At 48.9% G+C, this 144179-nt stretch overlaps 7 protein-coding genes and 1 long non-coding RNA gene across 14 annotated transcripts in view; 5 read left to right on the top strand and 3 right to left on the bottom strand.

Moving 5' to 3' along the window:
* Window positions 1-9110, top strand: part of LOC133358632 (Na(+)/H(+) exchange regulatory cofactor NHE-RF2-like) — a 24901-nt gene extending 15791 nt beyond the window's left edge. The window contains exons 4-6 of the mRNA XM_061577017.1: window positions 3632-3785; window positions 5621-5665; window positions 8976-9110. Coding sequence (XP_061433001.1) covers window positions 3632-3785; window positions 5621-5658 — 192 coding nt within the window. The 3' untranslated portion in view covers window positions 5659-5665; window positions 8976-9110. The remainder of the gene's footprint in view (window positions 1-3631; window positions 3786-5620; window positions 5666-8975) is intronic.
* Window positions 9111-9638: 528 nt separating this feature from the next.
* LOC133358633 (uncharacterized) lies at window positions 9639-13515 on the top strand. The gene is made up of 2 exons (XR_009757105.1): window positions 9639-11843; window positions 11964-13515. It is a non-coding gene; the product is annotated as an uncharacterized LOC133358633 (long non-coding RNA).
* A 32172-nt stretch (window positions 13516-45687) lies between these two features.
* On the top strand, window positions 45688-58191 carry LOC133358625 (WAP, Kazal, immunoglobulin, Kunitz and NTR domain-containing protein 1-like). The gene is made up of 5 exons (XM_061577008.1): window positions 45688-47392; window positions 49151-49383; window positions 52176-52304; window positions 54069-54279; window positions 54520-58191. The coding sequence occupies exons 1-5, from the start codon at window positions 47147-47149 to the stop codon at window positions 56416-56418; spliced, it is 2718 nt and encodes a 905-aa protein (XP_061432992.1). The 5' UTR covers window positions 45688-47146; the 3' UTR covers window positions 56419-58191.
* A 206-nt stretch (window positions 58192-58397) lies between these two features.
* Window positions 58398-66771, bottom strand: MPG (N-methylpurine DNA glycosylase). The gene is given in 5 exon segments (XM_061577013.1): window positions 58398-59387; window positions 59389-59483; window positions 61129-61336; window positions 64944-65160; window positions 66718-66771. Coding segments are annotated over 4 exon segments (840 nt in total). The 5' UTR covers window positions 65154-65160; window positions 66718-66771; the 3' UTR covers window positions 58398-59060.
* Window positions 66317-79095, top strand: DPH7 (diphthamide biosynthesis 7). 4 transcript variants are annotated; one of them, XM_061577010.1, is made up of 10 exons: window positions 66317-66376; window positions 68465-68668; window positions 70549-70670; window positions 70925-71012; window positions 71416-71510; window positions 72083-72231; window positions 72844-72913; window positions 73246-73311; window positions 75791-75966; window positions 76822-79095. In XM_061577010.1, the coding sequence occupies exons 2-10, from the start codon at window positions 68474-68476 to the stop codon at window positions 77274-77276; spliced, it is 1416 nt and encodes a 471-aa protein (XP_061432994.1). In that variant the 5' UTR covers window positions 66317-66376; window positions 68465-68473; the 3' UTR covers window positions 77277-79095. The 4 variants fall into 4 exon arrangements, with proteins under 4 accessions (XP_061432994.1, XP_061432995.1, XP_061432996.1 ...); XM_061577011.1 differs by lacking the exon at window positions 66317-66376 and adding an exon at window positions 66393-66611; XM_061577012.1 differs by lacking the exon at window positions 66317-66376 and adding an exon at window positions 67029-67214.
* A 4269-nt stretch (window positions 79096-83364) lies between these two features.
* LOC133358870 (cAMP-dependent protein kinase type I-alpha regulatory subunit-like) lies at window positions 83365-100378 on the top strand. Its single transcript, XM_061577327.1, has 10 exons — window positions 83365-83535; window positions 86099-86299; window positions 88215-88306; window positions 90364-90425; window positions 91493-91539; window positions 92610-92768; window positions 93631-93691; window positions 94516-94637; window positions 95057-95138; window positions 95632-100378. The coding sequence occupies exons 1-10, from the start codon at window positions 83377-83379 to the stop codon at window positions 95802-95804; spliced, it is 1158 nt and encodes a 385-aa protein (XP_061433311.1). The 5' UTR covers window positions 83365-83376; the 3' UTR covers window positions 95805-100378.
* An 11226-nt stretch (window positions 100379-111604) lies between these two features.
* LOC133358650 (uncharacterized) lies at window positions 111605-117891 on the bottom strand. 3 transcript variants are annotated; one of them, XM_061577048.1, is made up of 3 exons: window positions 117670-117891; window positions 115971-116106; window positions 111605-114073 (listed from the first exon to the last, which is right to left on the bottom strand). In XM_061577048.1, the coding sequence occupies exons 2-3, from the start codon at window positions 116072-116074 to the stop codon at window positions 113575-113577; spliced, it is 603 nt and encodes a 200-aa protein (XP_061433032.1). In that variant the 5' UTR covers window positions 116075-116106; window positions 117670-117891; the 3' UTR covers window positions 111605-113574. The 3 variants fall into 3 exon arrangements, with proteins under 3 accessions (XP_061433032.1, XP_061433031.1, XP_061433030.1); XM_061577047.1 differs by having other exon boundaries at window positions 115971-116127; window positions 116448-117891; XM_061577046.1 differs by having other exon boundaries at window positions 111606-114073; window positions 115971-116076; window positions 117670-117889.
* Window positions 117892-129011: 11120 nt separating this feature from the next.
* On the bottom strand, window positions 129012-133844 carry LOC133358765 (uncharacterized). Of its 2 annotated transcripts, none has more exons than XM_061577204.1 (3): window positions 133304-133844; window positions 132545-132689; window positions 129012-130548 (listed from the first exon to the last, which is right to left on the bottom strand). In XM_061577204.1, the coding sequence occupies exons 2-3, from the start codon at window positions 132679-132681 to the stop codon at window positions 130026-130028; spliced, it is 660 nt and encodes a 219-aa protein (XP_061433188.1). In that variant the 5' UTR covers window positions 132682-132689; window positions 133304-133844; the 3' UTR covers window positions 129012-130025. The 2 variants fall into 2 exon arrangements, with proteins under 2 accessions (XP_061433188.1, XP_061433187.1); XM_061577203.1 differs by having other exon boundaries at window positions 132545-132692; window positions 133304-133843.
* Window positions 133845-144179: the final 10335 nt, after the last annotated feature.

Raw genomic sequence — 144179 nt, forward strand, 5'->3', positions numbered from 1 at the left:
ACGGTGTTGTTTGCGAATGTGGATGGAAAAAAACGGAGGGCCCGGAGAAAAAATCCATGCGACTGCTGGGAGAGAGAGACACGCAAACTCCAAATATAAAGCAGGCGTCAGGGTCGGGATCGAACCGACGACCTCCTGTATACCAGGCGAGGTAGTTAACATCTCATAGCCACCATGATGATAATGAGAGAGAGACACGAATTCTCCAAATATACAGCAGGTGTCAGGGTCGGGATCGAACCCACGACCTCCTGTATACCAGGCGAGGCAGTTAACATCTCCTAGCCACTGTGGCGCCCCTGACACCTCCGCTGCCAAACCGCAAGCTGGTCCCCTGAGCACACTGCCCAGGTATAGGATCTCCACTCCACAACCACTCCACTCTCTCCACAAACCACTCCAATGCCCAGAGAGCTGAATGGGTGGAGCGCTTGATGCCACAACATACCCGGGCAGGTGCTTTGTGACTTCGAGGCCCAGTGGTGTCACGCGGTTGACTGACTGACATCACTGCCCGTTGCACCAGCTGTGCTCGCCATTGTGCCAACAAAGACAAATATCCCCCGTGTAGCCTTAACAGACTGTTGGGGCAAGTGCTGTTCGCGAGTAGCACCGATGAAGGCTGGCACGGCACACGAGGGGGTGGGTGGCCAGCACCACGCCCACACACACACAATAAAACTACCCACAGTTCTAGCTTTAACGAGCCGAGCGGCGGTTGCTGTTAGCGAGCTTCTATGAAGGGTGGCACGTGACGTGTGCACACACACATACAAAGACAAAGATCCCCCATATCGCCTGAACAGACTGTTGGGGCAAGTGCTGTTAGCGAGCACCTATGAAGGCCAGCATGGCACACGAGGGGGTGGGTGGCCAGCACCACGCCCGACCACCTTTGTCTCCCCAGTGGTGATGTTTACACACCGCACCAGGTACTCATTTTAGGCCGAGTCGACCTAAGGGAGGCCCAGAACCGGTTCGAATAATTGTCACTAGTATTAGCCATGAGCTAGAATCGAACCCGGGTCGCCTGATTCGTAGCGCAGCACGCTAACCACTACACTACACACGCACTCACACATACACACACACACGCACTCACACATACACACACGCGCACACGCACATACACACGCGTTAATATTTCAATGTAAATGTGAGGCAACGGGCAGGCCGATTCATTCAGCAGGGCTTACGGAATCTTCTGAGTACAAAGTCAACCTCCGTGCACTTGGATAAAACCAATGGTATATAAATCGCGCTTACATAACTTTAATTGCTGTCTCGCCCCTCACATTTCTGCACTAGCGACATTTCAGTGAGGTTAACAAAGGGTCAAAATACAATAACCCGGTCTCCTGGAGCCGAGTCTCAAGACGCTGAGACCCGGTCTCCTGGAGCTGAGTGTCAAGACACTGAGACCCGGTCTCCTGGAGCCGAGTCTCAAGACACTGAGACCCGGTCTCCTGGAGCCGAGTCTCAAGACCCTGAGACCCGGTCTCCTGGAGCCGAATCTCAAGACACTGAGACCCGGTCTCCTGGAGCCGAGTCTCAAGACCCTGAGACCCGGTCTCCTGGAGCCGAATCTCAAGACACTGAGACCCGGTCTCCTGGAGCCGAGTCTCAAGACCCTGAGACCCGGTCTCCTGGAGCCGAATCTCAAGACACTGAGACCCGGTCTCCTGGAGCCGAGTCTCAAGACCCTGAGACCCGGTCTCCTGGAGCCGAATCTCAAGACGCTGAGACCCGGTCTCCTGGAGCTGAGTGTCAAGACACTGAGACCCGGTCTCCTGGAGCCGAATCTCAAGACACTGAGACCCGGTCTCCTGGAACCGAGTCTCAAGACCCTGAGACCCGGTCTCCTGGAGCCGAGTCTCAAGACCCTGAGACCCGGTCTCCTGGAGCCGAGTCTCAAGACACTGAGACCCGGTCTCCTGGAGCCGAGTCTCAAGACACTGAGACCCGGTCTCCTGGAACCGAGTCTCAAGACCCTGAGACCCAGTCTCCTGGAGCCGAGTCTCAAGACACTGAGACCCGGTCTCCTGGAACCGAGTCTCAAGACACTGAGACCCAGTCTCTTGGAGCCGAGTCTCAAGACCCTGAGACCCGGTCTCCTGGAGCCGAGTCTCAAGACCCTGAGACCCGGTCTCTTGGAGCCGAGTCTCAAGACACTGAGACCCGGTCTCCTGGAGCCGAGTCTCAAGACACTGAGACTCGGTCTCCTGGAGCCGAGTCTCAAGACCCTGAGACCCGGTCTCCTGGAGCCGAATCTCAAGACACTGAGACTCGGTCTCCTGGAGCCGAATCTCAAGACACTGAGACTCGGTCTCCTGGAGCCGAGTCTCAAGACCCTGAGACCCGGTCTCTTGGAGCCGAGTCTCAAGACCCTGAGACCCGGTCTCCTGGAGCCGAGTCTCAAGACCCTGAGACCCGGTCTCCTGGAGCCGAGTCTCAAGACACTGAGACCCGGTCTCCTGGAGCCGAGTCTCAAGACACTGAGACCCGGTCTCCTGGAGCCGAGTCTCAAGACACTGAGACTCGGTCTCCTGGAGCCGAGTCTCAAGACACTGAGACTCGGTCTCCTGGAGCCGAGTCTCAAGACACTGAGACCCGGTCTCCTGGAGCCGAGTCTCAAGACACTGAGACTCGGTCTCCTGGAGCCGAGTCTCAAGACACTGAGACTCGGTCTCCTGGAGCCGAGTCTCAAGACACTGAGACCCGGTCTCCTGGAGCCGAGTCTCAAGACACTGAGACTCGGTCTCCTGGAGCCGAGTCTCAAGACACTGAGACTCGGTCTCCTGGAGCCGAGTCTCAAGACACTGAGACCCGGTCTCCTGGAGCCGAGATCCAGTCAAGTGATTTTTGATCCACAAGGTAGAGGGCAGAACTTGCCCGCCCACTTGGCAATACCGAGAGTAACCGACCGCTCATCGTGTGACAGTCGACCCAATATTTGTAATTCTCAGAGCTGGAATTTAGCCAAATAATTAAGCGCAGGGTCAAGGTTCAAGCCATCGTTTTTTTTTTTCACTGCGGTTTTCGGCTTGACGGAGCTGCTCCTCAGCTCCGTGGGGCCTTGCCCGCCGAAATGGCTGAGGCCTGAGTCTGGAGCCTGCGGTGGGACAATGGGTCGGTGGTGATGCGATGTTGGTGCCTGGCCGTGCCCCGAGGCCTTGAAGCCCCTTCGCTCTTTCTCTCGCGAGGCCTCATCCCTCTGTGTCGCCATCATCGTCGGTGTTATTGTTGTCGACATCATCGTCATCTTCTTCATCATCATCATCATCATTATCGTCGTCGTCGTCATCATCATCATCATTGATGCTATTCTTGTCAACATCATCGTCGTCTTCTTCGTCATCATCATTGTCATCATCGTCGTCATCATAATTTATGTTCTTGTTGTTGACGTCATAGTCATCATCATCATTGTCGTCGTCATCATCATCATCATTGATGCTATTCTTGTCAACATCATCGTCGTCTTCTTCGTCATCATCATTGTCATCATCGTCGTCATCGTCATCATAATTAATGTCGTTGTCTTCATCATCATCGTCATCGCCGCTGTTGTCGCGCCGTTAACCGGCGGAGTAAACGGGTGCCCCTGGCTAAGCGCGCGCCGCCCGTGCAGGTGAACGGGCAGAGCATCGCGGGCAAGAAGCACTCGCAGGTGGTGGCCCTGGTGAAGGCCAGGAAGGACGACGTCACGCTGCTGCTGGTCGACCGCGTTGCCGACGACTTCTTCGCCAAGTGCGGAGTCGAGCCGACGCCCAGCCACGTGAAAGGTCAGCGCGGTGTGGCGCATGGTGTGACGCACGGTGTGACTCGCCGTGTCACACGTGGTGGTTATGTGACGCGTGTTGTGACGTGCTGTGTCACACGCTGTGTGACGGCTTGGTGTGACGTGCTGTGTGACACGTGGTGGTGGTGGTGTGACACGTGGTGGTGGTGCGACGTGCTGTGTGACACGTGATGGTGTGACTCGTGGTGGTGGTGTGACGCTTGGTGTGACATGCTGTGTGATGCGCTGTATGACGCGTGGTGGTGGTGTCACACGTGGTGGTGGTGTGACGTGTTGTGTGACACGTGGTGGTGTGACGTGTGGTGGTGGTGTGATGCGCTGTGTGACTCGTGGTGGTGGTGTGACATGCTGTGTGACGCGCTGTGTGACACGTGGTGGTGGTGTGACACGTGGTGGTGTCACACGTGGTGGTGGTGTGACGCGTGGTGGTGGTGTTACTTGCATTGCAGTGCGATGTAATGCAATGCGATGTTGCAGTACACGGCAATGCAATGTCATACAAACATTGTGTCTACAATGTAACACATTGCAATGTAATAAAATTCACTGCAATACAATACAATGGACTACTGCGCATGTCAATGCAGTTCATTGTAGTGCGCGGTAGTTCATTGTAGTGCATTACGTCATGCTCTGCAATACAATTATCGCATTGCACTGCTATAAGCTGGGTTCAACAGCAAGCTTGCGTCCATGTGCTTAAACATGCCGAGCCACGTGCGTGTGTGCACGTGTGCATGTGGTGCGTGTGTGCGCGTGTGCATGTGATGCGTGTGTGCGCGTGTGCATGTGGTGCGTGCGTGTGTGTGTATGCGTGGGTGTGTGCATGCGAGTGCGCGCGTGCATGCATGCGCGTCCGTGCGCGTGTGTGCGTGCGTGCGTGTGTGGGTGCGTGTGTGCGTGCGTACGTGCGTGTGGTGTGGGTTGTGCGTGCCTATATGCATGTGTGTGCGCGTGCATGCGTGTGCGTGCGTGTGTGGGTGCGTGTGTGCATGCGTACGTGCGTGTGGTGTGGGTTGTGCATGCCTATATGCATGTGTGTGCGCGTGCATGCGTGTGCGCGCGTGTGTGCGCGTGCATGCGTGTGGTACGTGTGGTTGTGTGCGTTTGTGTGCATGCATGTGCATTTGTGCGCGTGTGTGTCCGTGCGTGTGCGCGCGTGTGTATGTGTGCGTGCGTGCCTCGATGCATGGGTTCGACCCCATAACTATGGGCGCTGTTGCCAAGGCTGCCCCCTGCTGCCCCCCCCCACCCCCTGCCACCCCCCGCTGTGCACGAGTGGCCATCGTGAGCCCTCGTGCGGGCGACCGCGTGAGACCGGAGGAGTTTGCTCGGTGGAGCCGACTCGGTGGAGCCGTGTTTGCCAGGCCGTTGGAGGGCTCCTCGCTGTTTGTAGCGAGCGGCGGCAGCGCCGGGCGACCGCAATGGCCGCCGCGGCAAACCGTAGCCAACCGGTCGGCGTAGGCACGCGAACGTGTCGTCGGCTTTGGCTACCAATATCATCCATAATAGAGGTTGTTTTGGGTTCGGTCGCGTAAATATATAATTGTGCCGCTAAACCCGCCACCGACTCCAACACAGCCAATTGGCGGGGGTTCGTAAAATGAACGAAACTCCACGCCGTTTCGCTCACGGCTTAGGCGCAGCGCGGTCGCGCGTCGGAGAGTTAAAATAACACGCGACACGTGCACTCCGGGCTTACTCCACCGTGTTAAACTCCGCGGGGATCTTCTGTGTTCGCTCTGCCGGTGTGCTCGCGGGCCTCCCACCCGCGCCGTTAAATTACCGCGCCTTTGGCGGTTTTTTTCCCATTTGCAGGTCGCCTGCCCAAACCTCTGTCCAAACGGAACATCTGACACCGAGGTAGGTCGTCTAACGTCCCCTTTCCTGCGCTGCGTCCGCGTATCTTGCGCATCGCTGTGAGCGGCGGTGCAGCGGTTAGCGTGCCTCGCTACGAACCCGGACACCCGAGTTAAATTCCCGTCCTGGGCCTCTCCTAGGTCGACTCAGCCTCAAATGAGTGCCTGGTGCGGCGGTCGGGCGTGGTCCTGGCGGTGTTGGTCGTGGTGGTCGTTGCGGTCGTCCGTCCAAGCGCTATCCAGGCTCAAACCCTGCTTGGCTCCCGACGATGTCATTCCGCCCGTTTCCCGCGATTTGCTCATCTGGCCGTGAAGTTTTCTCGCGATGAAAATGAAATCTCGTTGGGAATTCCTGAGAGCGTCGAGCCCAACTGCAGCCCACGGCTCCTTGAGGCCATCCCTGGCGGATGTGTCCAGGCTGACAACCAATCGACTCGCGACACTTCGAGAACCTCCTTTACTCATCATCGCCACAATCATCATCAATCTGGATTTGAAGTTCTCGTGACTGCAGGGATCCATACTCTTTGGTTCTTTCGGTAAAGTCACGTGGGTATAAAATAAAATAAATTAAATGACGACGTTTCGGGCGCAACACAATCGTCCGTCATCAGATGGGACAGCCACAGCAAGAAACAATTGCTAGAGTGCAGGGCCTTCCGTACTTGACATTACTGCTGGAGTGCAGGGCCTTCCGTACTTGACATTACTGCTGGAGTGCAGGGCCTTCCGTACTTGACAATTGTTTTTTGCTGCGGTTGTCCCACCTGATGACGGACGCTTGTGTTGCGCCCGGGAACGTCGTCATTTAATTTATTTTATTTTATACCCACGTGACTTTACCGAAAGAACCAAAGAGTACAATCATCATCGTCGTCGTTATATATTTTCTATGTCTTTGTCAACGGGGAAATCCGTTTGGGAATCTGGGAGGTTCCCCGCGACAGCTGACATTGCCAGATCCGGTCCACGCAGCTGCTGCAGCAGCAGCAGCAGGGGGCAGCACTTTCCCCAACTCGCTCCGCACGAGAAAAGCGGCGTGCGTCTCTGTGGCGTGACGACCGGATTCTCGTTTTTTTTATTCTCACAGATGGAATTTGGCCAAAAATAAAAGTGCAGACCCGCGCGCCTTCTTCTTGAGTTTTCGCACAGCTACTGGGGACGGAGCCGGAGATCCCGGAGGAAACCCGCCCAGCGCAATGAGAGCGAGCGAGAGAGAATGCGCAAACGCCACTCGTTGACACAGAGATCCCCTTCTGCGTAGACGTCGACAGGCTGCTGGGGCAAGTGCTGTTAGCAGCAGCAGCAGCGGCGCCTAATGAAGGCCGGGCACTGCAGCACACGAGGGGCGTTGGGTGGCCAACGCCACGCCCGGGCCGCCTTTGTCTCCCCATTACTGGTCCTTACACACTATGCCCGGGTACTCCCTTTAAGGCCGAGTCGGCCGACCTTGAGAAGGCTCCAGGCCGGATCGGACACCCGTCGTTTGATTCTAGATTTGAAGCTTTCGTGACTGCAAGGATTCATATTTTTAGGTTTTTTCGGTAAAGTCACGTAGGTATGTTTTGATAATTGGTTTTTTACCCTTCTATCTGGCAACAAAACTGACACCTTTTTTCAAGGAGTCATGTTTGCATAGACCGCAATACCTGCAGTCATAATACAAACAAAAGAACATAACTCTGATAATGTGCACTGTCCTTGAAGTTGATTGGTCCACACCCGAGACAGCTTTCCTTCGAGCCTAGTCTCATATGGGTTGGACCAGATGACGCCAAAAGGCGCACAACTCAAGGACAATGCACCATCAGAGTATGAGAGCTCGGGGCAAGCATCTACACTATGGGGACCTCATTTGCCAGTAAAAATATGATAATTGGTTTTTTACCCTTCTATCTGGCAACAAAACTGACACCTTTTTTTTCAAGGAGTCATGTTTGCATAGACCGCAATACCTGCAGTCATAATACAAACAAAAGAACATAACTCTGATAATGTGCACTGTCCTTGAAGTTGATTGGTCCACACCCGAGACAGCTTTCCTTCGAGCCTAGTCTCATATGGGTTGGACCAGATGACGCCAAAAGGCACACAACTCAAGGACAATGCACCATCAGAGTATGAGAGCTCGGGGCAAGCATCTACACTATGGGGACCTCATTTGCCAGTAAAAATATGATAATTGTTTTTTTACCCTTCTATCTGGCAACAAAACTGACACCTTTTTCCATATGAGACTAGGCTCGAAGGAAAGCTGTCTCGGGTGTGGACCAATCAACTTCAAGGACAGTGCACATTATCAGAGTTATGTTCTTTTGTTTGTATTATGACTGCAGGTATTGCGGTCTATGCAAACATGACTCCTTGAAAAAAGGTGTCAGTTTTGTTGCCAGATAGAAGGGTAAAAAACCAATTATCATATTTTTACTGGCAAATGAGGTCCCCATAGTGTAGATGCTTGCCCCGAGCTCTCATACTCTGATGGTGCATTGTCCTTGAGTTGTGCGCCTTTTGGCGTCATCTGGTCCAACCCATATGAGACTAGGCTCGAAGGAAAGCTGTCTCGGGTGTGGACCAATCAACTTCAAGGACAGTGCACATTATCAGAGTTATGTTCTTTTGTTTGTATTATGACTGCAGGTATTGCGGTCTATGCAAACATGACTCCTTGAAAAAAGGTGTCAGTTTTGTTGCCAGATAGAAGGGTAAAAAAACAATTATCATATTTTTTCTGGCAAATGAGGTCCCCATAGTGTATGTTTTGATGTTTTACCTACGTGACTTTACCGAAAAAACCTAAGAATACCCGTCATTTGCTCGCTCGCTCCCGGTCCGCGGAGGGAGAACGTACAAATTCCCGACAGAAAAGCAGCGCCCCGGTCGTGAGTATAACCCAGCCGCTTGTTGCTTTGAGGTTAAAGCTAAAAAATAATATATATTTTTATTTCACCAGGTAATGACCCCCACACTGAGCTACGCAGATCTTTGTTTCAGAAGCGACCTGGCTATCACAAGTAATAGCTCAACCGAAGTGGGCCGATCATCATTGTGTGGACATTTATAGCAGCCGAATACTCACATTGATTCTAAACGTGGAGGGAAATACCGGAGGACCCGGAGAAAAATCCACGCAACCGCGGGGAGAGATACAGACACACAAACTCCGAAAATACAGCAGGCGTCAGGGTCGGAATCGAACCCAGGACCCTCCTGCATGCCAGGCGAGATCGTTAACATCTCCTAGCCACTGTGCCGCGGCGCTGTCACCCTGGTGCTCGGTGATGGATGCCTCTGTTTGGTTTCTGTGCACGCAGGTGGACAGCAAGAGGGAGAGAGAGGAGCACGAGGAGAAGGAGAAGAGGGAGATAAAGGAGAGAGAGGAGAGGGAGGAGAGGGAGAGAGAGGAGAGAGAGAAGGAGGAGAGGGAGCAGAGGAAAAAAGAGGAGAGGGAGGAGAGGGAGAGGGAGGAGAGGGAGAGGGAGGAGAGGAAAAAAGAGGAGAGAGAGGAGAGGGAGAGGGAGGAGAGTAAGATGGTGAAGAGGGAGGAGAGCGGTGACGATGAAAGTGACCGTGAAGAGGAGCGGGAGGAGAGGGAGAGAAAGGAGAGGCAGGAGAGGGAGGAGAGGGAGGAGAGGCAGGAGAGGGAGGAGAGGCAGGAGAGGCAGGAGAGGGAGGAGAGAGAGGAGAGGCAGGAGAGGCAGGAGAGGGAGGCGCAGGAGAGGAGGGGGCGGCAGACCGAGCCCCCCACAGTGCAGAACTCTGAGCTCTGCCCCCCATTCCCGGGGCCGAGCGGCAGCCCGGGGGGATCCCCGGAGGGGTCCCTGGGGGGGTCCCTGGGGGGGTCCCCGGCGCTCGCTCTGACGCTGGAAGCTGCGCGGGAACGTGCCCAGGCCAAGAGGAGGAACAAGCGTGCTCCGCCCATGGACTGGAGCAAGAAGAAGGAGCTCTTCAGCAAGTTCTAGGTGGGGGTGGCGGGGGGTGGGGGGCATGGGGTGGGGGGGGCGCCGTGGGGAATTAGCCGACAGGAAGTCGTGGGTGAAGTACTTCCTGTGGCTAGGGGAAGGGTTGCCACCTGTCCTGGTTTTGCCAGGGATCGTTTTCTCAATGTTATTCTTTCCCCCTCTCCTCCCCCACTGGCACACGGCAAGCCGAGCCGGCATGGGGAGCTCCAGGGCTGTTTTTTTCCGTACCAAAGGGGGGGGGGGGGGGGATGGGGGTGGCGGCATAATCTGGCTCGGGGCCGAGCGGGGCCAGGGCGCCCTTCGGCTGACGGGCACGCATCTCCGGACGGGCGGAGAAGCGCGCCGGACTCGGCGACGCCACCAAGCCGGCGACGGCCCCCCACGGCCTCAACTTCTACAGCGGAAACGCAGAGCCAATAGCGGCGCTCGACTCGTGAGCCGCACCTCGGGGCCGGCGCTGGCCCATGGCACGGCCCCCGGTCACGGCCCTCGGTGTGTTTGAGGAGGCGGGCGGCCATGGCCAGGAAATCTTGTCACTCATCCCTTAACCGGAAAGATGAAGTCCCGGTATTTGTGAGTTGCGAAGTAAAATAACGGTGTTGTTGTTGTTGCTGTCGTTGTGTTTAGTTTGTTGTCCTTTCCACCACGCACCTCCGATTAGCACGGTTGGCTACGTACGGTGCGAAAAAAGTTCAACGTACTTTATTCAGGGCGATCTATTTAACGGTTGCAGTTGTCCGCTCTTCTGGTCTTGAGAGGTTGCCTTCTCCTGCCCGTGATGTCTCCCATAGGTAGCCCACACCCATCTACAACCGGACCCCGTTCATCCGCTCCGTTTAAAACACACGTGATAATTCACTGTCCCCACAGCATTGCCGCAGTAAAACTCACGGACAAATTGTTTCGCCCTCGGGGGTGGTTTGCGAATCGAGTGGAGTGAAGCTGTAGAAATCTTGGTGGTGGTAACAAGCACGACCTTTGATATATCATCCGCACACCCCAGGATTTCGCGCACGCCCAAGCGACCGTTGAGCATCGGCGTGACTCGGCTACGGCGACCCGTCCGACAACTTGGAGTTCGCGCCGAATATTAATGTTAACGATCAGTCGCGTGATTGAAAACAAAACGAATGTCGGGCCTCCGAACCTATCGCAACACCCCTGCCAATTCCTCGCAGCTCTTACCTTCTCCACGCTTCCGTGCAACGACCCCGGGAACACATTTGAACGCCGGCACGAAGGTCGCCCCGGTCCAATACTGCGGTCGCGCTGGATTACGCTTAAAGAGATAACACTGCTACTTGCCATCCTAAACTAAACTACTAAACTGTTTATTCTTTTTATTTGTACCAAGTGTAAGCCCCCCACTGAGCCGTGTAGCTCTTTTTCAAAAGCGACCATCTGGCTATCACAAGTGATATGATCATCGTAATCATCGCGTGAAAATTCATAGCAGTAGCCAAATAACTCTGAACGCCGGATGTTGATTCTAAATGTGAAGGGGAAACCCGGAGGACCCGGAGAAAAATCCATGCGGCTACTGGGAGAGAGAGACACGCAAACTCCAAATATACAGCAGCAGGCGTCGGTCAGGATCGAACCCACGACCTCCTGTAGACCAGGCGAGGTAGTTAACATCTCCTAGCCACCGTGATGATGATGAGAGAGAGACACGCAAACTACAAATATACAGCAGGCGTCGGGGTCAGGATCGAACCCACGACCCCCTGTATACCAGGCGAGGTAGTTAACATCTCCTAGCCACCGTGATGATGATGATGATGAGAGAGAGACACGTAAACTACAAATATAAAGCAGGCATCAGGGTCGGGATCCAACCCACAACTTCCTGTATACCAGGCGAGGTAGTTAACATCTCCTAGCCACCGTGATGATGATGAGAGAGAGAGACACGTAAACTCCAAATATAAAGCAGGCATCGGGGTCGGGATCGAACCCACAACTTCCTGTATACCAGGCGAGGTAGTTAACATCTCCTAGCCACCGTGATGATGAGCGAGAGAGAGACACGTAAACTACAAATATAAAGCAGGCATCAGGGTCGGGATCCAACCCACAACTTCCTGTATACCAGGCGAGGTAGTTAACATCTCCTAGCCACCGTGATGATGATGAGCGAGAGAGAGACACGTAAACTCCAAATATAAAGCAGGCATCAGGGTCGGGATCCAACCCACAACTTCCTGTATACCAGGCGAGGTAGTTAACATCTCCTAGCCACCGTGATGATGATGAGCGAGAGAGAGACACGTAAACTACAAATATAAAGCAGGCATCAGGGTCGGGATCCAACCCACAACTTCCTGCATACCAGGCGAGGTAGGTAATAGAGAAGTATTAAAGACAAGCCCACAGCAGTGCGATTGTGACCATGCAACCCAAACTATCGACCAACATCATAAACCCAACGTGGTCTGCGCTCTTTCAACAGCGGAACGGCACGGGACTCCTCTCTCTCTCTCTCTCTGAAGCTCTCTCCTTGTGGCTAGCAGCAGCAGCGGCGGCGGCAAACCTCCACAGTGGCATCTGTATCTCCTGAACAGCTGAGAATAGGATGTAGGGTGTAATAGGATTTCGAGTGTAATAGGGTGTAAGGATGTAATATGATGTAAGGGTGTAATAGGATGTAAGGATGGTAATGGAATGTAAGGATCTAATCGTATGTAGGATGTAATAGGTTGTAGGGTGTAATAGGGTGTAATGGTGTAATAGGATGTAGGGCTGTAATATGATGTAGGGATGTAATATGATGTAAGGGTGTAATATGATGTAAGGGTGTAATAGGATGTAGGTATGTAATATGATGTAAGGGTGTAATATGATGTAAGGGTGTAATAGGATAAGGGTGTAATAGGATGTAATGGTGTAATATGATGTAAGGATGTAATAGGATGTAGGTATGTAATATGATGTAAGGGTGTAATAGGATAAGGGTGTAATAGGATGTAATGGTGTAATATGATGTAAGGATGTAATATGATGTAAGGGTGTAAGTCCATGAGCAGTGTTCGCCGATGGGCCCAGCGGTCTCCGCGTTGGTCTCATCGAGGGCTCGGCAACCTGCAGCGCCGAGGCGGCGAGCGGACTCCCTCCAAAGCGCCGCTCCATGGCGACATTGCGCGTGGGAGAGATTTTTTGGGTATGTTACCGAATCTCGAAATAAAGAAAATGTCCATTCTGGTTATGCTCGTCGCCGACCTCCCCCCCCCCACCGCCTCTGGGTCGAATGAATGAAACCGAAGTGGTCTGAGCTGCTTCAACGGAGGAAGACCACGGGAAGACAAAGTCACTCTGCTGAAGCCATCTTGTCGTGGCGAGCAGCAGCAGAAGCAGCACCACCTCCACATTGCCATCATCGAGCGCCTGGTCACCGCTACCATCATACGCAATGATAGAGATGCATCGAGACACATAGAGACACATAGAGACACATAGAGATACATAGAATACATAGAAATACATAAAGACCCATAGTGACACGAGGGATAGAGACTCATCGATATGTATAGAGATCCATATAGACTCAGAGATGCCCATAGAGGTCTCCACATTGGCATTGAGTTCCTGGACACAGTGCTGCTGCTGCTGTCCCGGTATGCTAGGATATGATGTAAACGTTTAAACAAATATATTAAAAACTGTCGGAACATTTATCATGGCCGCCAATCTTGCTTTGGGAAGGGAATCTTTTTTTAATGTTCCACCAAATTCTAAATGTTATTCGAGAATGTTGTGAACGTGCTTGCTATTTTCGGAGCGTTTCGAATCAAAAATGTAAGTTGATTTGTGTTCGCAGATATTTATGGAGGAGAGAAACGATTGTGGAGTTTGATTTGGATTTTTAAATGATTAAATCGACGAATTAAATGAAGGGTCCAAATGGTATTTTGCATAATCCTGTGTGTCTGGCACTGTGTTACTGTATGTATGATCTGGGCAAAGTCCCATCGGTGAGCTCCTCCGGCAGGCAAGGCTGCGTTGGCTGGGTCATGTCGCCCATATGCCCAGCCACCGCATGCCTAAACAGCTTTTGTTCGGCCGGATCGAGGGGGCTAAACGAGCGCAGCACGGGCTAGAGAAGAGATGGAGTGATGTGGTACAGGAGGACGTGGAGCTGAGTGGACTTGCCGATGACTGGTACCAGTGGTGTCAAGATCGGCCTCTGTGGAGGAGGCTCGTGAAGGACGCTACTGGGCAGTTGGAGGCAGTCGCCCTCCAACAACAACGGAGGGCGGAGGAGCGTTGCTCACAACAACGAGCGGAGCGCCGGGTGGCTAAAGCACAGCAAGTTGGCACAGTAAGGGGCACAGGTGGTGCATCAGCCAGTCATCTCGGTCATCTCAGTCAGTCGACCCGTGGCACCTGCTGGGTCTGCCCCGTGACCTGCCAGCGGGCGTTCGACACTTCACGTGGCCTCAAGGTGCACATGGCCTGGCACAAGCGTCGTGGTGAGGTCACCGCCACTTAGTGGCGAATGGCGGTTGTTGTCACTGTGTTGGTGCCGGACGGTAACGCTGTGGTGAGTAGTACCATGAGGGGAGGGCTCATTTCAATTGGCCATTCCCCTCATGCGTAGGTAGCGCTTTTGTTTGAGGCGGTGTATCTTTTTTGGCCGTAGTCTGACCTTGCTGGATACCAGCGAGTGATCGATGCCTCACAGACTGCACTGTGGTAGCTGCGTGTGATGAGTACTGAGTTGAGGAGGGCTCGTTGGGTGATGACGAGCTCCAGTTGGTGCCAATGAAGAGACCTTGGATGTCTCCATGATACTTTATGGCATGGTTTAGTGAGAAAGAATGAGGTTGTGATACAGAGATTGTGGTATGAACAAAGCTCCGGTAGTCTTTGCCCACTGGCATTCATCTTTCCGATGCCGTGGCATGCGGGCTACACGTCATGATCAGCCCCAACCCTTGCATTGAAGTCTTCCAACAGAAACATGTGCTCAGAGCTGGGGATTTTGCGACTAATATTATGAAGCTCTTCATAGAACTGGTCTTGAATCTCCGGAGGTGAGTAGAGTGTTGGGGCGTAGACACTCAGGATGTTTACATGGTCAGAAGCAGTGAGAAGTCTCATGAACAGAATCCACTCGGAGCCTGAAGTCGGTGGCTCCATCACGCCAAGGAGTGTTTTTGATGACGAACCCAACGCCGTGTTGCCTTGGTTCGTTCTGCTGTTTTCCTTGCCAGTAGAAAGTGTAGTCACTCTCTCGTAGTGAGCCACTGCCAGCAAGCCGGGTCTCCTGCAGTGCTGCATTATCCACATAGAGTCTCGCCAGCTCCCTGTCGATAACTGCAGTCTTGCGGATGTCCTCAATCTGCAATAGATCTTCGGAGAGTCCAGAACACATTGCACGTACATTCCAGCTTGCAAAATGAAGGGCTGGAACCTTCTTTAGTTTTATTTTGCTTTTGTCTACTGCAGGTGTTGCAGCCCACTCGTCTGGTGATAAACCATACGCTCCAAGCACCCATTGGAGCAGGTGAGCCATGGCAGGAAAGCACCTTATTGGCCGGGGGGCTGCCCAGCTTGAGGCGGGCGGTAGCTATCCATTGGGGTGTAATGACCCCTCCCACCGACCATGGCAACCCGTGGCACCCATTTTTTACGCCAATCTAAAATGAGCTTATAACCCGTGACTGCTGCCATCCGTGTTTCTTGGCCACGATTAGGTGGCCGAGAAGTATCCTCTCCCCATATTTGCACCTCTTGTTGGCGCAAAGCCCGGGCAGGTTATTCTGGAAATCCTGAGTTGCCCATGTGTCAGGATCCCCCCCTCGGCCTTGCTGGTGATGTCCAAAGGAGTGCGTAGCACGACGTTTGGTACCAGTTTGGCTGCAGGGGCTGCCGGGAATGTGTCGCTGTGCGTCACAAAACCGCCTGAGGGGCCCCACTCCTGATTTTCTGTTGGGGTTTATACCTTAGCCATTGACTCTCCCGAGACACTCCCGAGACACTCACAAGGCAGTGAGAAAACCGCGTAACCCTGGGAGGGGCCCTTACCAGGTACTGACAGCCGGGCCAGCTGTGCCTGGGACTCGCGTAAGGCAGAGTCGTCACGCCCTGAGGTAGTTTATCACAAACTACCCGCTATGGCCTTGACTATGGTATCATAGTCAAGGCCGATGATACCATCAGTAGGCCTGGGCTCTGGGTTGTTCTTCATGCTTTCGGAGTCCCTAACTCTTAGCTCACGCTCATTAAGGACCTTCATGATGGTGAATAGGCCTGGTTTAAACTACGTGGCCGGGAGTCGGAGCCATTCCCTGTTCAACTTGGGGTGTGATAGGGATGCCCTTTGGCTCCCACGTTATTTAACATCTTTTTTGACCACGTAGTTTGTGAAGCCTTCAATGTCTATGTAATATTGTAAATTATGGCGGGAGACCACTTGACGGGTAGCACACTTTATTAACTCTTTCCTTGGGCACAATAACACGTGTGGACACTACAGCTCACGCTACACGTTCCACCCGGCTACACACACACGGGCTCTCCAGCCCCATAGCTTCCAGGGGAACCTACAGACCCACCCCAGCTTGGGTATGGGTCACGACCACTGGGTCGCGTGGCCCGGCCCTCACACGGACGTCCGGCCCCGGGTCCCAAGGTCCCGCCTCTGAGCCACACAGGGTCCCGGTCCTTACAAGGACAGCGGGACTCGGGGTCTCAGGGCCCTATCTCTTCTTCCTCCGTCTTCCGTCTTCACTGGTCACCAACTCCCCGAGCGCCCGCGCGCATCGCCTTATATAGCCCTCCGCTCCCGAGGAGACGGAGCCTATGCGGACTGCGATGTGAGCACCCACCCAAGTCGTCCAATCACGACGCGCTGCCACACGATCCGTTTTCCCCGCGCGTGTTACCACCACACAACCACTCGCCCCGCGCTGCCACACGATCACTCCCTGTCAGCGCGCGTCACCAACCCACAGCCAATCACCACCACATAACCCATGACCCCGCGCTGCCCTATGATCCCTCACTGTCAGCGCGCGTCACCGACACACAGCCAATCACCACGCGCTGCCACACGATCCCTACTGCCAACGCGTATCACCACTACATCTATACCGGAGTAAGTTTCATCTGGTACAGATACAATGGAAGGCTAATCGATGCCCGGGTGCGGTCAAGGCATGGCTCCCTATTGGTCAACCAAGTTATGTATGCTGATGATTGGTGATTGCTGCTCACTCAGAGGAGGAGTTGGAGGCGCTGCTGCTGAACCTGGAGCATGCCACTAAGAGGTGGGGCCTGACCATCAGCCCCACCAAAACTAAGCACCTTCCTGGGTATTTTGTACCATTAGACACTATACCCCCACAACTCCCAATTAGTGATGGGGCAGTTGTGGAGAGAGTGGAGAGTTTTTATACTTGGGCAGTGTGCTCATAACCGGCTCCAGTTTGACAGTAGAGTTTTCACTCTGAATCAGCCGAGCAGCATTCTCTTTTCATCGGCTGCGTAACGCTGTGTGGAAGCTACCTGGTCTGTCCCTCTACACGAAGCTTCGGGTGTTCTCGGCCACAGTCATGCCTTCCTTTCTCTATGCTTGCGAAACGTTGACACCCCTAATGGAACATCTTCGCCGGTTCGAAACATTTAGGCTGGCCTGCCTACGATCCATCCTGGGTTTAACCAGGCTGGATTGTGTGAGGAGCTCACAAATCCTTGATAGATCTGGACAGAGTCCAATTGGTGAGTTCCTCCAGTAGGCAAGGCTGCATTGGCTGGGTCATGTAGCTGTTTAGGCATGCGGTGGCATCTCCAGCCACCGCATGCCTAAACAGCTTTTGTTTGGCCGGATAGAGGGAGCTAAACGGGCACGGCACGGGCTTGAGAAGAGATGGAGTCACGTGGTACAGGAGGACGTGGAGCTAAGTGGACTTGCCGATGACTGGTATCAGCGGTGTCAAGATTGGCTTTTATGCAGGAGGCTCGTGAAGGACGCTACTGGCCAATTGGAGGCAGTCGCCCTCCAGCAACAATGGAGGGCAGAGGGATTCTCACAACAACTAGCGGAATGCCGGGTGGCTAACACAGCAAGTTGCCACAGTAGTGGGCACAGGTGGTGCATCGGCCAGTCATCTCAGTCAGTCGACCCATAGCACCTGGGTCTGCCCCATGACCTCCTGCCAGCGGGCGTTCGACACTTCACGTCGCCTTAACGTGCACATAACCTGGCACAAGCGCTATGGTGACATCGCCACCACTTAGTGGCGAATGGCGGTTGCTGTTGTTGTTCTTGTGTCACTTTGTGTGTGCCAGTGTGTGTGTGTCACTGTGTGTGTCACTGCGTGTGTCAGTGTATGTGTGTCACATTGTGTGTTTGTCACTGTGTGCATGTGTGAGGGGAGCGGTGGTGCAGCGGTTAGCGCGCTGCGCTGTGAACCCGCAAATACCCGAGTTCGATTCCTGCTCACGGCCAACACCGGTGACGATTATCTGAACGGGTCCTGGGCCTCCCCTAGACCGACTCAGCCCCAAATGAGTACCTGGTGTGGTGTGTAAACATCGCCACTGGGGAGACAAAGGCGGCCGGGCGTGGTGCTGGCCACCCACCCCTACGTGTACCGTGCCGGCCTGTGTAGGTGTAACAGACTATTGCCGCAACAGTCTGTTTCAGGCCTACACGGGGGGGGGGGGGGGGGGGCTCTGTCTTTGTGGTGTTTGTAGAGCAGTGGCGCAGTGGTTCGCTCACTGCGCTACGGATCCAGTGACCTCAATTATATCCAAACTACACACGTACAGACACACACAGACACACACACACGGAGCACAGACAAAGACCCCCCGTATAGGCAAGTGCACTTCTGCGGCGGTCTGGAACGCTCTTTCTTCCGATATTAGGAAGCCACTGGAGCGATGCACTTTTTAAATCATCATCTGGATTGACAAACTGATTTCTTTAGAACTTCTGTTCGTGTTAAGTGTGTTGTTCTTCCCGCGCAGACCTCCGATTGGCCACAAGTTGGCTACGTATGGTGCGAAAGAAGTCCAACGTACCTACACGTGCTGTTTAGCGAGTCGACCTCTGGATGTCCCAGAACCGGTTCAGACATTCGCCGTCACCCACCGATGGGGCCGTGAGCGGGAATCGAACTCGGGTAGCCAGGTTCGTAGCGCAGCGCGCAAACCGTTACACTCCCACTCCTTACACTACATAGCGCACACACACACGCACACATGTACACATAGGCACGCACATACATATGTACACGCATAGACACATGTACACATGTGCACGCACAATACATGTGCACATGGGCACGCACACATATGTACAAATAGGCACGCACATACATATGTACACGCACATACACATGTGCACGCACACATACATGTACACATGGGCACGCACACATATGTACAAATAGGCACGCACCTACATATGTACACGCACATACACATGTGCACGCACACATACATGTACACATGGGCACGCACACATATGTACAAATAGGCACGCACCTACATATGTACACGCACATACACATGTGCACGCACAATACATGTGCACATGGGCACGCACATACATATGTACACGCATAGACACATGTACACATGTGCACGCACAATACATGTGCACATGGGCACGCACACACATATGTACAAATAGGCACGCACATACACATGTGCACGCACACATACATGTACACATGGGCACACACACACATGTACAAACACACTGAGAGAGACGGGGGTGGAGAATGTGGGAAATGTCGGGGAGTGATTGATGGCGCAGGAGGCACATCGGGTCACGCGTGGAGCGAGAGGCGAGCCAGTAGGGCTGCTGCTGCTACTGCTGATGATGTTGCTGCTGCTGCTACTGATGCTGCTACTGATGCTGATGATGTTGCTGCTGCTGATGCTGATGATGTTGCTACTGCTGCTGCTACTGTTGCTGCTACTGATGCTGATGATGTTGCTGCTGCTGCTACTGATGCTGATGCTACTGCTGATGATGTTGCTACTGCTGCTGCTACTGTTGCTGCTACTGATGCTACTGATGATGATGTTGCTACTGATGCTACTGATGCTGATGCTACTGCTGATGATGTTGTTACTGATGCTACTGCTGATGCTACTGCTGATGATGTTGCTACTGCTGCTGCTACTGATGCTGCTGCTACTGCTGATGATGTTGCTGCTGCTGCTACTGATGCTGATGCTACTGATGATGATGTTGTTACTGATGCTACTGCTGATGCTACTGCTGATGATGTTGCTACTGCTGCTGCTACTGTTGCTGCTACTGATGCTGCTACTGATGCTGTTGCTGCCACTGATGCTGCTACTGATGATGTTGCTGCTGCTGCTACTGATGCTGATGCTACTGCTGATGATGCTGCTACTGATGCTGTTACTGTTGCGGCTACTGATGCTGCTACTGATGCTGTTGCTACTGATGCTGTTGCTGCTGATGCTGCTGTTGCTGATGCTGTTGCTGCTGCTACTACTGATGCTGTTGCTGCTGCTGTTGCTGCTGCTACTACTGATGCTGTTGCTGCTGATGCTGCTGCTACTGATGATGTTGCTGCTGCTACTGATGCTGTTGCTGCTGCTGCTGTTGCTGCTGCTTCTGCTGTTGCTGCTGCTACTGATGTTGCTGCTGCTACTACTGCTGCTGTTGCTGCTATTGCTGCTGTTCCTGTTGCTGGTGCTACTGATGTTGCTACTGATGCTTTTGCTGCTGCTACTGATGCTGTTGCTTCTGCTACTGATGCTGTTGCTGCTGCTGTTGCTGCTGCTTCTGCCGTTGCTGCTGCTACTGATGTTGCTGCTGCTACTACTGCTGCTGTTGCTGCTATTGCTGCTGCTCCTGTTGCTGCTGCTGCTACTGATGCTGCTACTGATGCTTTTGCTGCTGCTACTGATGCTGTTGCTGCTGCTACTGATGCTGTTGCTGCTGCTGCTACTACTGATGCTGCTGCTACTGATGCTGTTGATGCTGCTGCTACTGATGCTGTCGCTGCTGATTCTGCTATTTCTGCTGCTGCTGCTGCTGTTTTTACTGCTATTGATGCTGCTCCTATTGCAGCTGCTACTTCTGCTGTCGCTGCTATTGCTGCTGCTACTGTTGTCGCTGCTGATGTTGATGCTGCTGCTACTTCTGCTGTTTACTGCTGCTGCTGTTGCTGCTATTTCTGCTGCTCCTGTTTCTGTTGCTTCTGTTGTTGTTGCCGCTGTTGCTGCTGCTACTACTGCTGTTGCTGCTGTTGTTGTTGCTGCTGTTGTTGCTGCTACTACTACTGCTGTTTCTGTTGTTGCTGCTCGTGGCTTCCTGGCTCCTCGCACAAGACAAGACGGCAAAGCCACTGCTGGATGACGAGTGCCCGAGACACCCGCCGACTCGCGACCCTGCGGATCTGTCGCTCGCACCGAAACGCACGGCGTCCCATAGACTCACGCAGGGTCCCATAGACTCACGCAGGGTCCCATAGACGCACGCAAGGTCCCATAGACTCACGCAGGGTCCCATAGACTCACGCAGGGTCCCATAGACTCACGCAGGGTCCCATAGACTCACGCAGGGTCCCATAGACTCACGCAGGGTCCCATAGAATCACGCAGGGTCCCATAGACCCACGCAAGGTCCCATAGACTCACGCAGGGTCCCATAGACTCACGCAGGGTCCCATAGACTCACGCAGGGTCCCATAGAATCACGCAGGGTCCCATAGACTCACGCAGGGTCCCATAGAATCACGCAGGGTCCCATAGACTCACGCAGGGTTCCATAGACTCACGCAGGGTCACATAGACTCACGCAGGGTCCCATAGACTCATGCAAGGTCCCATAGACTCACGCAGGGTCCCATATACCCACGCAAGGTCCCATAGACTCACGCAGGGTCCCATAGACTCACGCAAGGTCCCATAGACTCACGCAGGGTCCCATAGACTCATGCAATGTCCCATAGACTCACGCAGGGTCCCATAGACTCACGCAGGGTCCCATAGACTCACGCAGGGTCCCATAGACTCACGCAAGGTCCCAAAGACTCACGCAGGCTCCCATAGACTCACGCAGGGTCCCATAGACTCACGCAGGGTCCCATAGACTCACGCAGGGTCCCATAGACTCACGCAAGGTCCCATAGACTCACGCAGGGTCCCATAGACTCACGCAGGGTCCCATAGACTCACGCAGGGTCCCATAGACTCACGCAAGGTCCCATAGACTCACGCAGGGTCCCATAGACTCATGCAAGGTCCCAAAGACTCACGCAGGCTCCCATAGACTCACCCAGGGTCCCATAGACTCACGAAGGGTCCCATAGACTCACGCAGGGTCCCATAGACTCACGCAGGGTCCCATAGACTCACGCAGGGTCCCATAGACTCACGCAAGGTCCCATAGACTCACGCAGGGTCCCATAGACTCATGCAAGGTCCCATAGACTCACGCAGGGTCCCATAGACTCACGCAGGGTCCCATAGACTCACGCAGGGTCCCATAGACTCACGCAAGGTCCCAAAGACTCACGCAGGCTCCCATAGACGCACGCAGGGTCCCATAGACTCACGCAGGGTCCCATAGACTCACGCAGGGTCCCATAGACTCACGCAAGGTCCCATAGACTCACGCAGGGTCCCATAGACTCACGCAGGGTCCCATAGACTCACGCAAGGTCCCATAGACTCACGCAGGGTCCCATAGACTCACGCAGGGTCCCATAGCCTCACGCAGGGTCCCATAGAGTCACGCAGGGTCCCATAGACTCACGCAAGGTCCCATAGACTCACCCAGGGTCCCATAGACTCACGCAGGGTCCCATAGACTCACGCAAGGTCCCATAGACTCACGCTGGGTCCCATAGACTCATGCAAGGTCCCATAGACTCACGCAGGGTCCCATAGACTCACGCAGGGTCCCATAGACTCACGCAGGGTCCCATAGACTCACGCAAGGTCCCAAAGACTCACGCAGGCTCCCATAGACTCACGCAGGGTCCCATAGATTCACGCAGGGTCCCATAGACTCACGCAGGGTCCCATAGACTCACGCAAGGTCCCATAGACTCACGCAGGGTCCCATAGACTCACGCAGGGTCCCATAGACTCACGCAAGGTCCCATAGACTCACGCAGGGTCCCATAGACTCACGCAGGGTCCCATAGACTCACGCAGGGTCCCATAGACTCACGCAGGGTCCCATAGACTCACGCAAGGTCCCAAAGACGCATGCAGGCTCCCATAGACTCACCCAGGGTCCCATAGACTCACGCAGGGTCCCATAGACTCACGCAGGGTCCCATAGACTCACGCAGGCTCCCACAGACTCACCCAGGGTCCCATAGACTCACGCAAGGTCCCATAGACTCACGCAGGGTCCCATAGACTCACGCAGGGTCCCATAGACTCACGCAAGGTCCCATAGACTCACGCAGGGTCCCATAGACTCATGCAAGGTCCCATAGACGCACGCAGGGTCCCATAGACTCACGCAAGGTCCCATAGACTCACGCAGGGTCCCATAGACTCACGCAGGGTCCCATAGACTCACGCAGGCTCCCATAGACTCACCCAGGGTCCCATAGACTCACGCAAGGTCCCATAGACTCACGCAGGGTCCCATAGACGTACGCAGGGTCTCATAGACTTACGCAGGCTCCCATAGACTCACCCAGGGTCCCATAGACTCACGCAAGGTCCCATAGACTCACGCAAGGTCCCATAGACTCACGCAGGGTCCCATAGACTCACGCAGGGTCCCATAGACTCACGCAAGGTCCCATAGACTTTCGCAGGGTCCCATAGACTCACGCAAGGTCCCATAGACTCACGCAGGGTCTCATAGACTCACGCAGGGTCCCATAGACTCACGCAGGGTCCCATAGACTCACTCAGGGTCCCAGAGACTCACGCAGGGTCCCATAGACTCACGCAGGGTCCCATAGACTCACGCAGGGTCCCATAGACTCACGCAGGGTCCCAGAGACTCACGCAGGGCCCCATAGACTCACGCAGGGTCCCATAGATTCACGCAGGGTCCCATAGACTCACGCAGGGTCCCATAGACTCACGCAAGGTCCCATAGACTCACGCAGGGTCCCATAGACTCACGCAAGGTCCCATAGACTCACGCAGGGTCCCATAGACGTACGCAGGGTCTCATAGACTTACGCAGGCTCCCATAGACTCACCCAGGGTCCCATAGACTCACGCAAGGTCCCATAGACTCACGCAAGGTCCCATAGACTCACGCAGGGTCCCATAGACTCACGCAGGGTCCCATAGACTCACGCAAGGTCCCATAGACTTTCGCAGGGTCCCATAGACTCACGCAAGGTCCCATAGACTCACGCAGGGTCTCATAGACTCACGCAGGGTCCCATAGACTCACGCAGGGTCCCATAGACTCACTCAAGGTCCCAGAGACTCACGCAGGGTCCCATAGACTCACGCAGGGTCCCATAGACTCACGCAGGGTCCCATAGACTCACGCAGGGTCCCAGAGACTCACGCAGGGCCCCATAGACTCACGCAGGGTCCCATAGATTCACGCAGGGTCCCATAGACTCACGCAGGGTCCCATAGACTCACGCAAGGTCCCATAGACTCACGCAGGGTCCCATAGACTCACGCAAGGTCCCATAGACTCACGCAGGGTCCCATAGACGTACGCAGGGTCTCATAGACTTACGCAGGCTCCCATAGACTCACCCAGGGTCCCATAGACTCACGCAAGGTCCCATAGACTCACGCAAGGTCCCATAGACTCACGCAGGGTCCCATAGACTCACGCAGGGTCCCATAGACTCACGCAAGGTCCCATAGACTTTCGCAGGGTCCCATAGACTCACGCAAGGTCCCATAGACTCACGCAGGGTCTCATAGACTCACGCAGGGTCCCATAGACTCACGCAGGGTCCCATAGACTCACTCAGGGTCCCAGAGACTCACGCAGGGTCCCATAGACTCACGCAGGGTCCCATAGACTCACGCAGGGTCCCATAGACTCACGCAGGGTCCCAGAGACTCACGCAGGGCCCCATAGACTCACGCAGGGTCCCATAGACTCACGCAGGGTCCCATAGACTCACGCAGGGTCCCATAGACTCACGCAGGGTCCCATAGACTCACGCAGGGTCCCATAGACTAACACAGGGCCCCATAGACTCACACAGGGTCCCATAGACTCACGCAGGGTCCCATAGTCTAATGGAATGTCCCATAGACTAACACAGGGTCCCATAGACTAACGCAGGGTCAAAGAGTTTAAAGCAGGTCTGGCCCTGCCAAGGCATCCGCAGGCGGGACTCGAAATTCAATAAATTTAGGAGCAAACGTGGAAACGCAGTTGCGAGTAGCAACATCATCAATACCGGCTAACATCACACGCCTCACCAAAGAGAAGCAGTTCCAGCCATCACATTAGGGGTGAGTTAATTAAATGTTTGACCAAATATAAGTTGATAATTTTGTATGGCCCGCGAATGATGATTCAATATCTAAATGGCCCTTGGCAGAAAAAAGATTCCCCACCCCTGGTTTAAAGGAAGGTCCCATAAACTAACGTAGAATCTAATAGACTAACGCAGGTTCCCATAAAATAACAGGTCCCATTAACGCAGTGTCCCACAAGCTGACACAGGGTCCTACAGACTGACACAGGATCCCATAGACTTACGAAGGGTCCCATAGACTAACGGGCGGTTCCACAGACTAATGCTGAGTCCCATAGACTAACTAAGCATCCAATAGATTAATGCTGCGTCCTATGGACTAATGCAACATCCCATAGATTAACGCAGAGTCCCATAAAATAACACAGCATCCAATAGACTAACACCGTGTCCCATAGAATAATGCAACATCAGATAGACTAACACAGCGTCCCAGCGAATAATGGAGGGTCCTAGAGATTATTGCAGCATCCAATAGACTAACACAGCGTTCTATAGACTAACGAAGAATCCAATAGATTAACGCAGTATCCCATAGACTTACGCAGCGTAAAATAGACTCATACAGGGTCCAATAGTCTAATAAAGGGACACATAGACTAAAGCAGTGTCCCATAAACTAATGTAGGGTCCCGTAGACTAACACAGGGTCCAATATATTAACGGAAAGTCCCATAGACTAATGTAGGGTCCCATAGACTAATGCATGGTCACATAGACTAACGCAGGGTCCAGTCGACTATCGCAGAGTCCCTTAGACTAATGCATTGTGCCATAGAATAACGGAGGAACACAGACTAACTGAGGGTCCCATAGACTAACGCAGGGTCCCGTAGACTAACGCATTGCCTGATAGAATAATGAAGGGTCTGGTAGACTAACACAGGGTCCCATAGACTAACGCAGCATCGAGTAGACTAAAACAGGGTCCCATAGACTAACGCAGAATCCAGTAGACTATTTCAGCATCCAATAGACGAACAGTGCGTTCTATAGACTAACACAGCATCCCATAGACTAATTCAGCATCCAATAGATTTACGCAAATTCCCATAGACTAACGCAGCATAACATAGACTAATTCAGCATCCAATAGAGTTACGCAATGTCCCATAGACTAACGCAGCAGAACATAGACTAATGCAGCACCCCATGGAATAACGGAGGGGCACAAACTAACTGCGGGTCACATAGAGTAAAGCGGCAGCCCATGGACTAACAGGGGGTCCTGTAGAATAATGCAGAGTCCCATGGACTAGCAAAGAGTCCCATAGACGAACGCAGCATCACATAGACTATCGCAGCATCCAATAGACCAACACGACGTTCCATCGACTAATGCAGCATCCAATAGATTAACGCAATGTCCAATAGACTAACGCAGAGTCTCATGGACTAATGGAGGGTTCCATAGATTTACGTAGTGTCACATAATCTAATGGAAGTTCCCGTAGACTAATGCAGTATCCCATTGACTAATGAAGGGTCCCATCGACTAACTGTGAATCCCATAGACTAACACAGCATCCGATAGAATAACGCAGCATCCACTACACTAACGCAGGGTTCCATAGACTAACGCAGGGTTCTGTAAACTAACAGAGGGGCCCATAGACTATTGCAGGGTTCCATAGACTTACGCAGAGTCCAAAAGGCTAACACAGAGTCCCATAGACTAACACAGCATTGAATAGATTAACGCAGCGTCCCATTAAATAATGCAGCATCCCGTAGACGAACGCAGGGTTTCATTAACCAACGCAGCATCCCGGGGACTAATACATAGAATAACACAGCATCCAATAGACAAAAGCAGTGTCACATAGACTAACGCAGCATCACATAGACTTATGCAGGGTCTGATAAATTAACGGAGGGTCCCATAGACTAACGCAAGGTCCCATAGACTAACAGAGGGTTCCATAAACTAACGCAGTGTCCCACAAACTCACACAGGGTCCCACAGACTAACACAGGATCCATTAGATTAACACAGTGTTCCATAGACTAACGCAGGATCACATATATAGTGGGTACAAATGGAGACGATACTTATCTGGAGGTAACACATTTATTTTAACAGCACTCGCTAACACAAAGGGGTAGCTGCCCCTTCCACCAGGTAACCTGGGGAGGTAGTCCCTCCGGGCTAACTAGCCCTAACACAATTGGGGGAGGTCGTCAAGCCTGGACCCCGACTCGTGTCCTAGTCTTGACTTCGGGGCTTCTTCTTCGGGAGGACGTTCAGGGGTCCGGCTTATATTCCCAGTCCCGGGGCTTCCTCCTCCCCGAGGCACACCTCCCTTCTCGGCCCTTCCAGAGGCCCCTGGAACCGGTCCCGGGGTCCCCCGTCCCCCCTCCTTGGGGGCCCCACCCCCAGTACCTCCGGCAACCAGTCCTCCGGGTTCATCCGGAGTGCAATGGTCCCCTGCGCCGCTCCAGGCGCTCTCACCCCTTAGCCTCCAGGGGCTGACACTGCACACAGAGTGCAATGTCGCACAACTGCCGTGCTGGAGGTGGTGTGAACAGCGTGTCTCCTGCTCCACACACAGGCCGGCCTTACGTGGCATGCAGTGGCATCCACTGATGCCACTACATCACCCCCCCCCCCCTCGTAGCACTCAGCTGTACCGGCGGAAACCCCCCCCCCCCCCTCTTTGAAAACATGCTGACTCATAACAGGTATAAGACTATATTCTTGGTTCTTCTTCTTGGTTCTTTCGGTAAAGTCACGTAGAAGGGAAGTAATAAAATAATAAAAATAAAACATAATAAAATAATTCTCACGACGTTTCGGCCACAACGCAAGCAGCCGTCCTCAGGTGAAGAACATGTCTGTCGATAAGACAGATAAGACAGAGTCATTCAGACAGATAAGACAGAGTCATTCAGAGTCATTCAGACTCTGTCTTATCGACAGACATGTTCTTCACCTGAGGACGGCTGCTTGCGTTGTGGCCGAAACGTCGTGAGAATTATTTTATTATGTTTTATTTTTATTATTTTATTACTTCCCTTCTACGTGACTTTACCGAAAGAACCAAGAAGATGAATCCCTGCAGTCACAAAAGCTTTAGATCAAAATATATTCTTGGTTCTTTCGGTAAAGTCACGTAGAAGGGAAATAAGAAAATAATATAAATGTAAAACAATAAAAAAAATTCTTTCCGTGGATTTCACACCTGATGATGATTGCTTGTGTTGCAGTCGAAACGTCGTGAGAATTTTTTATTGTTTTATATTTATACTAGCTGTACTACCCGGCTTCGCCCGGGACTTGTATCCACCACGGCCGGCCGCCTTTGTCTCCCCAGTGGCGATGTTAATACGCCACACCAGTTACTCGTTTTGCGGCTGAGTCCCTCCCTCACCACTCTCCCTCCCTCACCACTCTCCCTCCCTCACCACTCTCCCTCCCTCACCACTCTCCCTCCCTCACCACTGACGCACGGCCGCCTTTGTCTCCCCAGTGGCGATGTTAATACGCCACACCAGTTACTCGTTTGAGGCTGAGTCGACCTATGGGAGGTTCAAATAATCGCCACCGGTGGTGGCCGTGAGCGAGAATGGAACTCGGTTCGCCGGGTTGGTAGCGCAGCGTAGCGTTAACCACTACACCCACCGCTCCTCACACACCACACACGCACAGACACACACACAGACACACACACAGACACACGCAGACACACACAGACAGACACACACACACAGACACACAGAGAGCACGCTAACCACTACACTACCGCTCCCCACACACCACACACGCACACACACAGACACACACACAGACACACACACACATACACACACATACATACACACACATACACACAAACACATACACACACATACACACACATACATACACAGAGACATACACATACACACAAACACACACATACATACACACAAACACAATACACACACACATACATGCAGACACACAGACAGACACATAACACACATACATACACACATACATACACAGAAACACATACACACACATACATACAAACACACATACATACACACAAACACATACACACACGTACATACACACATACATACAGACACGCAGACATACACATAAATACATAAAAAAAACCGACATACATACACACACACATACAAACACACAAACACATACACACACATACATACACACATACATAGAGACACACAGACATACACATAAACACATACACACATACACATGACCCGGCTTCGCCCGGGACTTGGATCCACCACGCCCGGCCGCCTTTGTCTCCCCAGTGCCGATGTGAAAACGCCACACCAGTTACTCGTTTTGAGTCCCTCCCTCGCCACTCTCCCTCCCTCGCCACTCTCCCTCCCTCACGACTCTGTAGAGGACGTGAAACTTTTATGAATTTACCTTAGATTCGCGTGGTGGGTGTCGAGGCCTAGCACCGTGCAGAACCTCCCGCCTCGCCTGATTTTCCCACCCGGCTGACGCTGGGTACGGGTGCCGGTCCCCCCCCCCCCTCCCAGCGCTCGAACAATACTGAGTAATGGCTATTATTTAATTAATTACGGAGCCTATGAAAGTGGCGAAGGCGTGGCTAGCCATTGGCAGGGGCAACCGCCGTCCAATGAAACTGCAGCCCTTGGCGAAGGCGTCGCTAGCCGTTGCCAGGTCCAATGAAAGCGGCGAAGGCGTCGCTAGCCGTTGGCAGGGGCAACCGGCGTCCAATGAAAGTGCGTATGGTCCGGAGACACACAGACACACAGACAGACAGATAGACAGACAGATTCACGATTTTATATATATAGATTATTTTATTATTTCCCTTCTACGTGACTTTACCGAAATAACCAATAATTTGAATCCCTGCAGTTACGAAAGCTTTAAATCAGCTATAAGACTATAACGAGTGCCTCAACACGAACCACAACAAAACAAAACCCTACAATAAATACCCCAGCCTACCTGTACAAATGTGCACTAAATATAATATACACATCAATAATATGGGGTAGGGGAACAAAACGATCGCGCGAAGAACATGACCCCGCACCCCATCAACAAATGCCATCAACCTCATGTACGATCACTCAACAACAATAAAGGCAAGGACAAAAACGGCCCGATGAGTGAGGCAATTAATGAACGGTGTGGGGGGGGGAGGGTGTGACTGGGGGGGGGGGGGGGGTCATGAGAAGCGAAGAGTTTTGGACCAAGTCCTCGTGGCCGGGCCCCCAGTGGAGGCGGGCCCACTCGCCCCGGAGGAGCGGCGGGGGGACTGGCACATGCGGCAGATCAGCCGGTTCTGCGGAGGGAGCATCCGGCAGGGCAGAGGAGCTCCCGGCAGCTGGAGCTGGGGAAGCAGAAGACGGCGGCGTCTGGAGCGGTGTTAGTTGCATGGCATCTGAGGGTGGAGGCATAGACTGTTGCTGAGGGTCCACACCAGCAGGCGCACACCCCGGCTCGTTGGACACGTCACGTGGAGATGAGATGGGATTGCGCGGAGCAATGAGGGGTTTCAGAAGCGACGGGTGGATGAACCAGCAACGGCGGCACCAGCGAATTTGTACGCATTGCGGCCGAATGATGCGGACAATCACGACAGGCTCTCGCCAAGGCTTGAACAATTTCGGTGACGTTCCCACCAGAACCTGAGGGCAGTGGAGCCACGCCTCTTCACCCACACTCCACACATGGTGAGAAGTACGCAGACCCTGTAGACGTTTATTAGCCAATTGGCGCGAATTAGAATGTACCATTGAAGGTTCCCATGCTTCGGACAGCTTCTGGATGTTAAAGCGAACCGAATCAGAAATTTTGGATGCAGTTTTAGTCGGTGCTACGTGTAGCTGAACGTTGATTGGGGGGTCGTGATCCCTGCCGTACATTAGGAAGAATGGCGAATAAGCCGGTGGACGCATGAGGGACCATACGGTATGCTGCCAACATGCCAGGAATGCGCAAGTCCGAGCCGAGCTGAGATTCGCTGACCTGGTGGCTTAGCATTGCAGTGAGCGTTCTGCGCAGACGCTCAACCATACCATCCGTTTGGGGGTGGTACGGTGATGTCCGAATTTTTTGTGTGCCCAGCAGGTCGCACATCTCCCGCAGCAATTTGGAGGAAAAATGTTTCCCTTGGTCCGTCAGCAAACACTCGGGGGCCCCTTTGTCCATAACGTAGCCATTTAGGAAGACGTCCGTAATGGCAGCTGCAAACTGGTTGGGGAGAGGTCAGGCCATTGGCCATCGTGAAAAATATTCGACCCCTACCAGCAAAAATGTATTACTCCGTGGGGTGGCGGGAAAGGGACCCAGGATTTCCAGAGCGACGAGCTCATTGATGCGGGAGACCCAAATCGATTGTGAGGGCGGACAACAGGGCTTGGCCGGTCAAATACGCCATGCGTATTGCACACAACCCTTCAGTAGGTCTGCCACATCCTTGGCCATGCCCGGCCAGAAAAAGTCTTGCTGGATTGTGGAGAGGGTTTTCTGCACGCCCAATTGCATAAGCCGTTCGTGCACAGCCCACACAACCCTCCCTCGAAGGGCAGTGGGCACGGCAATGACGTAGCGGCGTGAACCTTCGTCCCGGCACATCAATAAGCCGTCCCACAAGACTACCAGAGCCAAGCCCCTACGGCCTTCCTCCCTGTCCGAATGCACAACGCGGCGGCGCATCCCGACAAAGGACACGTCCTCAATTTGGAGACGTCCCCATTCGGCCAGGGCTAGATTGAGGACGGCGTCACGAGGCACAAGATCGTCCAACAACTCCGGGGGGGCCACCTCAGCTGACGCTGCACGGGGCAAGGCCGAATTGGTTGGAGGCAGCTTGCAGCGCCCAGAGCCCGAAAGACAAGCGCACTCTGCGCGTGGCGGCAAGCGTGACAGGGCATCGGCATTTGAGTGCTGGGCGCCCTTCTTGTACGCTACGGTAAAGGAGAAGTCCTGAAGGACCTCAAGCCATCATGACAGCTGGCCGGATGGCTGTGCAGCGTGGTTGGAGCGCACCGTGAAGTGCCTGCCATACAAATACTGGCGGTACAGCCGCACAAAGAACACAATCGCCAGGAGTTCGTGGCGCGGAGGGTCCCATAGACTAAAGCAGTATCCCATAGCCGAATGGAGGGTCCCGGAGACTAGCACAGTGTCCTATAGACTAACGGAGGTTCCCATAGACTAACACGGGGTCCAAAAGACTAACTGAGCAGCCCATAAACTAACACAGGGTCCCATAGAGTAACCCAGTGGATTCATGGACTAACGTAGCGTCCTATAGACTAACGCAGGGTCGCATAGAATAAAACAGGGTCACATAGACACACGCAGCATCCCATAGACTAACGCAGTATCCAAAAAATTAACACAGAGTCCCATAGAATAATGCAGCATCCAAAACATTAACGCAGTGTTCCATCGACTAATGCAGCATCACGTAGATTAACACATAGTCCCACAGACTATAGGAGGGTCCCATAGACTAATTCAGCGTCCCATAGACTAATGAAAGATCCCATAGACTAACTCAGCATCCAATAGACTAACGCAGGATCCCAAAGACTAACACAGCATCCCATAGACGAACACAGCATCCAATAAAATAACGCAGTGTCCCACAAACTCACGCAGGGTCCCACAGATTAACACAGGATCCCATAGATTAACGGAGGGTCACATATTCTAACGCAGCATCCCACAGACAAACGCAGGGTCCCATAGACTAACGCAGCATCCCATAGAATAACAAATGGTCCCATAAACTAACGGAGGAATGCAATAGTCTAACGCATGGTCCCATAGAGTAATGCTGGGTGCAGTAGACTCACTGAGGGTCCCAAAGACTAACGCCACGTCCCATAGACTCATGCAGGGTCCAATAGATTAACGGAGGGTCCAATAGATTAATGGAAGAATCCAATAGTCTAATGTAGTGTCCCACAAACTCACACAGGGTCCCACAGACTATCACAATATCCTATAGTCTAACGCAGCTTCCAATAGACTAATAGAGGGTCCCATAGACTAACACAGGGTCTAAAAGATTAACTGAGGGGCCCATGTACTAACGTAGGGTCCCATCGACTAATGCACAGTCCCGTAGACTAACACAGGATCCCTTAGACTAGCGAGTGTCCCATTGCCTAACGCAGCTTCCAATAGACTAACACAGGGTCCAAAAGAATAATGCAGTGTCCCATAAACGAACACAGGGTCCCATAGACTAAAGGACGGTCCCATAGACTAATGTAGAGTCCCATAGAGTAACACAGGGTCACATAGCATAACGCAGTATCCCATAGACTAACACTGGGTCCCATAGACTAACACTGGGTTCAATAGACTAACACAGGGTCACATCGCATAACGCAGTATCCCATAGATAATGCAGGGTCCCATAGACTAACGCAGCATCCCATAGACTAACACAGGGTCCCATAGACTAACGAAAGGTCCCGTAAACCCACGCAGCGTCCAATAGATTAGTGGAGGGTTCCATAAACTGAGGGAGAATCCCATAGACTAACACAGGGTTCCATAGACTAATGGAGGGTCCTCTAGACTAACGCCGGACCCTATAGATTAACAGAGGGTCTCAAAACCTAATACAGTGTCCCACAAACTCACACAGGGTCCCACAGACTCACACAGAAACACATAGACTAACGGAGGATCCCATAGAAGAAGGTACGATCCCATAGAATGACGGAGGGTTCCATACACTAGCGCAGATACCCATAGACTAACACAGCATCCCATAGACTAACACAGTGTTCCATAGAAAAACGCAGAGTCCCATAAAATAACACAAAGTCCCATAGACTGACGAGTCATTCCACAAACTCACACAGGGCCCCACAGACTGACACATCATCACATAGACTAACAGAGGGTCCCACAGACTATAAAAGGGTCCCATAGACTAATTCAGCATCCCATAAACTAATGAAAGGTCACATAGACTAACGGAGGGTCCCACAGACTATAAAAGGGTCCCATAGACTAATTCAGCGTCCCATAAACGAATGAAAGGTCCCATAGACCAACGGAGGGTTCCAAAGACTAACACAGCATCCAATAGATTAACGCATCCGATAGACTAAAGCAGCATCACAGAGACGAACACAGAGTCCCATAGACTAATGCAGCATCCAATAGACTAATGCAGCATCCCATTGGCGAACACAGCATCCAATAAACTAACGCAGTGTCCCACAAACTCACGCAGGGCCCCGCAGACTAACACAAGATCCCATAAACTAATGCAGCATCCCATAGAATAAGACAGGGTCCCATAGACTAATGGAGGAATCCAATTGTCTAAGGCAGGGTCCCATAGAGTAATGCTGGGTGCAGTAGACTCACTGAGGGTCCCAAAGACTAACGCCACGTCCCATAGACTAATGCAGAGTCCAATAGATTAATGGATCGTCCCATAGATTAACGGAGGATTCCATAAACTAACGCTTGGTCTCATAGACTAACAGAGGGTCCCATAATCTAACGCAGTGTTCCACAAACTCACACAGGGTCCCACAGTCCATCACAGGATCCCATAGTCTAATGCAGCGTCCAATAGACTAATAGACGGTCCCATAGTCTAAAGCAGCATCCTATAGACTAGTGGAGGGTCCTGGAGACTAACACAGTATCCCATACACTAACGGAGGGACCAATAGACTAACACAGGGTCTAAAAGATTAACTGAGGGGCCCATATACTAACGCAGGGCCCCATAGACTAATGCACAGTCCCGTAGACTAACGCATTGTCTCATCGCCTAACGCAGCTTCCAATAGACCAACACAGGGTCCCATAGATTAAAGGAAGGTCCCATAGACTAACGGAGGGTCCCCTACACTAACGTAGGGTCCTATAGAGTAACCCAGTGGTTTCATGGACCAACGCAGCGTCCCATAGACTAATACAGAGACATAGCATAACGCAGTATCCCATAGATAACGCAGGGTCTCATAGACTAAAGCAGGGTCCCATAGACTAACGGAGGGTCCCATAGTCTAACACACGGTCCCATAGACTAACGCGGTTTCTCACAGGCTCACAAAGGGTCCCACAGACTAACGCAGTGTCCCATAGATAACGCAGGGTCCCATAGACTAACGCAGGGTCTCATAGTCTAACACACGGTCCCATAAACTAACACGGTTTCTCACAGGCTCACAAAGGGTCCCACAGACTAACGCAGTGTCCCATAGACTCACACTGGGTCCTATAGATTTGCATTTGTCTTTAAGCGTTTGACTCCATCCTCACACTGGCCCCATTGCTCAGGGAGGATTAAATTTCTCCCGTTCTCTGGCTTCCTCAACAATATTGATGCAAACCCAACGACACAGGGGAACGCGTGCACTCAGCCCCGAGCTTGTGATACAGAATCCATACAGAGACAAATACAAAGTTCCCCCGTGTAGCTTCCACGGAGGGTTTTTGGGGTGCGAGCCACCAACAGCCGGGAGTCTAACTGCGGTGGCCAGCTTTTGTTGTGCAGTGCGGCAACCACTACGCCCCCCGTACCACACAAATACACAAGGACAAAGGTCCCATCCCCCACTGTGTAGCCTGCTGGGGCAAGTGCTGTTAGCAAAAAGCACCGATTCGGGAGTGATCAGGCTAACACCACACCCGACCGCCTTTGTCTCCCCAGTGCTGATGTTTACACTCCGTGACAGGTACTCATTCTTAGACTAAGTAGACCTAGGGGAGGTGAAGGACCAGTTCAGATAATCGTCACCACCGGTGTCGACCCTGAGCCGAATACGGGGTTCGTGGCGCACTACGGCACTAACTACGCAGGACAATATGCAAAGCACCTCCGTGTAGTCTCATCAACATTGGGGGGCAAGAGCCGTTAGCGTGCGCCCGAGGAGGGCTTGTGGCCAGCACCACGCCCGACCGCCTTTGTCTCCCCCCAGCAGCAATGTTCACGCACTGCACTGGGTGCTCATTTGAGGCTGAGACGACCTAGAGGAGGCCCAAAACTGGTTCAGATAATTCAGGAACGAATCCTTATGATACCCGTTTACACACACACACACTCTATGTGGTCACCATACACACACACATAACAGCAACAATGTTCGGCCCTTTGCTAAGCCACTGCTCGATTGTTTTTGCCCCGTGCACTATTTATCTTGAGCCCAGCTTTTGCAGCCTCCTCCACGCTTTCCTTGTTTGTTTTCTTCTTTCTGGAGCACTCTGGGGTCGTCCCGTCTCGCTGGATGCTACAACAGTGACCGCGCGTGTCTTCGGCAAATCGGAGCCGGTTCATATTTTCCCCATTAACGGGTCGATGCCTTTTGTGACTCGAGCCCCCACCATCTCTCCCCCCTCCCATCTTCTGATGTCGTCTATGCCAACGAGCGTCGTCACCTCGTCTGACTCCGTGTGGAGTCAACGCAGACGACCCGGTTCTTCTACTGCTGCTGTGGTGGTGGTAGTGGCCAATAGTGCACGAAGCAGAGTCTAACAATAACAGGTCTGGTTCTCCTATAACGCGGTGATGGTTACGTTCCTGAAGGACACCGTGCTATGGAACTATTTGCGTTATAATAAATGATATATATGTAACATAGGGGCCGAGGCACACAGTCCGCGATAATACACATGAGATACGTAACGCAGGGCCTGAACAAAGACTGATGTTGCGCGCCGTGGGAAGAATCCAGAAGGACGCTGCTACTGGGCAGTTGGAGGCAGTCGCCCTCCAGCAATAACGGGGGGCAGTGGAGCTACGCTCACAACAACGAGCAGTGCGCCGGGCCGGATAAAGCACAGCAAGTTGGCACAGTAGGGGGCACAGGTGGTGCATCAGCCAGTCATCTCAGTCAGTCGACCCATGGCACCTGCTGGGTCTGCCCCGTGACCTCCTGACAGTGGGCGTTCGACACTTCACGTGGCCTCAAGGTGCACTTGGCCTGGCACAAGCGCCGTGGTGACGTCACAGCCACTTAGTGGCGAATGGCGGTTGTTGTTGAAGCATCCAGCAGCATCGCAACCCATCGTGCGATGTCGATACTGCGCCGAGGCAGCCGTTACGCTCCCCTTTAATCCCTACTCGTGCTGCGACGTAGTTGCGTTCACTCAATCGCGTTATATCCAATTGGCATCCGCGTTATAAAAAGAACGTGAGTGTGTGTGTGCTTTTATAATACAGTGAGGGAAAAAAGTATTTGATCCCCTGCTGATTGTGTACGTTTGCCCACTGACGAAGAAATGATCAGTCTATAAATTTAATGGTAGGTTTATTTGAACAGTGAAAGACAGAATAACAACAACAAAATCCAGAAAAACGCATGTCAAAAATGTTATAAATTGATTTGCATTTTAACGAGGGAAATAAGTATTTGACCCCCTCTCAATCATAAAGATTTCTGGCTCCCAGGTGTATTTTATACAGGTAACGACCTGAGATTAAGAGCACGCTCTTAAAGGGAGTGCTCCTAATCTCAGTTTGTTACCTGTATAAAAGACACCTGTTCACAGAAGCAATCAATCAATCAATCAGATTCCAAACTCTCCACCATGGCCAAGACCAAAGAGCTCTCCAAGGATGTCAAGGACAAGATTGTATACCTACACAAGGCTGGAATGGGCTACAAGACCATCGCCAAGCAGCTTGGTGAGAAGATGACAACAGTTGGTGCAATTATTCGCAAATGGAAGAAACACAAAAGAACTGTCAATCTCCGTCGGCCTGGGGCTCCATGCAAGATCTCACCTCGTGGAGTCGCAATGATCATGAGAACGGTGAGGAATCAGCCCAGAACTACACGGGAGGATCTTGTCAATGATCTCAAGGCAGCTGGGACCATAGTCACCAAGAAAACAGTTGGTAACACACTACGCCGTGAAGGACTGAAATCCTGCGGCGCCCGCAAGGTCCCCCTGCTCAAGCAAGCACATAGACATGCCCGTCTGAAGTTTGCCAATGAACATCTGAATGATTCAGAGGACAACTGGGTGAAAGTGTCGTGGTCAGATGAGACCAAAATGGAGCTCTTTGGCATCAACTCAACTCGCCGTGTTTGGAGGAGGAGGAATGCTGCCTATGACCCCAAGAACACCATCCTCACCGTCAAACATGGAGGTGGAAACATTATGCTTTGTGGGTGTTTTTCTGCTAAGGGGACAGGACAATTTCACCGCATCAAAGGGACGATGGACGGGGCCATGTACCGTCAAATCTTGGGTGAGAACCTCCTTCCCTCAGCCAGGGCATTGAAAATGGGTCGTGGATGGGTATTCCAGCATGACAATGACCCAAAACACACGGCCAAGACAACAAAGGAGTGGGCTCAAGAAGAAGCACATTAAGGTCCTGGAGTGGCCTAGCCAGTCTCCAGACCTTAATCCCATAGAAAATCTGTGGAGGGAGCTGAAGGTTCGAGTTGCCAAACGTCAGCCTCGAAACCTTAATGACTTGGAGAAGATCTGCAAAGAGGAGTGAGATGTGTGCAAACCTGGTGGCCAACTACAATAAACGTCTGACCTCTGTGATTGCCAACAAGGGTTTTGCCACCAAGTACTAAATCATGTTTTGCAGAGGGGTCAAATACTTATTTCCCTCATTAAAATGCAAATCAATTTATAACATTTTTGACATGCGTTTTTCTGAATTTTTTGTTGTTATTCTGTCTCTCACTGTTCAAATAAACCTACCATTAAAATTATAGACTGATCATTTCTTTGTCAGTGGGAAAACGTACAAAATCAGCAGGGGATCAAATACTTTTTTCCCTCACTGTACATTGCTAGCGGTATATCCAGTTCGGGTTGTGAAGACACGCGTCATAGGATAACAGCCTCTCTTAACAACTCAGCACGGCCCCTGTCAACAACATCAGCGTGTGCCCGTGTGTGGCCTGAAAAGAGAACATGCATAATTAGCCGACGTTTCGGGGCAATGGCCCTTCTTTACAGTGCAGATACAGATCCACAGACTCATACAGAAACTCATAGACTCACAAAGAGACCCACGGACTCACACACAGACCCATAGACTCACAAAGAAACCCACAAACTCACACAGAGACTCATAGACTCACACAGAGACCCACGTACTCACACAGGGATCAATAGACTCACAGAGAGACCCACGGACTCACACAGGGACCAATAGTCTCACACAGAGACCCACGGACTCACACAGAGATCCATATACGTATGCAGATACCCTGAAGTTCACACAGAGACCTACAGACTCGTGCAGAGACACGCAGACTCACGCTAGACCAGGGGTCGGGAACCTTTTTGACTGGGAGAGCCATAAAAGCCAAATATTTCTAAATATATTTCATTGAGAGCCATATAGTATTTTTAACGTATAATAAATTAAATGTCTTACTTTTAATGCGACTTCTGGTGCTGCATGGTTTTGCTGATGGCCTTGTTGTCTGGTTAATACGTGGTGAGGTTGAGCTTCGTGCAGGCGTGACCCGTGAAATTTATCTTCAAAACTAATTTCTGTTTACTTTAAAATTACACAGTATTATTAAGATCAGTTCCAAACTGATTTATTATTTTTTATTTTTTTAAATTATTTTTTCAACTCAAAATTGTCTGGGAGCCATATGCCGTCACTGGAAGAGCCATATATGGCTCGCGAGCCATAGGTTCCCGACCGCTGCGCTAGACCCATAGATTCACACAGAGCCCCATAGACTCACACAGAGACCCACGGACTCACACAGAGACCCACAGACTGACACAGAGGCAGAGCGGATAATAATAACAGTTGGATTCTAGATTTGAAGTTTTCGTGACTGCAAGGATTCATACTCTTTGTTTTTTTCGGTAAAGTCACGTAGGTACAAAATTAAAATAAAATAAATCACGACGTTTCGGGCGCAACCCAACACAATAACAGTTGGAGACAACAATTGTTTACACCGGGGGGGCCTAATAAGAATGACATTTTTAAATGTTGTATGATGGTCAGTTTTTTAAAAAATTGGCCCATGAATAGTTGTTACACGAGTTGCAGTAGCCATTGATGAACAGATAACTCCTTTTAACATGTTCGCGTGTGCTTTCTTCAAGTAACCCGTGCGTGGCTGTATGCAAGTACATTGATTGTGTCATTATTGACTCGAATTGTAAATGTCATAGTGGGTTTACTCTCCAACACACAGCCGATGTGCTGAACTAGTAACGAATTGGCCACGTTTAGTTTACGTGACAAAGCCTTACTATAATACTGGCAGAGGAGGTTCCAAAGCCTTACTAGTTGGCTATGTCGGGTGGTTGCGGGTTTAACGACACATTTATATTTACGCAATCTAACTAAGCCCCCTCCCCCACAAAAAAACCCTTTCATGAATACTGCTACTACGACTACGTTTCAAACCGAGTAAATTCTGGCACGAAATTTTGTTCATGCCATGATTGCAGGTGGCTCGTGGGTGCCCTTCAAACATTTCAAGCAACAACTAAAAACGGCACACACACACACACACTTTTCTCTCTAAGGCCACTTAGTTTCAAAGACAATGAATCATTGTGTTATCGGAGCATTGTTTGTATGTTCACCACAAGTGATGTGTGTGGTTAATGCAGTAACTTGATTCCTCGCAAAGGTTCTCTATGTGATGTTTGAACATCTTAACACAACTCCCGTTTTATTGCCAGAAACGGTAAAAAAATGTCCCATAGATACAAAGACAAAGAGCCCCCGTGTAGCCTTAACAGACTGTTGGTGTAAGTGCTGTTAGCGAGTAGCACCTATGAAGGCCGGCACGGCACACAAGGGAGTGGGTGGCCAGCACCACGCCCGACCGCCTTTGTCTCCCCAGTGGCGATGTTTACCGCACCAGGTACTCATTTGAGGCCGAGTCTACCTAGGTGAGGCCCAGAACAGGTTCAGATAACACTATGCAACACAATTTTTATTCCTGGATAGTAAGTGTTATTTCGTAATTGCTTATGCCTAAAAAGTGTAGTGTCTTAAAAAATTACTCACACGTTGTAACAAGTCACCTGCTTACACTTTATTCACCTATTCTTGCACCAGTTGTAGGCACTTCTATAACTATCTGTACAGTCACTTATGGTTAACTTCTCCCTACTCTTATCTACCTTTTGCCTCCCTTATCCTGGGCTCAGCAGCTCTGCTCTCAGCAACTTCGCACACAGCGTCTACACACACAGCGTCTCCGCACACAGCGTCTCCGCACACAGCGTCTCCGCACACAGCGTCTCCGCACACAGCGTCTCCGCACACAGCGTCTCCGCACACAGCGTCTCCGCACACAGCGTCTCCGCACACAGCGTCTCTACCTTCCCACCGCTGCCCTCAGCTACGCTCCCTCAGACCCACTCACCCGTCTGTCCCGGGCGGGGGGATCAGCCAACACCGGCCCGACGACGGCGTGAGGGTTGAGGTCCCGTTGACGGCTAGAGATGTCTTCACTTTGTCCCCGGCAACAACTATCCGCTCACGCACACGCCCTTATACCCCCCTGCCAATTATCCGAGACCACTCGTGCATCTTTTTAAGCTCTCGCCAGGCTGGTGCCTTTTGCCCATCAATCAACCCTCCTCTTCCTGGCAACACCTCCGGTCTCAACGTGCACAACCGGTTGACCCCGTTTGCACCTGCTTCGCCCCTTACAGCTGCCGGTTTGTCCATGCAAACCTCACGTGCACCTGTTTGCCCTCGCGTATTTTACCACTCTACAAAAGTATAGAAAATGGATATTATTCTCCACAAACTTTACTTTTGTGACCAGGACAGTGATATTGTGAAATTTACCTATTTTCAATGAGAAATTAGGAAATAGCACTTACTACCCAGGAACAAAAATAAAATAAAACAATTGATACACAGTGTTAATCGTCACCGGTGTTGGCCGTGAGCGGCAATCGAACTCGGGTCTCCGGGTTCATAACACAGCGCGCAGACCGCTACACCACCACTCCCCACATAGAGAGACAAAGATCCCCCATATAGCCTTAACAAACTGTTGGGGAAAGTGCTGTGAGCGAGCACCCACAAAAACATGCATACCCACACGTAAGGATAGAGACCTACAAACAAATATACACACGTACAGAGGTAAACAAATACGCACCGTACGTAGCCAACCGTGATTATCGGAGGTGTGCGGGGGAAGGACAACAAGCTAAACACACAAAAAGCAGTTCTAAAGAAATGAGATTGTGTCAATCCAGATGATGATGATTTAAAGTGCATCGCTCCCAGTAGCTTCCTAATATCGGAATGAAGAGCGTTCCAGACGGCCACAGAAGCGCGCATCTGAAGATGCCGCGCGTTGCGCTTGGTGCTGCTGTCGTTCGATGGCGAGCCGAGGACGACGAAAACACCACGCACTCCCAAAAAACACTTTTGTGTCATTTTTCCAAATCACTTGCGGACTCTCGCCCCACCAGCACCACCACCACCACCCCACAGCTACCCCCAACCCCTCTCCCCAGCATCCTCCCCCCGCTCCGCAGGCGTTTGAAGGAGGCTGATCGAGGTGATCGGTCCATGACGGACGCCCCCTTTGATTTCCGTGTAAACATTTGAGTGAAGGGTTCCATTTAGGGCTTCTTTTTTTTGTTCCAACAACGCAGTCCCCCCCCACCCCCCCCGCTTCTTTGATGGCGCCCGCAGACTTTTTTTGCCATCTGGCGGGGCAGGAAGAGCAGAAATGTATTTTTGCCCCTTTTGGTTCATGCTGCTCAAGGGGGAAGGAGGGGTGGGACAGAGTTGACCCCCAATCCCTCCAGTGAAAGTGTTGACGTTCGGAACTTCGCCCTCGTCCTCTGAGAGCCGCCCTCGTTCCCCGGGACCGCGTCTGCGCCGCTGCAGACACCTGCGGGAGTCCACACCTCAGAGGTGGGACAAAGTCATTGTTATGCAAGTCCAAGTCGAGTCTCAAGTCATCAAATTCATGACTCGAGTCTGACTCGAGTCCAAGTCACATGACTCGAGTCCACACCTCTGCCACACACACTCACTCACACGCTCACACACTCACACACACGCTCACACACTCACTCACTCACACGCTCACACACTCACACACACGCTCACACACTCACTCACACGCTCACTCACTCACTCACACGCTCACACACTCGCACGCTCACACACTCACACACACGCTCACACACTCACACACACGCTCACACACTCACTCACTCACACGCTCACACACTCACTCACTCACACGCTCACACACTCGCACGCTCACACACTCACACACACGCTCACACACTCACACACACGCTCACACACTCACTCACTCACACGCTCACACACTCGCACGCTCACACACTCACACACACGCTCACACACTCACACACACACTCACTCACACGCTCACACACGCTCACACACACACTCACTCACACGCTCACACACTCACTCACACGCTCACACACTCACACACACGCTCACACACTCACTCACACACACGCTCACACACTCACACACACGCTCACACACTCACACACTCACTCACACGCTCACACACTCACACGCGTCGTGCTGCTCCACTCTCAGTAACATCTCTGGAGCGTGCATCGTCCCTCTCCACATCTCGATAACGTTGCATTGGTTGGTTTTTACATTTGCAATGCCATTGTGTGCACAGGGCTATACCGAATAAATTAAACTTGAAACTTGTGTCCTTCCCCGGCACCTACGACTAGCACTATTGGCTAAACGTACGGTGTGAAAGAAGTTCAACATAAATACAAACTACTTCACAATACACACTACACTACTATACACTGCACTACTACAATATACACTAATACACAACTACATTACTTAACACTACACTACTATACACTGCACTACTACAATATACACTACTACACAACTACACTACTTAACACTTCACGACTATACACTCCAATGAGCACTGTCCAACATACATACTAACTTCTTGAACATCTTCTCTCCTTACGTGATCTGTGTAACATCTCCTTGAAAGATCTCTCTCTCTGTGACCTCTGTGTAACATTTATGTGTGTGGGTGTAATTTCCCTTTTTGCGTGATCTGTGTAATATTTCCGTTTGACATTTCCTTGCGAGATCTGTGTGTGATCTCTGTGTGTGTGATCTGTGTGTGTGTGTGTGATATGTGTGTCTGTGTGTGTGTGATGTGTGTGTGTGTCTGTGTGTGTGATCTCTGTGTGTGTGATCTCTGTGTGTGTGTGATGTGTGTGCGATCTGTGTGTGTGTGGGATCTTTGTGTGTCTGTGTGTGTGTGATTTCTGTGTGTGTGTGATGTGTATGCGATCTGTATGTGTGTGTGATCTTTGTGTGTATGTGTGTGTGATATCTGTGTGTGTGTGATCTGTGTGTGTGTGTGATCTGTGTGTCTGTGTGTGTGATGTGTGTGCGATCTGTGTGTGTGTGCGTAATGTGTGTGCGATTTGTGTCTGTGTGTGTGATCTGTGTGTGTGATGTGTGTGCGATCTTTGTGTGTCTGTGTGTGTGTCTGTGTGTGTGTGTGAGAGAGATCTGTGTGTGTGTGATCTGTGTGTGTGTGTGTGTGAGATCTGTGTGTGTGTGTGATGTGTGTGCGATCTGTGTCTGTGTGTGTGTCTGTGTGTGTGTGATGTGTGTGCGATCTGTGTGTCTGTGTGTGTGTGATCTGTGTGTGTGATGTGTGTGTGATCTGTGTGTGTGTGTCTGTGTGTGTGATCTGTGTGTGTGATGTGTGTGCGATCTGTGTGTCTGTGTGTGTGTGTGTGAGATCTGTGTGTGTGAGATCTGTGTGTGTGTGTGATCTGTGTGTGTGTGATCTGTGTGTCTATGTGTGTGTGTGTGAGATCTGTGTGTGTCTGTGTGTGTGTGTCTGTGTGTGTGATCTGTGTGTGTGTCTGTGTGTGTGATCTGTGTGTGTGATGTGTGTGCGATCTGTGTGTGTGTGTGATCTGGTGTGATCTGTGTGTGTCTGTGTGTGTGTGATGTGTGTACGATCTGTGTGTCTGTGTGTGTGAGATCTGTGTGTGTGTGATCTGTGTGTGTGTGATCTGTGTGTCTGTATGTGTGTGATGTGTGTGCGATAAGTGTGTCTGTGTGTGTGTGTCTGTGTGTGTGTGTCTGTGTGTGTGATCTGTGTGTGTGTCTGTGTGTGTGATCTGTGTGTGTGATGTGTGTGCGATCTGTGTGTGTGTGTGATCTGGTGTGATCTGTGTGTGTCTGTGTGTGTGTGATGTGTGTACGATCTGTGTGTCTGTGTGTGTGTGTGATCTGTGTGTGTGTCAGGCGGAGTGTTTTGGTTGTGGTTTTTCTATTAAGTCTCTCACACTGAGCAGGAATGAAAGGTCAGGCGCTAGGAACTCGAATAATATTTGTCCACATGACGGCATTAGAGACAAACGCAGCTCCTATTACAGAGCTACACACACTCACACATACACCAGCAATATACAGCACATTCACATGCATATACACTCACGTATACAAAGACAAAGGTCCACCTTATAGCCGCTAACAGACTGTTGGGGCAAGTTCTGTAACGAGTAGCAGCACCTATGAAGGCCGGCACGGCACACGAGGGGGTGGGTGGCCAGGACCACGTCCGGCCGACTTTGTCTCCCCAGCGGCGATGTATACACATCGCATCGGGTACTCATTTGAGGCTGAGTCGACCTAGGGGAGGCCCAGGACTGGTTCAGACAATCGACACCGGGTGTTGTGTGGCCGCGAGCGGGAATCGAACTCGGGTGGCCGGGTTCGAAGCGACAACGCAGCGCTAACCGCTGCGCCACCGCTCCCCCCACTCACCCACCTACAACACGGACACTCCCCAAAGCGCCCACCCTCTCACTCTCTCGCTATACGTCTGCTCCTTTAAAACCCACGTTCACTCTTGGCAAGAGTGAATATTCGTAACATCTCCTACCTGCTAACTCCTCCCGTCTTCCTCCGAGACGCCTCTATTGTGCCTGCGATTGTATCTCTGTGCAAGTCAGTCGCTAGCACTTTGTATGCGGAGTGTGTTGATATATTTGCATGTATAGCCGACGTATGTGAGTATCCAGGGTTACTCTTTCCTATGTGAGAACGCGTGCATGTGATTTTATTTTGCACGTGTACGAGTGTGTGTGTGAGTACATATATCACACATGTGAGTGCATGCATGTTGGTATATGTGCGTGTGTCTACTAGAATGTGTGTGTATATCGGTGCATGTGTCTGATTATGTGCTTTGCTAACAGCACTTGCCCCAACAGTCTGTTACAGGCTTTACGGGGAATATTTGTCTGTGTGTGAGTCTTTAGATTAGAACCAGGTACATCTTGAGAGTTGATTAACCTCTTGACACATTTTAATCTATAAGATGATAATTATACAATTAACACAGTCGCTGTTATTGTAAAATTAGCCTTCACCAAATGTACGCGTATATTCGGTATATATTATAATCTCTTTGCATCTTCATCACCAATTTGTATTAAGCACACGTAATATTTGTTTTATTCTTAATTAGTATCTACAACTGCAATCGCATTAAGCGGCAGAGTTAAATCAATGTAACAAAATGTGCGCACAAATGGTGAATCTGGCAAACGAGGCAGCGGTCTCAATGTGAGTATCATTTTGCTCAACAGACTTGAGACTTTCTTTGCTTAACTTCCAGAGCAAAGTTATTGATTATTGTAGCCGCTGCTGCTACTGCCAACTGCAGCTTATTACGACAAGAGTTTCCCATTCGTATCGAGATAGCCTGATGCGCAATTCGTATTTCGCTGAACTTTGATGACAAACACGGCCGATCGTCATGAAAACAACATTTGAACAAATTAAGAATCAACGCGATATTAACACCAATAACAAAAAGGTTGTAAACGTTATACATTAATTCTGCAATTTTTTTCAAACTCTCTAACTACAACAACGAAGCAAATCATTAGGCCAGGTCAATGTTGAATGGGCCATTGATTCACGACACGGGGAATAGGCTTTGTGCGCAACCCTGAAATTCCTTTGCTCAGCTCTCTGCTTGCGGAACAGGGTGGGGGCCTGCCACTAGAGGCAGCTATACAAGAGCCAGAAGGTTGAAAGCGGGAGGTGGATAAAACGAACATTCCTGTTTTAGAGCCGCAGAAATTCACAAATGTCTCCGCGCGACTGCCATCCGTCTCTCTCCCTCTTCCTGCTGCTGCCCCTCCTGCCGCCACCGCTGCCGTTGTTGATTGAGGGGAGCCCCATGGGGGTGGTTGGGGGGCCCATGTCTCTGGGGGGCTCCTCGACCCCACACCGAGTGCGCTATTCCCACGCTGGGCTGTGTCCGAACGAGGTGAACCCCAACCTCTGGGTCGACGCGCAGAGCACTTGCGAGAAGGAATGCACGGCCGACCACGTGGGTCTCTCACCACACTCACCACCATTACCACACTCACCACCATTGCCACACTCACGACCATTACCACACTCACCACCATTACCACACTCACCACCACCATCACCACCATACTCACCACCATTACCACACTCGCCACCATTGCCACACTCACCACCACCATCACCACCATACTCACCACCATTACCACACTCACCACCACCATCACCACCATACTCACCACCATTACCACACTCACCACTACCATCACCACCATTACCACACTCACCACCACCATCACCACCATACTCACCACCATTACCACACTCACCACTACCATCACCACCATACTCACCACCATTACCACACTCACCACCACCATCACCACCATACTCACCACCATTACCACACTCACCACTACCATCACCACCATACTCACCACCATTACCACACTCACCACCACCATCACCACCACACTCACCACCATACTCACCACCATTACCACACTGACCACCACACTCACCACCATACTCACCACCATTACCACACTCACCACCACCATCATTACCATACTCACCACCACCATCACCACCATACTCACCACCATTACCACACTCGCCATCACCATCACCACCATACTCACCACCATTAACACACTCACCACCACCATTACCACCATACTCACCACAATCACCACCCTCACCACCACCCTCACCAACGTCACCACACTCAACAATACCACCAACCTCACCACGATTACCACACTCACCACCATCACCATACAATACCATACTCACCACCAACACACTCACCACCATACTCACCAAAACACCACCATCACCACCCCCACCACCATCACCACCTTCACTACCACCACCACCATCACCAGCAGAACCATCACCACCATCACTACCACCACCACCCTCAACACCCTCACCACCCTCACCACCCTCAACACCCTCACCACCATCACCACCATCACCACCTTCACTACCACCACCACCATCACCAGCAGAACCATCACCACCATCACTACCACCACCACCACCCTCAACACCCTCACCACACTCACCACCATCACACCCTCACCACCATCACCACCTTCACTACCACCACCACCATCACCAGCAGAACCATCTCCACCCTCACCACCCTCAACACCCTCACCATCCTCACCACCCTCACCACACTCACCACCATCACCACCCTCACCACCCTCACCACCCTCACCACCTTCACCACCATCACCACCCTCACCACCATCACCACCTTCACTACCACCACCACCATCACCAGCAGAACCATCACCACCCTCACCACCCTCACCACCATCACCATCCTCACCACCCTCACCACCCTTACCACCATCACCATCTTCACTACCACCACCATCACCACCAGAACCATCACCACCATCACTACCACCACCACCCTCAACACCCTCACCACACTCACCACCCTCACCACCATCACCACCATCACCACCTTCACTACCACCATCACCAGCAGAACCATCATCACCCTCACCACCCTCAACACCCTCACCACCATCACCATCCTCACCACCCTCACCACCCTCACCACCACACTCACCACCACCACCCTCACCACCACCACCACCCTCACCACCACCACCACCCTCAACACCCTCACCACCCTCACCACCCTCACCACCACACTCACCACCATCACCACCACCACCATCACCCTCACCACCACCACCACCACCCTCACCACCACCACCACCACCCTCACCACCACCACCACTCTCACCACCAGGTGTGCGAAACCCATGAGAAATGCTGCCAGAACGTGTGCGGATCTCGGAGCTGCGTGGCTTCCCGCTTCATGGCCCCTTCCTCCTCCACCTCCTCCTCCTCCTCGTCCTACGCGGCCGACCAGAGGAGACCCCCTTTTGGGAGACAAAGGGGACCGGGAGCCACCTGCGCCCGGGTCATCTGCGCCCAGCAGGGGTCACGATGCGACCTATGGGACGGGCAGCCAATCTGCAGGTGAGGAATCGTCGTCGTCATCATCATCACCGTCATCATTGTTTTTGTCATTATTTACCACTCGCAGATGTTTGTTGTAACCTTGGCACAACCACGTGGAAGGTGAGTCGAGTCAGACGTTAACTCATGGTGAGATGTTAACCACCTTGCCTGGTATGCAGGAGTTCGTAGGTTCGATCCCGACCCTGACGCCTGCTGTATATTTGGAGTCTGCGTGTCTCTCCCTCATCATCATCAAGGTGGCTAGGAGATGTTAACTACCTCGCCTGGTATACAGGAGGTCGTGGGCTCGATCTCGACCCTGACACCTTCTGTATATTTGTAGTTTGTGTGTCTCTCACTCACTCGTCATCATCACGGTGGCTAGAAGATGTTAACTACCTCACCTGGTATACAGGAGGTCGTGGGCTCGATCTCAACCCTGACACCTTCTATATATTTGGAGTTTGCGTGTCTCTCTCCGCGGGGTCACATACATGTTTGCTCCGGGTCCTGCGGGTTTCCCCTTCATCATTTAGAATCAAGGCGTTTAGAGTTTATATTTGGCTGCTATAAATGTCCACGTGATGATAATCCTACTTCGTTGAGCAATCATTTGTGATAGCCAGGTGGTCAATTCTGAAAAAGGCTACGCAGCTCAGTGAGGCGTTACCTAGTCAAAATTATAAACGTTTAAGTAGTTTAGTTGGAGTCACAGTAGACTCTCGATTATCCAGTTGCGGAGATTTGGACGTAAACTAATATCGCATGTATGTTTCCCCGTAAGGCCGAAATTAATAATCTAAAAACAGTGATACAACATTGTTATTCTTGGAAATGTTTATTACAAAGTAAACCGACTAAATATGAGTTGCTCCAGGTTAATCTGGAATCCACGTGAGATCGCCTCTACTAGTACAGTAGTTGCCATATCTTTACAACAGTGGGGCGGAGTTGATGTTGATTGGCGTGGACTCTGCTGCTGTTATCCACTTAGTGGGCCGAGTTTTCTACTGGGCGGGAGCAGGAAAGTGTCATCACTGATCTCGCATATCGATCGGTCGATCATTAGTATTCGTTCTAAATACAAAGAGTAACAATCGAAATCTTCAGCTGTGCTTAATTTTAAGTAATTTATTGGATCATTTATTTTGTGATTTTTATTTATACCCTAGATTACTGGTTTTTGACATTGAGATCCGCGGGAAATTGCTATATTTTGGACTATCCGCGATTTCGAATTTTCCGCGGCCATCGTCCCCGACATTAGCATGGATAGTCGAGAGTTTACTGTATGTATTGTATATAAATACAATACAGGGACTTCTCTACTTAAGAACGAGTTAGGTTCCAGAGGTTTGTTCGGAAGTCTTTTTGTTCGTAAGTCCAACTTTACTCCTGGCGATTCCAAACACGTTGTACAGAGTGTACACTAAACACGGGGAATGGTTTAAAAGTTGAATAATTTCCTGTAGATGTCACTGGTTTTTCATGTTCTGCAGATGCCACTGATTCTTCATGTTCTGCAGATGTAAATACCACTGGTTCTTCACGTTATGTAGATGTAGATGCCACTGGTTCTTATTGTTCTGTAGATGTAGATGCCTCTGGTTCTTCATGTTCTGTAGATGTAGATGCGACTGGGTCTTCACGTTCTGCAGATGTAGATGCCACTGGTTCTTCGTGTTCTGCAGCTGTAGATGCCACTCGTTCTTCACGTTCTACAGATGTAGATGCCACTCGTTCTTCACATTCTGTCGATGTAGATGCCACTGGTTCTTCACGTCCTGCAGTTGTAGATGCCACTGGTTCTTCACGTTCTGCAGATTAGATGCCACTGAATATTCACGTTCTGCACATACAGATGCCACTGGTTCTTCACGTTCTGTAGATGCCACTGTTTTTTCGTCTACTGCAGCTGTAGATGCCACTCGTTCTTCATGTTCTTCAAATGTAGATGCCACTCGTTCTTCATGTTCTGCAGATTTAGATGCCATTGGTTTTTCACGTTCTGCAGATGTACATGCAACTGGTTCTTGATGTTCTGCAGATGTAGATGCCACTGATTTTGTACGTTCTGCAGATGTAGATGCCACTGGTTCTTTATGTTCTGCAGATGTAGATGCTACCACTGGCATTTATCGCGCGACGGTTGAACTTACGACTCTTGGTCTGAACAAGCAACTCGACATACGGGACAGGTTTTGTTCATATCTCTGAAAGTTCGCAAGTGGAGGAGTCCCTGTAATATATTGTGTACTAGCTTTACTACCCGGCTTCGCCCGGGACTTGGATTTACCACTCCCGGCCGCCTTTGTCTCCCCAGTGGCGATGTTCACACACCACACCAGGTACTTGTTTGAGGCTGAGTCGACCTAAGGGAGGCCCAGGACCGGTTCAAATAATCGTTACCGGTGGTGGCCGTGAGCGAGAATCGAACTCAGGTCGTCGGGTTCGTAGTGCAGCGCGCTATCCACTACATTACACTGCGTTACGCTTCCGCACACGGGTCATATGACAGATGTGACGTCACAGCTCACTTGCCGGGCAAAAAAAGGCAATATTGAGCCCCCCCCCCAAAAAAAAAAATACAAAAGTGTATTTTTATAATTTTTTCATGGTGTACAGTCTGGAAAATGCCCACATGGCAAATTTCAAGTTTGTTGCATGTCGGGAAGTAGGCTAAACATGTTGAACAAACACACATCATCACAAGTTTCCCTTTGATATATAGAGATATTTTTGTTTGTTGTATGTATATTTATAATCCCCGGCCGCGGGCATCTCCCGGCGTGCCCCGTGGTGCGGTGCAGGTGCAGGGACCGTTGTGAGCCGGACCCCAGCTTCACGTGCGCCTCGGACGGCCTCACCTACTACAACCGCTGCTACATGGACGCCGAGGCGTGCAACAAAGGGGTCGCGCTCGCGGTCGTGCCCTGCAGGTGTCTCCCGCACGGAAGGAGCTCGAGATGATGTGTAGAGATGCGTAGGGATGCATAGAGATGCAAAGAGGTGCATAGAGGAGACACATGGAGACATAGAAATACGTAGAGACACATAGAGATACATAGATACATAGAGATGCGTAGGGATGCATAGAGATGCGTAGGGATGCATAGAGATGCATAGAGATGCATAGAGGAGACACATGGAGACATAGAAATACGTAGAGACACATAGAGATACATAGAGATACGTAGAAATGCGTAGGGATGCATAGAGATGCAAAGAGATGCAAAGAGATGCATAGAGCAGACACATGGAGACATAGAAATACGTAGAGACACATAGAGATACATAGAGATACGTAGAGATGCGTAGGGATGCATAGAGATGCAAAGAGATGCATAGAGGAGACACATGGAGACATAGAAATACGTAGAGACACATAGAGATACATAGAGATACGTAGAGATGCGTAGTGATGCATAGAGATGCAAAGAGATACATAGAGGAGACACATGGAGATATAGAAATACGTAGAGACACATAGAGATACATAGAGATACGTAGAGATGCGTAGTGATGCATAGAGATGCAAAGAGATGCATAGAGGAGACACATGGAGACATAGAAATACGTAGAGACACATAGAGATACATAGAGATACGTAGAGATGCGTAGTGATGCATAGAGATGCAAAGAGATGCATAGAGGAGACACATGGAGACATAGAAATACGTAGAGACACATAGAGATACATAGAGATACGTAGAGATGCGTAGGGATGCATAGAGATGCAAAGAGATGCATAGAGGAGACACATGGAGACATAGAAATACGTAGAGACACATAGAGATACATAGATACATAGAGATGCGTAGGGATGCATAGAGATGCAAAGAGATGCATAGAGGAGACACATGGAGATATAGAAACACGTAGAGACACATAGAGATACATAGATACATAGAGATGCGTAGGGATGCATAGAGATGCAAAGAGATGCATAGAGGAGACACATGGAGATATATAAATACGTAGAGACACATAGAGATACATAGATACATAGAGATACGTAGAGATGCATAGAGATACACAGAGACACATAGAGACACATAGATACACACTAATCTGCCACTAAACGCACCATCGTCACGTTACTCTACAGCAACATCAAATTATAAAAGTCTAAACAATGAGAATACAGTATAGATATTTACACATACTAATGTAATGAGACGTCTTCAGACACGACTTGTATAGCGTTCCTTATTTAAGTCTGAATACTTTTGGCGACATGGTCACAGAGTAACAACAGCGCTGACTGAATTATAGCTAAGTCGACCATATAGCAACGACGGTGACGTACAACTATATAGCTGGCTGACTCTCTAGTGACGACGGCGACGAAGGCTATGTAGACGACTGACGACACAGCGACGACGGCAACAAAGAGACGACAGCGACGACAGCCAGGACCCCGAACCCCCACAGCAACCCCGCTCGCCTCCCACTTATATTCACCCAGCATGGCCAAGCTCCGACCCTGGACACGCCCCTCTTCTCGTGCTTTCTCGCGGGTTCCGGGAGCTTCCAGATCTATGACCTCTTGACCCTTGTTGGCCTAGTTATCCTCCCCTTGTGGTCGCTCGCATGTGTGTCATCTTATGCTGCACCCATGCACATAGCACCTAAGGCCGCTAGATAGCGATACTGTCATTACACTATCATTGCCTTAACCCGACGCTGACTCCAACCCCTAGGTTTCAACTGTCCTGGTCAGCTGCCTCTTCCGAGTCCAGCACGCAGATATCGAACCAATCCCTCGGAGGTTCAGAGGCCACTTCAATCAACTCTCCCACACCCGCCACTACCGCCCAGCCAGACTCCGGAAGACTGGGCCATGATGAACCTCCCCGGGCCCCGGCAGAAGACGTCGTGGCCCCCGTTCTCCTGTCGAACCCAGTCCACCAGGTAAGATGAACCCATAGACTCACACTGAACCCCATAGACTCATACTGAACCCATACACTCACATTGAACGCATCGACTCACACTGAACCTATAGACTCACACTGAACCCCATAGACTCACGCTGAACCCATAGACTCACGCTGAACCCATAGACTCACATTGACCCCATAGACTCACATTGAACGCATAGACTCACACTGAACCCAATAGACCTCCACTGGTGCGTCTTTCTCCGCTCAGGTGATCCGCGCCGGAGGCACGGTGAGCTTCGTGTGTGGTATTGGAACTCGCTCCAAGGCCGAGGTGACGTGGGAGAAGCAGCTGCAGCACCCACAGAGCCGGCACGGCGCCGGCAGCAGCAGCGCCGCTGCCACCAGCGCAGCAGCAGCAGGAGGGGCAAGAGGTGCAACAAGAGGCGGTGGTGGTGCTGGTGGTGGTGCTGCTGGTGGTGGTGCTGGTGATGGTGCTGCTGGTGGTGGTGCTGCTGGTGGCGGTGGTGGTGCTGGTGGTGGTGATGCTGGTGGTGCTACTGGTGGTGATGCTGCTGGTGGTGCTGGCGGCGAGGCTCCCGAGTTGGTTGGACCAGGCCCCTCCGGGGCGGACGCGGTGATCGTGATGAGGCCCGACCACGTGTACGGCAACGCCGTGGTGACCAACATCGGGCAGCTGGTCATCTACAACGCGCGCCAGGAGGACAGCGGCAGCTACACGTGCCTCGTGTCGAACCGCGCCGGCGCCGTCCGGGCCAGCTTCACTCTCTCCGTCATCCCATTTCCTCCCGCGTCCTCCTCCTCCTCTTCCTCCTCTTCGTCATCGTCTGGCCACAACAGCAACAACCACCACCACAGCCATCACCATCATCAACATCATCTTCATCACCACAGCAACCACCAGCAGCAGCATCACCAGACTCATCAGCAGGACTTTTGTCATCAGCCGGCGGACCGCTACGCCGGCTGCGGAGGCAATCAGCACGTTTTCTGGTTCTATGATGCGCGGCGCAACGGGTGCTACACGTTCCTCCGGGGCGACTGCAGGAGATCGGCATCAAGCAGTGGTGGAGGAGGAGGAGGACACATGGGCTTCGTACAAGGAGCTGCAGGAGGCAGGCCTCCACAAGGTGCTGCGTCTCCACCACGAGCCGCAGCGTCTGCTCAAGGTGACAATTTTGGACAAGCGTGGGGCGCTGCCGCCGCTGCTGCTGCCACTGGTGCTGCTGATGGTGGCGGTCTCAATAGAAGACCCTCCCCATTTTCTTCACTGTCATTATCTGGTGGTGGTGGCGGTGTTGATGGTGCTGACAGCGGTGACGACGATGCATTGGGATCGTCTCCATCATCATCATCTTCATCTTCGGCAGCCGCAGCAGCATCGACAGGAGGCCCGTCTGGCACCACCACCACGACCGTCGTCGAAGGCCACAGCAACGCGTTCGAGACGCACGAGGACTGCCGCGCTGCGTGCGTCAACGAGACGGCGCGCCTGTGCTCGCTGCCTCCCGTGCAGGGCCCCTGCAAGGCGTGGGAGACGCGGTGGAGCTACAACCCGCTGGGCAAGCGCTGCGCCACCTTCCTCTACGGGGGCTGCGAGGGCAACGGCAACAGCTTCGCGAGCCGCTCGGCGTGCGAGCGCGCGTGCCCCCTGACCTCCGGCACCTCCGTCGGCTCGCCGCCGGCCTCCTCATCCTCCTCCTCTTCGTCTTTCTCGGCGTCCTCGGCGGCGGCGTCGTCTTCATCCATTTGCCGGCCGTGCAGGACGAAGAACAAAATCGTGCCGAGTTTCTGCCGCAGCGACTTCGCCATCGTCGGGCGGATGCTCGAGGTGGTTGACGATGGCACGGACGCGGGCCTCGTGCGCTTCACGGTCGACGAGGTGCTCAAGGACGACAAGATGGGCCTCAAGGCGTTCAACATCAAGCTGCTGGAGATCACAATGCTGCAGGTGGACTGGGGCTGCCCGTGCCCCAACATCACCAGCGCGGAGGCGGGCCCCTTGCTGGTGATGGGCGAGGTGCAGGAGGGCATCGCCGTGCTCTACCCGGACAGCTACGTGAGAGCCGTGAGCGAGCGCCGGGCCCGGAAGCTCTACGAGGTGGTGGACAGGAAGACCTGCGACCTCCTGCAGAGGTTTCACGACTAGAGGGTGGTGGTGGTCGTGGTGGTGGTGCTGGTGACGATGAATGGTGGTGGTAGTGGTCATGGTGGTGGTAGTGGTGGTGGCGATGAATGGTGATGATGGTGGTGGTCATGGTGACGATGAATGGTGGTGGTAGTGGTCATGGTAGTGGTAGTGGTGGTGGCGATGAATGGTGATGATGGTGGTGGTGGTCATGGTGGTGAGAGTGGTGGGCATGAAAACTATGGTGATTATTGATGGTGGTTTTGCTGATGGTGATCCTGAAAATGATTGTGATCAACAGAGATGGTGGACGTAATGGTGGTGGTGAGGATGGTGGTGGTTGCAGTTTTGGTGGTGATTATGGTGATTGTGGTGGTTATGGTTGTGATGGTAGTAATGGCAATGGTGGTGGTGATCATGATGGCTGTGTGTGGTGGTCGTGGTGGTGATGGTGGTCGTGGTGATAGTGAAGCCACCCAGCCTTAAATCTCAAATCTTGAAGCCAGCACCTCCGCCTTGGCCATTGTGAACGTGAAAGACATCCAAAACCTTTAATCCACGATATAAGCTGTGCTGGCTCCATACGACTGATCTGATGCGGCCATTACGAACCCTTTGAGAGAAACGCAGACGGGGCTTGAACCAAGCATCTTGGTGGTTCTGGCTCAGTGCCGTTCGGCACGGACTGAATGAACTCTTTGAAAGAGACAGACATCTAGACCCAGGACTTGAACCCAGGATTCCAGCCGTGATACGGCCATTATGAATCCTTTGCGAGAGAGAGAGACACTCTACCACCGTGTGTCCATCACCAATCGCCTGCTTGAGTAGAGGACTCACAAGGAACTGCTGTTTACACATAATGATTTATGATATAAAAGATACTTTACTTTGAGACCAATCTCTAAACATTCATATTTTAATATATACCGTACCTTAAATGTTATATATACACATATTATAATTATCAAGGGCATTGTGAAACATTTTAAAATGTTCATAGTTACATGTATGTACATTACCCTGTCATATACATATGATTAGACAACCATTCATCATATGCAGTATATATGTACACACATTCAAATACAACGTTCCCCCATATAGCCTTTTCAGACTATTTGGGGCAAGTGATGTTAGTGAGCAGATATAACAACCTGCAGGGCGCATGTTTAAACACCGCACCAGGTACTCACTTTAGGCAGAGTCTACCTAGCAAAGACACAGGAACCGGTTCGGATATTTGTTACCAATGTTGGCTGTGAGTGGGAATCGAATTCAGGTCGCTGGGTTTCACAGTGCAGCGGCGCTAACCGCTGCACCACCGCTCCCCCCACAAAGACGGACACACACATGTACACACATTCACACACACCACACCATACACTCAGATGAGGACTGCACAGACTGGGTAGATAACATGAGTACCGCTTTGTGACTCTGCAGGGATATTTTAACAGCAGGAACCAAGGTTGATGGCCCCCGTGTGCACCTGGTGCCATATTCTTCCATCGACACATGCGGAACGTATACGCGATACATATAAAGAGTCTATACAATGCACAGGTTGATCCGTTTATAGCCACCCCACGGAAATGAATATGGATAAAGCCACTATCTCTAAATTAGCCCAAGACTCCCGCACATCACGTGACTTCTGTGTAGCCACACCCACTCTGAATCCCTACCCCTCTTCCCCACCGCCTTCCCCTGTGAAAACAGACTCCGCTCTGTGCTACCTACTGTTCGTTGCTTCCCTCTCTCTCTTCCCTCCTCCCCTCTCATCCCCGACATCTTGGCCCAGTCCATTCCTTTCTTCGCCGTCACGATGGTCAATCAGCTGTTGATAGGCGAGTCGGAGAGTCAATATAAATCTGTGGATTCTACAAATGGATCACCCTGTACATCTAATGCGTACAAGTAACTATATTAAATACACCCCGTGATGTTTTTAGACCACGTTCATTATTGATGCAAAATAAATTCTTTATTGAGATGCAATAAAACAGCATTTAAGTTCAATAAAGTATATGCTGGAGTATGATTGCATTAAACCCCGGAGCCAAGTCTCAAGACCCTGAGACCCGGTCTCCTGGAGCCGAGTTTCAAGACGCTGAGACCCGGTCTCCTGGAGCCGAGTCTCAAGACCCTTAGACCCGGTCTCCTGGTGCCAAGTCTCAAGACCCTGAGACCCGGTCTCCTGGTGCCACGTCTCAAGACCCTGAGACCCGGTCTCCTGGAGCCGAGTCTCAAGACCCTTAGACCCGGTCTCCTGGTGCCAAGTCTCAAGACCCTGAGACCCGGTCTCCTGGAGCCGAGTTTCAAGACGCTGAGACCCGGTCTCCTGGTGCCAAGTCTCAAGACCCTGAGACCCGGTCTCCTGGAGCCGAGTCTCAAGACCCTGAGACCCGGTCTCCTGGTGCCGAGTCTCAAGACCCTGAGACCCGGTCTCCTGGAGCCGAGTTTCAAGACGCTGAGACCCAGTCTCCTGGAGCCGAGACTCAAGACCTTGAGACCTGGTCTCCTGGTGCCACGTCTCAAGACCCTGAGACCCGGTCTCCTGGAGCCGAGTTTCAAGATCCTGATGCCTGGTGTCCTGGAGCCGAGTCTCAAGACCCTGAGACCCGGTCTCCTGGAGCTGAGTCTCAAAACAAATCTCTCCCCTAACCCTGATCTCCGGTATCCTGTTTTTGGGTCACCCTCAGTGCCAACTGCTCAGCTGTCTTGTCGACCACGCTCACACATTCATTGCCACGGATGTAAAACCGCCACGGTCTCTCGGCCCACTCTCCGGCCGAGGTGATCCCCACTCTCCTCGCCGCCACCGTCGATTCCTCCCCCACGTCGCCCTCACCCCTCTCGAACCACAGCTCCGAGTCCTCCGAGGCGGCGTCCGTGCGGTCGAGGGCACAGCTGATGGACAGGGCTTGGCACAGCTTGCCGGGGCCATTGCAGAGCTTTCTATCTGGCAACATGGCCACGGCCACATTTAGTGTTGGCCTGTTGCGGCTTCTGGCGGAGCAAACGCATGGTCGCTACTCCCTCCAGTGGCTGCAGAGCACGGAGAAGAACGGCTGAGCCCTCTCCTGTGCACGAGGGGAGAGGGAGAAAGAGATGAGGTGTGGGGGCGGGGTGAATGGCAGATCTATGTCTAATTGTCTCTTTATATTTAACCAATATTATTCATAATTAACCTTTTTCCCGTCCAAGGACGGGTGTATTGCAGTAAATTTTAAATTTGAAACTTGAAAGCCAAAAGCAGACCGCGACGTGATATTCATTCCATCCATTTATGTGCAATTTGTAATGCCGCGGTGACACAGACTTATTTCATTTAAAGGTTATAATCCCTTGTTCATCATGACGTCCTTTTTACTTCCATGTGTCAATAGCGTTACGGAGATCGCGTAACGTGAGGGTTCTGCCTTTGTAGTGAGGGTTGTAAGTTGACGCTGAGTAGGAGGGAAGAGGCGCCTTGCCCCCCCATGTGGAGTGACGTCACCCGCTAATTATTATTAATGAGGTGGGGGGGGGGGTGCTCCATGTGGAGTGATGTCACCTGCTCATGCCTACTAATGAGGGGAGGGTCCATGTGAAGGACGTCACCTGTTCATCATTATTAATGAGGGGGGCTGGCCGACGTGGAATGACGTGACACGCGGGATACACAGACATTCTTGGCTCATTATAGTAGTAAATAAAGGTTTTGGGGTTAGATCACGCCGGATAATCGATGATCAACTGTTCGTTCGTTTCTCAGTCCGCTTGTCCTGGTGAGGGTCGTGGCGGCATCGTGTTGAGTAGTGGCTGTCCAGACCTCCCATTCCCTGGCGACAGACTCCAGCACTACATTACTATACACTACACTATACACTACATTACTATACACTTCTACACCATATACTACTATACACTACTACACTATAAACTATACTACTAGACACTACACCATATACTATACTAGTATACACGACTATGCACTACATTACTATACATTACTACACTATACACTACATTACTATACACTTCTACACCATATACTACTATACACTACTACACTATAAACTATACTACTAGACACTACACCATATACTATACTAGTATACACGACTATACACTACATTACTATACACTTCTACACTATACACTACATTACTATACACTTCTACACGATATATTACTATACACTACTACACTATAAACTATACTACTAGACACTACACCATATACTATACTAGTATACACGACTATACACTACATTACTATACACTTCTACACGATATATTACTATACACTACTACACTATAAACTATACTACTAGACACTACACCATATACTATACTAGTATACACGACTATACACTACATTACTATACACTTCTACACTATACACTACATTACTATACACTTCTACACGATATACTACTATACACTACTACACTATAAACTATACTACTAGACACTACACCATATACTATTATACACGACTATACACTACATTACTATACACAGACTCGAGCTTTTCCTGGGGAATTCCCAGGCGTTCCCAGGCCAGTCGATCGACATCGTCCCACCAGCGTGTCCTGGGCCGGCTCTTCACCCAGTGTCGAGTCTCAGGACCCTGAGACCCAACTGTATACAAATATAGGACCTCAGAGCTTGGGAAATTGTTTGCGCCAGCCAGATGTCCAGCAGGGGCATTAGGAGGGGAGTGAGAATGTTCACAACTCACCGCGGCTCGAGACGTTGAGGCAGCAGTGCAGCCCGTAGATGCGGTACACGTAGAGCGTGCCGGGGGGCATGAACATCGCCACGTTCCTGGGCGTGCGGCGGCCGTGGCGCGAGTGCGACGCTTCGTCCAGACCCCCCGGGTACGCCTCGCTCTCTACCACGCGCCCCCGCAGGGCCCCCTCCACTCCGGGCACGCGGCGAACCAGGATCTGGCGAAGTGCAGGGGTGGGGGGGGGGGGTACAGGGTCGCGGTCGATACGCGCGCGCACAAAATGCTCAGCCACAGATGAACCGTGATACGTTTGCTCATTGAGATGTTAACTACCTCGCCTGGTATACAGGAGGTCGTGGGTTTGCATGTGGTCGTGCGGATTTTTCCCCGGATCCTCCAGTTTTTCCCTCCATCTTAAAAACACGCGTTTAGAGTATTTGGCTGCTATAAATTTCCACGTGATAAGCCACTTCGTTGAGCAATCATTTGTGGTCAAGGTTGCTTCCGAAAACGGGCTACATAGCTCAGTGAGCCTTACCTGGTAAAATAAAAATAATAGTTGAATAGTTTATCTCATCAACGGACACGAATCGTGATGCGAATTCCAGTCATTCGTGCAGCGGCGGCGGCTTTTGGCTCAGCCATCCATCAAAAACGGTCACCAGCATCGCGCCCTTTAAGATGCGCTCCTACGACCGTCTGAAACGCTCTTCCTTCCGATATTAGGAAGCCACTCGAGCTATGCATCTATCAGTCACTTAGATTAAACACTTCTTTAGAATTATTATTCTTAGGTTTTTTCGGTAAAGTCACGTAGGTAAAAAAAAAACATTAGAAAGTAAAATAAAATAAAAAAAAAAAAATCACGACGTTTCGGAGGCAACACAAGCTTCCGTCTTCAGGAGGTACCGTCACAGCCACGACTGCTGTATCAAGTAAATGAGAGATTGCACTTCTTTAGAACTGCTTTTTGTGTCTAGTGTGTTGTCCTTCCTCCGCACCTCCAATGAACGCGGTTGGCAACGTGCGGTGCAAAATAAGTTCAACATACGTAGCGCTTACACATCGGCGGCAGGGCAGCGCAGTGCGAACACTTGTGCCGCACAGCAAGAAGGATCTGGGTTGGTTTCCTGAATCGATTGCTGAAGTTTTGCTCGTCTTGAATCAATGCTGGCGAAATTATACATTCCCAGAAGTCTGTGTGGCTGATGGGATGTTTATATGTTGCACCTCCAACCCAGCGTATATATAAGCTCCTAGCTTGGTAGTGTCCCATTCTTCACCTGAAGACGGCTGCTTGCGTTGTAGCCGAAACGTCGTGAGAATTGTTTTATTATGTTTTATTTTTATTATTTTATTACTTCCCTTCTACGTGACTTTACCGAAAGAACCAAGAAGATGAATCCCTGCAGTCACGACAGCTTTAAATCGAAATGTTTATATGTTCTTCACGCATACGGCAAGAAGGTGGAGTATGGGCCGCTAAGTTGTTTTGTTACGATGCGGCACAGTGGTCACACTCGTGCCTCACAGCGAGAAGAGCCTGGGTTAGATTCCTTTGTGGAGTTTGCAGAGGTGTGGACTCGAGTCATGTGACTTGGACTCGAGTCAGACTCGAGTCATGAATTTGATGACTTCAGACTCGACTTGGACTTGCATAACAATGACTTTGTCCCACCTCTGAGGTGTGGACTCGAGTCATGTGACTTGGACTCGAGTCAGACTCGAGTCATGAATTTGATGACTTCAGACTCGACTTGGACTTGCATAACAATGACTTTGTCCCACCTCTGAGGTGTGGACTCGAGTCATGTGACTTGGACTCGAGTCAGACTCGAGTCATGAATTTGATGACTTCAGACTCGACTTGGACTTGCATAACAATGACTTTGTCCCACCTCTGGGAGTTTGTATCTTTGTGTGTGAGCGATTGCATATGTCTGTATGTCTTTGTGTGAATAGCGGCTGTGCTATGAACCCGGTGACCCGAGTTCGATTACCGTTCATGGTCAACACTGGTGACGATTATCTGAACTGGTCCTGGGCCTCCCCTAGGTCGACTCAGTCTCAAAATCAGAATCTGGTGTGGTGTGTAAACATCTCCACTCCATGAGGGAAAGGCGCCGGGCGTGGTGCTGGCCATCCACTCCCTCGTGTGCCGTACCGGTCTTCATAGGCGCTGCTTGCTAACAGCACTTGTCCCAATAGTCTGTTAAGGCTACACGGGGTATCTTTGTCTTCGTGAGGTGGTATTGTGTGTATGTTCTCCCCTTGTTCTGCACGGGTTTCCTCCCAGAGTTGAAAACACATCCAATGTAGCTCGTATTGACAAAACATTCCAATGGTCGAAAAATTACCCGCAAATTACTCAATTGGAATAACACATAACAGCAACTTTACTCTTCTTGGTTCTTTCGGTAAAGTCACGTAGAAGGGAAGTAATACAATAACAAAAATAAAACATAATAAAATAAAATAATTCTCACGACGTTTCGGCTACAACGCAAGCAGCCGTCTTCAGGTGAGAATTATTTTATTATGTTTTATTTTTATTATTTTATTACTTCCCTTCTACGTGACTTTACCGAAAGAACCAAGAAGATGAATCCCTGCAGTCACGAAAGCTTTAAATCGAAAAGCAACTTTACCCCCTACTGGCAGACTAATGGCAGTTTGCAGGCCAGGCGCTGAAGTCGCCTTGTGCTGCACAGCGACAACTGCCACTCGGGGGTGACCTTTCAAACGTGCCGAGATGAGATCTAAGTCGCTTATCGCGTGTAAACCGCTCTGCGAAAAAGCAAATATAATTATAGATTAAAGACTGTACTAGAAACTCAACTATTTTTATTTTACCAGGTAAGGTCCACTGAGCTATGTATCTCTTTTTCAGAAGCGACCTGGCCACAAATGATAGCTCAACGAAGTGGCTTACCATCATGTGGACATTTATAGCCACAACTCTAAAAGCGTGACAATGTTTCCAAATATGGAGGGAAAAACCGGAGGACCCGAAGAAAAATCCACGCGACCACTGGGAGATACGAGACACGCAAATTCGAAATATACAGACATCGTCAAGGTCGGGATCAAACCCACGACCTCCTGGATACTCGGCGAGGTAGTTAACATCTCCTAGCAACCGTGATGATGATGAGAGAAACACGCAAACTCCAAATATGCAATGGGCGTCAGGGTCGGGATCGAACCCACGACCTCCTATATACCAGGCGAGGTAGTTAACATCTCCTAGCCACCGTGGCACACCCCAGAGTACGCTGTCGCACACCCACTATCAGAGTGCCTGAATGAGTCTGGCTGTCTAGCACCCCCTCGTGTCGGCAGTGGCGTGAGAGACATTGCTTTGGCTGTTCCTTCACCCACAGGCACACATGGGGTCATTGGGAAGGGACCCTACCAATATAATTACAGGTTAGTTCCCCACGTAGCTCAACCCGTCTTAGGAGCCGGTCAGACATTTGTGACGATGTGTGACGAGGGGGGGGGGAGTTTGAGAAATGTGACGTCACATCAAAATGCGCAACTTTAAATAAATATAGACAACACGTTCTACTTAATTAAATAAACTTTTTAGTAAATGTTTTCTCCTACAACTTCAGAGTGCAACGGCACATTAATGACGCACTAGAATGACAATAGTTTAACGCGATTTGAAGCAAGTTTTATATTTTTGGGGGGGGGGCAGAGCTTTGTGACGTCATTTGAAGGGGGTCTGACTTTTTGTGACGCCGTGTGACGGAGGGGGGGTCAAAAATCGTCCAAAATCGTGTGACGTCATTTATGGACGGCCCCTTATGCCTCTTTACCTGCCCCAGCATCGCCCTTGCGAGCTGCTCGCAAGGCTGGTTGAAAAAACGAAATCCCAGTCGCTCCACCCCGCACGCGGGTAGGCTCCGTGAGAAATGGCTGCTGCTGCTGCTGCTGTTGGGACTGGCCATGGGAGGCGCAGGCTCCGGCTCCTTGCCACGTCGCCTCTTCCGATTGGTCGACGGCACAGGCGTTCCTTGGTCGGCCATTGTGAACCTTGGGGAGGGAGATAAAATATTTGTATCTGCTGCAAAACAGTGGGACTGCCCATACAACCCAATGGGACTGACTACCCATACAACCCAATGGGACCGACTTCCCATACAACCCAATGGGACCGACTTCCCATACAAGCCAATGGGACCGACTGCCCATACAACCCAATTGGACTGACTTCCCATACAACCCAATGGGACTGACTTCCCATACAACCCAATGGGACCGACTTCCCATACAACCCAATGGGACCGAATGGGACCGACTTCCCATACAACCCAATGGGACCGAATGGGACCGACTTCCCATACAACCCAATGGGACCGAATGGGACCGACTTCCCATACAACCCAATGGGACCGAATGGGACCGACTTCCCATACAACCCAATGGGACCGAATGGGACCGACTTCCCATACAACCCAATGGGACTGACTTCCCATACAACCCAATGGGACCGAATGGGACCGACTTCCCATACAACCCAATGGGACCGACTTCCCATACAACCCAATGGGACCGAATGGGTCCGACTTCCCATACAACCCAATGGGACCGACTTCCCATACAACCCAATGGGACCGAATGGGACCGACTTCCCATACAACCCAATGGGACCGAATGGGACCGACTTCCCATACAAGCCAATGGGACCGACTTCCCATACAACCCAATGGGACCGAATGGGACCGACTTCCCATACAACCCAATGGGACCGAATGGGACCGACTTCCCATACAACCCAATGGGACCGAATGGGACCGACTTCCCATACAACCCAATGGGACCGAATGGGACCGACTTCCCATACAACCCAATGGGACCGAATGGGACCGACTTCCCATACAACCCAATGGGACCGACTTCCCATACAACCCAATGGGACTGACTTCCCATACAAGCCAATGGGACCGACTTCCCATACAACCCAATGGGACCGAATGGGACCGACTTCCCATACAACCCAATGGGACCGAATGGGACCGACTTCCCATACAACCCAATGGGACCGAATGGGACCGACTTCCCATACAACCCAATGGGACCGACTTCCCATACAACCCAATGGGACTGACTTCCCATACAAGCCAATGGGACCGACTTCCCATACAAGTCAATGGGGCAGGAATCGGTTCCCTTTAAATCGACGGCATCCGGTTCCGAGCCGGTTGCGACAACCACTTCCGGGAGGCCGTCACCCCCCTCCGACTTTCAGGTTCGGTAGAAATGCAAAGTTTTCCATCACGAATTGTATTTGTACATTAATATACAAAATCGCGGCGCAATTTTGTATTCCGTGGGCGCAGATGATGCGCGCTCGTTCGTTTAATTGGCGACGGCGAACGAAAACTTTGCACAAGTCGTTCAGTTCGCGCGGCCTAGGCCCTTGCCTAGGCCGCGCCGAGGCCCACTCGAGGCCTACCAGAATTCACGAACAGCAACAAAAAAATGTAATTATCTTAAACGTCTAAGACTTGTCTGTGCGTGAAGTTTTCACAAGGGCAATTGATGTTAATGGTGCCGGAGTCGTCAGATGCGTTTGGTTTAATTACTTACAAGCCTCGCGCCGGAGTGGCGAATGTATTGAATCGATTCCCAGTCCTGAATCGATTGTTTCGATTCCGTAGTTTTTTTTATTTTATAATGTTAATATACGATTCAAGATTACAGGAAAAGTAAATGTTTTACCAATTAACTTCAATTATCGCGTGCACAGTTATCATTGTAACACTATTGATCTTTGTTTATACTTTTCCGAGTATTGAGAATAGAGAAATCAATCTAAGAATGAAGGAATAATTATCGATTGTGTTTAAATAAATTCCGTCGATCGTAATAATGGATCGTAATGGCTCTCATCTGGTTGCATTGCAGGATGCACTCCGCACGAAACCAAACGACCTCTCATCTTTAACTCGTAGAGACTAACACAGTGAAGGCGAGATCTCTCTCGCCTGCTGTCCAGGAGGAAATGGTTTCGATTCCGACCCTGACGCCTGCTGTTTATTCAGAGTTTGCAATGTCTCTCCATCTCCAGGTGGATTCTTCTCCAGGTCCTCTAGTTTTTCACCCTCCACATTTAGAAACGTGCGTTTCGGACATTTGGCTGCTACACATTTCCATATGATAAGCCCACTTCGTTGAGCTATTTGTGATGACCAGCTCACCTGATAAAAAAAATTGTTAAGTGGAATTTCGATTTAAAGCTTTCGTGAATGCAGGGATTGATATTCTTGGTTATTTCGGTTAAGTCACGTAGAAGGGAAATAATAAAATATACCATAATAAAATAATAAAATATACCATATTAAAATAATAAAATTCTCACGACGTTTCGGCCACAACGCAAGCAGCCGTCCTCAGGTGAAGAACTGGGCTGTCCGAAAGACATTAGGACGCTGTCTTTCGGACAGCCCTGTTCTTCACCTGAAGACGGCTGCTTGCGTTGTGGCCGAAACGTAAGAATTTTGTTATGTTAAAATTTTATTATTTTATTATTTCTCTTCTACGTGACTTTACCGAAAGAACCAAGAATAAAGTTAAGTTGAGTTTGGTCAGCAGTGGAGTGACAAAGGGCTGTATTTTTGAGCAGAGGGCAGTGCAGCAGAATACAAAATCATTTTTCCCAGACGATAAGACGACTGCCCAAACTTTTTGGACTATTTTGAAAACAATCGTGTTTTATAATCTGGAGTACATGGAGAGCCAGGGGATTCAACTGATTTGCTCATGGAATTATTGTACGAGTTACCCGATCGGAGAATGTTAATTTATGTAGGTGCCTTGGTTAAAAAATAGAACAACATTACTCGAAACGCACTAATTGTGCAATGATTTCTTCTGGAAGATGATTCTGAGCATCTGATGGTGTCTGCTGTCCCTCTGGGTCATGTGTCCATATGGAAAACTGGCTTATATCAGATCAATCCAAACAGCTAGATTAAAGAATGTCTTCTGGAAGAGACAATGCCCATTATAAGATGCTCACTCAACTTTGCTTTCAGATACAGGGGAGGGGTGGGGGAAGGGGGTGCATCTTATAGTCCAGAAAAAACAACACATCTAATAGGTGTCATTGGGATTGATGGGAGATGTGTAGAGTATTTCAAATAAAACGTTGTTTTCTCTATGATTTCTCCTAGTTATTGTGGTGGGATAGATATACATGGATCACCTTGTATTACTGCAGTAATAGTGCGTACTTTCAAGGGAAAGAGTTCGTGTTATAATGCAGAGTACGTTTATACGATGGACCCATTATAAACCCACACCGTAGCTGCGCCACATTCGTATTGTTCTTCAGGTCTGAGCCATGAGTGAGGAGTGCGCTGTCGGAGTGGGGAGTTACGGGGAGGAGACGCTGGGGTCGAAACGGCACCACCGGTGCCATTCGCTGCACGTTGTCGACACGGAGCTGAGCGCCGACTCTGTGGAGTGGTGCCCGTTGCCTGGGCATGAAACCCTGCTTGCTTGCGGCACCTACCAGATCTCCAAACCCACAGAAGAGGCAAGCAGACGGTCGCCCCCTCGCACGCTTTCAGATGCGCTTCTGTGGCCATCTGAACGCTCTTTCTCCCTATATTAGGAAGCCACTGGAGTTATGCGTTTTAAAAGACAAGCAGTGTCAGAGTAATGAGAGCTCGGGGTGAGCAGCTACATCATGGGACCTTGTCTTTGTGCTCTACGCCTTTTGGCGTCCTCTGGTCTAACACTGTTTGGGACTAGGCTCAAAAGAAAGCTGTATCTGGTGTGGACCAATCAGTTTCAAAGACAATGCATATATTATCAGAGTATGTTTTTTGTTTGCATTCTGACCACTTGTATTGTGGTTAATGCAGACATGATTCCTTGTAAAAGGTTTCAGTTTGGTGTTTTAACATCTGTTGCCAGAAAATAGGGGAAAACCTATTCTCAGGAATTTATGTACTTGAGCAAGCTGTTCTCATATATTTTATATTCATTTATTTTAGTGACTTATTTACCTTTTCTTATTTTGGAGCTGTATTGTTTTTTTTTGTATTGTTGTAACTATAGGGGTGCCACGGTAGCGAGATGTTAACTTCCTTGCCTGGTATGCAGGAGGTCGTAGGTTTGATCCCGACTCTGATGCCTGTATATTTGGAGTTTGCGTGTCTCTCTCTGTCATAATCGTCATGGTGGCTAGGAGATGTTAACTACCTCGCTTGGTATACAGGAGGTCGTGGGTTCAATAATGACCCTGACGCCTGCTGTATATTTGGAGTTTGTGTGTGTCTCTCCGCGTGTGTCTCTCCCCGTGGTCGCGTGGATTTTTTTTCTCTGGGTCCTCCGGTTTTTCCCTCCACATTTAGAACCATGCATTGAGATTACTTAGATTATTTTTCTGCTATAAATGACAAAATTATGGGCCACTTTGTTGAGCTGTCATTTGTGGCCAGGTTGCATCTTAAAAACAATTTAATGCCTCAGTGGGTTTGTCTGGTAGGATGGGGATGGTTTCGAGTTGTATTTGTGTTTGGGTGATTTTTTTATATTTCTTGTACTTTGCACTCCTGTCGTGTTTTTGTAATTGTTTGTTGATCTAACGTTCTTACCCGTGCTCACAACTGGAGATCTGTAAAAAAAGAGCTTTATAACTCATCGGATTTCTCTGCAGTATAAATAAATATTCTGATTCTGAATCTACTGAGACAGTGGGGAGACACCCAGACTCATCGGGGCTCAAACCCAGGATTTTGTGTTACTAGCTCAGGGTGTCTGGCACAGCCGTTTATGAACCCCCCTGAGAGAGAGATAGAGAGGGGGACTCAAACCCAGGGGCCTGAACCTTGAACGAATGGTGTCACCATTGCTGTTTCAGCATTACCAACACGGCCATTGTGAACCGCCCGAGAGAGACGCAGACCTGGAGATTTAGCCCATGTTCTCAGTGTTTCTCCCAGTGGTCGCGTGGATTTTTCTCCAGGTCCTCCGATTTTTCCATCCACATTTAGAAAAATGCTTTTAGAATATTTGGTTGATATAAATTTCCACGTCATAAGCCACTTGGTTGGGCTATCACTTGTTGGCCAGGTCGCTTGTGAAAAATAGCTGTACAGCTCAGTGGGCCTTCCCTGGTAAAATAAAAAATTGTTTAGTTGAGAGTTGTAACTTGCTGACCCGCCACTACTGGACATCTGTGAGAAAGATCTTCAAAGCTCATTGGATATCTCCAGTCTAAATTAAGATTCTGATTCTGATTTTGCTTTACCACCTCCCCTGACAAGCCCACAGTAAGGGAGTCTCACAATGTTTGCGTGATCCAGCAACCCTCACCTCCACAGTGCTGGATTACAGGCACGCGTAGCCGCCACTACTGCCCGGTGCTGTTGCCAAGTCCTAAGCTGTGCATTGCTGTGACAACCACAGGGTACATCAGAAGCACCCGTACAGAGGGTGGGGAGAGTGTTGCTGTATCAGGTGGACGAGAAGAAAGGAGGCATAGTGGAGCTACATCGACAGGACACAGCCGCTATCCTGGATATGAAGTGGTGAGTCCCATTGGATTGAGTGTGGTCCGAGTCCCTTCGGATTGCATTGGGAATGAGTATCATTGGGTTTAATGGGGAAGTATTGCCATTGAATTAAATAGGTTTTGAGTGAGATAAAATGGGTAATAAGTCCTATTGGATTGAATGGGTAATGAGACTCATTGGTTTTAATGGGGTGTGGAACCCATCAGTTTGAATGCAAACCGACTTCCATTGAGATTGGTACTTTGTTAATGCAATGTTCTTGACTGCAGGTGCCATAAACCCATAGCCGGAGCCCCCACTCTCTGCACAGCAGATGCACGTGGGGAAATACGACTTCATCATCTCCAGACCGCAGAGGTGTGTGTCTCTGGGCACATTATTCTGTGTTTGTGTGAAGTGGTTATAGCACTGCACTACGAACCCGGCGAAGGGAGTTTGATTCCCCCTCGCGGCCAGCATCGCTGGCAAATATCCGAACTGGTCCCGGGCCTCCCCTACGTCGACGCAGCTTTAAATGAGTACCTGGTGCGGTGTGTAAACATTGGCACCGGGGGAGACAAAGGCGGCGTCGAGCTGGCCACACTCCCCCTTGTGTGCTATGCCGGCCTTCACAGGTGCACGCTATTTAAGAAGAGCGTTTCTTTACTGAGGGCTGATTAGGAATTTCAAGTATCTTTGGTAGACAGCCGCACATTAACACACAATCTCGGTGTTACCCAGTAATGTGTCATGTGTGTGTGTGTGTCCATCGGGTCAGTAGCCTCAGGGCGTTCACCTGCAGCCGGGCACAGCGCTAAGCATTGGAGACAATCGGCTCGCCCTGTCCCTCGACTACAACAGCACTGAGTCACACAGGTGATGGGGGTGGTGGTCGTGGTAATGGTGGGTGTGATGGGGGTGGTAATGGTGCATGTGGTGGTCGTGGTGATGGTGGGGGTGTTGGTCGTGGGGGTGTTGGTCGTGGTGATGGTGGTCGTGGTGATGGTGGTCGTGGTGATGGTGGGGTTGATGGTGGTGGTGACGGGGGTGGGGGAGCAGTAGTGCAGCGATTTAGCGTGCTGCGCTGCATACCCGGCGACCCGGGTTCGATTCCCAATCACGGTTAATACCAGTGACGGCTATCTGAACCGATCATGGGCCTCTGCTACGTCGACTCGATCTCAAATGAGTACCTTGTGCAGTGTGTTAACATCGCCACGAGGGAGACAAAGGCGGTTGCGCACGGTGCTGGCCACCCACTCCCTCATGTGCCTTGCCGATCTTCATAGGTGCTACTCACAGACAGCACTTGCCCCAACAGTCTGTTAAGGCTATATGGGGGAAATTTGTCTTTGGTGGTAGGGTAATGGTGGTGGTGGCCATGGGGGTAATGCTGGTGTGGATGGGCCATGATGGTGATGTGGGTGATGGTGGTGCATGTGTTTCAGTCTCTGTGTAAGCGACTCGCTTGGCTCTCTCTCCCTGCTCCACCTGGACGACTCCACATCACTGAAACTCCTCTCCCAGTGGAAGGGCCACGAGTTTGAGGCCTGGGTCTCTGCCTTCAACACCTGGAACCCAAACATCGTTTACTCTGGTGAGAGAGCAGCAATCGCACAAATCAGGTCAAAGGTAACTTGACCCTGAGACTCGACTCCAGGAGTCCAGGTCCAGTGTCTTGAGACTCGGCTCCAGGAGACCGGGTCTCAGAGTCTTGAGACTCGGCTCCAGGAGACCGGGTCTCAGGGTCTTCAGACTCGGCTCGAGGAGACCGGGTCTCAGGGTCTTGAGACTCGGCTCCAGGAGACCGGGTCTTGAGACTCGGCTCCAGGAGACCGGGTCTCAGAGTCTTGAGACTCGGCTCCAGGAGACCGGGTCTCGGGGTCTTGAGACTCAGCTCCAGGAGACCGGGTCTCAGTGTCTTGAGACTCGGCTCCAGGAGACCGGGTCTCAAGGTCTTGACACTCGGCTCCAGGAGACCGGGTCTCAGGGTCTTGAGACACGGCTCCAGGAGACCGGGTCTCGGGGTCTTGAGACTCGGCTCCAGGAGACCGGGTCTCAGGGTCTTGAGATTCTGCTCCAGGAGACCGGGTCTCCACATTTAAAGATCGGGTCCCAGGATCAGTTTCATCTCTGTACACTCTAGACCAAACTGCCAGCAGGCATGTCATTGCTAATAGCTGTGTGTGTTCTCATTGTAACTGTGCAGGTGGAGATGACAGCAGATTCTGTGGTTGGGACACACGGACAGACTGTAAGACACCCATATTTTGCCAGAGGTAAGCTATCTTTGAACAGACTAATCCTTGTCATGGAAACATGGAATTTATACCACTGGCTCAGGGCTGTTAATGAGTCGTGATCATCTGAACCCAACATCAGTCGCCAATATCTGAACCGGTCCTGGGCAGACTCGGCCTCAAATGAGTACTTGGTGAGATGTGTAAACATCGGCATGAGGGAGACAAAGTCATCCGTGCGTAGTGCTTGCGATGCACCCCCTCATGTGCTGTACCAACCTATATAGGCGCTACTCGCTAACAGAACTTGTCCCCAACAGTCTGTTAACGCGATATGGGGATCTTTGTCTCTATTTCTGTGTGTTCCACAGACATGATGCTGGGGTTTGCTGCATTCAGAGCAACCCACACTGGGATAATGTATTGGCGACGGGAAGGTGTGTACTCATTTACACTGCAATATTCGCACGTACAGACACATAGGTGTATACTCATTGGGGTGACAGGGTGGTGGAGAGGTAACAGCACTTTTGTCTCGTAGCAAGAAGGGCCTTGGTTTGATTCCCACCTCGGGGCATGGAGTTTGTGTTCTCCCCCTGATTTGCAGTGTGAGAGGGTGAATGAGAGTGTGTGGAATTGATATGTTCTCCTGTTTTGCATGGGTGTTCTCCGAGTTCTACAGTTTCCACCGATAGAAAACGTTAATACAATGCTGAAAAAAAAAAACTCAAATTACTCAAATGGTATTTTGCATAGCAACATCGCCCCCTGCTGCAAAAACTTGGCAAGGACCCTGCTGAAAAAGTACAACAATTAGTGAGCACTAGCGGGAAGTACCCGGCGTTGCGCAGGCGAAAAAGACACACACACATCGACTCGCACACACAGACATCGACTTTAGATACATACACATAGACTTACACACCACACATCAACTCACATCGACTGACACACATAGACACACAAACACACATCGACTCACACACGCACATAGCGCCACACACACATATCGACTGACACGCAGACATATTGACATAGACACACATAGACTGACACACACACATGGACTGACACACACACTTGGACTTACACACACACACATTGACTTACACACACACATCGACTTATGCACATATGGACTCACACACACAAACACATGGGCTTACACACACACATACATAGACCCACACACACATTGACTTGCGCACACACACACACAGCGACTTGCACACATCGACTTACACACACACACACATGGACTTACACACACACATTGACTCACACACACACATCGACCCACACACACACAGACTTGCACACACACATCGACGCAGACACACACATGGACTCAGACGCAATAATAATTAGATTAATATTCAGCAAGTAAATTTAGAAATATTAGTTGTCAGCACAAACAAAAATATTTAATGTAATATTTGCAAGGTGATTATTTAATGAAGAGGTTTCTTTCAACGTGAGTTTAGCGAAAGAAGCATGAAAAATTTACTTAATATTGCCGTGGTGAGGCCTAGTGCCGTGCAGAGCCCCCGGCCTCGCCTCGATGGACCAGCCGACCAAGGTGGCACCTTGGCAGGCTGGGGCTGGGCTGCTACCCCTCACCCCCCTCCCCCCAGCCACGATCCCCCCGCCCACTCTGCAGTAATATGTACGGCCTATAGTGGTAGCATCTACCGACTGTATGGTAGTAACTGCACGCATCGGGGTGGGGGGAGGACATCACACTGTGAAGAATTTACCTGAGCGTTTTGTGTTTTTGTGTAGCATTTTTAACGCGAAAGAAAATTTCCCCCTCACCCCCACTGAACGCGTGTCACTTGGTAGAGGCCGTCCCCCCCACCGAAGGCGTGTCAGTTGGTATGGTCGAGCGTGTGTTAAAAATAAATTAATAGGCATCACACTAAATCGCTAATTTAACTAATTTAAAGTTGAGGGACGTGAAAAAGGAATAGCACTCGCCCACCGCGGGGCTTGCGGCGTGGTACCTGGCTAATTTGTTTACGTAAACCCCACCGTTTGAGAGCCAAATCCTTCGCAAATGTGCGAACACACAGACAGACAAAAAATGACGTTTATAGGTAAGATATCCCAGGTAAACGAGCATCATTTACTAATATAATGAGCCAATAATGTGTGTGTGTCCCGTGCGTGACGTCACTCCACATGAGGCCCCCCCCCCCCCCGCGTGACGTCACTCCACATGAGGCCCACTCCCCCCTCATTAATATTCATGAGTGGGTGGATGTTTACACTAACGCAGAGGAAGGTCGAGCTGAATTAAATAATTTATTACGCAAAGTCGCTTCAAATATGACATTTCTTTACAGAAAGTGACGGTGAAAAATAATGTACGTGGCATCACTGCATTATATTTCTAAGGTTTGTTGAGTTCTCGTTTCCCATCTTCTTGTTGTATTTGCCTCCGTGCAGTTTACCGTTCTCTATGTGCTATGTGCGTGATGTCCCCCTGTGTGTTCCCTCGCTATGTGTTTTACCCCATTTCCCCCTGATGATGATCGCTTGTGTTGCGTTCGAAACGTCGTGATTTATTTTAATTTAATTTAATTTAGTTTTATTTTATTTCTACATACGTAACTTTACTGAAAAAACCAATGAGTATAGTAATTTCTGCAGTCGCGAAAGCTTCAATTCTATACTAACCCAAAAAACCTGTATTATGGACTATCAATTGCAGTCCATCCACGGCCGGGTGGATTGTTACATCATAGATTGTGAGAGATGGCAGTGGCTTGGGGGAGGGGTGCCTTCATCCAACAGTGGATTGACCACGGCTGATGATGATTGCAATAGAGCAAGGACGTGGAGCAGCAGAGTTTCATCATCGGCCGTGTTCAACCTCGGGTCCTTGTTGCCGCACTGCTCCCCCCTCTCCCCCAGCTACGACGAGCAGGTGCGGCTGTGGGATCCGCGTCACGTGACTAGGCCTCTAGTTTCCTTGGCGACAGGGGGCGGGGTGTGGCGTCTCAAGTGGCACCCCAGCACCCCAGGCCTGCTACTCTCCGCCTGTATGCATGGGGGGTTCCGCGTGCTGCACTGTACACCCCCGCAGCACGGTGAGGATTTGCATCTGAGCAGACCTAGTTAACCCTTTTCCGTTCCGATGACGTACGTGTACGCTGTCAGTTTTTCTTCCAATCCCATTCCGATGATGTACGTCTATACCCATTGAAACGAAGTCCGAAGAAAAGCTAAAATAAATTAACTTTGTCAGTACCGAGGCTCCCACAAGGCCACGTGGGAGGGCGTGTGGCACAGTATGGCGCCAGCTATCGTAGAGTGCGGTGGTCGTGTTGTTATGGTTCTTTGTGGTGAGTAACAATGTATTTTTAATAGAACGGCGCTACGCCTCTCTAAACAAAATTAACACTGAACCGCTTGTGCGTTCCGAGATTCAGCGGTGAACGGGACCCCCACCCTGTCTCAGAACAGGAAAGGGTTAACATAAAGTATCCGAAACACGTCAGGAGGATTCATGCATAGCTATGTATTGTGCACTGCGTTACAACGTGCAATTTGTCTGTTAGCTGCCCCACCTCTCATGTGCCGTGCCGACATTATTGGGTGCTCGCTAACTGCACTTGCTCCAGAAATCTCTGAGGTTACATGAAGGGGTGGCGCAGTGGTTATTACCACTCTGCGCTACAAACCCGGCGACTTCCATTTGATTCCCTGCCATGGCCAATGTCTGAAACAGTCCTGGGCCTGCCCTAGGTCGACACAGCCTAAAATGAGTACCTGGCGCATTGTGTAAACACTTCCACTGGGGAGATAAAGGTGGTCGGGCATAGTGCTAGCCACATTACCCATAGGTGTGCCATGCCAGACTTCATAGGTGCTACTCGCGAACACCACTTGCCCCAAACAGCCTGTTAATGCTATATGGGTGATCTTTGTCTGTGTGTCTGTAGGCAGGGGTGGCGGCTCTTCGTCGCCGTTGTTACGGGTCCTGTGCTCCTACGAGCATCACGGATCACTCGCCTATGGAGCTGATTGGTCGTTGATCCAACCAGCCCCCACCCCCTTCACTGCCGGTGCCTCCTCATTGGTGAACATAACCTCTAGCTCCACCTCCTCCAATGCTACGCCCTCATTGGGGGATACATCTTCAACGGCCGCTCAATCTTTGGTCAATACATCTTCAAATGCTGCCCCTCATAGATCCAAATCCAAGGGCAACCTTACCATTCGCTTCGAGTCCTCAACTGGCTTCATTGACATCCTCGATGATGATGATGACGACGATGATGGTGGTGGTTGTGGTATCAGTGATGGCGATGATGCTGGCGGTGGTAATAAATTCCATCTTGTGGCCACTTGCTCATTCTATGACCACGCTCTGCACGTGTGGAGCTGTGAGGTCTAGTGACCCCAAGTTTCCCCTTGCCCTATGTACCCCTTTTCTACTGCACAACCGAGCTAGTCCAGCACAGCTCAGAAGGAGCCAGGCTGTTTTTCCACTGCAAAAGCAAGCTGAGCCGTGCCATTGATGTTGCATTCAATGAATGAGTTGAGACGTGTAGATTGCGCGGCAATGCAGTGTCCTCACAACGAGCGCTTTATTCGCCATGCTCCTGGCCTGGCCCTGCTTGGTCCTGAGCTAGAATGAGACGTCTTGTGAGGCCAGCGTAGTACGGATTAGTTTCCGGCTCGGCTCGGCAAACAGCCGGTGGAAAACCCACCCGTACTGTGACGGTCTCGTGCTGGCTTGTCTCAAGTGTGCCATTAGAAAAGGGTGGGGTGGGGGACATAACTGTCCTGGTTCAGCCTCCCAGCAGTTTGGTAGCTTTACTGATGCAGACCTCATGTCCCATCCAGAGGGAGTCGGTCATAGGTCTCTGTTTATATGTGTATATATAGTCTATGGGAGAGAACGAGGCAGTCCTAGGTCTCTGAGTTTCTGGGTCCCTATGTGGGTATGTCGGTCTCTGTGAGTCTATGTCATAGGGAGAAGAGGATAGGTCTTGAACAGGGGCAGGGAGATGACAGCATGGGTGGCTGGGGGAAGGGCGTTCCAGTCTGGCTGTAGTGGAGGAGAATGAGTGACTTTCCACCGAGTAAAGAACAGAAAGCTTCTCATCTCATCCTGTACAGAAACCCTTTACTATGAGTGTGCCTTACCATTTAGTAAATGTCTTGGATGCGACTTGAGTAGTTTCATAATGCCCCATTGTTACATGTGTAGTGGGTCCAAGACATGTAATAATGACGTAGAATCTTTAATGACCACTTAACCCTCGCAATGTGAGCGGCCTTTGAACATAGACCTCTTGGAACACTGGGGTGGTGACTTGCTGGCCCAGCGGAAACGCGTTGGCCGATTGTTGCAGATTTTGTCGGTTCTAATCCAGCGGCCGCCCTGGTTATTACTGCGGATGTAAAAACTCAATTACTCCGCGCTGCCTGTGTCACCGTGGATGTCAAAGATCCCCGTGACGTCAATTTGCTGGAGTAGGCCATTGTGTGCTGGCATCGTGGTCCAAATTGTTGCCAAATGTAAGAAATTTGACGCATGTTACTTATTCGGGATTACGCACGTAAATAATCACTCCCAAATGTGAAACCCTTGGCAGGACCCTCCTCAAAAGAGTCATGAGACTCGGCGAGGCTTTTCTGCGTAAACGAGCATGATAACAATAAGAGCACCGTCTTCCGGAAGGTGATGAATGCGCTGCTTTAAAGTGGGAAGAGATGGTTCATCTGGGTGGTCGTATGTCCCTGCGGAGAACCACCTGTAAAACAATTTTGAAAAAGTTGGATTAAAACACGTCTTCCAGATCTATTATCCAGACTATAAGACGCATACCCAACTTTTTGTTTAAAATACGGGGGGTGTGGGTGAGGTGGTGGACAATGTGCCTCTTATAATCCGGTGAATACAGTATGTAATTGAGATTGGTGGGAGAATGTGCAGAGGCTTTGAAAGTAAAATGTTTTGGCGATGCTTTCTCCGACGTAATATTTGTGGACTACCTGTAATAACATGGATCGCCCTGTATCGCTGTAGGAACGACGCGCGCATTTGTACGTGCACTATCCATACCATACTATTAAATGTGACGGGTAGGGCTTTTAACACAGCGATCGAATTTCCATTGCAGCTGCCTATTTGCACTATGAATCGCAAAACGTTGAGCAATGAAATGTTCAAAGCTATATTTTTTGTCAAAAACTCGTTGAATAAAAAAAAGTTTACTGGCGTACTTTGTGCATTTCATAATTTGTATATACAGTATGTGTTTATGTTTTATCTTACAGTAGTGACGTACGTTCCAGCTAGGCCTCGGCAAGGTAAGGTAATTTACCCTTTTTACCGGGTAAAAGGGTAACGGTAAAGATGTCGACATGCCAAGGGGTAAGGTAAAGGGTACAGGGTAAAGGTAGCTCGGAAGAATTACCTGGTAGGGTAAAGTTAGCGCGAAGTATTACCCGGTAAATACGGTGCCTTGTTTACCGCTAGAAGCTCCGTGGCGCAGTCCGTGGCCTCCATTTAATAAGTAATATTAAAACAAACTTTCTTAAAAACATGCTTTTATGAAATGTACGAGTAATGACAGAACTCTACGACTCCAGGAAGCGGCCCTGAAGCTCGCCACAACGTAAGAGGCCGTGGTGATTTACAGCCAACGTCAGTTGACCGTGGACAATTAGACCCAAGCCGAAACATAACATCTAAAAAAGGATTTTATGATAGAATATAGTGTTGTCATCAGTATGACATAAGTATACCAAGTTTGCAGTCGATACCACATTGGGAAGTGGGTAGAAATTTAGTTACAAGATTTGAGGATACGACGACAACAACAATGACAACAACAACGACAAGCATGTAAAATTAGAATCATTGAGTGTATTCTATATGAATAAAGCGCTCTACCCAGCATTTACCGTTATAAACCTTGTTCACGTGTAGTAGTTCCCTAGTAATTACCCTGTAATTGGGTAATTTGGATGGGGTAAGGGTAAAAGGTAGGGTAAAGGTAGGCTCGTTGCTTTTTACCTTTTACCTTACCTGCGAAAGGGTAAAAGGTAGGGTAGAGTGATTGTATTGTGGTAAGGTAAAGGGTAGGGTAATAAGTAAACCCGTAAAAACAAAGTTTTTCACTCAATCCTTTATATGCGTGGCGGCTAGAGTCCTCTCGTCCTCTGGCTTGAGATGGCTGCCACCTATGGGTCAGATGATTGTCTGCCACCATTAAGCAATTGGTAATTAAATATAATATTTTTGTCCTATAAAGTGTAAAATTTTGGTAAAAAAATTTTCACGAACATTAATTGTCACGCACAACGAGTCTGTGTGGAAAATGTCAACTCGGTTGGATCATGGGAAGTGGGTTAAAAAACGACCGAAAGATTTACACGGTCGTAAGCAAGCAAGCACGCAAGCAAGCAAGCGAACTTAATATAAAGGATTTAAAAATAGGCTCGTTTTTACCTTTTAACTTTTACCTTACCTTGCCGAGGCCTAGTTCCAGCCATGACACGTGCTTTAAAGATGCATGGATAGGTTGCAGACGAGAGGCTTAACGTTCATATTTGGGGTGGTGATACAGCCCTGCGGAAGCTGTTGTAGAAGTTCGCGGTTCAACCCCGGCGGCCACGCTGGGTTATTAACTTTAAAATAACTCTGCGACGTCGACTTCACCAACGTACGCGAAATATCCCCGTGTCACCCGCAAGAGTAGGGGGCCGTCCATAAATAACATCACGCACCTAGTGGGGGGGGGGGGGGTCAGACATTTGTGACGATGTGTGACGAGCGGAGGGGGGTTCGATAAATGTGACGTCACATCAAAATGCACAACTTTAAATGTAGAATTGTTATAACACTGATTGTTATAACAACACTCCTACAACATCAAAGTGCAGCGCCACATTAAATACGCACTACAATGACAATAGTTTAAAGCGATTTGAAGCATATTCTTAGGTTTTTTTTCGGTAAAGTCACGTAGGTAAAACATCAAAATTAATAAAAAATAAAATAAAGATCACGACGTTTCGGAGGCAACACAAGTCTCCGTCATCAGGTGGGACCGTCACAGCCAGATTAGCAGCTAACGTCGTGATCTTTATTTTATTTTTATTAATTTTGATGTTTTACCTACGTGACTTTACCGAAAAAAACCCTAAGAATATGAATCCTTGCAGTCACGAAAGCTTTAAATCTAGAATCGTTTTGGAGCATTTTTTGGGGGGGGGGGAGGGGCAGAGCTTTGTGACGTCATATTTGAGGGGGGGGGTCTGACTTTTTGTGACGCCGTGTGACGATGGGGGGTCAAAATCGTCCAAAATCGCGTGACGTCATTTATGGACGGCCCCTCGGGCCACTGAACTGCAAACCTCTGCAACAAGCCAGATGTCCCTTCGCCTGTCGGCACCAGTAGTGGTGGAATCACTTTTACCGCTTCCAATCTGTGTGGCCATTAAGTTACATTTGTAAACCCATTCGAAGTTAAGTTAGGTTATCAATATATATTTTAGATCTCGTATTAGCCGTATACACAGGTGCTGTAAAGTGTTGCCCCGTGGACTAATTCACATCTGTGAAAAAACTAACTTTATAGCTTATCGGATTTCTCCAGTATACGTATTCTAATAATCAGAACGCCAGTGTAGCGTAAGTCCCATGGCACGATATTAGCTTTGCATGCCAATGTAACCCAGCATTATACTGGTAGGAACCTCCTGGTTGCACCAGCCCACAGGGGATTATTGTGTCCGTCCGTCCGTCATGCAGGGAGGGGCTGGGTGGGAAGAGTGGGGAGGGTGGGGAGGGGCTGGGTGGGGAGGGGCTGGGTGGGAAGAGTGGGGAGGGTAGGGCTGGGTGGGGGGTGGGAGGGGTGGGGCTGGGTGGGGGGTGGGGCTGGGTGGGGAGGGGCTGGGTGGGAAGAGTGGGGAGGGTAGGGCTGGGTGGGGGGTGGGAGGGGTGGGGCTGGGTGGGGGGTGGGGCTGGGTGGGGAGGGGCTGGGTGGGAAGAGTGGGGAGGGTGGGGAGGGGCTGGGTGGGGAGGGGCTGGGTGGGAAGAGTGGGGAGGGTAGGGCTGGGTGGGGGGTGGGAGGGGTGGGAAGAGTGGGGAGGGTAGGGCTGGGTGGGGGGTGGGGCTGGGTGGGGAGGGGCTGGGTGGGGCGTGGGAGGGGTGGGGCTGGATGGGAAGAGTGGGGAGGGTAGGGCTGGGTGGGGGGTGGGGCTGGGTGGGGGGTGGGAGGGGTGGGGCTGGGTGGGGAGGTGGCTGGTCACCCCGTGGTGCCCTTATAAAACTCAACTTTTCACCTACTCACGCCGGCTTGTGCCCGCCCTCACAGTCGGACATATTTGCGGAATACACCACGCCGCCGTTGACCCTGCAGGCCATTGACCGATCAATCCGACGTTCCTACCAGCTCCCTCCGCAGGACAATGTGTTTTGTTTAAGCAAAACATCTGCCACTGTTTCGAATTTCTGGGTCTCATCAGCAGTCGGGGCATGTTTAAATGCTGCTCGCTACCTACCAGATGTGATTTGAAAGGCAAAATAGTTGTGTAGAATAAAATGAAAGTTGTAATGCATAAAGAGTTTGTACGTTATTACGAACTTGGGGATAAAAGAGCCGATGCGCCTTTACAAGGAAATTGTAGCGAGAGTTTGATGGTAAATAAGATTGCAAAGTTTGGCTCAAGTTACACGCACAACATTGTGGTCGTGTAGCAGCAAGATGAAATCACCCTCAACGCAATTGTTTTTTTTTGCAATTAAAAGTTTTTCATCGTTCAAATTCGGCACAATCCTTAACACAGTCCTAACTTAGGGAATTTAAAACGAAGTTAACAGTAAACCTCAAAGGCACACTTCAAGACAATAGTTTTAATTGAAGTTATACTTTTGTCAACAACTAAACCCATTGCCTCCCGCCAATTTTAAAACTTTTATTTAGAAAACGATTCCCCTCAACACCAAACGAAATTGTTAAAAAGCTTGAAACCGTATCTAACTACAGACTTGTATCATCTAACATAACGTTATTTCTTAACTTAATGCAACTACCCTATGAAGAGTATTTATATTATTTTATGTTGCCCTCGTCACGGTGACGCGAACATCGGAAGTCGAACACCAAACTCAAAAAATGTTCGTAACAAACTACTTTCTCTGTTACTTAACACAACTTTACACAGACTTTTAAAGCAATTCCATCACGACACTAATATTTACAAATTTTCTTATTTATTACTGTACACGTCACTCTTCTAAACCGGAAGCTCGCGTCGACCTCAACGCGAACTCAAACCAAAACTAAATTATTCTAAACAATAACGCCCCCGCTAAAAGCCGTTAAAACCCAACACTATGATCCATATAGAAATATTTATAAAAATATAATTTAATTTTAATTATTTTCGCGGGGCCGGAAGCGGAAGTGGAATTAACTTGGAAACCGGAAGTGGAGGCTTGGCGCGCGCCCCTCCCCCCACCACCCCTACGCAAGATGGCGGCTGCGGCGGAGCAGGGAGTCCGCGAGTGCGAGCGCTACGTGCAGAAGCACAACATCCAGGCGCTGCTCAAGGATTGCATCGTACAGCTCTGCGTGGCGCGCCCCGAGCGGCCCATGCGCTTCCTACGCGAGTTCTTCGAGAAGCTAGAGAAGGTGTCTTTATGTTTCTCTCCTCACCCTCACACCGCCGTCGCCGCCACCGCCGAATTCCAACTCTCCTTTGTGTGTTTTTATTGACGACGAGCGGTGTTCCTAACTCGCCCGCCACAAAACGGCAGCTGCGAATACAGAATCTTGACTCGGGACTGGTGGAATCCGATGAGCTGCAAAGCTCTTCTTTTTCTCGCACTTGTCCGCTAGAGCCGAGTGAGATCCTTCGCCGCCGCCGTTCGCGGTTTCGCTTCCGCCCACCCGCCCCCTCGTGCAATGCCCCGTGGCGCGGGTGTCAAATATTCGTGGACGAAAATTTCGACTTAAAGCTTTTGTGACTGCAGGGATTCATCTTCTTGGTTCTTTCGGTAAAGTCACGTAGAAGGGAAATAATAAAAAAAAAATTCTCACGACGTTTCGGCCACAACGCAAGCAGCCGTCCTCAGGTGAACAGCAGGGCGTAAGTTCATGGGTCGTGGACGTTTAATATTGAAGATCCCGTGGACGTTTAATATTAAAGATCCGCTAAGAGGGCCTCAAAATCACTCAGTTGTGATCACAAGCAGCAGCATTATAACTTTTCCCGTATGTCCGATGGAGATACGGGGTAACAACTACAAGTTCACATTCTAAACTAAACATTCAGGTGACCGCGCCAGGATGTATTTGTGTTCTACGTCGTACGGTCTGTTCTGCATGACCACAGTGGCAGTGGATGCGAGTTGGGGGGGAACCATGAGCTTCGTTGAAGATCAAACAGTGAACCGTCAGCGTTGGGTCCTTCACAACGTGGTTTTGTGAGTTCATTTGAACTCCATTCGACTCTCCAAGCTTCAGTGGGATTGAGTTCGCATTGTTTAAGGTAGCAACAGCAATCATCACCCCCACGGGAACACTTGCCCCAGGCTCACCTTTGCGAATGAGACTCTTATGTCCCACTTGGTTACACAGTGACGCCCGTGGTCTCTTGACAGTGCGGTCCGCGAGTGTCGCTATTGGCTGTAAGGAGGGGGAGCCGGAGGGTCTGGGTAGGGCAGGGGTCTGAACCTTTTTGACTGGGAGAGCCATAAAAGCCAAATATTTCTAAATATATTTCATTGAGAGCCATATAGTATTTTTAACATATAATAAATTAAATATGTCTTACTTTTAATGCGATTTCTGGTCACAGGACCCGTGACCCGTGAAATTTATCTTCAAAACTAATTTCTGTTTACTTTCAAATGACACAGTATTATTAAGCAATATTACAAGTTTTTTTTTAAATCCGTTCCAAACTGATTTTATTTTTTTTATTTTATTTTTTCAACTCAAAATTGTCTGGGAGCCATATGCCGTCACCGGAAGAGCCATATATGGCTCGCGAGCCATAGGTTCCCGACCGCTGGGGTAGGGTAACTATCGTGATAGGGGCGAACCGATATGATTGAGACTTGGAGAGCGTGAGGTTGTGTTGCTGGTTAGGACTAATGTTGCTGAAAGTCGGCAAAATTGTGAATGCATTAAGAGTATCTGCGAAGTCTCTGGGTTTCTCTCGAGTTCATGGATCTCTGTATGACTTCGAGTCTGTTGAGAGTCTACGAGTCTGAGTCTATGGGTCTGCGTGAGTTCATGGGTCAGAGTCTATGGATATCTGTGACTATGGGTCTTTACTTGAGTGTGAGTCTCTGACTTTGTGGGTCTCAGAGACTATGCATTTGTGTGTGTCTTTGTGGCTCTGGGTGTATGTGAGTTTGTGGGTCTCTATGTGACGTTGTTGATGAGACACTTGAATGTCAAAACCGGTTGGACCAATGCTAGTCAGTTTAACGCGTAGGCTTCCGTGACCAATATCCATAACTAGTAACTAATGGCATTGTTTTATTTATGTGACAAACCTTACTAATTGGTTGTGTCGGGTGGTGGTGGGTTTAACGACACGTATTTACACGATCTAACCCAAAAAGCCTCTTATGGACCAGTGCTACTTCCAGAAGGCCATGTGGCCAATGGGATGTGTACATAATATATACTTTTTTATGTGGAGATACATGTTAATAAATAGGCGTACTTTCTGCCTATTTATTTTGTACATTAGGATTATTCTGAATGTTAACCGAGGCTTCCCTAGTGTAAACCTACCTCTGTACACAATTACAATACTCTTTCGCACGAATAAAGCCCACGCATCTCCTGTCATAACCACATATCTCCAATCGGGCGGCACGGTAGCACAGTGGCAGCACCTGTGCCTCAGCAAGAATGGCCACCAGACCAGAAAAAATGTCTTTGCTCAGCACACCACATAATATACTCACTCTCCCTATAGCTGTGGTTACTAGGCACGTGCAAACTACTTAAGTCTACAAGCGAGCCAGAAATCGGAGCAGCGGCAGGGAGGCACGGCGGCTCAGAGATGGAGCGATGAAATCGGCTGCTGTGCAGGTGCCGGCTGGGTGGATTGTTCTATCACATTGTGAGAGGTTGTGCCGACTTTGGGGAGGGAGGTCATCATTTAGCAGTGGATTGAGCAAGGCTCACCATGCCCTACATCCTTGCCATCACCCTCCACTCACCCACACTGCAGCAGGAACAGGAGCAGCATGAGCAGCAGCAGGAGAAACAACAGAAGCAGCAGCAGAAGCAGCAGCAGGAGGGTGGGAACGCGGCCAACGATGTGAATGCCGCCTCTCCCACCGCGAATCCGGTGATCGCCACGAGGAACCGACGCGGAGCGGTGAGCGCCGAGGTCTACACGGAGGAGGATGTGAAGGGCTACGAGCGCAAGGTGAGAGGCAGGGAGGCATCGGGCCCAGCGTGGGAGGTTTGAGCTGTTGGAGGCGCCGCTTTGGCGAGATGTTAACTCCCTCGTCTCATATACAGGAGGTCGTGGGTTTGATCCCGAACACATTCACAGCCAGTGATAGCCAGTGGACTGCATCACATCATCATGGTGGCTAGGAGATGTTAACTACCTCGCCTGGTATACAGGAGGTCGTGGGTTCGATCCTGACCCTAACGCCTGCTGTATACTTGGAGTTTGCGTGTCTCTCTGTCATCATCATCACGGTGGCTATGAGATGTTAACTCCCTCGTCTCATATACAGGAGGTCGTGGGTTTGATCCCGAACACATTCACAGCCAGTGATAGCCAGTAGACTGCATCACATCATCATGGTGGCTAGGAGATGTTAACTACCTCGCCTGGTATACAGGAGGTCGTGGGTTCGATCCTGACCCTAACGCCTGCTGTATACTTGGAGTTTGCGTGTCTCTCTGTCATAATCACGGTGGCTAGGAGATGTTAACTACCTCGCCTGGTATACAGGAGGTTGTGCGTTCGATCCCGACCCAGATGCCTGCTGTATATTTGGAGTTTGTGTGTTCTCCCCATGGTTGTGTGGATATTTCTGCAGGTGCTACGGTTTTTCCCTCCACATTTATAATCAACATGCATTCAGAGTATTTGCACGCTTGTTGCGGCCAGGTTTGCTTCTGAAAAAGAGCTATAAAATGTAGTGGGCCTTACCTGGTTAAAGTAAAAAAAAAATTTAGTTTAGGGGTAAATCCTCCGTTGGGGTTTTTTCTGTGCGATTTTTAACGCCTTCCAACTAAGGTTGATGGTTTTAATGCGAGGGCTCGGACCGTGCGTGTGTCTAATGCAAGGTCCTGAATGGTAGCATTGTTGCAGAGGTTTGCGATTCGACTGTTGCAGAGGTTTGCAGTTAGAATCTTGCAGACCTCCCGGTTATTACTGCAGCACCTGTGTGTGCGCGTGTGTCCATAAACGAGAGGTCGCGATAACTCTGAAAAGTTATCCTCATGATGCGGCCCCACGGAAGCGGGGTTCATCTGCTCGTTGCAGATGTTTGCGATCCCGTGATATGCCTTTATGAACAAGCAACAGGCGATCGTGTGCTGGCGTCACGGTAAAAGTTAGCAAAATGTTTACATTTACTCGGCAAGTTACTCAATTGGCATCAGACACAGCAGCTCAACATAGCGCCTTGCGGTATGATAGCCCTGCAGTTTATGAACAATAGCGCAAACAGCAATTTAACTCGGTTATTATTATGTGTACCTGTTTGTATTTTTGTGGGGCAGAGGTTAGTGCATTGCGCTACGAACCCGGCGAGTGACGATTATCTGAGCCGGTCCTGATGTGGTGTAAAACATCACCGCTAGGGAGACAAAGGCGGCTGGGCATGGTGCTGGCCGCCCACCCCCTTTGTGTGCTGTGCCGGCCTTTATAGGTGCTTGCTAACAGCCTTTACTCCCAACAGTCTGAGATGGCTATACAGGAGATCTTTGTATTGCTGTGTATTTCTCTTTTTCTTTAAAGCATCTGAAATGCATGTCTCAAAATCACGGAACACAAAAAAGAATACGAATCGAGTGGGAGCTGGGGGGCCATGCGGTCCATTTTGCTCGCTCGGTTGCGAGTGGCAGGTGGATTTTGGAATCTCATCGACACGCTTATTGAAGAGTCTCACTAAATTCGCTTCCACCGCGTGTGTGGGCACCCTGTTCCAGACTCCCACTCATCTGCGTAGAACACCATCAATCCGCAACTATCCCCACCAGCAGCCTCTAGTTCGCTACATTGTGTTGAGCTTTAAGCAGCAGTCCGAATCGACTCGGTCTCTTTAAGAGAGGGACAACCGTTTTATTTCCTGAAGCAAACGCTTGTCTTTTCCTACCAGGTCATCCCCAAGGACTACAAAACCATGGCCGCCCTGTCCAAAGCAATCGCTCGCAATGTTCTCTTCTCTCACCTCGACGACTCCGAACGCAGGTGCCTTAACTTTTGCTGAACGTCCGATGGAGCATTTGTCGAGGGATGCGAATAGCACCCGCGTTATAGGCTTCTGCCCGTTTAGCGATTGAAAATGCGTGTCTCTGCTTGTTTCCCGTGTCTCCGCGTCTGCCTTCGTGACTGTGTCTCCGTGTCTGTATATATGTGTCTGCGTACGTCTCCTGTTGTCTGCGTGTGTCCGTATCTCTCTGTGATTCTCTGTCTCTCTTGTCTGTGTGTGTCTCCGTGTCTGTGAAGTGTATTCGTGTCTCTTTCTATGTGAATGTTTCCGTGTGTGTGAGCGAGTGTATTCGTGTCTGTGGGGAGCAACAGTGTAGCGGTTAATGCGGCTGTGTTACGAACCCGGCGACCCGAGTTGATTCCCGCTCACGGCCGCCAACACCAGTGACGATTATCTGAACTGGTCCTGGGCCTCCGCTACGTCGACTCAGCCTCAAATGTGTACCTAATGTGGTGTGTAAACATTGCCACTTGGGAGACAAAGGCGGCCGGGCGTAGTGCTGGCCACCCACCCCCTCGTGTGCTGTGCCAGCCTTTATAGGTGCTCGCTAACAGCACTTGCTCCAACAGTCTGTTAAGGCTATACAGGAGATATTTGTGTCTCTGTGTCTGTATTTGTGTCTCTGTGTGTGTCTTCCATGTCTGTGTGTCCGTGTGTCTGTGTGAATCTGTCCATGTGTATCAGTGTCTGTCCAACTGCGCATTCGTGACAGAGAAAGTTGAGAGGACAGGACGTGGGGGCTGGATATGCAACGGTAGCGGGATGTAACTCACTCGCCTGGTATATAGGAGGTCATGGATTCAATCCTGACCCTTACACCTGTATATTTGAAGTTGTATGTTCTCTCTACCCGTGGTCGTGTGGATTTTCTTCTGGGTCCTCTCTACATTTAGAAACAACCGTTTAGATAATTTGTCTGCTATACATTTCCACGTGACAAGCCACTTCGTTGAGCTATCATATGTGATAGCCAGGTTGCTTCTGAAAAATAACTATATAGCTCAGTGGGCCTTACCTGGTAAGATAAATATATTTCATTGTTCCTAATAAATACAAAGTTTAGTTAAAAGTTGTTAAGTTTAGAACACATTTTTTTTTGGGAAGCTTGACCCGTGGTGTGCCTGAATCCATGCTGCCGTGAGCCGCATTATAACGGGCCTTTACCGTATCATAAGCAGTGCAATTGTTTGACCCGTGCCAAGATGTCTGCAAGTTGTAGGATGGGTGTCCCATTCACCGCTGAATCTCGGAGCGAGCAAGCGGCTCAGCATTAATTTTATTTAGATTGGCGTCGTAGCGCCGTTGTTTTTAAATACATTGTTACTCACCACAAAGAACTATAACGACACGACCGCCGCACTCTACGATAGCTGGCGCCAAATTGTGCCACACATAGCCCTCCCGCATGGCCTTGTGGGAGCCTCGCTACCGATAAAGTAATTTTATTTCAGCTTTTACATTTTTCTGTTAAATGTTTATGATGTACACCTACGTCATCAGAACGGGAAAGAGTTAAAAAGGAAAGCCTCTGAGTCTCACAAACATTTATTAGGGAGGGTCCTGTCAAATTGTTTTGGGAGGGATGCGATGATCGCCATGTATATTCCAGTCGAGTTCTTGGCGGTGTAATTTCTCAACTTGGGCCATGACGCCGGTGGCACGCGATGGCCAACCTCCTTGCGAATGACGTCACGGGATCTTTAACGTCCGCCGTGAGCGAAGCAGACAGCGTGGTAGCATCCTGACCTGCCCCGACGACACCTGTGTAGAAGAGCTTCATAGCTCATCGGATTCCCCCAGTCTGAATAAATATTTAGATTATTTCGCTGGAGGGGGCGGAGTGTGGGGGGGGATTTTGCTACGGGAAATCCCAATTCAGTATTTCTCAACTGGGGCTGTCAGCAAGGGCTCGTTGAGGTTGGAACGGTGTATGATTACGTGGGGTAGCCAGCACCATTGTCTGCTTTTGGCATCAACCCATTCCTAACCGTGCGTGTGTGTGTAACCTGGTTTGCGAATCTCTCTCGTTCCACAGTGACATATTTGACGCGATGTTCTCAGTCACACACATTGCCGGAGACGTCGTCATACAGCAAGGTGCACTGCTCTCTCAACTCTCTCCTTCCCACGGAATCATACGCATCTCCAGGAGACCCTGGTCCCAGTGTCTTGAGAATCGGTTCCAGGAGACCGGGTCCCAGGGTCTTGAGACTCGGCTCCAGGAGACCGGGTCTCAGGGTCTTGAGACTCGGCTCTACGAGACTGGGTCTCAGAGTCTTGAGACTCGGCTGCACGAGACTGGGTCTTAGGGTCTCAAGACTCAGCTCCAGGAGACCAGTTTTATGCTACCAATGCTAATATATCTACAAATGATGATGATTATGTTGTTAACTAGCCTTTTGTCCATCCAAGGACGGGTGTATTGCAGTAAATCTGAAAATTGCAACCGAAAAGCAGACCGTGACGTGATATTCATTGCATCAATTCGTGTGCAGTTTGTAAGGCCACGGTGACACAGAGCTATTTAATTTAAAGGTTATAATTCCTTGTTCATAATGACGTCCTTTTTACTTCAATGTCTCAATAGCGTTACGGAGATCGCGTGACGTGAGGGTCACCCACTAATAATTATTATTAATGGGGGGGGGGTGTCCATGTGGAGGACGTCACCTGTTCATGACTATTAATGCGGGGGCCTGGCCTACGTGGAGTGACGTCACGCACGGGACACACACATTCTTGGCTCATAGTAATAAATACTGTTGCTCCTGTGTTCATGATGATGTATATCCATAATAGAGGGGGGGGGGGTTTGGGTTAGATCGCGTAAATATATAAATGTGTCGTTAAAACCCGCCACCACCCGACACAGCCAACTAGTCAGTTAGTAAGGGTTGTCACGTAAATAGACCATGCCAATTCGTCACTAGTACAGCACACCGGTGTGTTGGAGAGCCAAGCCACAACATTTACAATCCGAGTACGATGTTTCACCAGTAATTATAACTAGCTTCATCAGGCGACAGCCATTATTATGGATGATATTGGTCACAAAAGCCTGTGTGTTAAAATTATATATGTATCATGATATTAACAATATTGCTGCTGCTGATGATTATGATGCCGATGAGGATGATCCTGATGAGGATGATGTGTATTTGCAGGTGATGAAGGGGATAATTTTTACGTTCTGGATCAGGGAGAAGTTGATGTGAGTGTCCTTGTGTTCCCTCTCCACGTTAGATCACACGGCCATCAACACCAGTGACGATTATCTGAACCGATCCTGGGCCTCCCCGAGGTCGACTCAGCCTCAAATGAGTACCTTGTGTAGTGTGTTAGCATCACCACTGGGGACACCAAGGTGGCCCGCCGTGGTGTTGGCCACCCACCCCCTCGTGTGCCGTGCCGGCCTTCGTAGGTGCTGCTCGCTAACAGCACTTGCCTCAGCAATCTGTGAAGGCTATATGGGGGAATCTTTGGCTTTTACCTCTCTATGTATGAAGGAGCGGTACTACAGGGTCTAGCCCACTGCGCTACAAATCCAAGCGACCTGAGTTCGATTCCCTCCCATGGCCACCAACACCTGCAGGCTGCCCCAGTTACTTTTGCGGTGCATGTTAACTGTAAAATACTGCCTGGTGTCCGCTTCACAAACAGTGGACGTGAAAGAACCCGTCATGCCATTATGAACGAGCAACAGGCGACCGTGTGCTGGCATCACGGTAAAAAATTGCAAAATGTTTACATTTACACGGCAAGTTACTCAATTGGGATCAGACACAGCAGTAACATCGCCCCCTACTCTTGTAGACTTCGCAACACAGCGCCTTGCGGTATTATAGCCCTGCAGTTTATGAACGATAGCTCAAACCGCAATTGAACTCAATTATTATTATTGTGTGTACCTGTGTGTATTTCTGTGGGGCAGCGGCTGGCTCATTGCGCTACGAACCCGGCGAGTGACGATTATCTGAACCGGTCCTGGACCTCCCCTAGATCGACTAAGCCTTAAATGATTACCTGGTGTGGTGTGTTGACATCACCACTGGGGAGACAAAGGTGGGCCAATCATGGTTTTAGCCACCCACCCCCTCGTGTCATGCCGGCCTTCCTAGCTGCCACTCGCTCACAGCACTTGCCCCAACAGTCTGTTAAGGCTATGAGGGGGATCTTTGTATCTCTCTATGTATGTCTCTCCCATGGCGTGTCAGTGTACGTTGGTGGCTGTGTATCTGTCTATAAGTATATCTTTATTTCTCCCCCCCTGTGTGTGTGTAGGTGTACGTGGGGGGTGACTGGGTGGGCTCCATAGGGGACGGGGGCAGCTTTGGGGAGCTGGCGCTGATCTATGGGACTCCTCGTGCCGCCACCGTAAAAGCGCGGAGCGACATCAAACTGTGGGGCATCGACAGAGACAGCTACCGGAGAATCCTCATGGTGCGCAGAGATACCCGGGCAGAGATACGCCGCAGAAATACACCGCAGACATGCACATGCAGAATTACACACGCAGAGATACAATCAGACCTCCATTTACGCATCCACTTTTACGTTGTTTGGCAAGTACATCACTTTTATAACACCACGACCAGATTTACGTCGCCTCAACTCACACTCAGCTGACAGCATCATCGGTCATCCTTTCCCGTATCCATCACCTCAGCTTTCGCCATCACCTACCCTGTAAATCGCTTTGTTTTACGTTTCGATATTCGTCGTCGCACCTTTCAGGAACGCATCCATGCTGTATATATGCGCAGAGATATATGCACAGAGATGAAAACAGCTACAGGGAGATCTGCACAGAGAGCCAGAGACACAGGGAGATGCACACAGGCAGCTAAAGATGCATCCTCTTGGCTGAGAGACAAGCATAGAGATGCACACAGATGCATACAGAGATAGCAATACCCGCCATTCACCACTAAGTGACAGTGATGTCATCACGGCGCCTGTGCCAGGCCACGTGCACTTTGAGGCCACGTGAAGTGTCGTCGAAGACTCGCTGACAGGAGGTCACGGGATAGACCCAGGTGCCATGGGCTGGCTGACTGAGATGACTGGTAGATGCACCAGCTGTACCCCCTACTGTGCCGACTTGCTGCATTTTAGCCACCCAGAGATGAACATAGATACACACAGAGACAACGGGTATACACATACACACATGCCGAAGCACACACAAATATAGATACGCACTTATGTAGATAAACACAAACTGAGATCTATACGTACACAGATGGCGATATACACCTATTGACACTTACACCGGTATACGATGTGTGTTGTGTGTGTACAGGGAAGCACTCTGCGGAAGAGGAAGATGTATGAAGAGTTTTTGAGCAAAGTATCCATACTCGGTGAGTGCGTGTGGTCACTGTGACGTGGGGAACGGTAGTGTAGTAGTCTATGCGTGTCTGCCATTGTGTGTGTCCGTGCCTCTGAGTTGCTCTGTGATTGTATTCGTGTGTGTGTGTGCGCGCGCACGTCTCCGTGTCTGTGAAGTGTATTCGTGTCTTGTTTCTCAGTGAATGTTGCCGTGTGTGTGCGAGTGTATTCGTGTCTATGGGGAAGCGGTAGTGTAGCGGTTAACACGGCTGCACTACGAACCCAGCGACATGAGTTCGATTCCCGCTCATGGCCAACTCCAGTGGCGATTATTTGAACCGGTTCTGGGCCTTCCCGAGGTCGACTCGGCCTCAAATGGGTACCTTGTGCGGTGTGTAAACACATCGCCACTGGGGAGACAAAGGCGGCCGGGCGTAGTGCTGACCACCCACCCCCTTGTGTGCCGTGCTGTCCTAAATGGGTGCTCGCTAACAGCACATGACACAACAGTCTGTTAAGGCTATACGGGGAATCTTTGTCTTTGTGTGTGACATGGGGAGCGGTAGTGTAGTGGTTAGCGCTTTGCACTACGAGCCCAGTGAGCAGAGTTCAATCCCCGCTTATAGCCAAAATCGGTGACAAACATCTGAACTGCTCCGGAACCTCCCCTAGGTCAACTCATCCAGATGCAGTGCGGATACATCGCCGCTGGAGAAGCAAAGTCGGCCACGCTTGGTGCTGGCCACCCACACCCTCATGTGCCGTGCCGGCCTTCATAGGTGCTACTCGCTGATACCACTTGCCCCAAGAGTCTGTTGAAGGCTATATGGGGGATCTTTGTGTTTATCTTTTTCAGAATCCCTGGACAAGTGGGAGCGTCTCACTGTGGCCGATGCCCTGGAACCGGTTCAATTCCAGGACGGGGAGAACATCGTGGTGCAGGGGGAACGTGGGGACGACTTCTACATCATCACAGAGGTCACAAGAGACACACTCGGAGACACGCGCAACAGAGACACGCACAGAGACACGGACGCACAGAGACACGGACGCACAGAGACACGCACGCACAGAAACCCGCACGCACAGAGACACGCACGCACAGAGACACGCACGCACAGAGACACGCACGCACAGAGACACGCACGCACAGAGACACACTGAGACACACACTGAGACACACTGAGACACACACAGACATGAGACATGCACAGATACTTATGCATACGTACATTGAGACATGCACATAAAGACACACAGACACATCCACTGCTACTTACTCAGACATACATTGATACACAGACAAAAAAACCGACACACTAATACTTACACAGACACACATTGCCACACACAGACACCTGTTCACACTCCCGCCCCCACCGCCCGTCCGTGTCCAGGGCTCCGCGGCCGTGCTGCAGCGTCGCGCAGAGAGCGACGAGTTTGTGGAGGTCGGACGGCTCGGCCCCTCTGACTACTTCGGTGAGAGACACGGGGAGCGGGAGTGGAGACACTGGGAGGAGGGAACGGAGACACCGGGAGTAGGGGGAGGGAGACTAAGGGAGGGGGAGGGAGACACGAGGAGGGGGAGGGAGACACGAGGAGGGGGAGACACGGGAAGGAGGGGGAGGGAGACACGGGTAGGAGGATAGAGACACGGGGAGGAGGGGAAGGGAGACATGGGTGGGGGCAAGAAGGAGACAGCGGCAATGGAACGATGATGAAATCGGCTCGTGTGTAGAGCAGGTGCTTGTGGATTGTTACAGCGCAGGATTTGGGGAGGCCTTCATCCAGCAGTGGATAGATCATGCCGGTGATTGTTTAATGTTTTGTGCCGAGTGACGCTGGGTGTATGAGTAGCTGTTGTGTGTGACACTATTTCTGTGTGTGACACTATTGCTGTGCGTGCCACGGTGCTGCGTGTGGGGCTGCGTGTGGCGCTGCGTGTGACGCTGGGCTCTGTGTGCAATGCCAGGAGAGATCGCTCTGCTGCTGGACCGCCCGCGAGCGGCCACGGTGGTGGCTCGCAGCCAGCTCAAGTGCGTGAAGCTGGACCGGCCTCGCTTCGAAAGGGTCATGGGGCCCTGCTCCAGCATCCTCAAGCGGAACATCCAGCAGTACAACAGCTTCGTGTCTCTCTCCGTGTGAGAGTCTCTGTGTGCATCTATCAGCGTCTCTGTCACTGTCCCCGTGTTAGCAAGTCTGTCTATCAGCATCTGTCATTATCCGTGTAAGAGATTTTGTCTGTGTCTTGTCGGCATCTCTGTTCGTGTCTCCATGTGACAAAGTCTGTGTGTCAGAGTTTTTTTGTGCGTCTCTAAGTGTCTCTGTTAGTGTCTCCGTGTGAGAGTGTCTATCGGCATCTCTGTCAGTGTTATCCGTGTGAGAGTCTCCGTGTGAGAGTCTCTGTTCATCTGTCAGTGTCTCTGCCGGTGTCTGCGAGAGCAGCGAGTCTTGAGAGTCTGTGCGAGTATCATTGAGAGAGTGAGTCTGTATGTGTAAGTGTATCTGTGATACTGTGTGTGTGTGAGTGTATCTGTGTGACGCTGTGTTTGTGTCATTGGGTTTCTGTGCGTCTTCCTGGAGAAAAGGCTTTTATGTCTGTGTTCCTCTGTGTGTCTGTGTGCGAGTCCCTCTGTTTCTGTGTGAGTGTCTTTTCTCCGTGTGTTCGTATGCCTATGTAACTCGAGTGTGAGTCTTTGTCTTTGTGTCTGTCTTTGTGTGAGTGAGTGTCTCCTTTTGGGGAGTGGTGGTGCAGTTGTCGCTTTTAACGATGAGCTCGGCGACCTAAGTTTGATTCCCCGCCATGGTTAATATCAGTGGAAATGATCTCATCTTGTCCTGGGAATCATTTAGGTTTATTCAGCCTTAACTGAGTACCTCGTGTGGAATTAAACAGGAGCACCACCCCCTCATCTTGTGCCATGGTAGCCTTAATAGTTGCTCACAGCAATTCCCTCTACAATCTGTGTTGGCTACATGGGGGATCTTTGTCTATGCTTACATGTAAGTGCATCTGTGTGTGAATGCATGTGTCTGTATAGGCACGTTCATATGTCTGTGCACGCGCTTTTTGTTCGCTTTGTGCGTTTACACATAGCGTATGCGCCGGTCAATATGTACGTGCAGACGCTTCCATTTTCGAAATGTGGCACACCACATCCAGTATACCTCTCTCGAACAGCTGTGGATACTGCTAGTCACAGGTCACCGACACCATTCTGCCAGCAAATATGTGCCTCTCCGTGCACACCACGTCCAATATTCAGTGTAGAAATTAAGCCCTGGGTACATGTGTTTACCTTTGTACGTGTGTATATTGGTGTGTCGGTCTGTATCCTTATGTGTGTGTATGCATGTCTTTGTGGGTGCTCGCTCACAGCACTTGCCCCAACAGTCTGTTAAGGCTATATGGAAGATCTTTGTCTCTGTGGGGAGTATCTAGTGTAGCGGTTAGCATGCTGTGCTACGAACCCGGTGACCCGAGTTTCGATTCCCGCTCACGGCCAACACCAGTGATGATTATCTGAACCGATCCCCCACCTTTCCCCTAGGTCGACCCATCCTTAAATGAGTGCCTGGTGTGGTGTGTAAACAAGCCCGCTGGGGAGACAAAGGCGGCCGGGCATGGTATTAGCCACCCACCCCCTCATACCGACCTTCATAGGTGCTACTTGCTAACAGCACTTGCCCCAACAGTCTGTTAAGCCGATATATGGGAATCTTTGTCTTTGTATGTACGCATGCGTGTCTGTGTGTATGTGTTTACACTCAAGTCTCAGAGTGTATTTTAACCAAACTTTGAATCTACAAACAAGTGCCTCCGTATGATTTGTATCCCAGCTCTTCACCCATAATTCGTGCCGTTCATTGTCCCCCTCATACGCATCACGATCGATATGCACAAGGACTGGTCCATCGTACTAAAGGTTGCTATCATTTGGCGATACTACATCGCGTCATACGATATTGTTAATACGTTTCCCCATGAAAGCATCACCGAGCCTCAAAACCCTTTGTGAGGAGGGTCCTGCTAACTTTTAACAGTCGGGGTTGGTGTTCAGTATTGCTCTTTGTAATCCCAATTGAGTAATTAGCAGGTAATTTAAACTTTTTACATTGGAATGTCTTTGGCCAATACCAGTTACATTGTATGGTTGGGTTTTTACAGGTAGGAACAACAGTTCCACACTGCCCACCAGGGATTATTTGTCTGTCGTGCATAGCCCCTCCCAAACATGTACGCTCTCGGATTGGTTGAAGTGCGTCACGTGACCGCGAGCTTTCTGCCGTGCACGAATGCGCTGTCCAACCAAGTTTCTACCTGCCCACTCCGAAGGAACGTGTTTTTTAAGCTATGGAAGGAAACTGGAGAACCCAGAGGGAAACCTAATGCAGAAAGCGGATATGGGCACCTGAGTCGGGAATCAAACCCTGGACTCTATTTCTGCGAGGCAGGAAGTGTTTTCACTGCGCTGCCGCCAAGATCAGATGCGACGACCATTGTCGCATCTGATTCGCACAAAATATCGCCATATCCTATCTGTGGTTTGTAAATGTTTTCCTAAAGTATTTCATTTGCGAACAAAATATTCAAGAGCGAACCATAATTAAAGTTGATGATGATAATTTAAGTTCCTGAAGAAAACAGCTCTGACCCATGAAGATAATATTTAGTAAAAAAAAAATTCCGGGGTAATTGAGAGCACGGTGATTATTCAACTTCACCGTTTACTGACAGGCGCGTCCTGTTACAAGCAGCTACTCGTTGTGATGTCAGTAACACGGCTCGCGTTGAGTGACCCGCACCTGAAGGACTTTTTCGAGCAATATCCATTCATCCTGGAAATCTAGCGAATCACAGCAACGATAGGATAAAATTTGTAACGCAATTACAAAGTCGTGGGAAACCTGGTGTCGTGAATATCGCGAAATTTGACATCCCAAAGTATCGTTAACAATGATACCGCGGTGGTCCCAGTCTGTGCAGACACTAACTACCATTATCCATCGTGTACACATGCAGCACACCACAGGTACACACTCCTGGCTTCATAACGGAGACACTCAAGATGCGTGGGCATCTAGCATTATGGGTGAAGGCAACGACAGTATTGTTGCCTCTTTATAATGAGCCATGCGTGGCGTGCTGCCGAACTTCCAATCGATCGTCGCTCGTTTGCTCAACGGTGCCCGTGTGCATTGTTTAATGTTGCTCGTGACCAGTAGAACCGAGTTCAATTTCGGCTCATGGCCAACACTCGGTGATGATGATCTGAGCTTCTTTTTCTGTTTAGTTTGTTGTCCTTCCCCAACACCTCCGATTGGTTGGCAATGTACGTTTGGGAAAAAAGTTCTGGGCTTCCACTGGGTTGACTGCTTCAAATGAGTACCGGTTGTGATGTGTAAACATCACCACTAGTGCTGGCCATCCCACCCCCTCGTGTGTCATGCCAGCCTTCGTAGGTGCTACTCGCTAACAACACTTTTCGAAAAAGACTGTTGAGGCTTTACGGGGTATCTTTGTACGAATATCAGAGGTGGGACAAAGTCATTGTTATGCAAGTCCAAGTCGAGTCTGAAGTCATCAAATTCATGACTCGAGTCTGACTCGAGACCAAGTCACATGACTCGAGTCCACACCTCTGACGAATATATATGTACACGGCTGGGGCGATAGTGCGTTAATGTTACGCGTTTCTTCGAATGCCCGGTTTAGTTTGTCATTGAACCCGACCTCGTAAACACCCTGGCACAGCAGCAGACATTCTTCCAGCACTGCAAGCGGTGCCCTCATAATGACGAACGAACGCCCTGTGAAAGCAGATCTCTTCTGTGTCTCGACTAATAAGAACAATAACCCTCGTGGTTTAGTTCCATCAGCCTATTGGCTTTCCAGATCAACAGTCGGCAGCGTTTGTCTTTAACGAACCTGTGTCTACTCTGCTGATGAACACCAGGGGGTCGTAACCGGTCCACGGTGTTTTTGTGCTTCAACAAAAACCGCTCGGTGATGTTGGTGTGGAAAGCCAACGGGGAGGTGGCCCGAAGGACAAAGACACGTTTTTATTTACAAGCAGAGACTCGAGCGGAGTTCTACGCACATTGGCTTCCGTTGGCGATCAGTGTTGGTGGAATTTGGCTTTTGATTTAAGTGAGATACAATAGTGGCGCGTGTATTTTTTTTATATATCTTACTCTCCATCGCACCAGTGTTTACCCTGTCTGTCAATCGACACCTGATTATAATCATTGTGTAATGGCTGAGTAGACCTAGGGGAAGGATAGAACACCCGACCATTGGCAGACCAGGAATTTAACCGAGAACTCTTCTTAAGTTTGCTCGTCAAGAGTCTCGCAAACCATTATGAGCCTCTCAGTGGGTGTTCACCTGGTTAAATAAAGGACATCAGTCGTAAGTGACCATGCATTTAAATGGGACATCACCTGTATAAACAAAGCAGTACGTGTACTGGGCAATGTCTAGGTTTACTCAGCCACAAATGTACCATATTGTCAAACTGTCTACCTTTAAATAATACCTTATATACAGTGTGAAGTCATTTATGTTCAAAGTTTATTACCTAACAGCATACATTTGTATTAAGTTCATATATCATTGTTTAGCAACGTTGTAGACATTGGCTTTAATTATACATGACTCTGAATATGAAAGTATTTCGATTTTTTTTCTTAAACTTTAATAAAATATTTTAAAAATGTGTTGTGTTATAGTAGGATTGCCTCTGCCATTGAAAACTGTTGCATTAAGCCCCTGGTGTAAATCCACTGCTGGATGAGGGCCTCCCCACTGAACCCTAAGAATATCAAGGGAGCCTTAGTCTGGCTCTGAGCCTCAGGCATTATCACTGAACCTTAAGAAACCCATGGGAGCCTTTGTCAGGTCATATCAGCCTCATGCATTTAAACTCAACTAAAATCGTTTATTTTGCCATGTAAGGACCACTGAGCTATATAGCTCTGTTCAGAAGCGACCTGGCCACAAATGGTCGCTCAACATAGTGGCTTATGTGTAAATGTATTGCAACTAAATACTTTAAAAGGGGAGAGAAATAACAGGGCTGAGAGAAATCCATACAACCACGTGGAGAGAGAACACGCAAACTGCAAATATACAGACATCGGTGAGGGTCGGGATCAAACCCACGACTTGCATACCAGGCGAGGGAATTGACATCTGGCCGCTGTGATGTCCCATGCATTATCACTGAACCCTAAGCATTCCAAGGGAGCTTTCGTCTTGCTCTGAGCCTCATGTATTGTTACTGAACACTAAGAATCCCAAGGGAGCCTTAGGTTCTATGAGCCAGTTCTGCTCCCACCCATGTTCCACGCTCCCCGTCTTACTGCACCAATCAGGATCAACACGGATCAACACAAACTCGCATAATTAACACATCAAGCTGCCGAGTGTAATCAAGTAACTCTGACTCGTTACCACTCTCCTGCTCTTTCCTCACCTATTCTAGTGACTTTAACAGGCACCATACTATCTGGGCTATGCAGTAGATCGGGCCATCGGCGAAGACCTCACTGAATGGATGTATGCTGAAGATCTGCATCTCATTTTCGATCCCAAGCAGTGAGCAACTTTCCACTATGCTCACTCGCAACGTGACTACAGCCCGGACCATGGCATCGTTTCCAAAGATCAACGTGGGAGCACACTGAACGCATCCCGAAAAATACTCCCAAGCTGCCCCAAAAGTCAACATAGGCCCATTATCACCCACATTGGCATCGAAATCCCTGTGATTGTGTCAAAACGATGACCAAGGTCGAACTTGGTCAAAGCTGACCTTGGGACCATTATAAGGAGGCTGTAGAGAGAGAGTAGTGAGTTGAATTCCCGTGACACCAGAATGCTGTCACCGTTTAGTTGACCTCCTTGCTGCAGCCGCCAAGAAGAGCACCCCCCAAGGCTTCCCAGGCACTGCTCCGACAGTACAACCAGTTTGGCAGCCCACATGTTGGAAAGGCCCTGCTGGAGTCTTTAGATTCAGCCAGACAACGGCGGTGGATTGAGTGCGTTAAAGGCCTGGACTTCACAAATTCCAGCCACCGTGCCTGGGCCCTACTACGATTCCTGGGTGCTGCTAACCCAACAATACCGGACCGCAAGAGTCCTGCCCAACTTTCGAGCCTCCAAACTAGTGAAGCACACTCTGAAAGTGACCTGGAGCAACACTGTGTGGCACGATCCCACTCCAACGTATCTCGGAGTGAAGATAAACGGTACGCTCACCTTTCATAACCACGTGAAACAGGTAGCTACCGAGACCAAAACAAGGGGAAACCGAGTCCAGAAATTGGCAAGCACAAGCTGGGAAGCATCAGCACCAGTGCTACGGACATCTTTGTAGCCGAGTGCTGTGCACTAGTATTGACCAAAAGTAGTCACCCACTCGACTTGTTGATGTCCAAATGAACTCTGCAATGCGGTGTATCACTGGAACCCTCGAGTGTCTACCTCAAAATCCTGGCTGCCTGTGTTATCACATATCTCTCCCAACCCATCTGCCGCAATGCCGCAACCGTCCGGGAAGTCCTGCGAATCGAGAAAGACAGTCGCCTTCCCATTCATCAGGACGTCAATAACGTCCCTCAGTCATCGCTTGAAGTCACGCAAGCCCTTTTGGACCCATGCGCTGAACCTTCAACAATACGAGCGAGTTCAACCCCCAATGAAGCTTGGAGAGCTGAATGGTGTTCAAAAGAACTGGTAAACAAACACCGCCTTGTTGTTAAAGACCCAACACAGATCCCTGAGTTTGATCTTACACGAACCTCATGGTCCACCCTAAGCTGCATCCACTTCACAAACCATGGCAGATGCAGATACCTGATGCACAAATGGAAAATTAAAAACTCTCCAGCGTGCGACTGGTCATCCAGAATAGACCGTAACAACATATACCGACGCAGTGCCCGATCCACGAACACGGAGACATCACATGGATACATTAATAAGAGGTTTTTTGGGTTAGATTGCGTAAATATATAAATGTGTCATTAAAACCCGCCACCACCCGACACAGCCAACTAGTAAGGGTTGTCACATAAACAGACCATGCCAATTCGTCACTAGTACAGCATTAGTGTGTAGTGCATAGTGTAGTGTATATTGTAGTGTATAGTGGACTATACTAGTACAGCACACCGATGTGTTGGAGAGCCAAGCCACAACATTTACAAACTGTGTACGATTGTACACTGACGGTGTGCTGTACACGAGGGGGTGTGGCTGGAGGTGGAGCTTTGCTCCACCAAAACGAATATAAGCGGAGGCAGGAGGGGACCCGTGGTCGGTGTGGGAAGCCTCGGGTCCGGACTGCATCGCCGCTCAACCTCTCCTCGCCGACGACCACGTGGCGGACTCCTCTCCTCCTGCCGCGCCGCAGCCAGCGGCGGGATCGGAGAGCGAGAGAGGCGTGCCACGACAGTGGCCAGAGGACGGCTCGTCAACGGCAGTGGAGAGGGAAGAGAGTGGAGCTGTGTAGAAGTTCTATTCATAAAAAGACGATAGTCGACAGTCCTCGTGGAAGTCGTTTATTACACTAGTGACGAATTGCATGTTCTGTTTACGTGACAACCCTTACTAGTTGGCTGTGTCGGGTGGTGGCAGGTTTAACGACACATTTATATATTTACACGATCTAACCCAAAAAACCTCTTATGGATGATATCTTTTTTTTCTTATATATAAAAGTCTCCGCGCGCGCTTGCGAGGGATTTGGCTCTCGAACGGTGGGCTTGAGGTCCAAAAAAATTTGCCAGCCGGCACGCCCTAAGCCCCGCGATGGGAATATGGTATTCTTTTTTCACGTCCGTCACCTTTAAATTAGTTAAATGAGCGATTTAGTGCGATTTTGCTATACTTATTTATTTATTGCGCGCCATCGACCATACCAACTCACGCCAATTGCGCTGGGGGGGGGGCGGACCCTGCCAAGTGATGCGCGTTCGGTTGAGCTCACGGGGGACATTTTATTTCACGCGTTTAACATGCAATAAATATACACATAACACTGCGGCTATTTCTTCACAGTGTCATGTCCTCTTCGCCCCCCCCCCCAACACAATGCGTGCAGTTACTGCTATAAAGACCGTAGATATTCAAATTATTACAGTGTTTAGATAGCATTCTTGTAGTATTCTTGTTTATTATTAAACAAATACTTTGGCAGATATTACAATTATAATGTTTGTGTGCACAAAACTAATGTTTCATTATTAGGTTGCTAAATATTCCCTTTTTTAGCTATGCTTTTATGACGCTGCGACTGTCTTCTGCCAGTCTATGATGTGCCTGCTGCCTGCTGCTTAATTAACATCAGCGCACTGCCATTCTATTATCGACACTGCTAATTTTCCTTTTGACCATTATGAGTGAATGCCAGTCTATAATCTGTTGCCTGCTTCTTTACCTCACTCAGTGTACTGCCAGCCTTTCATGTCGACTGTTTTTGCTTTTTCAACTGCTGCACATATCGACTGCTCTGGTAATGGTGGTCAATGATTTACGTTTTGTCAGCAGTCAAAGGCTTTGTCAGCCTCCTCATTCTGTTCGATCTCAGCATGCCATTTGACTCCATTTATCACGGGGTTCTCCTTCAGCAACTGAAAGTTTCAGTGGGGACCTTTCGCATAACTTTGTTGTGGTTCCACTCTTACTTAAAGAAACGTAGATACTTCGTCACAAAGGATGGCTTCAAGTTTCCAATTAAACCAGTTCTCTGTGGTGTTCTGCAGGGATCTGTGCTTGGCCCATCACTTTTTAGCATCTACATCGCACCATTGGGTATTCTGCTCCGACATATTGGCGTATCATACCATTGCTATGCAGATGACACTCACATTTATATCTGGTTAGGACCAGACTATGCAACAGATTTTTTGCACTGTCTGCATCACTAACAGTGAATTTATGGTTGAGCCAAAACGTTTTTCTAATAAATGCCAACAAAACCAAAGCCATATTTATCGGCTCCCTTCTGCATCTTTCTAAAATTGGTTGGCCTCGTTTGTTGATTGATGGTCATGTCAGTCCCACATGGGAGGTCCGAACCTTGGTGTTCAGTTTGACCGGTCATCTTTTGAGGCACATACAGGGTGTTTCAAAGAGATGGATTCGATTTGAAATCGCTATATCTCTGCAATCACGAACCGCCCATGAATGAAACTCTTACCACTTGAAAGGGCGAAGCATAGTTTCAAATGATTACCGCTCGATGCCTCTCCCAGCGCACAAACAGCCCCTAGCCTCAGTCATTCGCAAGATGGTGACCCCACAACACAAAGGCGTTTTTCGTTCTGCGGTTCAGCAAGACAGAATCCGTAATTGCGGTGCAGCGTGCGTTTCAACGGCGTTTTGGCATTGACCCGCCAATGTCAAAGAGCATTCGTCTTTGGTACCGACAATTTGAGGAAACGGGCTGTTGGTGTGCGGGGAAGAGCACAGTGCGACCACGCACCTCAGAGGAAAACGTGAGAAGAGAGGCGTTTGGGACGAATTCAACTATCGTCTCGATGTTGTCCGTACAGCAGGTGGAGGGTACATAGAGCATTTATAAAAGGATTAGTAAAACTTGATAACTCATTAAACCGTTTGTAACTTTTTGTGCAATTGTAACATGTTGCCATCGTGAAATATACTGCTTTGAAATTGGGTCCATATGTTTGAAACACCCTGATTATCGAGGTGGTTAAATATAATTTTTCCACCTAAAAAATATTGCCAGAATGCATCGGTTCCTGTCACCTGCTGACTTGGAGAGACTGGTCCATTCTTTTGTATTATCCCGACTTGATTATTGCAACGCCTTACTGGTTGGGATTCCGAGAAAAGTACTGGGCAGTCTGCAGCTCGTTCAGAATGCAGCTTTTAGAGTGCTGACACGTACACCATTCCGTGAGCACATAACACCAATCTTGATTTCGATTTAAAGCTTTCGTGACTGCAGGGATTCATCTTCTAGGTTCTTTCGGCAAAGTCACGTAGAAGGGAAATAATAAAATAATAAAAATAAAACATAATAAAATAATTCTCACGACGTTTTGGCCACAACGCAAGCAGCCGTCCTCAGGTGAGGACGCTGTCTTTCCGACAGACCTGTTCTTCACCTGAGGACGGCTGCTTGCGTTGTGGCCGAAACGTCGTGAAAATTATTTTATTATGTTTTATTTTTATTATTTTATTATTTCCCTTCTAGGTGACTTTACCGAAAGAACCAAGAAGACCAATCTTGATTTGAAGCTTTCGTCACTGCAGGGATCCATACTCTTTGCTTCTTTCGGTAAAGTCACGTAGGTAGAAATACAATTATTTAGTTTTATTTCCACGTAACACCAGTCCTCATCTCTTTATTGGCTGCCAGTCAAATCCCGAGTGGATTTTAATAACCTGCTATTACATCTATAAGGCTTTAAAAGGGCTCACATCGCATTACTTGCAGGAACTAATACATTTATATATTTCATTAAGGTCCTTAAGATCTTCTGATCTCCAACTACTCGGCACTCCGAGGTCTAGGTTGCGCGCTTTTGGTGATCGGGCTTTTGCTAGCGTGGCACCCAAACTATGTAACGCCTTGTCACTTGAAATGAAACTGTCCGTCCCTCTTTAGTTTGGTCGGTTGCCCTGGCTGTGTTTTTGTTTCCTGCTTTTCGTGCCTTGTGCATTGGGATTCTTGGATGGAATTTGTGTTATTAATTTAAATTATTAAGACCTGGGTACATCAACACTTGGGTACATCAACACCTGGGTACAATAAATAAATAATTATACGCAGCAACAAAGTGGATTTGGTGTCTTTATTTATTTCTTCAGCACTTGAGACAGAAGGTAAGTCTAATTTATGCTTCTACATTATGGAGAAATATTAATTTCTCGAGGATTGTCCACATATTGTATCGAATTCCAATTTATTTCAACCCCAGCTACCGAAAGCAGAAGAGAATAAAGTATCAGAGCAGTGAATTTGAACATATTGAAGGTCAGTTATATACAGTGCTACAGTACAATGCAGTGAAGTGTTTGATGACGTACTTTCGTGCAATATTCACTGCCATTAAATATGCAGTCAACAATGCTTGACTCAGGGAGGAGGACGCCCCTGCCATGCATAGTCCCATGGGATGTTGGCTACCAACAACAAGGCAACTCCTATGACTAATTGGGAATGGGACGCAAGCGTAGGATTGATCACCCTGTCGCTGGCCGCCTTTGGGGAGGGTGTATAGTATGAAAGGCCGAAACACCCTAGGAACCAAAGGGTCACTACTGACGATGCGCTCCCCAAATTTCACCAGGCTCACTGTTCATGAACTCTTGGAAGTGCTTGCACAAAGGATAGTAACATCTCATCCTGTGTTCTTTGGAATCTGCTCAATTTTTTCATATTACAGCTTCCGTCCTAGGATGGACAAACAAGCTAGCCATTATATATTTCAATACATCAATTGTATTCATACGTACATATACAGTACATGTGCCTTTGGACAAACTATAAACAATAACAGATTAATGGCTTACTTCCTTAACTGTCTGGACCATTATGCAGAACAGCTCCAGTCACACTTCTCTAACTCCGAGCACTCTCCACTCGGAATTAGATTCATCGCCTCAATTCACAGACGAATGGTTCCGAATATCTGACTTTCACCAAGTTGTTAAATACGTGTATAGTTTTTATTTCGATTTAAAGCTTTCGTGACGGCAGGGATTCATCTTCTTGGTTCTTTCGGTAAAGTCACGTAGAAGGGAAGTAATACAATAATAAAAATAAAACAAATTAAAATAATTCTCACGACGTTTCGGCCACAACGCAAGCAGCCGTCCTCAGGTGAAGACCAGGTCGGGGAGACAGCGTCATTCAGACGCTGTCTCCCCGACAGACCTTATTATGTTTTATTTTTATTATTTTATTACTCCCTTCTACGTGACTTTACCGAAAGAACCAAGAAGATGAATACGTGTATAGGGTTGTATATATTGACGAATAAACTTCTTATGAGGCAACACGATATTTATTGTCTTTTCTACACGGTCCCTAACACAAAGGGTATATCGGTCCCTTTACCCGATACCTGGGGAGGTATGGCCTCCGGAATATACGGTACCTATCACTGGGTAACCCGTACCCTATCGTCCTCCGGCTGGGACCTAGGGGAGGCTATCTGACCCGACCCTCCTGGTCCGTGGGTCCTGACCACTGGCCTCACTGAGCTCCGGCCCTTAGAAGGATGACGGAGCTTGGGCGCCAGGGTCCCATTCTCCAGCCCAGTCTTCAGTCTTCAGCGTGTAGATAACTGAGCCAGAGCTCTGAGAGCTCTGGCTTATATACTCGTTCGTGGCTTGCTCCGCCCTAGCCACGCCTTCCTTCTGGAACATTCTGGAAGGTGACATCATTCCCCCGGTTCCCCCCACCCGGGACCCTGGGGAATGTGTCCTAGGATCCGTTTGCTGGGATCTGTCGTTGGCCCCTTTCTGACCCATGGACATTCGCCTTGGCGTGGTAACGCTTCTGTCCCCTATTGACAATAAGGGGAACTACCAACCTGCAGAATGGTGAGTGACAATCACCCCTCCCTACACGTGTATGCCAATGTAACAATTTGCACGGGTTACCTTGGCAACGAATTTCAACCTTTATTCGAGTAAGCACTACAAAGCAAGGCTGCTCATGCCACGGGCATGTGAATCAAACATATTTTACCACAATATTTTTGTTCTTTTGGTAAGGTCACGTAGAAAGAAAATACATTAAATAATATAATACGACGTTTCGTTTGCAACACAAGCAATCATCATCAGGTACGAATGAATGAGAAAAAACAAACCTAGTAAACTTAGAAATATAATGCAAGACAACACAGAGAGTCGACTAACATAACAGTCTACACCCTACCTGGTTGATTACGTTCTTCCAAAGAGTGCTACATTTGAGAGAGAGACAAAACACAGACACATAGACAGACATAAGCAGAGAGAGACAACACAGAGACACAAAGAAAGTCACACATAAGCACACAGAGAGACGACGACTCTGTGTCGAGGCCTTAAATATAGAGTGGGGCAGAGAGAGAGGGGGGGGGGGGTAGAGAAATGAGCATGTCAATGAGAAATTTGGAGCTTTCGTGACTGCAGGAATTACTAGAGAGACAATACAGAGACACACACAGAGAGAGAGAAAATACATTTAATAAAAAAACTTAGTAAAATTTGGAAATGCATTTTACCACTGCCTGGAAATAAATATAGGTTCATAATCATTGTCAGAAGTAGCCTCTGCTCTATCTGCTGCTGAATGAATGATTCCCCAATTCACAACTTAAATGTGACCAGTGTATTCTTAGGTTTTTTCGGTTAAGTCACGTAAGTAAAAACATCAAAATAAAAATAAAATAAAAATAAAAAATCACGACGTTTCGGAGGCAACACAAGTCTCCGTCATCAGGTGGGACCGTCACAGCCGAATTAGCTGCATCAAGTGAAGCAATGATTCAAGATGTAATTCTAGATTTGAAGCTTTCGTGACTGCAAAGATTCATATTCTTAGGTTTTTATAGCACTGCGTGATGTCTTTGATCACCGCTCACCCTCCGTCCCGACACGTCTCCATTCATTGTGTTGAGCGCTGCGTGATGTCTTTGATCACCGCTCACCCTCCGTCCCGACACGTTTCTATTCATTGTGTTGAGCACTGCGTGCAGTCTTTGATCGCCGCTCCTCCTCCCTCCCGATACGTTTCCATTCATTGTGTTGAGCACTGCGTGCAGTCTTTGATCACCGCTCCTCCTCCCTCCCGATACGTTTCCATTCATTGGCTACCACAGTCTGATAAGCTCTCCAACCCCCCCTCTCCACCTCCCTTCAACTTGCTTATAAGGGATTACATCTTGAATCATTGCTTCACTTGATGAAGCTAATTCGGCTGTGACGGTCCCACCTGATGACGGAGACTTGTGTTGCCTCCGAAACGTCGTGATTTTTATTTTTATTTTATTTTTATTTTGATGTTTTTACTTACGTGACTTAACCGAAAAAAAACCCTAAAAAGATGTAATCTCTTATAAGCAAGTTGAAGGGAGGTGGAGAGGGGGGGGGGGGTTGGAGAGCTTATCAGACTGTGGTAGCCAATGAATGGAAACGTATCGGGAGGGAGGAGGAGCAGTGATCAAAGACTGCACGCAGTGCTCAACACAATGAATGGAAACGTATCGGGAGGGAGGAGGAGCGGCGATCAAAGACTGCACGCAGTGCTCAACACAATGAATGGAAACGTGTCGGGACGGAGGGTGAGCGGCGATCAAAGACTGCACGTGGGGATGTTAACACTCGGTGAAGTAAATTAAAATAGTGCCTGTCAGATAAGATGGTCCAAAAAAGTGTAATTAAGTCTTTTTTGCGTGGTTAATAACATCTTTCCAATGATTACTGAGTTTGTACCCATCATCACGGTTGAAATTATGTCTGTGTTTGTATATTTGTATGGCTTCGTGTACAAACCTTTGATGGTAGCCAGGAGGTTTGCAGAGAACCTTGGTCTCGGAAAAGACAATTTCATGAGAGCCCGCCGAGTTGTAGCAATGATCGGCAACGGCCGAAGAAACAGTTCTGCCATGTTTCAGATCTGACTTGTGCTCGCGGACACGATCAGCCACATGACGTTTTGTTTCTCCAATGTAGCAATCACCACAAATGCAACTCAATTTGTAGACTCCAGGATACTGTAAGTCAGGAACGACATCCTTCACAGATGGAATCAGATCACGGATTTTATGCACTGTACTGAATCGGACTTGGATCTTATGTTTGTTTAGAATTTTGGAGATCTTTTTGGTCACGCCTGCTATGTATGGTAACGTGATAGTTTTGGTCGGAGTTTCATGTGGCTGTTTCTTCTGTGTGGTGGGAGAAACCGCTTGGCGGATAGTACGGTCAGAGTATCCGTTCATCCTGAGGGCCCGATGTACATGTCTCAATTCACCGGTCAGGTGGTGTTGGTCAGAAATGCCATGGGCTCTGTGGTATAGCGTTTTGATGAGATAATTCTTATGAGATGGGTGGTGGTGGGAATCCGGTTTCAAGTAGGAATCTGTGTGGGTGGCTTTCATGTAGACAGAATGTCCCAAGGATCCGTCAGGTCTCCTCTCAAACAGAATATCCAAAAATGGTAGTTTGCCGTCTTTCTCTACTTCCATAGTGAATCTGATGGATGGGTGTCTAGAATTGATGTGGTCTAAGAAGTGGTTCAGTGCTGGGAGGCCATGTGGCCAGATGACGAAAGTGTCATCAACATACCTCTTCCACAGGGAAGGACGCAGGGTGGATGTCTGGATGGCGTCTGATTCAAACTTTTCCATGAACATGTTGGCTATCACTGGTGACAAGGTGGAGCCCATAGGGGTACCCTCATTCTGTTTGTAGAAGGTGCCATTCCAGGTAAAATAGGTGTTGGTGAGGCAATGCCTCACCACCGCAGGTACATCAGAATTCAATCCATGTTGGACTAAGTCATGAAATTGTCTTTTCCGAGACCAAGGTTCTCTGCAAACCTCCTGGCTACCATCAAAGGTTTGTACACGAAGCCATACAAACGTACAAACAGACATAATTTCATCCGTGATGATGGGTACAAACTCGAGAATCATTGGAAAGATGTTATTAACCACGCAAAAAGGACTTAATTACACTTTTTTGGACCATCTTATCTGACAGGCACTATTTTAATTTACTTCACCGAGTGTTAACATCCCCACGTGCAGTCTTTGATCACCGCTCACCCTCCGTCCCGACACGTCTCCATTCATTGTGTTGAGCGCTGCGTGATGTCTTTGATCACCGCTCACCCTCCGTCCCGACACGTTTCCATTCATTGTGTTGAGCACTGCGTGCAGTCTTTGATCACCGCTCACCCTCCGTCCCGACACGTCTCCATTCATTGTGTTGAGCGCTGCGAGATGTCTTTGATCACCGCTCACCCTCCGTCCCGACACGTTTCCATTCATTGTGTTGAGCACTGCGTGCAGTCTTTGATCGCCGCTCCTCCTCCCTCCCGATACGTTTCCATTCATTGTGTTGAGCACTGCGTGCAGTCTTTGATCGCCGCTCCTCCTCCCTCCCGATACGTTTCCATTCATTGTGTTGAGCACTGCGTGCAGTCTTTGATTACCGCTGTGATTTAGAACTTCTCCATTTGTAGACTATCAGTGTGACAGTGGATTGATGGAGCCCCAATCATTAGAAATGTTTTTGTAACCCTTTCCGGGCTGATGAGCATCAATAACTTTTTTTCTGAAATCCTCAGAGATTTATTTTACTTTGTGGCATGACTTCCTTAGCACACACCGGTATGGTGAAGACCAGACTCACAATGTTTCTGAACATTATATATGGCGGGGCTTCCCAAACTCACCCCTGAAGATCTACCTAATTATTTAAACACCTGATTATAATTATTACCTTACTGGTGCGAATGAAACCAGAGGTTCATTTACTTTTTCACATACCCTGAACCTGAATTACTCTTCGTTTGTTCATTTCATACATCATTTTGTTTCATAATAAATGGAATTTGTTAATATAAACCCTTTTGGATATTTAAGAAAAGAACGATTTTGATTCAAAAAGGCTATCAAGGTAAAACTATGGAATTTCCATAATAATCATTGGGGTTCACACTTTTTTTTCTCGATGCTGTAGCTCTTGTTCAGAATCAACATGGCCACAAATGAATGTTGAAAATGTTTCGCACCATACATAGCCAACCATTCTCATGGAGTTCGATTCCGACCCTGACGATGGCTGTATATTTGGGGTTTGCGTGTTCCTCCCTGTGATGGAATGGATTTTTATCAGGGCCCTCTGGTTTTCCCCTCCACATTTAGAATCAGTATCATGTGTTTAGATTATTTGGCTGCCAATATAAATTCCCACATAATAAGCCACGTCTTTGAGCTTTCATTTGTGGCCAGGGACCGCCTAAATGTACATGGTCCATCACCAATGGAGCCAGGGCCCATCATCTGAGAGACAGCTAGAGTTTCAGAGAAGAAAGCTCTTGGCATATGTATTACATTTCACTCTCACTGTTATAAGTGGAGAACCACAGCGATTTCAAGATGTGAATGGCTTATGTGTAATATTGTTTCAAAATCAAACGTAATATCTAATGGGATGCGTTGTTTTTTTACTTGACGTTTACTGAAGAAATTTGTGGGCTTTTTTGCGCATAAGTTGAACAAATATTTCCATTTCTGCACTGCACCTGCACATAAAAAACACCTATATTTAGTCTATTATGCCTATGGTTTTCTAGAGTCTGGACTTATGTTAACCAGTAGAACATGACTTTAGGATACTTTGAACTGGGGTAGACTTGCGTGCTTGTAAAACGTTGCTGTTCTACATAATGACATTGGTTAGAATAATCCCTTCAAACGTAGGGGACCCTCTTAGGATAAACAACCATTATATTGTATCAAAACTCATTTGATGAGGCCCGGAAAGCAGGAAGCTATCTAGAGTGTAAGACATGCTACTGGTTAGCGGAAGTCTGGAAGGTCAATAGACCGATAGTGATCGGAACTCTTTTATTTTAATGTGGAGGTACAGAATGAAGGGATGTGGCTCGCGCATGCATGCTATTATGAATCCGCCCAACTAAGTCTGGTTCCCAGCTACGGAATGAGGAGGCCTTCATCCAGTCGTAGACTGACAAAGGGCTTGCAAATGCACACGTACAAAAGGTGGATTTATTTAATGACCCGTTGCTTTTTTTGCGTGCATTATTGTCTTTCCTCTGCACGTCGGCTACGTACGGCGCGAAAGAAGTTCAACGTACATCTGTACATACGTCAGCGCATATTTTGGCATTTTCAATGCACAATTGGCTCAATTATCCGCGCACGCGTCATTCTCAAATATCTTAATCAAGTGTTTGATCCTGGGACTCTTCCCACGCGGCTCGTCCACGCCATCATTCATCACCGTCACGTGCGCGATGGCCTCGTGACATGCGGACATCTTTGCCTCGACTCGAACTCTGAGTACTTCGCTCTTCACTACCACGCAGTCGGGGCCTGCACGCGACCACGCGAATCTGCCGTCCGCAGTCGCCTCTTGCCTCGTCATCTCTCTCAGCTTCCGCAAGTCCATGTCGCAAACGCCGGCACAGTTCTCCATGGAGAGGGCGAGCTTCCTGCGTTGATACAAAAGCGGGTTTTTGAAGAGCAGCACCAAATATTCGTCGGTCCCCTTGAAGCGCAGGCCCAGGATGCCGTGGCAGCCTTTAACGTCGGAACTCATCTTGCGGAATCCGTACACCGCGCATCTTCTCGGCGTTATGGGTTCGTTAGGTGGGAACTGGGAAATTCCTGACTTCAGGAAGAATCTGAACAAATGCAGGAGAGGTGAGGTTGTCAGGAAAAGCAAGGAATCTTTTTGTTTACTTTTTAAGCCATCACTCTGCCAAGTTTTGCGATATTTTGATTGCCAAATAACCAGAATTGCACCCAATCTCGTGCACCTAATCTCGTCCAAATCACAGAATATCGGCTCGTACTTGAATGGGTGACACCAGAGGGCTTGCTAGAAGTTATGAGTGTGAGGCTGCGAGGTGTGGCTAGAAGATGGCAGGTTTTTACTCCTCGGTAGCTTTCTTTCCTCTGGGTGATCTGGTTTCCTCCCCACAGGAAGGCAATTCTCATTAAACTCGTGAACACAATTAGCATTTTCACTATGACGGAATGAAAGTGGGAATATGTGAATGTAATAATGGGCCGTCCATAAATGACGTCGCGCGATTTTGGACGATTTTTGACCCCCCCCCCCCTTCGTCACACGGCGTCACAAAAAGTCAGACCCCCCCTCAAATTTGACGTCACAAAGCTCTGCCCACCCCCCCCCCCCCCCAAAAAAAAACCATTCTTCAAATCGCTTTAAACTATTGTCATTGTAGTGCGTATTTAATGTGGCGCTGAACTCTGATGTTATAGGAGAAAACATTTATGAAAAAGTATATTTAATTAAGTAGAACGTGTTGTCTATATTTATTTAAAGTTGCGCATTTTGTGGTGACGGCACATTTCTCAACCCCCCCCCCCCCTCGTCACACATCGTCACAAATGTCTGACCGTCCCCCTAGGTGCGTGACGTCATTTATGGACGGCCCCTAACTTTGTACACCACCACATTATTTACGAAGAGGAAGAACAACCGTGAATCAAGAACAGATACCTTACAGATGAATTTATTAAGACAGGAAAAGTTAAATGAGTTATTATACAATGTAAAAAAGTGGGTTATTTTATTTAAATAATAAATATATGGATCAGTCTCTAGCCATTGCATATAGAACCCACGCCCTTGAAAACCTCGAGAACGCGGATTTTCTACCCTTTATGATTCTGGATGGTCCTCCCCTATAGTATTCTGATCTCTTGATTCGTCTTTACAACAATTGTATCTTATATAGAGTAAGTTGACCCATGATTGTAGCCTGTTTGTCCCTCAGCTGAGCCGAGTGGTAATTTCATAAATACAACACCTCACCATTCCTTCCAATTTGTTTTATTCCAATAAACTATTTTGGCAAGTGCTCTTCGTGAACACCTATTGAGGTTGGCACTGGCGCACGATAACGTGGAGTGATCTGCACCACGACGGACGATTTTGTACCCCGAGTACCGGATGTTTACACATAGCACCAGGTACTCATTTAAGGCTGAGTGGATCAAGGGCTCCAAGACTGCTTCAGATATCACTGGCCGCTGATGCTATCCATGGCTGTAAATTGTACGCAGGTCGCCTGCGTTCGTAACGCAGTGCATACAACGTGGCCATGATCGGGAATCGAACTCGGGTCATCGCCGAGTTCGTAGCGCAGCGCCCTAAGTGGTAGCTACACTACCGCTCTCCACACACGCACGCTACGCTATCAATTACTATTGATTACTCGAAGCAATGGCTATCCATGCATGACAAAGATCCCCCGTGTAGCCTTAACAGATGTTTTTGAGCAAGTGCTGTTTGCTCGTAGCACCGATGAAGGCCGGCACGGGACACGAGGGGGTGGGTGGCCAGAACTATGCCCGGCCACCTTTGTTTCCCCAGTGTCACCAGTTACTCATTTGAGGCGGGGTCGCCCTAGGGGAGGCCCAGAACCGGTTCAGGACCGGTTCAGATCATCCGTCACTGTTGTTGGTGGCCATGAGCGGGAATCATTGCCGGGATCGTAGCGCATCGCGCCAAACACCTACCGCGCGTGTAGCGTGTGACCTTTCACTCACCGTGGCTCGGAGAGAGTGTATCTGGAGTTGTTGGTGACATTAACAACGACCTTGCATTCCGTCGTGAGCGCGCTGAGCATCGTCTCTGGAGATGACCGCGCCATCCCTGTGAAGAGTTAAACCTCGCTGGACGATCCTGTGTGTGTGGGGCTCACGACAGCACTTGAAGTCATCTTCTTGGTTCTTTCGGTAAAGTCACGTAGAAGGGAAGTAATAAAATAATAAAAATAAAACAATAAAATAATTCTCACGACGTTTCGGCCACAACGCAAGCAACGCAAGCAGCCGTCGAGGCGACAGAGTCTGTCGCCTCGACGGACCTGGTTTTCACCTGAGGACGGCTGCTTGCGTTGTGGCCGAAACGTCGTGAGAATAATTTTATTATGTTTTATTTTTATTATTTTATTACTTCCCTTCTACGTGACTTTACCGAAAGAACCAAGAAGATGAATCCCTGCAGCCACGAAAGCTTTACATCAGCACTTGAAGTGTTTTAGTTTGAAGTCTGTTTGCTTGTTTTATTTGTTTACTTCATTTTTGATTGCATGCCTTTCTAGACTTGCACTGTTCAACATATATACTCTTGAGAACTCATGGTAATTTGACAATACAAAATTATAACAGGCAATAATGCAGGTGTTCCGATGTTCAAATACAATAGACACCTTTTATTACGAGGTGTGAAGTATGCATTAACCACACATACTTGTGGTAAAACAATGCAAACAAACATACTTGATAATAATGCTATTCGTTCTCCTTGAAACGTATTGACTTGCATCAGAGATACAGACTTTGCAATGGCTTTGTCTCACCAGTGATGTCGAGCAATGGAACGCCAAAAGACGAACAGCATAAACACTATAATACAGGGGTTAGATTGCGTAAATATATGTTTAATTCAACCACCCACCACCCATCACGGCCAATTAGTAAGGTTTGTCACGTTAACAAAACATTCCTCAGCAGCAGACCATGCTTTCCCACCTGATGATGGACGCTTGTGTTGCGCCCGAAACGTCGTGATTTATTTTATTTTCTACCTACGTGACTTTACCGAAAGAACCGAAGAGTATGGATTCCTGCAGTCACGAAAGCTTAAAATCAAGAAGTGTGTGTTGGAGAGCAAAGCCACAACATTTACAAAGTGAGTACGACCTTAGTGGTCACAAGCAGAGGTCCAAATCGGAATAAAATATCAAAGAGCCCTTTGTGCTTGTATTGCGCTGGAGGTGTTCGTGTGCGTATGATGTTGTGTTGGTGTTGTGTTGTGTTGGAGTCGTGTGTGTGGAGGTGTATGTGTGAGTAGGATGCTGTGTTGGTGTTGTGTGTGTGTGTGTTGGAGTCGTGTGTGTGGAGGTGTATGTGTGAGTATGATGCTGTGTTGGTGTTGTGTGTGTATTGTGTTGGAGTCGTGTGTGTGGAGGTGTATGTGTGAGTATGATGTTGTGTTGGTGTTGTGTGTGTATTGTGTTGGAGTCGTGTGTGTGGAGGTGTATGTGTGAGTATGATGTTGTGTTGGTGTTGTGTGTGTGTGTGTGGGAGTCGTGTGTGTGGAGGTGTATGTGTGAGTATGATGTTGTGTTGGTGTTATGTGTTGTGTTCGAGCCACGTGTCTGTTTGAAGTGTACGCGCCCCTTGTTATGTGTGTGTGTGTTGGGCAGGTGGAGTGGTATCGTAGTGGTTGCGCTATACGAACCCGTCTTCCCGAGTTCAATTCCAGCACACGGCCAACACCAGTGACGATTATCTAGGTCGTCTCAGCCTCAAGATTTGTAGACGGTGCGGTGTGTGAACATCGCCACTAGGGAGAAAGAGGCAGTCGTGTGTGGTGCTGGAAACCCGCCGACTCGTGTGCCGTGCCAGCTTTCATAGGTGCTCGCTAACAAAACGTGCCCAAAAACATATATGTAGGCTTTAAGGGAGGTAATTGTCGTGTCTTGGGCAAGATGTGTGTGCTGTGCTTGAATAGGAGGTGTGCGTGTGTGTATTCAGGTTCAATATTTTTCACGCACGTCACGTTCACACAAAGTGCAAAGGCCTTTAACTCAACAGACTACCGGGCAGGTGCTCTGAGCCGGGCAACTATTGTGTGGGGGGGGGGGGGGGGGTGTCGTGCCGGTTTAGGTGCAAGGGCTAAAAAATCCGGCGCCTCGAGTTTTATTCTTGTTCACGACTAATAAACGTCACCACCGGAGAACGAGTGGAGATGTGAACGGGGTTTGAGGCAGTGAAGAAGGAGATGAGATATGGACCGAGAAAGAGGGGCGGAGAATATGGAATAAAATAAAGAGGAAGTAAAATAACAAACACCAAAGGAAGAACAAAGGTAAATGTCTTAAAGCAAACTAAGCAATCCGTGAGCAAACACATCGAGCTGAGCCAGAAGAGAGAGCGAGAGAGAACAAAGCAAGCGAGACAACTACTTTGAGCAGAGTTTGGTGAGTGCCACAATCCAGCACGCGTAGTGAGCAGCCCGGCAGGAATCCTGGAGCAGAACGTCACTGTTAGCTTATTGGACGTTCGATTATAGCCCACGTTTTGAACATATCGTAACGTATATGGTCATTTCTGAAGCAATGCGATCGTCTTCATGGTTCTTTCGGTAAAGTCACGTAGAAGGGAAGTAATAAAATAATAAAAATAAAACATAATAAAATAATTCTCAGCTTATATACATGCTCCAAGCTCGTGTGCTGTTTCATTCAGACGCTGTCTCCCCGACAGACCTGGTTTTCACCTGAGGACGGCTGCTTGCGTTGTGGCCGAAACGTCGTGAGAATTATTTTATTATGTTTTATTTTTCTTATTTTATTACTTCCCTTCTACGTGACTTTACCGAAAGAACCAAGAAGATGAATCCCTGCAGTCACAAAAGCTTTAAATCGAAATTCAATGCGATCGTGTCTGGCATCATGCAGGACTTGCCAAGCTGCCCTCATTTGGATTCCACTTTAATCTGCCAGCTTGGATTTCTAGCTGTTTGACAGGATGCCAGTTTGACAACTTCACCATCAGCTGAGCGGTGGGGCTATGCACGTGGTTTGTAATCCAGTGCTGTGGAAGCAGCGAGGGTTGGTGCGTCACCGCACAATTTTTGTGAAAGTCCCTTCCCGTGGGCACCGAGAAAGAGCCGTAGCCTGATCGACAGGCGAAAGCGGTACAGCGAGTGGACTAATCGCCACCTGATTCCATCTGTACGGGGATCGTGTGTTCCCCCTTCTCACAAGGCGTGGGCGTTCTCCAGGTGCTTCGGTTTCATTCCACTCGTATAATAAACACAGAGCTCGTCATCATGTTTTGGGCTGACCGCATTTGAGATAAACACCTAATGTGGCAGGACCCTCTTGAATGAGTCACGATTCAGTGTGGCTCCCCTGGATGAATACGTATAATAATATCAGGCTTTACATTACGAAAGGCCCGGCTTCGTCTCAAATATGATTTATCTCTTTATTTATGACTTGTAATCCTCCCAAAAACGAAGTAATCTGCATATCACAATACTCAACACAAGCTGAATATAATTGACATGGATCTGCTCAACGTGCTGATTGATATTCCACCATCAATTCCCAATTGCTTCAATACAAATCTTGATTGGGGTTAGAAAATTCTGCTCACGTTCTGCTGGAAGATTCAATCAGTCGTAATATTATCACGTAGGTTCTGCAAAAAACACACCTATCCCTTTACATTTAACGATGCATTTCTTGTATAGTAAAACAAATATTCGTATTGGCACATCATTATCATCGATGCTGTCATGGAATGACGATATAATATGCCGAACGGGGCATCAATGAGGGCTGGGTTAATGTTTTGTGCCAAAACGTTATCTAGCTCCAACCAATTATTGCTGATATCTTATTGTGCTGTGTCTTTCTCAAAGACGTTGGTTATCATGGCCTTCCATTTACTTCTAAACAAATCGCTAATTCGGCTGAAGCTGGATTACTCTTGTCATATCTGGGCTGGATCACCCAGTACCAGCGTCAAAGTAATTGACATAAATCAACGTAAACCAGCTAGATTGACTAACGATGCGGTACTCAAACTTTTCACTTTAGTCACTTACTCATTGGCAGTCAGTCGCCTCATTATCACCCGGATCACTGCGACACAGTTAACTGTTCTCTTGAGTTTTACGAAATGATCTGTTCGCCCATGTTGAGGACAGTCTACCCGATAGATTGATTATTGGTCTAATCCGTTAATTTGTTTTTCAACACACCACCGCTGATAACAAGAAACACACACTTTTTTCTCCGCTCCTTTCATCGCACTGTTCGACTTTTAAATGTACTTCTATAGTTCCTCTCCCCAAGTTGAGCAATGCTGGAAACATATTACCCCATTGGAGAATATACCTTCAATAGTGCTGTTTGTTCTTGGCTATTTGGCTTTTTCGACATTTGGGGTTGTGCTCGGCAACAGCGATTGAAAACATACACACTCAGAACGTGCTCGAACTCATTCAAACACTTGCACAAAGAAAGACAAAGATCCCCCCTATAGCCTTAACAGATTGCTGCCATGGCGTCGGGCTACTCCTGACCCTCGTGTGCCGTGCCGCCACCTGGGACTTCCACTCGTCAGCATACACCCGAACAATGGTCCGACCTACTCACAAGACGGGCTGCTTACCCTCCGCCCCACTGCTTTTCTTAAATATCTTCACTCCTTAGCCGTCTCTTAACTTCACAGTTTCGGTGTTTTCCGAGTCAAACGCCGCAGACCTCGCCATCGCCGTTGTCGAGGTGGCATGAGTCATAGTCTTCATGTCGCTCCTCATGCTCGATCATCCATCACCTCCATGCATCCACTAACTCCCGTCCTTAACAGCTCGTACTATCATCCACCGCCTACCGCCGCTTCATCATCACCCTCGTCAATACCTATCATCTCCTCCCTTAGCCACCCTCGGTCCACCTCGAAATGTATTCACACTACTCGCTCCATTCCATCCAATCTCATCCACATCCTACCCCTTGCTAATATTCTCCCTATCCCATTCTCCACCCACCGCTTCCTCCTCCCCGTACTGTCCGTTTGAACTCGGACTCTAGAATGCACATACCATTTGGCAATTAATCTGCTCTCGACTCTTCATGCTTTTCTATCCTTCCATCTTGATGCCTTTGCTCGCACTGAAACTTGAGTCTCACCACTTGATCCTCTATCACTACGGTCCCCCTCCCACCTTCCGATCACCTCCTTCTCTTCCTCTATTGCTCGACCTTTCCCCCCTATCCACACTCCCACAATAGCTCACCCCCCATTCTGCACTGCAACCTCCGATCCCTTCAAACTAGCTCCACAACCACTCATATCTCCTCTCTCCTTCTCATATTTCCGACTTCTCTTTGCACCCTGACTTAGCTTCCTCCACACTCTCTAATTCTCTTCTCTCAACCTCCTAGCTCCCCTCCATCTCAGCTCCGCTCATCTAAGCCTCCACAACCTTGGTTCATTACATCCCTTCAATCAGAGCGGTGACACCTACGTAAAGCTGAAAGGCTTTCAAAATCTACTCTACTCTAGAACCTTTCCTCCTACCACTCCCTCCTTTCTCAATTCCAACGTCCCCTAGAGCTTCCCAAACATAACTGTTTGCTGGCTCTCATCTTTTCCCACCAAGATTGACTCTATTCGATCTAGACTTATATCCTCCTCCTCCCATAGCTCACCTCAGCAGCCTCTCCCCCTACGTAAAAATATCCATAATGACTCTGCTTTCACCATTTTCCCTGCAACTTCTATGACTGAACTCTCTTCTAGTCATTTCTAAGGGTCCATCCCACTTCCTCTCTCCTCGAACCCATCCCTGCTTCCCTTTTATCCCGACTCCTACCTTTAATTCTCCCCTATTGGATAGTGTCCCTATCCAATTCCCCCCTCTCCTCTGGTGTATTTCCTGCAATCTACAAGTCAGCCATTCTTGTAACCACTCCTAAAACATCTTCTTTTGATACCTCTTCTCCTGCCACTACCGCCCCATTTTCCTTCTCCCCTATTTCCCCGAACTCTTGAGACGCCTGGTACACTCTCGTCTTACCGACTACGTATCTTCCAACTCTCTTTACCCCCAATTCCAGTATGTTTTTCGTCCCTCTCATTCCAACGAAACGACTCTTATTTTCGTTTCAAAATCATCTGGCTAACTCTGCTATTCTATTCTTATACTCCTCGATCTGTCCTCAGCTTTCGACACGGTTGACCATCCGATGTTATTTTCTACTCTTTCTTATCGGTATCTTTGGCACACCACTTTCCTGGCTAAAGTCCTGTCTCTCGCTGGGCACCTCTGCAGTCTATTTAACCATACCACATCCCACCCAGCCCCAGTTACTGTTGGTGTTCCCCAAGGGTCAGTTATTGGTCCCCTACTTTCATCTCTCTCTATATCTCACCACTTACATCTCCCCTTCCTTCGTTGAACTTTCCCCATAATTTATTTGCAGATGACATCCACATTTTCTTCTCCTTTCAATCTTTTTCCCCGGACCTCGCATCTCTCGTCTCATCCTGCCTGTTTTATTCTCCAATCTTGGATGTCACATATCTTTCTGTCCATCAACTCTTCCAATACTGAAATTTATGTATCCCTGCCTCCCGTTCCCCTCCTCCCTGTCCCACCATTTATTTCCCTCATGTATCTATTTACCAGATTTCCTCAGTCCGAAACCTTGATGTTATATTTGACTCGTCGCTCTCCCTTATAGATCATATTTCCACCACTACCCGTGCTTGCCGATTTAATTTGTTTAACATTCGCAAAATCCGACTTTATTTCCACCTCTGCTGCAAAACTCTTCATCCATCCCCTTATCCATACCCGTCTGGACTACTGCAAATCTCTTATGCTCAGTCTGCCCATTTACTCTTTTGTCCCCCTTCAACAAATCCAAAACAACTCTGCTCGAATCATATTCAACCTTCCCGAGAATTCCCATACTTTGACCTTCCTCGCGCAACTGCACTGGCTGCCCATGCACTACCATTGCCTGTTCAAATTCCTCACCCTGGTCGACAAATCCCTTCATGGTCTTTCCCCACTATATCTTGCCACGCTTGTATCTTTCTATGTGTCTTCTCACCCTCTTCGTTCTCAGTCTTTGCTGTGTCTCTCTGTTCCTCCTCTTACCTGTGCTCAATCCACGCTTTCGCTCTTTCTCTCTTCTCGCCCCCCTTCACTTCAAGAAAATTCCCCTCCACATTAAGCATTCACCTTCGCTCACTAAGTTTCTGCTCCACACTAAAAACTCACGTATTTTCCCTGTCACTCCGCGACCCCCCCCCGTAATCGCCCCCTTATAACCACCACCGTTACTTTTTCTCTTCATATTTTCATATAGCTTTCACTAATTCTCCATTCATTCACTCCATTTATCACCATCTACTGCAATACATTTCGCTTCACCGAATTCACGCATCATAGGTTCGCCCATTGCGTGCTGTAATGGTGGAGATGTCCACCATTACATTCAAACGATGTTTATCTCTTGTAAAGCGCCTTGGTTAAGGTGCTATATGAATGCCTTTAATATAATATAAGATAAAGTCCAGAACGCCACACGACCGGCCGCATTTGTCTCCTTAGTGGCGAAGTTTACACATCGCTTCAGGTACTCATTGGAGGCAGGAGTCGACCTAGGGGAGGCCCAGAACAGGTTCAGATAATCATCACTGGTTTTGATCGTGAGCGGGAAACGAAATCGGGTCGCCAGATTCATAGGGCACTTGCAAAAACACATGCGTACACAGATTAATAGGCACAAAGGATAAAGTTCCGCTTTGCAGCCTGTTGTAGTACCCACTGCACACCAAATTATTGACAATACACAAAACCGGATCTGCCTTACATAAATACGATGTAACGATTGTTTGATTGCATCTATGGCGTAAGTGGTGAGATCTAAGTTTAGAGTAATTTGTTATCTTGACGTGATTGCTGAGAAGATGCGATTCACGCCATGGCCGCGAACTTATATCGCTCATGTTGTCCATTACAAATGACAATAATGCATGAAAACTCGTCTATAATGTTATCCATATGTAGATAAGTAAAATACGCTGTGCACACTGTTAACCGAGTGCAACCGAGGGCAAACAGGTACGCGTGTGCAACATGGGGTTGCACGAACAAACCGCCACCTATATCTATTCTTGCTTCTTTCGGTAAAGTCACGTAAAAGGGAAATAATAAAATATTAAAAATATAAAACAATTAAAATTCTCACGACGTTTCGACTGCAACACAAGCAATCATCATCAGGTGTGAAATCCACGGCAGGAAAATTTGAAAAAAGTTGCGGTTTTTCCTAACGTCAGCGTCCTTGGTGCTGACGTTAGGAAAACCGCCACTTTTTTCAATCCCTGCAGTCACGAAAGCTTTAAATCAAAAATTAAACCGCTACCTAATTAAGGGGCTAAGCGGGTGCAAACTGGGTCGACGGTTGTGCACGCTGACACCGGAGGTGTTGCCAGGGAGACGGGAGATAAGGGTTGATTAATGGGCTGACAGGTACCAGCCTGGCTCGCCTTAAAGAGACGCCTGAGAGCTCTCGGATAATTGGCAGGAAGATATAAGGACGTGTGCGTGAGCGTAGCGGAGTTAGTTGTTGCTGGGTACAAGAGTGAAGACATTTCGCCGCTGTCGCTCAAGCCGTCAACAGACCTCAACCCTCACGAGTCGCCAGGCGGGTGATGGTTGATCCCTCCGCCTGGGACAGACGAGTGAGTGGGTCTGAGGGAGCGTAGGCGAGGGCAGCGGTGGAATGTGAGAAGCTGCTGTGTGCGGAGTCGCTGAGTGCAAGCCTCTGTGTGAGAAGCTGCTGTGTGTTGAGTCACTGAGTGCAAGCCTCTGTGTGAGAAGCTGCTGTGTGCTGAGGCGCTGTGTGCAAGCCTCTGTGTGAAAAGCTGCTGTTTGCTGAGGCACTGAGTGCGAAGCCTCTGTGTGTGAAGACTCTGAGTGCGACTAAACTGTGTGCCGAGTCGCTGTGTGCAAGCCTCTGTGTGAGAAGCTGCTGTGTGCTGAGGCGCTGTGTGCAAGCCTCTGTGTGAGAAGCTGCTGTGTGCGGAGTCGCTGTGTGCAAGCCTCTGTGTGAGAAGCTGCTGTGTGCTGAGGCACTGAGTGCGAAGCCTCTGTGTGTGAAGACTCTGAGTGCGACTAAACTGTGTGCAAAGTCGCTGTGTGCAAACCTCTGTGTGAGAAGCTGCTGTGTGCTGAGGCGCTGAGTGCGAAGTCTCTGTGTGTGAAGACTCTGAGTGCGACTAAGCTGTGTGCTGAAGCGCTGTGTGCAAGCCTCTGTGTGAGAAGCTGCTGTGTGCTGAGGCGCTGTGTGCAAGCCTCTGTGTGAAAAGCTGCTGTTTGCTGAGGCACTGAGTGCGAAGCCTCTGTGTGTGAAGACTCTGAGTGCGACTAAGCTGTGTGCTGAAGCGTTGTGTGCAAGCCTCTGTGTGAGAAGCTGCTGTGTGCTGAGGCGCTGTGTGCAAGCCTCTGTGTGAAAAGCTGCTGTTTGCTGAGGCACTGAGTGCGAAGCCTCTGTGTGTGAAGACTCTGAGTGCGACTAAACTGTGTGCGGAGTCGCTGTGTGCAAGCCTCTGTGTGAGAAGCTGCTGTGTGCTGAGGCGCTGAGTGCAAGCCTCTGTGTGAGAAGCTGTTGTGTGCTGAGGCGCTGTGTGCAAGCCTCTGTGTGAAAAGCTGCTGTTTGCTGAGGCACTGAGTGCGAAGCCTCTGTGTGTGAAGACTCTGAGTGCGACTAAACTGTGTGCGGAGTCGCTGTGTGCAAGCCTCTGTGTGAGAAACTGCTGTGTGCTGAGGCGCTGAGTGCGAAGTCTCTGTGTAGAGAAGAAGCTGCGTGCCGAGGCGCTGTGTGCGAAGCCTCTGTGTGTGAAGACTCTGAGTGCGACTAAGCTGTGTGCTGAAGCGTTGTGTGCAAGCCTCTGTGTGAGAAGCTGCTGTGTGCTGAGGCGCTGTGTGCAAGCCTCTGTGTGAAAAGCTGCTGTTTGCTGAGGCACTGAGTGCGAAGCCTCTGTGTGTGAAGACTCTGAGTGCGACTAAACTGTGTGCGGAGTCGCTGTGTGCAAGCCTCTGTGTGAGAAACTGCTGTGTGCTGAGGCGCTGAGTGCGAAGTCTCTGTGTAGAGAAGAAGCTGCGTGCCGAGGCGCTGTGTGCGAAGCCTCTGTGTGTGAAGACTCTGAGTGCGACTAAGCTGCGTGAGGAGTCGCTGGGAGCAGAGCTGCCGAGGGCAGGATAGATGAGGTGTAACGTAGAGACGAGTGGAAGAAGTTAGATCTAAATGACCGTGTAGATAGTTTTAGGAGTGCCTACAACTGGTGCAAGAATAGGTTAATAAAGTGTAAGCAGGTGACTTGTTACAACGTGTCTGTCTGAGTGATTTTTCAAGACACTACACATAGATGGCGTTCAAGTAACTGCTTTCACATTGCAAACATTTTCCTGGCAGCGTTCATTTGGTGGCTTACGGTGTTTGGGCACTTGAACAACAGTGAGTGTGAGGACCATTAACGAGATGTTTATTTCGTCACGATCCATGGGCAGGTAGCCCCGTAGGGGTCCACTGCACATTGTGTCATTGGTAAACACTTTCCTCTCTGTCTTGAAGTGCCAATATGCTCAAGTAGTGCCACATCTTTCAAGCACCAATCTCTTATGTCGTCGTGAAACCATTCTTTGTTCGGTAGTCCTCTCTTTGATCAGATTGTCTTCTTCTATTTGCAACCTTATTTACTTCTATGTTGCTCACTCTTTGGGTGAACTTCTATAGCAATACATTTTGAATGCCAATATCTTATCTCTGTCAGTCTTTTTGCAGTTTTCCCCTCGGCATAGCCGAGTGAGGGCGGTGGGACCACGCCGAGTGATCGGCTGTGTGTAACTAGTAGAGACGTTAATATCTAAGTGTTGTACTCAGAGTAAGACGGACAAAGTTGGCCTGTGTTGTACCCGTGTGAGAATAAACGAAGTACCCTCTACACGATGTGATATGGAAGCCGTTCATTACAGATGTAACAAAATAAATCTGGTTCAGAGACCCATTTTCACTCCAAGCAAACTGTTTGCCAAAGGACCTCTCCACCGACGAGCTGCTCATAGAAGCTTCATGTCACGGCGATTGTCGGCTGGAGTTTAGAAGAATGCGTCTTGGTGATATTTGGCACAGAAGAGAATAATATTTTCAGATTTCAGACGGGGTACTGACAGTTTTTATTTATCCCATTCTGGATAACTCATCTCTGTAAAACTGGATTTATCTGCTATACACCTGTAATAAAAAACTCCGTCAGGCACTGCTGGTCTCCGTTGGTCTTTTATTTAGGTTCTTTCTCCGCACCGCGCTGGTTCCCTCTGCGGACCAGCGTCGTCTCGCGCGCGCCCCGCACGTGCTCCCTCGTCCTCTCCTCCACTCTTCCTCACACCCCGCTGGTCCTGACAAGGAACCAGCGTCTCCTCTCACGTGCCGCGCACGCTCCTCCATTAGCTCCTCCACTCCCGCACTCCGCACACCGCTGGCCGAAGGCGTGCTGAGGTCCTTCGGCCACGTGGCCGATGGCGCGGATCTCCTCCCACCACCCAACGTGGCTCAGCCTCTTAACTTACCCAACTGACCTCGATCTCTTCCAGGCTCCCACTTATATGCTCTCCCCCCACGTGACCCTGACTCCTCCCCTTCCGGATCGTCAGATCCGGCCTTCCGGTACTGCCCAGCTGGCTCCGCCCCCATTCACCTCGCTTCCCATTGGAGCCGAGGTGAACGGCGGCCCCTCCCACAAGCCCCCCAGACCGCGCTGTGTGATTGGGCCAGAGCCCAGCAGGAACCCCATTTACGCTCGCATTACACACCAAACGCGTGCCCATCGAGGGGGTTACCTTCTTAAAAATTTAACCCGTAAAAACAAAGTTTTTCACTATAAATCCTTTATATGTAAGATCACCTCTTGACATGCCCCGTATATTCCCGAGGGCACTAGCGTTGACCCGTTTTACCACTTTCAAGAACCTGGCGGCTTCAATTTAACTGCTCTATAAATAGTCTCCATTGTACAGCGTGAGGGCAGGGATTTCATGCCATGTGGTTCGTCAACATTTGCGTCATCATGAAACGGGCGGCTAGAGTCCTCTCGTCCTCTGGCTTGAGATGGCTGCCACCTATGGGTCAGATGATTGCCTGCCACCATTAAGCAATTGGTAATTAAATATAATTTATTTTTTCCTAAAAAGTGTAAAATTTAGGAAAAATATTTTCACGAAAATAAATTGTCACGCACAACGAGTCTGTGTGCAAAATGTCAGCTCGATTGGATCACGGTAAGTGGGTTAAAAAACGACCGAAAGATTTGCATGGTCGTAAGCGCGCAAGCAAGCAAGCAAGTGAACTTAATATAAAGGATTTAAAAATCGGGAATGGTGGAGCCACAGGTGCGCGATTGGCGAACTGTGTGACGAGGGGGGGGGGTTGAGAAATGTGACGTTACATCAAAATGCGCAATTTTAAATAAATATAGACAACACGTTCTACTTAATTAAATAGACTTTTTAATAAATGTTTTCTCCTACAACATCAGAGTGCAGCGCCACAGTAAATACGCACTACAATGACAATAGTTTAAAGCGATTTGAAGCATGTCTTATTTTTCTTGGGGGGTGGGCAGAGCTTTGTGACGTCATATTTGAGGGGGTGTCTGACGCCGTGTGACGAAGGGGGGGGGGGTCAAAAATCGTCCAAAATCGCGTGACGTCATTTATGGATGGTCCTTCTGGCGTGGATGGTCAAATTCGCAATGGAAATACCCGCGATGGGTGAGATTTCGGTGTAATTGCCATGGAAACAAATACAGGACAGAGCTAAACGTATTGGGAAACTCCAAGAAAAAGACGAAATTTATAATTTAAGAATTTCAGATGAAGAGAAATCGCAGGAAAAAAACTTAAAACTCGGGAAGACGATGACTACATGAAGCACTTTGCTAATTATTTGACTCAATCAGAAAACACGAACTACACAAAAACACACATTGGCTTATCTCAAACTTAATTTTATTTCAACAGGTAGCAAATGAAATGTTAATTGGAATATAATTCTTGTATCCTTTATTGACTAAATATACACCAAAGTTACCCAACGAAGAGTATGTAAGTACACTAGATAATAGCCAATACAACAAGCATATTTCACAACATATTTCTCAACTTAAAACAATTAATCAATGACATGAACAATTTGCAACAAAATTCAAATTGAATGATTTCGGTTTTCATATCAATGGCAAAATAGATAGATTGAAAACTAATTTCTTTAGAACTACTTTTTCTGTTCAGTTTGTCCTTCCAAAAAAGTTCTACAAACGTACATAAATTAAAATATATATGGAATACAGCATGTGAATTTTGCAAGTTTTATTTGATGGACCGCAGCTATGGCTGTGACCTAAAGAGCTCTAAGTTTGCCAAGGATGTGTGGGGACAAGTTCGGGTTGAGTGTGAGGGTCACGCAATGGACAAGGAACCACGCCAATCGAGATGATTCAAATTGATATCTCAGTGTGCGTGTGTGTGTGTAAAAACGTGTTCCACGTGTGTATATATACACGTGTTCCGTGTGTATATATACACATGTTCCGTGTGTGTATACACGTGTTCCCTGTACGTGTGTGTGTACAAGTGCTCCACGTGACGCAGACAGCAATAATTCCCTAGCACGTCACGTGACACGTGTTTAACAATCATCGGGTGAGTGCGACGTGGAATGAGTTAATTTGTAATTTATTAGTGAAAAGTAAATCGGTAAATACGGAAATACGTAGCGATGGTTGATCGCGTAGAGTGAAGTTTGGGAAACTGCCTGAATATCTGTCGAGGCAAGAGCTGTTAACAGCTCTCGACATTTGTAGGCTATACAGGGGATCTTATTTCTTTCTTACACGAGTGTGTGTGTGTGTTTGGTGCATGCACGCACATGTGTACACGCCCGCACAAATGACGGACTTTCTGTCGAAATCAAAACTCAACCCTGTTCTGGCCGTACAAAGTTACACATTGTATTCCCCATTTTTTAATACAAAATTTGGATTCGTAGCAGAGTTCTGGTAGAACCTGTCATTGGAATTAATCGGAGACTGCGCTGCCTGCACAGGCAGATCCATCACTTCCAACCACACGATGGAGGCCCAGTCGTCGAGCATCTTAGCCTTGACTTTGAGCGCGGTCGAGGAGCACTGTGCCGTCAAATCCGACCCGCGTGCCATGGACTTCACGAACGTCGTTCCTTCGTTCTTCTGATTTCGTTTCATCATCTCCTCGTAGAGCATTTCCGGCGTGTTCTGAGGCACCCAGTCCTGTAAGGAGATTGCGAACTCTCTGCTGTAGACCATTGTGAAAGGGTTGCTGAACATCAGGCACAGGCATTTGTCGGAATCCTTGATGCGGTAGATGAGTATACCGGTGCAGCCAAAGAAGCCGGCCTTGGCCTTGCGGAATCCGCACGCCCGTTTCTCGTGCGGGAAAATCTCGCTGGGGATGCTGTACTCCATTGTGCCGCTTACCAAGTACCATCTGTGGAGAATGTGCTTTATTCATTAAAATATATAAGGCAGGCTTCAACTTACCAAGGTCCGACTTACCAACGCCCGTATACAGATAGTCCCCGAGTTACGATGGTCCAACTTACGATATTTCGATCTTACGATGGCGATACGACAAAATTGTAAAATATTTAAAATTTCGCGCGGAGTTAAGTTGTCTCGGTGTTAGCGGACAGTATGATATGATACGTTACGATGTGTTCAATGCATGTATGATACGTAGCTTTAGCGATTTCATTTTAGGGTTACCACGATACGATACGTTCAATGCATGTTAAAAGTTTTTTTTTATAGCAGATAGGATTGTTTCCTGAAAAAACGTTCTATTAAATTGCAGTTCATATAGGTAGGCTAAGAATTCACCTTGTTTTTACTTTACATTTTACTGTGAAATACAGTATTGTAATTAATAAATACATACGGTATATAGTTTATACAGTACGGTACTGTAAATTGCTCTGTTTTGCTAAATTATCACCATTCTTTAAGACTCCTGGGTAGGCTATAGGCCATCTTCGACTTACGATATTTTTGACTTACGATGGGGTCGTCGTAACGCATCCCCATCGTAAGTAGAGGACTGCCTGTACAGTCGGAACTCGCCAAACGGGCGGAGGTTACGTTCCTGAAAACTTCCGTGTTGGGCAAAACCGCGTTCAACAAAGATAAACCTCGTGGGCAAAACAAGGGCTGCGTGTTCTTGGGTCCGAAATGATCACCCCCTGCCTCTTCGTTTAATAATTATAAAAGACGACCGCCAGTGTTATTGTACTACAGCAGCGGTCGGGAACCTATGGCACGCGAGCCATATATGGCTCTTTCAGTGACGGCATATGGCTCCCAGACAATTTTGAGTTGAAAAAATAATAATAATAAAATAAAAAATCAGTTTGGAACTGATTTTAAAATACTTGTAATATTGTTTAATAATACTGTGTCATTTTAAAGTAAACAGGAATTAGTTTTGAAGATAAATTTCACGGGTCACGCCTGCATGAAGCTCAACCTCACCACGTATGAACCAGACAACAAGGCCATCAGCAAAACCATATAGCACCAGAAGTCGCATTAAAAGTAAGACATATTTAATTTATTATACGTTAAAAATACTATGTGGCTCTCAATGAAATATATTTAGAAATATTTGGCTTTTATGGCTCTCCCAGTCAAAAAGGTTCCCGACCCCTGTACTACAGGATGCCGAGTCGCTCTTCAGTTCTTGTGTGTGTGTGTGTACACTCTTTATTTTTAAATGTCACGTCAACACAAAACCTCCGTCTCCATTCCTCTTCCTGCACGTTGGCACTGCATGCCCAACGCTCTCTCCTAACACTGTCACTTAAACGTTGATGATTCGCCATCTAGGCGTCCGTGTATGACTCAGGTCCTCAACGAGCAAGACGGTTAGTTGCACGCAGCAATGTGGTGGACAATTTGCGTTGTGCTGTTTGCGCGTGTTGAGTGCGTTACATTGTCGCACACAGATGTACACAACAAGACACACACAAAACCACGGTCAATTAATCATTCTCACTGTCGATTCATTCGCGCGTTCAAACGGACGCAGCACTCTCGTCAAACCACGTGTCGCCGAAACATCACCCCCGCGTTAAAGAAAACAGACCTCATATGGTAACGCATGTTCAATAGGCCCACACTGGGCAAAGCTTTTTTCTATATAAATTATATATGTAATATATATAGTCTCCGTATATTTCTTTTCTGTCATACCCCCCTCCCCCTCCCACATCTGCTATTCACTGCAGCAGACACCGACAGCCCGCTTGGACAACGAATAACAACAACCACCGCCATGGCGGTGATGTCACTACGGCGCTTGTGCTAAGGCAATGCGCATTTTAAAGCCACTTGAAGGGGTCGAAACGCCCGCTTGTAATGAGAGGTTCACGGGAAAGACCCAGTTGCCGTGGGTTGACTGCCTGAGATCGCATTTCACCACGACTCACACGGGCGCATGCAGCGTGCGGCCGGAGAAGTTTGAGATCTCCACGGCCACCTTGCAGCTCGTGGGAGTCCCAGCGATCACGGCCTCCACGTCCACCCCCTTTGACTCCAACGGCGGCTTGGTCCCGGTTCCTGCCATCTGGGTTCCTGCTATAGCAAATTAGCAACGAAGAAAATGTTGGGTTCGGATGGAACACGCCTAGATCTCGAATATTATTTGTCTCCACTTTCTCCACAACGTCAGTAAGAAGAACAAGTGAAGTAATGGCTGAATGGTGGTATAGTTGTATGTTTTAAAACTGTGTGCACTTCGAGGCCACATAAAGTGTCGAAGATTCGCTGGCAGGTCAGGGAACAGACCCAGGTGTCATGAGTTGACTGAATGAGACGCGCCAACCTCACCCCTACCGTATCAAATCGCTGCGTTTTAGGAGCCTGATGCTCCGCTCACTGTGAGCGTCGCTCCTCTGCCCTGCCTATTGATGGAGGGCGACTGCATAAACTATGCAGTAGCGTCCTTCACTAGCCTCATCATCCACAGAGGCCAATCTTGACACCCCTGGTATCGATCATCGGCAAGTCCAATAACCTTCATTACTTAAGCCCATCTCTTTTCTAATTGCGCCGAGCCTGGCACAAGCGCCGTCACCACGTCACCCCGACTCAGTGGCGAACGGCAGTTATTGTTGTTGTTTTATTATTATTGTTGTTTTAAAACCCATTCAGTTGCTATTGAAACTGCGGAATTAAATATATCTCACCTGGCAGAGACGCTGCCTTGACTCCGTCTGTGCACCTCGGTCCGTGGGGTTATGCGCAGTGGAGGGCTCCCTAAATGCGCGTTAAAGGCGACCTCGCCTCTCGCCCACGCGCTTCCTCGCTCCGTATTGGCCGACGGGAGAGGCGAGTCACCTGTGCAGGTATTGTGGGGCCACTGTGTGGATACACGCACACACAGAATATGTGTAACAAGGCTCACGCGTGCGTGGGTACCTTGCTGACACACCTTTAATGTAAATGTGAAAAAATTAACCCGTAAAAACAAAGTTTTTCACTATAAATCCTTTATATGCGTGGCGGCTAGAGTCCTCTCGTCCTCTGGCTTGAGATGGCTGCCACCTATGGGTCAGATGATTGTCTGCCACCATTAAGCAATTGGTAATTAAATATTTATTTATTTTTCCCTAAACAGTGTAAAATTTTGGAAAAAAATTTTCACGAAAATTAATTGTCACGCACAACGAGTCTGTGTGCAAAATGTCAGCTCGATTGGATCACGGGAAGTGGGTTAAAAAACGACCGAAAGATTTGCACGGTCGTAAGCAAGCAAGCAAGCAAGTGAACTTAATATAAAGGATTTAAAAAAGCGTCATAGATCGTCACATTTCTCATAACTCAATAAAGATTCTCATTCTGAACAGCTGTCGATCATCACCATTAACAACATTATGATAACCCATGGTCTATCAACTGCCGGATAAAGCCCCCCATCGCAACCTCCATTTCCTACATCCCCCAAGCCGCTATCATCTCTCATCTGATGCTATCGCTCCATCTCCCCGCTCAATATCCTCGCGGGCCGCGCTCCCTCCTTTGACTGCCACTCCGTTGGTAGTCTCGGCCGTCGGTCAACACCTGCCAGTAGCACGGTTGGCTACATAGAACGGGACATAAGTTCAACATACACACATACATACACATGCACGCGAGAGTGGGACACCACTCTAACTCTGTAGAGAAGGGACATTGTATGCGGTTGAACTGTTTTGTACCGCCTTCTGGCGAGCCAGGGGGCATCGCATTCTCCTCGCACGCCCACGGGAAGGGAGTTTCACAACATTCGTGCGCCGAGCCTGGCACTGACCTTCGCTCCTGCCTCTGACAGGTGCTGGATTTTATTCCTGCGTATGGTGGCAGCAATATGTCCAGGAGCTAGAGATGACAATGTCGAGGTCTGATAGTCACGACGAGAGGACTTCATTAGAGAGTTTGTTTAGTTTTGCTGCTCCTCTGTTGAAGGAATGCAGATGACAATGGTTTACCATATGGTTTATAGTTTTGGGTTGCATGGCCACAATCTTATTTTTAATGCATCTCTACGGATCTGTACGTGTATCTCGGTATCGATGTGCCTCTTTGAGTCTCTATGTATCTCTATGGGTCTATACGTATATCTATGAACCACTATGCCTCTATTTATGTGTGTAACTATGGGTCGTTATGTACCTACGAAGGACAACAAACTAAACATAGATGACTTTTGTCTTTAGTTTGTTGTCCTTCCCCACATCTCCGATGAGCACGGTTGGCTATGTACAGTGTGAAAGAAGTTCAACATACATATCAAGGTCGACTCACCCAGCAGATGAGATTATGGCAACATGTTCGAACCACCTTATTTTGCTACATATGTGTTTGGCTAAATGAATTTAAGACGTATTCTCTGAAACGCTACTGCTGTCTGCTCCAGTGTCAGACTTATCAGCTGCTCACTTTTTTGCCATGGATTTAACGCCCATTGAACCTATATTATGAATGCTACAATAAACCAATACAATTTTGATCATATATCCTCACAAAGATAATTGTTATTTTTGTGTTTACGATGTCTTTTTTGATTAACATGTTTATGTTTACACCAATATATTATGTAGATGTATGTAGCGCCTTCTTGGAAGGCGCTTAGATTCATATAACTATAGAGTCTGCATTTAGCGCAAAACAAATTGATTTGTAAGAATAATAGTGACCCCAGAAATCATGATAACTAATTCGTGGACGGAATTAAATATTACATCCCTTAATATATAAAGAGTTAACTGTACACAGTGAGACGATATCAACAATTTAAGATTTCCACTCGGCAGTCTATGTCCTGGAATGGCTGTTTAGAGCATCACTCCGAGAAAACACCTTCCCGTAATCTTTGCAAATGTGTGGCTTCACACCCGTGTGTGCCCTGGATTGCTTCTGCCTATATGAACGCTGCGCAAACATCCTTCCCGCGATCATTGCACGCATAACAGCGTCTCGCCAGGAGTGTATCCTGGAATGCATTTCTCAACCACTCATTTTGAGACCGAAACATCGCACCTCCTGGTGTTGACATCCCCCCCTTGAAGACACCGGTGTGTAAACATCAACCGTATCAGAACATCAACATCAAGATGAAGCACGCGTTTCCATTCAAAGAGAATTAAGGATCAGCTACAGTAGTTGCGATTGCGACAATGCAATCCAAACAATGGACCATATAGTAGACCACTGTTACTCTTTGGTTCTTTCGGTAAAGTCACGTAGGTAAAACAAACGTTTTTCACTCTAAATCCTTTATATGCGTGGCGGCTAGAGTCCTCTCGTCCTCTGGCTTGAGATGGCTGCCGCCTATGGGTCAGATGATTGTCTGCCAGCATTAAGCAATTGATAATTAAATATTTTAAAAAAATTCCCTAAACAGTGTAAAATTTTGGAACAGTTTTTTTTCACGAAAACTAATTGTCACGCACAACGAGCCTGTGTGCAAAATTTCAGCTCGATTGGATAACGGGAAGTGGGTTAAAAAACGACCGAAAGATTTGCACGGTCGTAAGCAAGCAAGCAAGCACGCAAGCACGCAAGCAAGCGAACTTAATATAAAGGATTTAATATAAAATGGATCCTTGCAGATCCTTGCAGTCACGAAAACTTCTAATCTAGAATAGACCACTGTTGTCTGCGTTCCTTCACTGGAGGAAGAGCAATTCCGCTTACACTACCGCTCCCCACACACTCCCTTTCACGCATACGTACGCGGGCACACACTCACTCACAGTGCGAGGCCGACTCATTACATCTTGCGAAAGATCGCTCCTCCAAAAAAAATAGTTACACGGTTCAGTTTGCAAGTGCGACTTCGCGCTTTAAGTCAACGCCATTTTTCAAAATATTTAATGGCAGCTTGTTCGTAAGTACGAGTGGTCGTAAGTTGGATGTTCACAAGTTGAGATCTGCCTGGACTCAACGGACTCTCTCCTGACACCATCTCGCGGCAAGCAGACCTTAGACATTGGCATTCAGCTCACGAATATATTGCCATGGGGAAGAATAGCATTGGCAGAGTAAATATTGTTTTAAAGATATAATAAAAAAACGAGTGTCTATTGCGTTGTGAATACCCAGTACAGTTTGCATCTGGAGCCGTGTGATACCAGCTTGAAACGTTGACACCAAACGGTGTGTGGACTGACTCGGATGGAGTCGTGACATTGGGGCACATGGCTCCCTCTGGCGCTCCACTGCGAGTATGGTCGCTCACAATAAAGGGTGTTCAATTTTGACTTTAAACGTTCGTGACTGGATGAATTAATTACCTATGGTTCTTTCGGTAAAGCCACGTAGATAGAAAAATATATACCAATAAAATAATAAAATGAAAATAAAGTGAATAAAAAATAATAAAACATCACGACGTTTCGATCGCAAAACAAGCGGTCGTCATCAGGAACAGGGAGGTTAGCCTCTGACAGGTTTAGACATAGGACTATACAGTACTTTACAGTACTATACAATACTATGACTATAGAGTACTAGTACTACGCAGTTTGTCATTGTACAACATTGTACAACACATAAAACTAAAATAATGACCCATAGCTAGAAATTGGGCCGCTGTGTTTACAAATGCCTGGGCCGATGTTTAGTCCAAGTCCCGTCACTGGCCATGAGACTGGACACAACGAGACAATACATATCTAATCTAGATTTTGAAGTTTCAGCAATTGTTTCTTGCTATGGTTGTCCCACCTAATGACGGATGCTTGCGTTGCGTCCGAAACGTCGTGATTTAATTTATTTTATCTTATACCTACGTGACTTTATCTAAAGAACCAAAGAGTATGAAATGATTATCTATCCATGAAATGGTTCAATGGCCGGATTCGTGGCGAGCCATCGAATCGCTGTGCTGTGAAATTGTTTCGTGTTCACTGCGCGATACGCCGAGTGGAATCGAACTTGAAAGTGGTCATGTTTAAATGCATGCCTATACAGGCCACCATACTTCAATAGGGATTACCATTGGTAAGGCTATTTTAATACAATGGACAGGAGAGGGCTCGCATCATGCGCATGCATAATGTACGTTTACTCATTAATCCCCCCCCCCCCCCCACACTTTGCCCAAGAGCGCAGAAGCGTGGTCACCACATCTACGCCTCTATATAAGGAATGAAACAGGTGGACTTCTCCACAAATCTGGCTGTCGCTTGATGAAGCTAGTTGTAATTACTGGCGAAAGGGCGTACTCAGATTGTAAATGTTGTGGCTTGGCTCTCCAACACACTGGTGTGCTGTACTAGTGACGAACTGGCCACGTTCTGTTTATGTGACAGACCTTACTAGTTGGCTGTGTCGGGTGGTGGTGGGTTTAACGACGCATTTATATATTTACCTGATCTAACCCAAAGAAAACCCCTCTTTTATAGAGGTAATTAATGTTCGTAAATAAAACGCACACTAGTCAAAAGTAGTACAAATGTAATGTGAAACGTTATGTTCAGGTCCACACAAGTTATACAGTATAATTTATATTCTTGGTTCTTTCGGTAAAGTAACGTAGAAGGGAAATAATAAAATAAAAAATATATAAAACAATAGTTTTTTATTGTTTTATATTTTCATTATTTTATTATTTCCCTTTTACGTGACTTTACCGAAAGAACCAAGAATATGAATCCCTGCAGTCACGAAAGCTTTAAATCGAAATTTATATAATTTAGTATAACAGTGACATACACACACATATTGAAAAAGACAGTACAAACATTTCGGAGCAACAGGATGCAGAAGAAGTTAGGTACAAGTGCCAGAACATCACGATCTGGGTACATCAAGACCCGGGGACACGTGACAAACGAGATCAAATGTCGTCGGGTGGTCGAGGGATTACGACAAGATAGTTGGCATGACACTTTGTGGCAACTGTAAATGTTGTGGAATTCGCATGTTCTGTTAACTTGACAATTCTTACTAATTGGCTGTGACGCATTTATGTTTACGAGATCCTCCCAAAAAACATATTATGGAAGAAACAACCTACTACCACGTGTTTGAATCCACGAAACGTCACGACAGGACTCACCCGCATCTACCCATCACACGTGGAGGCAAGTTAAAGCTGGTGTTGACTTTAATACATAAACTATAAGCACATTTTCAGTGAACGACATTTATATTCCTAGAATATCACATGTAGTGTGCACTTAAAACAAATCAAAATGACTTTAAACACATCTGCATTTTGTATTAGACGTGCACTATATTTTGCATTAATATGTAAGCACATAAAGCTAGAAAAGAACAAATTGCAGACTCTTCCGGCCGATGCCTTCAATGCACTCACTGAACTAAAAACACTGGGACTGAACAGAAACGCGTTAACCATCCTGCCACCTGGAGTATTTGATGGACTGAACGCACAGCTCGGCTCATTATTGGAAGGGCCGTCTCCTGCTGTATCTGGCTCAATGATGAGGCACAGTTATGAGACGAAGTGATGAGCCATAGCGAGCACCGCGTTTGTCAGTCTCCCTATTTTCTGACTGCAGTCTTTCATATTCTTGGTTATTTCGGTAAAGTCACGTCGATATATATATATTTTTTAAAATAAAAATAAATTGAAAATGATAAAAGCAAAAAACCCCACGAAGAAAATAAAAATAGTAAAGTTAAATAAATTGTTTTAATAAAAATAAATTGAAAATAATAAAAGCAAAAAACCCACGACGTTTCGATCGCAACAGAAGCGGTCTTCATCAGGCGGAGAGAAAAGAGGGGACAAGCCTCCAAATGCAACTGCTTATGAGGGTTTACAAAGTGTGTGGGCGGGGGACGAGAGCTGGGAGGAGGAGAGCCCTTGCAGCGCAAGCAGCACGGGCGGGACAGCCAGTCAGCCAGCGCTAATGCAGGAGCAGACAATGGGGGGGGGGGGAGGAAGGGGGCAGAGACAGGGGGAGAAAGGGGGGGGGGGGCAGAGATAGGGGGAGGGCGGGGGGGTATAGATTGGGGGGGGGGGCATTGCACCTCGCTACACACTTCCACACTGCTGACGGTAGAGGTTGACAATAAAACACAAATCAAGTCATGACCCAAAGTGGTTGATGACATATTTACAATGATTGCTGAGTTTTGAACCGTCGTTTCGGTTGAAATTGTGTCTGTGTCTGTATATATGGATGGCTTCGTGAACGAATCTTTGTTGATAGCCAGTCGGCTTGCAAAGTACCATCGTCTTAAAGAAATCAATTTCACGTGAGCCGGCCGCATTAAAGTAATGATCAGTCACGGCAGAAGTATTGGTCCTGCCGTGTTTAAGATCTGCCTTATGTTCACGAACACGGTCCGAGACATGTCGTTTGGTTTCCCCAATGTAACTGCTGCCACAGATACAGCTTAGTTTGTAGATGCCGGGATATTGCCTGTCAAAAATCTTTCACAGATGGGATCAGGTAACGAATTTTATGCACTGTGTTAAATCGGACCTGGATCTTGTGTTTGTTCATGATTTTGGAAATCTTTTTTGTTTGTTATCCCTGCTATGTAAGGCAAGGTGATGGTTTTGATTGGATCTTCAGATGGCTCCTTCCCCACGATTGGGGTGATGGCTTTGCGGATTGTGTAGTCAAAATATCAATTCGCCTTGAGAGCCTCGTGTACGTGTTTGAGTTCACTGGTCAGTTGTTCATGGTTGGAGATACATTGAGCTCTATGGTGTAGCGTTTTGATGAGGGAATTATTCTGGGATGGATGGTGGTGGGAATCAGGTTTTAGGTAGGCGTCAGTATGGGGTACTTTCCTGTAGACAGTGGCTCATTGAGCCGTCTGGTCTCGTTTTTATTAAGACAACGAAGAAAGGTAGCTTGCCATCCTTTTCTACCTCCATGGTGAATTTGATTGCTGGATGTATGGAATTGATGTGGTTGAGGAATTGTTTCAGAGCCGGTCGGCCATGTGGCCAGAAGACAAACGTGTCATCCACGTACCTCTTCCACAAAGACGGGCGTAGAGTGGATGCCTGGATGGCCTCCGTCTCAAATGTTTCCATGAAAATGTTGGCAGTCTTGACTGAAGACCTCTAGGCTGAGAGATGAAAAAGAGTTTCTGTCAGATGGTTAAATCCAATTTTGGCATCGTGACCAAATCACTTAGAATGCGCCAGATAACGTCGGATCTAGGAAGCTCAGCAAGAGTTTAGCCGGGATGGTACTAGGCTGAGTGCTCACTCAGTACAGTTTTTTTTCCATATAAGTCAGCAGGGCTACGTGGTGGGTAGCAGCGGGCGGTGCAGCAAAATGCATTGCTCAGAGCATCGCGGGACATTCAGTCCCGCATGCCTCCACGAAGTGGCGATGTCACTCAGAAAAAAGTCTTTACCCCACCCCCTCTTAGCTATTGTGAAAACATGGGTACTTTTTAAATTGTGAATTGTTAGTGTGGTTTAAATACTGACGACAATCGTCACTTACCAATACCCACCATTCGCTTCTTCTTTTTCTTCTTCGTGTCTGTTCAGACACATTGTGGATCTCGTTTGTTCCTCCTTTAAAGGAGTGAATACAGCAGCTGTTCACAGGCCGCCGAATCTCTGATGCGTCATTTGTGCATCAGGTGGCCGCATCGACCATGCCCGGTCCTGACTCGGTCGACTGTCGACCATTGGCAGCATGGAATGTTGAAACCGTGGAGGTTTGACGGTAGGGTCCTGTACGAGATGTTTATTTTTGACCTCGGCCACAGTCCAGAATTGCTTCCATCTTTTGCCTTTATTTATATTGGTACCGTGGTGTAAGTCTTCTGTGATCCAGAAGTGGGGTGGCGTCATTTTAGGCGACACCACCATTAAGTGATGGTGACATCACCACGGCGCCTTTTGCCAGGCCAGGTGCACTTTGAGGCCACGTGAAGTGTCGAAGTGCTCGCTGACCAGGAGGTCACAAAACAGACCCAGGTGCCATGGGGTTGGCTGATTGAGATGATGGCAGACGCACCAGCTGATCATTTACACAGATGCACACACACATATAGTATACATGCATACATATGTAATGGTTCGACAGAGGCGCACACACTCGTATGGAGGGAACACTTTATTTAACACAACTGCAATACAACTGTAACACACACAATATATAAGGTGGTGACCACCATCCTAATCTTGCTGACACTCGAACACTCGGATACTACTCAACGTGGCCAAGCCAGGAGGACTTCTGCATGGCCACGACGACTTGAGGCTTCTGTCTTCAGTCTTTATGAGGCGTCTTCATCCCGGATACGAACAGCCTTTCTCTGCGTGACGAGCCCGCTTATATGCGCCTCGGCGTGGCCCGCCACACCCAGGCCAAGCCCACCTTTTCGAACCCTTGAGAAGGCTCTGCTCCCTGATCACGTGCCCCCCAAGGTCCCCCAGGGGCCCCTGGCCCCCACCTTGATCTGGTCACGTGTCCGGTCGGGTTCACTCAGAGTGCCATGGCCTGACACGACCTCCGTGGCACTCGTCAACAGCCTCCACACTGCCCGACTTGGCAGTGATGTCATTCGTACCAACCCGACATAGCAGTGACGTCACGTGTGTACAGACCCAACACTTTTACGGTCTTGTCCACACACTCTCCACAGTAACTTAGCTTAGCCTTTACACAACACAAGCCGTCTAACACTGACGGCGCTGACTAAGATAGCCAACTACTATCCTTTGTAGCGCAATATCTAGCGGAGATGATTAGCGACAACAGCGACAAAGTGACAGCAATGACGAGACGAATCCATTCCCAGAACCGGCAGCCTCGGGCTCCCGCTCTCGGCTCCTTTTATGCTATCAGCGTGGCCTGGCTCCACCTTGACTGCCCCTCCCTTCGCGAACCCGCTAGCAGGTTCCAGGGGCCTCCAGATGGGGTCCTCCGTGACCCTTACCCTAGTTCCTCAGCTCTGAAAACACACCCGTGCTCACGCTCACCGGCATGTGTACTGTCTGTCCACCACAGTTGTCGCTGATGTCTACCAGCCAGCGCTATTACACTACATCATGCCCCCCCTTGTTTATAAACACTAGCCGTCCCAGCTGATACACAGTAACGCAACCGGATTGAAAGGCAGAGCAACTTCCACAACCGAGGAACATCCAAAATCCCTCAAAACGCTAAAAAACAACAACCATACAAAACCACAATTGCGCTATTTCTCGCGCCTCAACAACCCAACAACTGCTCCCTCCGAGCAAGTCGGCATGCGTGCAGGCACACAGCACAACTGCGGTGCCCCCCATGAACCGACAACACAATTGCCGTGATACTTAGCGCATGGCACAGGCAAAAAAAATTCCATCAACAACAACAACCAACACAAAGCTCACAGCACCACGCAACCCCCTTCTCAGCGCCCGTTATACTTTTACACAGCATTTACCCCCAATCAAACAGTACAAAGGCGAGTCCGCTTTATCGGCCATGGCTCACGTGAATCGGGTCCTTGATGCGGGGTCCCCGCCTTGGACAGGATCCTGTACTTCTTTGGGGCTCCGAGGAACAAAAAAACCGGCCTAAAGGGCGCGGCCCCTCCCTGGCGAGGGCCATCGGTAGGGCCTGCAGGGCCTCCTATTCCATCTACCCGACGGACACCCAAGCTGCTTTGAAGCGATGATGGAACGCCGTCCAATCGCCTCCTGCCGCTATGAACTCCCGAACGGAAGGCAGCCTCTGTGGTCGGCACGCGGCGCCTTCTTAGCATCATCCCACGTCCTACTCCCAATGGCGCCCACCTGCCACGCCATGCCCACGGCGGGAAAAATAACACCCGGCAACTGCATGGTCCCTGCCGTGGGAACCACCGCTGCAGGTAGCAGCTTCGATGGCCCACTTGATGTACCCTGGACCGCAGGCGAGGACGCGGATAACCACTTCACACCACCCATCCCTAGTTCGCGACTCCGTAGGATTGGTGCCCCTCTCCCGCTGATCCGCAGCTGCCGGTTCTGCACCATCGAGGTTTGTAACTGGGGTCCCGGGTCCCGGGGCTTGGCGGAGGGATGACCGTCTCGCCGTCTTTGTCCTCTGATGACACTATGGGTAGGTTCCTTATCCTTGATAAGTTCAACGTTGCTACTATACCCTAATGTCTATTGCATTTTCCAACCACTTCTGACACCAGTTGTAAAGTCAATGATTCAGAGACAGAGTTTCTAGGAGGCACTTTCGTTATTAACAACTTTCACGGTCTCCTCCACACACTCTCTACAGTAGCTTAGCCTAGTCTGTACACAACTCTAGCTGTCTAACACTGACGGCGATGACTAAGATAGCCAACTACTATCCTTCATAGCGCAATATCTAGTGGAGACGATTAGCGACGACAGCGACGAGACTACAGAAGCGACGAGACGAGTCCATTCCCAGAACCGGCAACCTCAAGTTCCCGCTCTTGGCTCCTTTTATGCTACCAGCGTGGCCTGGCTCCGCCCTGACCACACCTCCCTTCTCGAGACCACTAGCAGGTTCCAGGGGACTCCATATGGGGTCCTCCCTGACCCTTGCCCTAGTTCCTCAGCTCTGCCAACACACACCGTGCACACCCTCATCAGCGTGTGCAGTCTGTCCAGCACAGTTG

This window comes from Lethenteron reissneri, chromosome 63 (genome assembly GCF_015708825.2).
Source record: "Lethenteron reissneri isolate LAM-NWPU_2019-01 chromosome 63, ASM1570882v1, whole genome shotgun sequence".
Lineage (NCBI taxonomy): Eukaryota > Metazoa > Chordata > Hyperoartia > Petromyzontiformes > Petromyzontidae > Lethenteron > Lethenteron reissneri.

Excerpts from the sequence above, each read along its gene's own strand:
- LOC133358625 (XM_061577008.1), top strand. The coding sequence starts at position 47,147 with ATGTCTCCGCGCGACTGCCATCCGTCTCTCTCCCTCTTCCTGCTGCTG. Across the intron at positions 47,393-49,150 it reads AGGAATGCACGGCCGACCAC|GTGTGCGAAACCCATGAGAA; the intron begins GTGGGTCTCTCA and ends TCTCACCACCAG. Across the intron at positions 49,384-52,175 it reads GACGGGCAGCCAATCTGCAG|GTGCAGGGACCGTTGTGAGC; the intron begins GTGAGGAATCGT and ends GGTGCGGTGCAG.
- LOC133358650 (XM_061577048.1), bottom strand. The coding sequence starts at position 116,074 with ATGGCGCGGTCATCTCCAGAGACGATGCTCAGCGCGCTCACGACGGAA. Across the intron at positions 114,074-115,970 it reads TACACTCTCTCCGAGCCACG|ATTCTTCCTGAAGTCAGGAA; the intron begins GTGAGTGAAAGG and ends GCATTTGTTCAG.
- DPH7 (XM_061577010.1), top strand. The coding sequence starts at position 68,474 with ATGAGTGAGGAGTGCGCTGTCGGAGTGGGGAGTTACGGGGAGGAGACG. Across the intron at positions 70,671-70,924 it reads GCTATCCTGGATATGAAGTG|GTGCCATAAACCCATAGCCG; the intron begins GTGAGTCCCATT and ends TCTTGACTGCAG. Across the intron at positions 72,914-73,245 it reads ACACCCATATTTTGCCAGAG|ACATGATGCTGGGGTTTGCT; the intron begins GTAAGCTATCTT and ends TGTGTTCCACAG.
- LOC133358765 (XM_061577204.1), bottom strand. The coding sequence starts at position 132,681 with ATGGCAGGAACCGGGACCAAGCCGCCGTTGGAGTCAAAGGGGGTGGAC. Across the intron at positions 130,549-132,544 it reads CGCACGCTGCATGCGCCCGT|ATGGTACTTGGTAAGCGGCA; the intron begins GTGAGTCGTGGT and ends CATTCTCCACAG.
- LOC133358870 (XM_061577327.1), top strand. The coding sequence starts at position 83,377 with ATGGCGGCTGCGGCGGAGCAGGGAGTCCGCGAGTGCGAGCGCTACGTG. Across the intron at positions 90,426-91,492 it reads AGACGTCGTCATACAGCAAG|GTGATGAAGGGGATAATTTT; the intron begins GTGCACTGCTCT and ends GTGTATTTGCAG. Across the intron at positions 95,139-95,631 it reads CGGCCCCTCTGACTACTTCG|GAGAGATCGCTCTGCTGCTG; the intron begins GTGAGAGACACG and ends GTGCAATGCCAG.